The sequence below is a fragment of the Ahaetulla prasina genome, chromosome 9 (genome assembly GCF_028640845.1).
Source record: "Ahaetulla prasina isolate Xishuangbanna chromosome 9, ASM2864084v1, whole genome shotgun sequence".
NCBI classification, from domain to species: domain Eukaryota; kingdom Metazoa; phylum Chordata; class Lepidosauria; order Squamata; family Colubridae; genus Ahaetulla; species Ahaetulla prasina.
The window spans coordinates 970,013-1,088,229 of record NC_080547.1 but is presented as its reverse complement, the minus strand read 5'-3'; the positions used below and the strand labels follow the sequence as shown (position 1 = coordinate 1,088,229).

The 118,217-nt window shown below is 49.0% G+C and overlaps 9 protein-coding genes across 18 annotated transcripts; 4 read left to right on the top strand and 5 right to left on the bottom strand.

Annotated features, from left to right (window-relative positions):
• Nucleotides 1-240: 240 nt before the first annotated feature.
• MRPS24 (mitochondrial ribosomal protein S24) lies at nucleotides 241-1,812 on the bottom strand. The gene is made up of 4 exons (XM_058194839.1): nucleotides 1,733-1,812; nucleotides 1,570-1,650; nucleotides 1,348-1,459; nucleotides 241-748 (listed from the first exon to the last, which is right to left on the bottom strand). The coding sequence occupies exons 1-4, from the start codon at nucleotides 1,766-1,768 to the stop codon at nucleotides 465-467; spliced, it is 513 nt and encodes a 170-aa protein (XP_058050822.1). The 5' UTR covers nucleotides 1,769-1,812; the 3' UTR covers nucleotides 241-464.
• Nucleotides 1,813-4,744: 2,932 nt separating this feature from the next.
• Nucleotides 4,745-22,789, bottom strand: NPC1L1 (NPC1 like intracellular cholesterol transporter 1). Its single transcript, XM_058194636.1, has 19 exons — nucleotides 22,730-22,789; nucleotides 19,902-21,436; nucleotides 18,997-19,097; nucleotides 16,690-16,862; nucleotides 15,951-16,079; nucleotides 15,072-15,254; nucleotides 14,707-14,821; nucleotides 14,110-14,237; nucleotides 13,866-14,006; nucleotides 13,486-13,575; nucleotides 12,503-12,693; nucleotides 11,972-12,099; nucleotides 11,708-11,837; nucleotides 11,566-11,621; nucleotides 11,259-11,409; nucleotides 10,538-10,769; nucleotides 9,126-9,239; nucleotides 8,473-8,635; nucleotides 4,745-6,740 (listed from the first exon to the last, which is right to left on the bottom strand). The coding sequence occupies exons 1-19, from the start codon at nucleotides 22,787-22,789 to the stop codon at nucleotides 6,592-6,594; spliced, it is 3,969 nt and encodes a 1,322-aa protein (XP_058050619.1). The 3' UTR covers nucleotides 4,745-6,591.
• A 1,961-nt stretch (nucleotides 22,790-24,750) lies between these two features.
• Nucleotides 24,751-32,826, bottom strand: DDX56 (DEAD-box helicase 56). The gene is made up of 14 exons (XM_058194820.1): nucleotides 32,749-32,826; nucleotides 32,488-32,649; nucleotides 32,212-32,372; nucleotides 30,503-30,673; nucleotides 29,517-29,607; nucleotides 29,064-29,308; nucleotides 28,502-28,624; nucleotides 28,234-28,347; nucleotides 27,412-27,506; nucleotides 27,148-27,224; nucleotides 26,653-26,742; nucleotides 26,406-26,511; nucleotides 26,041-26,120; nucleotides 24,751-25,889 (listed from the first exon to the last, which is right to left on the bottom strand). The coding sequence occupies exons 1-14, from the start codon at nucleotides 32,806-32,808 to the stop codon at nucleotides 25,809-25,811; spliced, it is 1,656 nt and encodes a 551-aa protein (XP_058050803.1). The 5' UTR covers nucleotides 32,809-32,826; the 3' UTR covers nucleotides 24,751-25,808.
• Nucleotides 32,827-35,319: 2,493 nt separating this feature from the next.
• On the bottom strand, nucleotides 35,320-38,452 carry TMED4 (transmembrane p24 trafficking protein 4). The gene is made up of 5 exons (XM_058194831.1): nucleotides 38,290-38,452; nucleotides 38,100-38,200; nucleotides 37,713-37,838; nucleotides 37,107-37,253; nucleotides 35,320-36,366 (listed from the first exon to the last, which is right to left on the bottom strand). Exons 1-5 carry the CDS (start codon nucleotides 38,426-38,428, stop codon nucleotides 36,217-36,219), a joined length of 663 nt encoding a protein of 220 aa, XP_058050814.1. The 5' UTR covers nucleotides 38,429-38,452; the 3' UTR covers nucleotides 35,320-36,216.
• Nucleotides 38,453-42,598: 4,146 nt separating this feature from the next.
• Nucleotides 42,599-47,824, top strand: LOC131204049 (interleukin-1 receptor antagonist protein-like). Of its 3 annotated transcripts, none has more exons than XM_058194860.1 (5): nucleotides 42,599-42,890; nucleotides 43,508-43,544; nucleotides 44,548-44,636; nucleotides 45,157-45,281; nucleotides 46,122-47,824. In XM_058194860.1, exons 1-5 carry the CDS (start codon nucleotides 42,830-42,832, stop codon nucleotides 46,332-46,334), a joined length of 525 nt encoding a protein of 174 aa, XP_058050843.1. In that variant the 5' UTR covers nucleotides 42,599-42,829; the 3' UTR covers nucleotides 46,335-47,824. The 3 variants fall into 3 exon arrangements, with proteins under 3 accessions (XP_058050843.1, XP_058050844.1, XP_058050842.1); XM_058194861.1 differs by having other exon boundaries at nucleotides 42,695-42,869; nucleotides 46,122-47,822; XM_058194859.1 differs by lacking the exon at nucleotides 42,599-42,890 and having other exon boundaries at nucleotides 43,314-43,544; nucleotides 46,122-47,821.
• A 2,392-nt stretch (nucleotides 47,825-50,216) lies between these two features.
• LOC131203633 (PH and SEC7 domain-containing protein 4-like) lies at nucleotides 50,217-71,432 on the top strand. 8 transcript variants are annotated; one of them, XM_058194049.1, is made up of 17 exons: nucleotides 50,217-51,231; nucleotides 56,105-56,156; nucleotides 56,855-57,940; nucleotides 59,049-59,106; nucleotides 59,267-59,702; nucleotides 59,963-60,160; nucleotides 60,711-60,791; nucleotides 61,618-61,730; nucleotides 62,899-62,957; nucleotides 63,180-63,269; nucleotides 63,930-63,973; nucleotides 64,923-65,083; nucleotides 65,926-65,996; nucleotides 66,916-67,061; nucleotides 69,655-69,799; nucleotides 70,166-70,309; nucleotides 70,910-71,432. In XM_058194049.1, exons 3-17 carry the CDS (start codon nucleotides 56,954-56,956, stop codon nucleotides 71,156-71,158), a joined length of 2,982 nt encoding a protein of 993 aa, XP_058050032.1. In that variant the 5' UTR covers nucleotides 50,217-51,231; nucleotides 56,105-56,156; nucleotides 56,855-56,953; the 3' UTR covers nucleotides 71,159-71,432. The 8 variants fall into 8 exon arrangements, with proteins under 8 accessions (XP_058050032.1, XP_058050027.1, XP_058050028.1 ...); XM_058194044.1 differs by having other exon boundaries at nucleotides 56,017-56,156; XM_058194045.1 differs by lacking the exon at nucleotides 50,217-51,231 and adding an exon at nucleotides 51,937-52,050 and having other exon boundaries at nucleotides 56,017-56,156.
• Nucleotides 71,433-72,486: 1,054 nt separating this feature from the next.
• VAMP8 (vesicle associated membrane protein 8) lies at nucleotides 72,487-87,998 on the bottom strand. Its single transcript, XM_058194053.1, has 3 exons — nucleotides 87,978-87,998; nucleotides 76,284-76,451; nucleotides 72,487-73,566 (listed from the first exon to the last, which is right to left on the bottom strand). The coding sequence occupies exons 1-3, from the start codon at nucleotides 87,981-87,983 to the stop codon at nucleotides 73,423-73,425; spliced, it is 318 nt and encodes a 105-aa protein (XP_058050036.1). The 5' UTR covers nucleotides 87,984-87,998; the 3' UTR covers nucleotides 72,487-73,422.
• Nucleotides 86,848-103,506, top strand: GGCX (gamma-glutamyl carboxylase). The gene is made up of 15 exons (XM_058194051.1): nucleotides 86,848-87,334; nucleotides 88,009-88,200; nucleotides 89,784-89,942; nucleotides 90,888-91,053; nucleotides 92,029-92,107; nucleotides 92,955-93,061; nucleotides 93,179-93,342; nucleotides 93,966-94,243; nucleotides 94,672-94,803; nucleotides 97,320-97,471; nucleotides 98,669-98,838; nucleotides 99,826-99,956; nucleotides 100,737-100,884; nucleotides 101,324-101,519; nucleotides 102,558-103,506. Exons 1-15 carry the CDS (start codon nucleotides 87,301-87,303, stop codon nucleotides 102,703-102,705), a joined length of 2,256 nt encoding a protein of 751 aa, XP_058050034.1. The 5' UTR covers nucleotides 86,848-87,300; the 3' UTR covers nucleotides 102,706-103,506.
• A 4,904-nt stretch (nucleotides 103,507-108,410) lies between these two features.
• DKK4 (dickkopf WNT signaling pathway inhibitor 4) lies at nucleotides 108,411-114,000 on the top strand. The gene is made up of 4 exons (XM_058194052.1): nucleotides 108,411-108,535; nucleotides 109,399-109,552; nucleotides 110,095-110,244; nucleotides 112,727-114,000. The coding sequence occupies exons 1-4, from the start codon at nucleotides 108,425-108,427 to the stop codon at nucleotides 112,978-112,980; spliced, it is 669 nt and encodes a 222-aa protein (XP_058050035.1). The 5' UTR covers nucleotides 108,411-108,424; the 3' UTR covers nucleotides 112,981-114,000.
• The last annotated feature ends 4,217 nt before the right edge of the window (nucleotides 114,001-118,217 follow it).

The following is a 118,217-nucleotide window of genomic DNA, read 5'->3' as shown; positions in this document are numbered from 1 at the left end:
GAAATGGAACAGCTGTAGTCCAGCTTTTTTTACCTTCTGTTCAGCAGGAACTCACCCACCCCCACTTGCCAAGGGGAGGCAACCTGCAGGCTCTCTAGCCTATAGGCAACCTCAGTCTGGAGCACCCCATTCAATGAAGCAAAGCGAAATGATTTTCAATTGCTACGGAGAGCAATGCAGGTCAAGATTCTACAGCTAAAGAGACAAAGGTCAGGGAAGAGTCATAAATAGGGACAAATATTCCTTGTTTGCATTTCAGCAATTCATTTTATAGTAATCGACAAGATTTCTCCTTATCTCTGGGCGCTTCCATCTATTTTTCAGTCTCTGGAGGAGACATCAATGGCTGGAAAACATCAGTCTGTCCAAGGGCAAAAGAAGCAAGGACCCTCACCGGGTCCAGTGTGGAGCATCGATACCAATCAGGAGTCAGGAACATCTTTCCACGAAAAGCTCAGCCAGGACTAGAGGTATTTGTACATGACCTTCTCGGAGATGGTCTGCAGCTCCATCTTAACGGGACACTTGTAGAAGAAGGAGAGCAGCATCTCTGTGTAGCCAACCAGGAAGTAAATCTTATGGGGAGGGAGGTTCTGTATTAGAAGGGCGCAGATGACCACCGTGTTGGCCCGGCGCTTCAGCACCACCTCCTCTGCCAAGGAGCCGTGAAAGGTGCCGAAGAGGAACTTGCGGATGAAGACGTCCTCCAGCGTGCGCTCGGCCGCATCCGTCTCCCCGTCCAGGTTACCTGCAGGAGCAAAGCCAGGAAGCCAGAGCCCGTTTTATGTATTTTCCCCGCCATGCCTTGCGGTTGAGCCGGATAGGGGTGCTCTGCCCCCACATCCTGCTGCTCCAGCCGCTCAGACCCCCCAAAATGACCCTTTTCCAGACATCTCTCTCTGCAAAGACTTCCTGCGGCTGCCGTTAAAATTAATGCTTTATTTTTTAGAAAAGCCATTTTGACCTCTAGGCCAGGGGTCTCCAACCTTGGTCCCTTTCAGACTTGTGGACTTCAACTCAGCAAAGCTGGCTGAGAAACTCTGGGAGTTGAAGTCCAGAAGTCTTAAAGGGACCAAGGTTGGAGACCCTTGCTCTAGGCTGCTGCTGTTGCCCCCCCCCCGCTTTTCCCAGCATCCCCCTCTTGGCCCCATAAATGGGGAGGGGGCATGAGGGTCGTTGCAGATTCCTCTCCTTTCCAGCCCCTCCCCCCCAAAAAAAAACTAGATAAAAGGCGAGATTGGGGGACTTGGGGAGAGAAAACCGGGGATTATTCTGTTAAGTGGAGGGAGGCAGCCTGGATGTGGGGCTCGACCACCCTCCCTCCCTCCCTTCCCGGGGGAGGCTCACCGGTGTGCAGGGAGAGCCAGCCCTTGCGGTGGGCGATGTAGTGGGGCGGGTGGGCCTCTTGGTAGGTCACCGGCTGCTTCCCCTTCCGAGGGCGGATGCGGGCCGCGTGGCACTGCAAGGGGAAGCGGGGCGCGCGTGGGCCAGGCGGCTCCAGTCCCAGCCCGAGCCGGCCTCCTCCGCCCCCGCAGGAGCCCCGGGGGAGCGGCGGGGGCCCCTCCTTACCTTCTCCGCGGCGGCGCTGCTCCGGAAGCCGCGTCCCGCGCCCAGCAGCCCCCAGGCGCCCCTCAGGGCCCGCGCGGAGGCCTGCGAAGGAAACGCGAGGTCAGCAATGAGCATGCGCAGGGAAACCCCCACCCCACCCCCACCGGCGGAGCCCCCGACTCGCCTCCGCGCCCCTCAGCCACGCCGCCGCCGCCGCCATGGGAGCCTGCAGGCCGGAGTTGTAACGGGTCCTCCTGGCCGGCAGGGGCCGCGCTTGGCCTCCGCCGGAAGTATCACACACCCCCTCCCTCGGCCTGGAGAACGCTCCCGCCCTTTCCGGCTGTGGGGCGGAGTCCGCCGCGCGCCTCCAGTTCAAATTTTCGAATTCAGGCTAGAGCGGGAAAGGACGTTGGAGGTCCTATAACCCAGGGGTCCCTAACCTTGGTCCCGTCTTTAAGAGTTGTGGACTTCAACTCCCAGAATTCCTCAGCCAGCTTTGCTTTGCTTTGCTTTTAACAAGTCTTAAAGTGGCCAAAGTTGGAGACCCCTGAGCTAGCCCAGATGGTCCACAGAGAAATCTTTGTGTTTTAGCATTTTTTTAAAATATTGCACTCATCCTCATGCTACGGCCCCTTGGCTGCGGAAATGACCGAGAGCAATTAATCCGTCCTGCTGGGGTGGGGAACCTAAGGCTGCACCGTCCACGTCACCCCAGCCCCCTCCCCACTCTTTAGGCCCAGCGCAAACTGGGCCTAAAGTAGAGGGGTGCAAGCCACAGGGGCTGGAACTGGAAGGAGCAAGGACTCGGCAAGCTCAGCCCAACGGCTGCCTGGATGCAGGGAGGCTCAGCCGCCTTTCGTGCCTGCCTCTCTCCTTGTGCCAGGCCTCCGGGTGGGAAGCCCGAGAGGAAGCGCCTGGTCCAGGCACACAGCCTGGAATCCTCCTTTGTGCTCCTTCTCTCCAGAAGCCTGGTCCATCTGAGGCGGAGGTCTTCAAACTTTCTGGGAGTTCAAGAACAGCCACGGCTCGGTGGCCCCTCACTTCTGCAGAGTTTTTTTTTTTATTTGAATTTATATCCCGCCCTTCTCCGAAGACTCAGGGCGGCTTACACTATGTCAAGCAATAGTCTTCATCCATTTGTATATTATATACAAAGTCAACTTTTATTGCCCCCAACAATCTGGGTCCTCATTTTACCTACCTTATAAAGGATGGAAGGCTGAGTCAACCTTGGGCCTGGTGGGACTTGAACTTGCAGTAATTGCAAGCAGCTGTGTTAATAACAGACAGACTTAGTCTGCTGAGCCACCAGAGGCCCAACCAGAGCTGTTTTCAAGGATGAGTCCAACAAACGCAAATTCATTTATACAAGAAACTCAGTCGCCAAAAGCAACATCGACCGTTAACAAACTTTGTTCACAGCCCGACCTGTCCCTGCTGCAACGTGCCCACTCCTGCTAACTCCACTCATGCAATGAAATTTCATTTTTAATGTATGCCAATTAGTGTACATTCAAAGTGACAATAAAGTTTATTCTATTCTATTCTATTCTCCAGGAAGCGAGTTGACCCACTGATTGTTTTCCCCGTCTCTCCTTATTACTACCAGGCTGAATTTCCCTCTGATGAGCTTCCAGGGCAGCGCAGGACTTAGAATCGGAATGCAGCAAAAGCTGCAGGCTGCTTCTGCCGACTCTGCCTGCTGCCAGAAGTTTGATCCGGCTCAAGGTTTATTTATTTTATTTATTTATTTATTTATTTTGTCAAACACAACAATATATATAAGCATGAAATATATTGTATATATTTTGTGTTTTTACTTTTGGCTGTAGTCCTTCGGGAGAAGGGCGGTATAAAAATTTAATAAATAATAATAATAAATAATAATAATAAATAACCACACAAAATGAATACAATTAAAGGGAACATTAGGACAGGAATTGTAGGCACACTGGTGCTCTTATGCACATCCGTTAGGTAGACTCAGCCTTCCGAGGTCGCTCAGAAGAGGACCCAGATTGTTGGCTGACTAAACCGCTTAGACATAGTATACAGGTAGTCCTCAAATTACAACAGTTCACTTAGTGACTGAAGTTACAACAGCACCAGAAAAAGTGACTTAGGGCCATTTTTCACACTTACAACCGTTGCAGCATCCCCAGGGTCACGTGATTTACATTCAGATGCTTAACAACTAACCTCATATTTATGACGGTTGCAGCGGCCCAGGGGTTGTGGGAATCTCCTTGTGACAAGCAAGGTCTATGGGGAAACCTGATTCACTTAACCACCTTCTTGCTAATTTAACAACTGCGGTGATTCACTTAACAAATGTGGCAAAAGAAAGTCGTAAAATGGGGCGAAACTCACTTAACAAATTTCTCACTCGGCAACATAAATTTGAGGCTCTATTGTGATCGTAAATTGAGCTGCAGTTCGGCAGTTCGATCCTGACCGGCTCAAAGTTGACTCAGCCTTCAGAGGTGGGTAAAATAAGGAGCCAGATTTTTGGGGGACTCTGTAAACTGCTTAGAGAGGGCTGTAAAGCTCTGTGAAGTGGTATAAAAGTTTAAGTGCTATTGCTTATTTTAACTGAGATGCCTTGGTGATGGTAACCCAAGCTTTGATAGCCACACTGTAGAACTACAGCAAAATGTTCAGTGGAGAGAACCTAGAAGTTCCAGTTAGTCCAGAACACAGCAACCAGGATGCTGATGGGACAACAATACCCATGATCCTAAGATCACTTGACTAAACTATCTGTTAACTTCCAAACTGAATTCAGCTTGCTGGATATTCCTTATAGCAGGGGTCTCCAACCTTGGCAACTTTAAGCCTGGAGGACATCAACTCCTAGCAAAGCTGGCTGGGGAATTCTAGGAGTTGATGTCCTCCAGGCTTAAAGTTGCCAAGGTTGGAGACCCCTGCCTTGTATAGCAGAGCCACAGACATCTGGACAGGCCTTGTGACAGTCTTCTGCTGAGACTTCCTGGAGGCAATAGGTCCCTTGGGTAGCCCCCACAAAAGTTCTTTCGAATGAATCTCTGACCCTGTTGAATGAGGTGTTCTGCATTTATTACATTCACATCGCTTGCATTATCCTTCTTTGGTTTCACAGTGCTCAGAACAAATAAAACTGGAGTGGTTAAATACAGCAAATAAACATCTTAAGGACAGCTCTATCAATTTTATTTTGTTGTTAGCCACCTTGTGCGTTATTTTGGTGAAAGACGAGGATAAAAAATAAGGAATAAATAATTCAAGTTAAAGCTATTGGTATTTCATCAGTGAATGATAGAAACAAAACACTTCAAAAATGTTTTTGAGGACTGTTCTTCCTGCCCCGCCTCCATCAATACAGAACAGGAATCAAAATATCAGATAATATTATAACTTCTTTCCTTTTTCTTCGAATGGCAGACATATTTAACATTACTGAGGAGAATCAGGTAATGCAAAAGAGGAAGTAGCTTCAGCAGCAGTGGTCAGGTTTTGACCTAGAAGTTCTTTTCTTCTGGTTTTATCAGTAAGGTCAAAAATTCCTCCCAAGAAACTATAGTTTAATTTATGGATTATTTATTCCATAGGCAGCCTGTGGGTTAAGAACATCTGCCTTATGGACTTATAAATGGCCTGCCAATTAGTACAAATGGCAGATAGCATTCTCTGTCTTCGAGTCAACACTGGAGCCAGGCAAGGTTTTCATGAAGCTATGCGTTTTTAATAGGCACCCTGTTTTCAGCAGTTTTCTACTCATAAGTTCCAACTTAATGTTGGAAAATTGATTTTAAGGCGCACTTGAGAACACACTTCATTTTTAACCTAAGAGTTGTTCTTACTGTTGTCTATGGAACCCAGGGTGACAATACAAAAGATAAGTCCAATGCTGAAGAGCTGAGCATTAACCAGGTGCCCCAAACTGTCTCCAGTAGAGACTTTGGAGGACAAAGAATTGTGAGGAGAAACCCAAGGTCCATCCAGCTGTAACTGAGTTCTGAGCTAAGGTTCAGAATTGTTTGCCTGATTTCTCTAGTTGATTAATGTTTCAGACAAAGTTCCTCCATTCTAGATGGAAACTAAATTCATACACTATCAAACAGATACAGATAGAAGAGTCTGAAGGATCTTAATTTTGGGTATCTGCTCTGTTAGATATGCACGTATCACTGTTTCTTTGGCAAGCCCTTCTGGGCTCAGATACATTAAGCAAAATGTGGCAGGAGAGCTAGTCTGGGTGTAGCGATCAACGCACCAGGAGTTCTAGTCCTGTTTTGTAGTGACCGGAGGAAAACTGCTCCCAAGGTAATGGTCAGCTAAGAGGAAGACCTGAGTTGGGGCAAGAATGAGAAAATATTTCAGGCAGATCTTTCCTTAATCCATATCCTCCCTCCCTCCCTTTAGGGAGGCATATTCAGTCTTGAAAGATTCTGCTACAAAAGGAAGATTCTGCTTTACAATAATAGTAGGACTGACTAACAGGCCCTGGTTTCCTAATCTGATCCCCCTCGAAGGTCTGGTATTTGGGCATGAAGCCAGCTGGATGGCTGCAGCAGGCTCTCTGTCTGAGTTCTAGGAAGAAGATGGGACAAACAACCTCCAAAGATTTTGCCAAGAAAGCTACAGGGCAGTCACCAGGAATCAAGGCTTCCTCGACAGTGGACGCATGCACACACAGAGATGTGGCTTGGCATGTCATGTGAACCCAACGAGTTGTAGCTTTATTAAGCAGTCTAAGGTTAAACCATGGCTTAGCACGATGTGTGTACTCACTGCCAGCTGCATCAGATCTCACTAACTTGCTTTAACCGGGTTTGTCGATGGAAGTCACACACAATTGGCTAGGATAACACAACATTCTAAACCACAAATAAGCTATCGAGTGGCTCAGCGTCATATGTGAAACCAGCTCTTCACGTGTTGCAATGGAAAGCAGGAAGACCCGTTGTCTCTCTTGACTGCCAATGTCCCATTCGGCTCAGGCTGGCTGCTAAGTGGACTGGCCTCTTGCCAAGGCTCCTGTCCTGGAGACAGCTGTGGAGACTTCTAGAGGCCAGTTTTGCAAGGGTTGGGGCTTGGGGCTGGATCCTGGCTGTGATAATTTGGAGAGGTCTGGTCAATGCTAGGAGCTTGTTTGCCTTCCAAAGGGATGGAGGGGTTCTCCATTCTTGGCGTTGCTTGACGGACAGAAGGCCCTGGGAGGAGAGGAGGAGAGTTAGGGTGGAGCACAGGAAGACCCACACGGGTGGGATGGCGCCTCATTTCTCTGTAGGGCTTGGAGCTCCTGTGCTTTATTAGCGCCCACAGTCAGGTTCAAGCTGCCCAGGTGAGATGAAGACCAGTTGAGCAGGAGCCTCCCACCCATCCTTTTTGGCAGCATCTCTCTTTGACGTACACCAGACAGACGCCATAGTTGTGAATACTAGAACTACTTTTATTGTATGGCTACAGGAACAGAATCTGAGTATGCCTTCCTCCTCCCTTCCCGGTTTAACTAAAGAGGAGGGTCAAAGGCAAGGTGTTTTCTCACACGTCCTCTTCCTCTCCTTCCTCAAGGTTATTTTGCATAGCCCATTATAATTTCCAACTCAAATAACTGAATAAAAAATGCCTTGTGTCTTTCTCCTCATTTGCTAGAGAGTCACAGGCACCAAGTAATGAAAGTGCTACAAGAAGGCGGAATACTGGGTATTGAGTTAGAAGAAGAACAAATAAAGGAACAATGATAGCATGGGCTATAAAATTTTGGATATTCAGTAGATTTAGAGAAATGGCAATAGTTATGGGAGAGGAATTATAAATTAACAATGTCCACTGCATATAAAGAAAATCAATACAAAATGTTTTATAGATGGCACATGCCTCCTGAGAAACTGGCAAAAATGTTTAAAGATAAATCAGCTAAACGCTGGAAATATCACCAGTTACCAGGATCTTATTATCACATGTTGTGGACATGCCCAGAAGCTAAAAATTATTGAAATAAAATAAAGACATGGTTAGAAGAAATGACCCAACAGCATATTGATTTAAAACCGGAGCTGTTCCTGTTGGGTATTCTCCCAGAGAAAATTAGTCAAGAAAATATTTCCTTGATTATACATGTAATAACAGCAGCAGGAATTGTTTTTGCACAAAACTGGAAAACAGAGAAAACACCCCTGGAAGGAGAAGTTACCCAAAAAAATTTAGATCGTGCAGAAATCAAGAGATGATGATGATCAAAGAAAGAGAGGATTCAGAATATTTTAAGATATGGGATCAATTTTACCATTGGTTAGAAAAAAGATGTAGATAAGTAAATTGATAAAGAAATCAATTTAAGAAATGGTATAATTAGAATAATGAATTAGTGGAAAAAACTGTAACAGATTAAATTGAAAAGCCAGGAAGAAAACACCAAGATGTCACACGGAAGAAATGACTGATGTACTAAATGTTTGTTTGTTTATAAATAAAAAACTTTATTCAAAAAAAATGAAGAAGGCAGAATACTGATGATTAAAAAAATAAATCCTAATCCTAGGAGCAGTTTGACAGAGGAAGCCCTTACTTGGCCGGATGGGTCATTTCCTTTCCAGGGTGAATAGGTTCAGGGCAGTCTTTTGGATTCTAGCCCTCCCTCTGCTACACCCTAGCAACCCACCCATTCCTCAGCACCTGCACGCAATCACACAACACACACACACACACAGCCATTGCCTAAGAGGGAGGCATTTCCATTCTTTACTGCAACGTGAAATGCAACCACACCTACAGCATCTTTCCTACTTCTGATTTTTGAGCCAGGAGGAAAGTTCCAAAGGGAAGACCAGGACAACAGAAAACACCTTCCCAGCGAGCCTGCAGATGCGACCCTTTGAGTGTGGAGAGGCCCCTTTGCTTCTGCAAGCCAAAGGAACCGGGTGACACAGAATGGAAACTTACCAAAGTAGCTGAGGATGACCGGCAGAAACACCAGGCCGTGCAGCATCCCTAAGAGCGTGATGATGAGGTTCAGGCGGAAGAAGAAGAGTTGGATGATTTGAGCCTTGGCAAATGCCAGGACCACAATACCTGGCAAGTTGGTCATTGCCACACCAGCAAACACCTGAACGAAGGGAAAAGGAAGAGAAGCATCATGCCTGAGCAGCCCTGGAGTGGTGGGGATCAGGGCTGCTCCTGGGAATTTCAAGGCAAGAAGCCCCTTGCCCTGGAATGGCAGAACAGAGACCACCTCACCAGCGTCGCAGGGAATGGGAGCAATGGCTGAGCCCAGGGTTGCAAACTAGAGAAGTAGAGTCCCATTGATCTCATGGCCAGGCACAGCTAGGTTCGCCTGGACAATTGGGAAGTAGCTACTCCTTTGGGAAAGCTGCACTTGGCACCTCCTGAAGCCTAAGCAACGTAGCCAGGGAACTGCAGGCAAGAGACCAATTGGCTCTTGGGCTGAGGAAAAGGGAGCCTTGGAGCCCCTGGAAATGCCAAGAAGCAACAGCCATCAGAGCTGCCATCTCCCAAGTCCAGTGCCCGCACTACGTGCCTTTTCTGGCACACATATCCCGCCACCCCAGCTTCCTTGGCCTCCTCCTCCTCCTTACCGCGCTTCCCATGTTGATTGTGGCTTCTCGGGAGCGTTCCAGTTTGGTAGATTTTTTGCTGATAGCAAAGGAGAGAGTGATGTGGGAGACAAATTCCACAGAGATGCCCACGGCCTGCAGGAGAGTGGAACAATTAGCAGTGAAAGAACAGCCGATGCACCTGCCGTTGTTGTTCATCCACGCAAGAGTATTGTCAATATTTTTTGTGGGAGGCTTTCAAGAAAAGATTGGACATTCATTTGCCCGGAACTGTATAGGTCAAGGGTTGGCAACCTTAAACACTCAAAGAGCCATATGGACCTGTTTCCCACAGAAAAGAAAACGCCGGGAGCCACAAAACCTTTCCCGTGCCTGACTATTTCCTGAGCGGCCACAAAACTAGCATAGGTAGTTGAATTAAACGTTCTGTTTTCTTCCAAAACTTTTCTTTCCTTGGATTTATTAATGATTGGCCTACCAGGGGTTGAAAAGCTCAATAAATCGATTGCCAGCGGGTGTCACACATTGGCGGTTATGATGCATATTTTGAGTGACAGGGAGCCGCAGCACAAAGGTTAAAGAGCCACACGCGGCTCCAGAGCCGCAGATTAGTGACCCCTGGTATAAGTATAGGATCTCCTGCCCAAACAGAGGTTGGACTAGAAGACCACCAAGGTTTCCTTCAATCCTGTTCCTCTTGTTGTATTTCTAACATTTTGGCAGCTAAGGCACACACAAAAGTCAAGGGGCAGGCAAAACATCACCCACTGTGCAGAGCAGAGAGGTGCCAAGACAAAAGAGGAGCCGCGGTAAGTTTAGCATAAAAGTAAAAAAATGAATGTGGAAGGAAAAGCAATTTATCACCCTCTGGGCGAAAGACAGGACTGAGGGAGCTAAACAGGGCCGGAATTGGCTTAGCAGGAGCTGCTCAGGACCTCCCAGAAGCTGCAAATAAGGGAAAATCGAGAAGGGCAGAGAAGTGGAATCTTTGCAGGCTGTAAGGAAAGTGAAGCTGTGCCTCCTTTGCAGCTCTGAGACAATAAAAAAGTCAAAAACCATCCATCGGTGTGAGTGCTGCCTTTCCTGCACCAGAAGGGATCCTCTCTGACACCCAAAAAGCTTCCACAGAATTCTGGTAAATAAAAAGAAGTTCCCAGAGTGAGCTTTTAAAAGGCCCCATTCTGCGGATTTTCTACCTACACTGATGCAGCTTTTACCCTCATCTCATTTTGCATCTAAATACCGACACCTCCAGAGAATCTCCATTGAGGACCCTGCAGGAGGATACTCCAGAAAAGCACTAAGCGCAAGGAGTGCAAAGCTAAGCACATCTGGCAGGGCCGCTGGGCATTTTGGCGCCCCTTCCGTCTCCTCGCCCGCCTCCCCTGCGCGCAGCCATGATGCTCATCCCCAGGAAAGACAGGTGGGCTTACTGTGACCAAGTTGATAAGGGAGACGGCATTGTAGGAGATTCCCCAAAGGTTCATGGCGCCCACAGTGTCCACAATAATCATGATGATGGTGAGCAGGTTGATGAAGGCTGAGCGCAGGTCCAGGCCCAGCAGGATGTAACAGACGGCAAAGGTGGGCACCAGGCACAGGGCCAGGTTGATGAGGCCAACGGTGGTGATAGTCAGGTACTGTTCATAAAACACATAGGTGATTCTGCGGAAAGAGAAGCGGTTCCAGGAAAGGAATGGGACAACTTGCCACGGCCAACATGCCATGGCCAACTCACCACAGGACCACTCGCTATGGCAGGGGTCTCCAACCTTGGTCCCTTTAAGACTTGTGGACTTTAACTCCCAGAGTCCCTCAGCCAGCTTTGCTGGCTGAGGAACTCTGGGAGTTGAAGTCCACAAGTCTTAAAGGGACCAAAGTTGGAGACCCCTGCACTATGGGACAATTTAACAATTCTATTTAATTATTTAAAATAAAAAAAATTAACTTTTGCCATTCACATTTCATTCTGTCCCTCCTTTTGCATCTTTTCTTTAATGATTCTATTCCACCATTTCTTTGGTATTAGTGTCCCTCTTGTCCTGTGGCAAAATAGCCGCGATGTTTGCGATGGGTGGGCACGGCAGCCCTTTCCTTCCTCAGCTGCCTCCCTCCCTCCCAGCTTCTGCCAGGTTTCTCCTCCCTGCAACGTACGTGTATGGGAAGACCTGGAAGTTGGGATCAGTGCCGGGGACTTCCCTCATAGTAGCCGTAATGTTAGCCGCCAGTTGCCGCATCGCCTTCAGTGCTGCTGTGTGTTCCTCAGAGTTCCTCAGTGGAGTGTGGTAGGCCATGAACCGTGAAGCTGTCGGAGGCAAGAGATGTGATGCACCGTCCCCAGCCCAGCCTTCTCCCAGAAATCACAATCCTGCCTCCGAAATTAGGCGGGATAACATAGAACTCGAGGCCATTTCCTGCTGTCCCGCATAGATGGCGCCTTCCTTCACTGGAGTCTACTCACCCAAGATCTGCCCATCGGACCCCCGATGTATCGATGTGTCATAAGCCCCGAGGCCCCTGTGGAAAGAGGAAAGGGGTCAACGCACCAGGAAGGCTGATGTCCCTCTGGACGGCGTGGGCAAACAGATGTTTGTGGCACTCACCCCTTGGGGCACTTGAGGTTGGGTGTGTCATGGAGGAACCAGGGCAGGAATTTGTTGAACTCTTCTACGTTTGGCCGGAGGGTGCCTTGGAAGCTGCCCATGCATTTGCTGAAAGTGCAGGCAAAGTCGTCTAATAAAAAGAGACAAACACTTGGACGCTGCCCAGGGCCCCACAGACATTTTGCCACCTGCCCTGAGGTGAGGTGAACTTTTAGTTTGCCCGATCCTGCCAGCTCCCACCCTCCCCCGTGTAGAGTTCCTTACCGATGGTTGAGGGACAGAACTTGCCCTTGTTAGGGCCATAACTGTAAATGCGGCAACATCTGGATATGGGATTCAACCAGTCGATGAAGTCATCGACCCAGGAAGAAGCAGGAATGGCCAGGAAGTACCTGAAAGCACAAAGAAAACACTCAGGTCAACCTTGGGGTTTTTTTCCTCCTAAGGAAAGGGAAGCCTTGATAGAAGCCTTCAGCCAAAGACGGTTTTAAAAATCTTTGGTAGAGATTTCTGAGGTGCTTTTGGTGCCTGATTGATGGCCCTCCAGTCTCCAGATTGAGTTTGGGACATGCCGGGCAACCATAAACGTGAGTGAGCAGCTTCTATAGCTCTGTATTCTTACAGGCATATGTTTAAAATCCATAAGACAACCATGCTACTACTAATGGCTTCAAACAGCATAAGCATCTTTCATGTAGAAAATTAAAATCAAAGAGTGCTTTTTTTAATAGCGGGAAGGAAAGTACAATGCAAAAAGTTTAATTCTGAGTTGAAAGCAGCTTCAAAGTGGCTTACTTCTCAGGGAACTTGGTGGCCATTTGGATCTTCTGCATCATGGAGTTATTATTACACCCAGAACTGGAACAGATACCGTTCATTCCAGGCACCGAGGAGTAATTGTAGCCACCAGTGGCAACGAAGAAGGTCGGGGCACCCACCATGAAATATTGGTTGAAAAATTGGAAGAACTTCACCATGTAGGAGTCCTGAAACAGCAAAGAAAAGCCGAGGGAAGTTTAGCCACCCTTTGACCACCTAATCTGCCTTTCTGAACGTGTTTCAGAAATGCAGGGCTGGTCGGAGAATGCCGTTCCGTGGAAGGGCTTCCTTTTTCTCCAGCAGTCAGGAGAGAATTTAGCTGACTGCCTGAACAAACAGCAGAAGGAAGCTTAATGTTTAAATGCACTAAAATTCTATGTTTAGCCAGTGATTTGGTTGGTTTGCTTAAAATAAAACAGAGGTGCCAAACTCAAGGCCCGGGGGCGAGATCCGGCTGCAGGGTACTTAGATCTAGCCTGTGGGGCTGCCCTGCAAAGAGAGAAGGACTGGCTTCTGCCAGTGAAAACAGGCTCCCGAGCTCCGTTTTCAGCTGCCACGCCCTCGGGAGTCTGTTTTCAGTGACAGAGGGTTGCAGGAGGCCTTGGCAGCTGAAAACGGAGCTTGGGAGCCTGTTTTCGCTGGCAGAGTGTTTGGGCCTCCACAGGCGCCCCCAACACGAGAGACGTCGAGCTGGCCATGCCCTCCCTGGGCCCCCAAAGTCAAACACAACCCTCATGCGGCCCTCAATGAAATCGAGTTTGACACCCGTGAAATAAGATGCACGGCTTCAGCCATTTCTAACTTAACTTCCTGTGTCAGCCATGAAACCCTCTTGAGGGTATGATTGCTTAAAGTGGTTCGGAAGGAAGGCCGATTTCCCCACGACCGGCTTCCGACAGGGGTAGGGATGAAATGAGGCTCCCCTGCTTCTGGATCGGCCACTATTGTCCTCTGCTCACCTGGGGTACCGCCAGTTCTTGCTCCAACCCCACATCGATGTGGAATGTCAGGTAGATGCTAGCACAGAAAAGCAGAGTGAAGAGCAGCACCTAGAGATGGGAGAAAGTGCCAGAAGGAAAGCTGGGAGGTGGCTCCCTCCCCCCAATTGTGCCCATACCCCCAGATCAGTGGTCGGTTGTCCCCGGTTCAGGCCGGTTCTATAAAACCAGTAGTAAAACTGGTGGGAGGCTCCACCCATTGACCCAAACATCATCAAAACTCTTCTACGCATGCGCAGAAGAGTGCGCGGGCACGATGCAAACCGGTAGTAAAGGTAAGTAGAACCCACCCCTGCCCCAGATCCCCTGTCCAAGCCACCCTGCCCAGGCAGGGCACTCACCACCAGAACTCGGACAACGCTGCTGCCAAGCAAGGCTGGCGTGTAGATCTTGCGCATGAATGTGCGGAGCAGCCCATCGTGGGGCTTCACGGGGTCGCATTCAGGCACACGGAGGCAGCAGCAGAGATCGACCCGAGAGGCCTGTGGACAGAAGGATGGAGAGCTCATGCCTGGCTCTGCCGGAGAGATGTCCGCCACCCCCCAAAAGCAGCTCAGCCCCCAGGTGCCCTGCAGCCGTCCTGACCTTCTGTCTGCGGATATCCAGGGACATCAACGCCACAAAGAGTGACATCTGGAGCAGGAAGGCGAACAAGACTGCCAAGGCTGCAGAGAGGGCGAAAGTCTGGACCGCCGGCATGGGTGTCAGGGCCCCTAGAAAGCCAAAGGAAGGGATCATCTTGGGGCTCAGGTCAGATAAGGAGGCCCAGCGTTAAGCTTGCTTTCGAATGAAGACATTTAATTTTACACATCGCTTTCTTCAACACAATGAGCATGAACTTGGACAAGCTCCAGGAGACAGGAGGCATGTCCATGGGGTTGCGAAGACTGACAGCAACAACAATAACTCAGCTTCAGTCTGGCTGGGTTTGCACAATTTGGCTAGTGAATTTTTTTCAGTGTCTAATTCTAACCTATTTCCTGGTTCACATAATAATGCTGAAATGCACCTTTTGAAGGGTTCACACCCTCTCCACTTTGCCTGCAGCGTCTCCACCCCAAAAGCTGGTCAAGGCCACCCGGAGGGGGGGGCATTAGCCATCGAGGGGAAATAGAATCTGTGGGTCAGGATGTGGGAAGAGCCGCCCGACCTACCCCCCGCCCCTCCTCCAGCTTCACTCACCCAGGAAGAAGCAGATGACTTCAGAGAGGCTGCACAGGAGCATGCTGGGGGCAACATTGCCCAAAGTGCGCCCAAGGTGCTGCTCTGGTGTTTCCCCAGCCACTGGCTGGGATTGCTGCAATGGCAGAGGGGTGGGTGGGTGAGACGGGGCTGGCCAGAGCAGAATGGCTGCCTGGGAGGGCCACTCCAGTCTCAGCTGGGCAACACACACACACACCCCACGCGATTTAGTCTGGTCTAACAAGAGTGGCCTTGCTCCTGGCTTTCCAGAACCCAGTTTCTTCTCCGCACCCCAATTCAGACCAGGAGCTTTGGCTTGTTCTGAGCCCACCCGTCTTGGGGGACAGGGAGTGAGATGTTCACACCTGGTGTTCCAACACAAAGATGAAGATGTTATCAGCACCGACCGCCAATACCAGGAAGGGCACCACTTCAATAATGATGAGGGACGAGGGCAGCCCTACGAAGCTGTAGAAGCCCAAAGACGACAGCACGGCCCCCAGGACCACCACTATGCCACCCAGAGCGAGAGACAGCTTGGCGTCCACCTGAAAAGGAGAAGGTGAAGGAAAGCCCCAGCCCTGGCAGGGATCCACACCCACCTTCTCCTCCCACCTGAATGGTGCATAAGTGGGTAATGAGGAGGGGTCCCCACAGGTTGGGGGAGCAACACACGGGCTGACCCTGCCTCCCCTTCCTGGGGTCAGGCAGAAGCACCTTTTCAGCCTGCCTGGATAAGTGAAGTCTACTTTAGCCTAAGGCTGCTCTAGCAGAATCTTGCTACCTCCACTTTTAACCCCATTAGGCAGGACCTTCCTAAGTTTCTTCCTCTGGCCGTTAAGCCACTGGGGGCTCCTCCGTCTCATCTGATTGATCCCTGGACAGCGTCTCTTTCCTTTCTCCTCCCCAAGGTCACCCACACATTCCATTACACTCCCTGCTCAAGAGAGGAGACAGGAAGGAATCCCATCACTTCTCACTGTTGGCTTTGAATCTGGCTACTTCTGCTCAGGATGGGCAGCCATGGACAACATTAGAAGTTTCCCCCTCTGCTCAGGCTCAGCCATCCACCCAACCATTTTGCCCTGATCTGGAGGACGTTCTGAGAGGCTGTAAGTCATTCTTGCTATTCCTGGAACAAACTGGGACCAGCCTTCCCTCCTGTCAGACCCACAAGGTGGATGGAAGACTAGAACTCGTAGCAGGATCTCGCATGCTGCCTGCCTGTCTGTCTTTCGTCCTACCAGGATGTTCCTGCAGCTGGAGTATTCTCCTAGGGCCACCGTGATGTATATGAAGATCACCAGGTAGCTGATAGCAAAGATGGGGAGGTCCTCCCAGGTGGTTCTGCTGACTTCATCCTCCAGGGAGCGCTGCAGTTGCGGGAAAAGGAGGAGAGTTGAATTGGCTCCAGCGGGAAAATCAGATCGCTAGACCAAGCCAGTTCAGCATTAGTAACTTTACACGTCCATTTTTGGCTTTTCTTATCATCCTTCGTTAGTTCTGAATAAATGAAAATCAACTGCACAATTATTAGGAAAGGTGTAGGCAGATGGGTTAACTGGAGGCTCTGCTCACATTTGTCCTGCCCCGCGTGCAACAGACACGGGTTGTGTTAAAAGTTGGGTATGAGCAAGCAAAGCTGGAGTCTTCAGGACTTCCTAAAATGCAGCTGCTTATAAAGTTTATAAAGTTATTCCCTCAAGTATTGCTTTTAATGTGCGTAGTTTTAACTTTTTTATTATTATTTTTGATTGGGAACTGTCCAGTGTTGGCCATAAGGTGGGCAGCTACATAAATGGTTTAAACAAAAGCACAGATAACATACAAATGCCTTTCCCAAGGACTTCTACCGTATTCAGCACCTGGAATTTCTCCCTTCCGGGGTTCCCAGGGCTGAAAGCAGCCTTGATCTCATGAAGGCTGCCTGGTCCTACAGCTGGATTCGCTCTCCCAAGCAGGAGAGAGCCGTGGCACCCATACCTCTGCCATGTAGGCAATGGCGTATTTCTTGGAGTGATTTTTCTGAAATTCCTGTACCACCTCCAGGAAACGCTTCTCCCACAACAGCACAAAGTCAGAACGTGGGTCGCTGGAGAGAAAGTTGTTCAAGGAGAAGGTGAGGATGAGAGCTTCTGCTTCGGAGTACTCCAGCCCTGTCAAGCATAGAGAGAAGTCACCAAAATGCCGGAGAGGCAGGTGGACCTTCAGATGCTTCCAGCAGAGTCCCCAGGCCAGTGGGGACAGGGCCCAGCCGCCCCAGGAGGAAGCCCAACGAGGCCCAAATCGGGCGCTGGGTTCCAGCTGCTCCTGTGGGAAAATGGCTAGTGCGAAATACATGGATCAGATAATTGTGGACTTTCATTTCTCATCAGAATAAAGGTGCAAACTCTACCTTAGTTCTGATTCTAAAAAAGCTGCTTTGCAGCCTTTCAAGATTCTAATTAGAGAATGGTTCACACCTCATAGCCCCGTGATGGCAAACCTATGGCACGCATGCCAGAGATGGCACACAGAGCCCTCTCTGTGGGCACACGTGCTGTCGCCAGCTGCTCTTCTGGTTTTTGATGCGCCAGTTGGTCTTCACGGGAAAAACGGCCCAAAAACACCCTGAAAACAGTCCAAAAAAACCCTGAAAACGGCCCCAAAAACGACCAAAAAACAGGCATGCGTGTGCTGGCTAGCTGGTCTTTGAATTTCCGATGCTCCAGCGTGCACACATGCAGACACATGCATTGCATGCGCATTCTGGTTTGGGCACTTGGTGCCAAAAAAGTTCACCATCACTGCCGTAGCCCTTACTGGGTGAGCTCATCTTGACACAGAAAACTACAGTCGTTGTGTGATCCATGTGAAAACTTTAAAGCCACCGTCTCTATTTCTGCTTCTCCCCATTTTCCTCCCTGGCCAAATGCCACAAAATACACCAAAACAAGCATCCCTTCTTCTTCTGCTTGACCACTTGCTGCCTGGCCCTCTGTTTTCGCTTCCCATCCTGTCCAGTTTTTATATTTTTTGACAACTTTGCTTCGCTCTGAATCTTAAACCTTATGGTTTGTTCATGAACGGCAGATAAATCTTTTCTCCTGCTCTGCTGCTAATATATTCCAAGCTTGTGGCACTGAAATTCATTGCAACTTCATCCTGATAAAATTCTCCAGCTGAGCACGAATGCTCCTTTCTTGCTACACATATACTAAGTTTCAAGAGAGAAAACCATATTTTTAATCATTTCTTTCCTCCCGTTGCTGCGGTTTCACATTTCCATATGTGGGTGCCCAGTGGGTTCTTTCTCACAGCTGTGTTCAATGTGCGTTCTGAAAAAGAGATGAGTACCAATTGCACTGCCTTTGCATTTGAGCATCGCTGCCCCTTGGCAAAATGTTCCTCCAGTGCTGTCTGGGACCTACCATAGCAGTGGTGGGATTGGAGGACTTTGTCCCATCTCCCCCAGGTAAAACAGATAGGAAATGCGCCAGAGTTCACCAAATTCATGGAATGAATGAAATATGGGGAATTTTGACAGGGAAGAAAGGACACGAATGCAATAAATACAACAAAACGATGCTCAGGTAGAGATTTGTGCAGCAACTGAAGGTTCCTCATTTTTCAATCCTTTTCCACACTACATGGACCCAAAGGTCTCACCAAGAGTCCCTTGGCCAAAGTCCCAGGAAATTCTGGACAAGAAGATACTCCTAAATCTCCTTCTGCCTCACCTTATGGTTTCTCTCTCTCTCTTTTAAAGCAAAGACATTATTTTAACTTATGTGCAAAGATTTTGAGGATCATCCTGAACTGAGAGATGTCAAAGCACACCTTTGTATGTATTTCAGCAGTTATGGATATCTGAATTCCAATCTAAAGAAGGCACAGCTGAGATCTCAAGAAACAGAAAAATAGCCAGAAAAGCATTGCCAGCTCTACTGCCACAGCCCCACGACGGCATGGACCTTTCTACCACAGCTGGAATACCAGCATTATCAAGGCTTGCCGTTCTACATTACAGCTGACCTCACTCTCTTCTTCCCCCAATTAAACAGGGTCGGTCCCATTGGGAATGACATGAAAGAGACGGCCACTGCTATCTGGACTTAGCACCTGGGAGTGAGTAGGCCTTTTGCAGTATCCTTCCCCCAGGAGTGGGGTGGGAATGGAGATTTCACAGTATCCTTCCCCTGCCACGCCCACCAAGCCACACCTACCAAGCCATGCCATGCCCACCAAGCCACGCCCACAGAACTGGTAGTAAAAAAATTTGAAACCCACCACTGGAGTAGGCTCTCCTACCTGAGTAACCGCCTACAGCCAGGAAGGGGAACACGGGGGCTCCGTATTCGGCCATACAGCTCAGCTTGAGCTCCGTAATATCTTGGAAAGAGGCTGGAGAGCTATGGCAAGAGCAAGGAAGAGAAGAACACACATTGTAATATGGGGGGCACGGGGGTGGGTGGGAGTGGGTGGGGGAAAGGAGAACTTTCCCTTGCAGATGTGGGAGAAAGAACAGCCCTGATTCCCCAAGGCAAGAGGCTGCCCTTAACTGAGAAAACAACTTGCCTTACCTGTAACACCGGCAATGGCTTTCTGCAGGCTTCTAGCAAGGAAGTGGAGAGGAGGTAGAAGAGGCAGAGCCAGCCAGTGTTTGTGCTTATTGGCCAGGCTCCCCATATTGTCACTTGAAGAGTCCCCCCAAAAAGGTGGGCAACAGCCTGCCACCTTCCGTCCTGCTACACAATCCCCAGGACCCAACTCACGGTGGGCCACTCATCTCCCTTCACTTCAAATTAGGCTAAGGTTGGGAGGTGCCCACAGGAGGTGGGCGGAGGGGCAGCCAGCCAGCTTTAAAAAGTCCAGCCCATCTCTACCCTGGTGCCATCCCTGGATTGACATAGGCCCAAGGAAGCAGTTGCCTTCAGCATGCAAGGGGCACAGTGGCCCAGAGCAAACAAAGCCAACTGTTGGGGCACAAGAGGCAGCACTGAAGGTGGCAACTTTAAACTGACCTACGTGTGCCAGTTCAGAGACGGGTGGGAAAGATAAAACGAATGGATGGCAATGGAAAGGAAACGATCGTGTCACCCAAATGTGGCACCAGCGTTTCCTTCCACATGCTGCCCCATCTTAGCAAGGGTGAGTAGATGAAACGAGTCCACCCCCCTCACACATAGAAGGAGGCTTCCCAAGCGCACACTCACTGGATGCAGTAAAGGAAGTGGTCTCTCCAGTCGACTGTGCCATTCTTCTTCCCAAACGTCTGGTTGGCTTTCAAATCCAGGAGGGTCCGATTGTTCTGGAAGAACTGCAAAAGGCTGTTGACACAACAGTCCGAGAGACTGGCGTTCTGGGGATTCAGAGGCGCATAGCAAATGTCCGGCAAGGTGATGTTCTTATGATGCTCTTCAGACCAGATCTTCAGGTCCTGCAGCTTGATCTGCAAGTCCAGCAGGTCCAGGAGCACCTCTTTAGAGAGGACCCCGCTGAAGTTCTTCTTGCCCCAAAGAAGAGAATCGTAAATGTGGCCTGAGGGGTTCTTGGCTGTCAGGATGATTTGGTTGGTCCGGAAGAAGGGCCCGAAGTGCTTCTCGTAGAGCGCTTTCTCCTGCCGGGCCTGGCTGTCTGGAGAGGCCCAGAGCTCCAGAGGGTCCGTGGTGAGTTCCATCCAGATCATTCCACTGGAAAGTCCTGCCACAAGGGCTAGAGAAACAATCATGACTTTGATGGGATTAGAGGCCACCAACGTGCCCCACCTGCTGAAGGCCTTAACTAAGAACTCGTACATGACCTGACTTGCCTTCTCGGAGGCGGTCAACTTAGTCACGGTATCTTCTCTGCTGTGACCCTTTTGCTTCCCAGATGAGGAGCGTCTTTGCCACAGCTGCAAGGACATAAACGACAGTGCAACAACACTAAAGAGAAGGATGGAGACAAACAGGATCCCGTCCATGCTCCCCACTTTGAAGGGCTGGTATTTGGAAGGAGGAAGCTGGATGGCCGGACACGACTGTTCACAGTCCGAACAGGAGCACGTCGTGCTGTTATTTACAGCCTCACTGCATTTCCAGACTGAGTCATTGAGTGGCAGAATGCTTCCCTCCTCGGCTGCCCAGTCCATTGGTGTCAGTTGATAGGAGATGGCTAAGGGGGCCAACCCATTGCTTGTGTCGCCTTGGAAATCGAGCCATCGCTGAGTGTTGCACGCAGCCGCCCCGTACTTGCCGCACATGGCGCTTACGACATAGTCTCCGGTGGCTGGCATCCTGACTCCCTGGCACGACTGAAAAACTTTCTCGGCAAACTGCTGGTTGTAGTAACATTGAAACTCCAGCAATCCCTTGACTGGAACGTTCAGGATGGTGTGATTGAAGTAGCGGGTGACGTTGGTGAACAAGCTCTGGTTTGGGCTGCAGATGTTCTGGCAGTGGATGCTGGAAAAGTTCTCCGTGCAGGCTGGGCAGCGAGACAAGACAGCCTTGGTCAGTGATAAGCTGTTCTCCATATCCCTTAACTGCTCCAGTGAGCAGCAGGCGTAGGTGCTGCCCTCTCCCTTGAACAGCATTGGGCAGATCTTCTTCAAGAGGTTGAGGTGGGAGCCCTTGACTGGCCGGGCCGGGGTGTTGGAGATACAGGGCACTTTGTGCGGGATGAGTCCAGATCCAATTTCAGGGTTCAAACCACAGTTGCCATAGAAGGCACAGTATCCTGCCTGATGGATTTCGGTCAAAGCGGCACCCTAGAAAGCAGAGACCCCAGAGAGGCCGGGAAAGCTTATTAGTCCCCATGGCTGTTGAGGTGCGAGGGGCTGGGGAAGAGGCCAAGAAGACGCCTCCCTCTGCCCCAAATGGGTTAGGAACTGAAGAGAGGACTACAGGTATGACTGGACTAGGATCAAAGCAAGAACTTTTTCCCCTCAGCAAATGTGGCTTCTTCCTCTTCAGAAGTTCAAAAGTTTAAAAAAATGGAGCACACTGAGTGTCAGTCAGGGATGTTTTGATAAGTAATTTCATTTCCCCCTGCCCAGACCTTCCAAGTCATATGTCACCTTCTCCTGCTGACAACTAAGGAAGAATCAGAAAATGGAGCCCCTTTTCCACGCTGTGTTAGCCTCTAAGGGAGGGAGGGAGGGCAACCCGCAGCCCAGAGTTGGAGGCCAAATCCTCATTTTGTTGTCCTTGGAACCATCTCTCAATATCATGACTGAAAACCGATTCCTTGGCATTTTGAGGTGCAAATGTTTATTTAATTTATACACGTCTCATCTCATGGGATTAGCCTTAAATAGAAAGGTGACACTTGGAAAAACAAATTTCCTCAGATTTGCCACCAAATCAGCCCTACCCATATGCATTATATATCCCCCCCCCATATTAACCTCTGGCAGAGGGGTTTGTCCTCTCCTGAGTGGCCACCTATCCAGTTAAGAGAAACTCCGTCGTAGAATCAGGTCATGCCCTCTTCCCACCCAGAGTGCCAACCAGCTATGCCCTTTTGCAGAAGACGTCACTCATCTTCTGTGGCAGGAGCAAAGCTGAAAACGTTCCTTGTTTCTCTGGTCTTTGCATTCCCAGAAATGGGAAGAAGCACCCCACAACCTTCCTTTCTTCATTCCAGGTCTCCAATAGGGCTCTTGCTTACAAAGACTTTTAGCCTGCCATCTTCTGGAGAGTGACCGTAAAAGGTTAATCTCATAACTTGAGCCGCTTGCCTAGGGCTGGACAATCTGGGGACAATCTCCTTTGGAATGAATTTAAAAGGATATTATCTTAAACTTTTCTATTTGTGTACACATCTCCCGTTGCCCCAAACTACTGATATATCTGTTTAGGGAAGCCTTAAAGGAGGTGGTGGTACTTTGCAGATCAATTGACCCCAATTGACGTGTCCCTCTCTTCAAAGGGATGAGAAGGAGTTCAGGAGAAGACGAGGGCCTTATAGTTGGGGACACCAGGTCCCTCAAAAGCACACCTTGCTACTAAACCCCTCCAACCCACAGCCTCCACTGCTGCCATCATCACCGCTCACCAACCTCGGTCCTCAGGTCCAGACTGGCGCTGAGCACCACTACGGCCAACAGGGCCACCCGCATCCTGGCAAGTCTGGGCCACCGGCAGGGCTCCTCGGAGAAAAGGGAGTGCCGGGTCGCTCTTGCTCGCTCTTCATCCGCTTTTCAGATACCACACACCAATCAGGCTGCACCAGCGCCATATCCTGGTTTATCATTTACCCGGAGATAGCATTGGGGCTCTTGCCATGCTAGGTTAGTCCCCACATACCTGTTTCCCCCCCCCATCCCCGGCTTATTTGGAATCTTGGCTTCGACCCAGCTGGGAAACTGAGGCACGCCTTAGCAGCATTACTCCAACTGAGAGACGGGATGGATAGAGGCGGTTGCCTTGACCCTACTGGCCAGATACCTGAGGTTTATCATCTTATACCAGGTCTTCCTTCCTATATATATAATTCCTTATATCTATATCTATATCTATATATCTATATATCTATAATGGCATTAAGAAGGGCCGAGGCTGCCTCATTATTAATCTTTCCACTGGGCCTTTTTTGGCCTGACGAATACAATTGAAACAAGGACACTGAAATTCACTCTGTGTTGGAAAGGAACACAAAAGATTTTTCGTAACTCCCGGACAGTTCCTGCAACAATAGGCCTCGGTGGCGGTTTTTAAAAAGAAATTGCTCATCTATATATCTGCCACCTTACACATTCCTAACAGTCGTTGTGGCCTCCATTATGACCAGAGCACTTGGTGGAAAGTTCCTTTAAAATAAAATAAAAAGTAGCCAATGCAAAAATGAACTTGATGGTTCAAGGCGTCTCGATGGATTAGAGGTAAAACTCGAGCCAGCACTGTGATCCACCAACCAAAAATCCAAAAAGCGCTCAACTTAATATATACGGCAAGCAGGACCACCTGCAACAAACTGGGCTGCCAGCAGAGCTCCTCAGAGAAAAAGGGGTCTTTTGATTTGGCTTCTACGGCCTTGGTGCACAAGCTTTGGAAGGGAGAGCAATCCACCAAGTCAAGCAGCCCCAACAGCCAAAGGAAGATGGGTGTGTGTGTGTGTGAGGGGACAGCCTCAGCCAGGCAGGTATCCTGTTAAGGCAGAGCGGGAGGGAGGGAGGGAGGGAGGGTTGGGGCAGCGAAGGGCAATGGAGCAACGGTCATGGCCAAAGACACAACACAAAGAGAACAGTGAGATAAGGAGAGGGAGGCAGGTGCAAGGCCGTGAGCTTGAAAACAAAGAATCCCAGCTCGGTCTGACCTTGTGAGACAAACTCTCCTCCTATCGAGAATGATGGGCGAAAAGCCGGTTATCTCGAAAAAGCCACATCACTCTATTGCCAAAGAAAGTGGGATAGCTTTGAATTATCATCAGCAAAACAACTGAAATAAGAACTGGCTCAAGGGATTCAAAATAGAGAAACCGAAGGACGGTTGTTATTTGCTGGAACTTCAGGCCAAGGAGATAAAGTCTGTGTGGGTTTTTTTAACCACTGGACAGGCAAGCAGGTTAAGAAAGCTCCCAAAATGAACCCAATTCCGTTATCGCAGACAGAAAAGAAGCAGACTGGCTGCAACTGGCAGGGCTCACTTCCGCAGAATCGGTTTTCACAGGCAATTTTCGACAGGAAGCGTAGGTGCTACAGCCACATATTTAAACAGGGCACAGAAAACGGCTTCCACCTGTCACTTTTCAGCAGAGGAGAAAGTTTTGACACCCCTTGGATATTGGATCTTTTTCAAAGGGAGGCCCAAGAGCCGCTTGTCCAGGATGCTATTTTAATTGGCCTTCTCGGGCTGAGCGAGGACCGGACTCAGGGCTCCTCAATGGCCCTTTTCCCTTCCATCCAAGGACACCAAGCCTTCCTGTTTCACCTTAGTTATTTTTATTACTTTCTCAAAATATAAAACACAAAGGAAAATAAAAATGAATGGGGAACTAGGGGAAAGAAAAAGGGAAGAGAAAATGTGAGGTAAAAGTGTTGATTTCTGACTCTTTTTAGCACAGTAGAAATAACATTACAGCCACAATTTATGATATTTACACATTAGTACATATTAGACATTTCTATAACAAATTTATCTAGTCAGCAAAACCAAAGAATTTCATATTTTTTTTTCATCACAAGCACAAAATCCAGAAGTGATCTTCCCGTGAAGGTGGCCCTTTCCCCTTCCATCCAAGGACGCCAAGCCCCACCGAAGGGCCTGGCTGCCTGCCTTCCTGAGAGCCTCTGCCAAAAGCTTTTCCCTGCCTCCTCTCTTGAAACATCGCACCAAAATAGCTTTAACGGCCCTTTAATAGAATGGCCAAATCCCCCCCCTTCCTTGCTAAGTGAAATTTGGGGGCTGTACGAAAGATGGAGCACAGCAAGACACTCCGGGGGTGGGGGGGGCATTTCTGGGGCCCTGCTTGCCCTCCTGATCCTTGCTGTGCAACGTCAGATCAGGCCAGGCCACGCAAGGCGACACCCTGAGCTTCTTATCCTGCCACTTCAAGGTTTACAATCGTGTCCTGGCCTTGGCGCCTGATAAAAGCCACCAGCCCGGGCAAGAGTCCACCAGCTGCCATCCCAGCCCACTGCTTGGCAAGGTGCCCTGTGGTCGGCCGCTTCAGCCTGCTGGCAAGAACGGGACTTTTTCTGGCAACAGGCCGACCAACAGTTTCACACCGTCATACACGCAATCCCACGCATGTAGATTTTATTTATATGAAGACAGTGCACGCCTTTGCTCCATGACCTGTCCCGGTTCCCCGCGTGCTTCCCTGAGCAATTCCAGGCGCTGCTTATCACGAGGCTGAGTTGTTTGCGGGATGCCCTTCCCCACTCGCCTCCCCTCCGCACAAGAGAGCATTTGACGCAGCAGAAGCCAGAGATTAGCAGGAGCCATCTTGTGAAATGGGGTTCTGTCTTGGCCACTGCGATTTATTTAGCAAGGGGCAGAGAGGAGCCAAGCGACTCTTTAAAAAACTGAAAACGGGAGAGAGCAGCTTTATGGCGCTTCTGCCATCCGGGAAATGGAAACCAGTCTCTGTCACTTTCATTCATTCTGCGGCTGGTAGGAACCAAGGCCTCCGGTGACTTATTTGGGCTTTGCCAAGGTCCGAAATTTCTTCTTGGTGTTCTTGGTGTTCTTGAAGCTGTGCAAGGGGTTCCGCTGGCTCTGCGAAGAAGGTCGTGGCATCAGCCCCCTCAGGGTGACCTGAGGCACACCGCTCAGAGAGCTCCAGCCCAGGCACTCAGCTGCCAGGCTCAGCCCCTTGAGTGGCTCTCCTGGGAATGGGGGGGGGGAGGAGAAGAGGAGACCCACCAACCTTGCTAGTGGAGGCCGGGCATTTCCACCGCTTGCGTTTCCCAGCGAGGGCTGGAACTGCTGGCCGGAGACCCTGAGGGACTGCAAGAGGAAGAGCCCGTCAGCTTCCAGGAAGGCAGCCCTTCCCACCCCCTTCTCTCCTGGCCCTGTGCATCACCCCCATGTGCTTCCGTTTCCTTGGGAAACCCAGTGAATACTTCTACCAGAAGGTCAAAAAAAAAAAAGCCCATTTAGAAAGAGAAACTCCCACGTATACTAGAAAGAGGGGAAGCGTCACACGTCCGTCCTAAATGAGGGCGGTCTCCTTTTTCAAGCAGCCCCTCCCCTCCCCATAGTGGAGACGCTCCTCCAAAACGCGACTCCTACCCAAGTATTCTGGGATGTTGCGCAGGTGAGGCTTAACAATGGCCGGATGAAGGGGCTTGTCATGGCGCAGCAAATTCAGATCCCGGGGATTGTCTTCGAAGTACGTCTGAGAGAGAGAAAGGCCCAACGGGCTCATCAGCCTCCGTCAAATGCAGAACTGGACGGGTGCTGCTACTGGGAAGGAGAAGGGAGCGAGGGGGAGGGGGAGGGAGGATTGGGGCCAGCTTCTCTGCCCCACACAGGATACCTTGAGTTTCTCTGAGTTGAGCAATTCTTCTTTGATTTCACGGAGCCGAGCTTCTTTGATGGCCTGCTTGGTGATTGACCGCATGGCATCCTGGGGGCAAAGGGGAAGAGAGAAAGTGCCCTAGAAGCTTAAGGATGCTTAATGCCCTAAACCAGCTACTGCAGAAGGGAGGGAGGGAGGGAGGGGAGGCAGCAAGAGGTGTCAGAAGAAGACACAGGCTGCTGCATTAAGGCCTCCAGGGTGTTCTAGCACCTCTCTCTCTATTCTCCTATGTTTGGCCTGGATTCCCTCTAATGCTTGACCACTTGCTACAGAAAATAACTTGCTTTTCAGCAAGGGCCCCAGCTTCCATTTTTTTCCCCAGGAGACAGCAGTGGCAACGTGGCTCTCACTTGCAATGGTGCGGGTGAGAAAAAGCAGCTGCTCTTCAGAAGCTCAGCCATCTCTTTCCCCAAGGACCCCATCATGGTCTCCTCCGTGCAAAGCTGCTCTTACCTGGCAGCGGTAGCGGAGTCCCTCGATCTCCCCCATCCGGAACTGGTAGGGCGTCAAGGTGTACTTGCTTGCGCTCTCTAAGGGGCCAACCAAAGCAATGAGTTTGGGGGAAAGGCATGCATCCCTCACAACGCACAGTGGTCCCGAAGCTGGCCAGGGAGGGAGATACCAAGACACCCGGCCCTCTGTGCTCTGGCTGACTTCTCCAGAGCCTTAGGGGCACCCACCCTCTTCCCTGGAGCCCTGAACTCTCCCGTCACCCACCGGCTGTAAGCACCTCTTCTATCTTGGCAAGCAGAAGCCTCTCAGAGGGCAAGACAAAGGTCAGGACTGTGCCTGGGTTGTGAACACGGGCCGTCCTGCAAAAGAGACACGCCAACATCTCAAAACCCCAAAGGCAAAGGAGGGCTTCAAGGCTCAGCAAGAGGAACCCCTTATGCCTCAGAGAATGACGGGGGAGTGGCAGAGGGAGGCTAAGGTGGCAGCTGCTGACAGTCAAAAAAAAGAGTGTGAGAGAAGCTGAACCTCCTTGAAAGAACCTGGCCTGGCTGTGGAACTTCAAGCCCTTTGTCCCCAAGTAGATCTGTGGGAATTTCCCATGATTTTATCTTGCGATTTGCAATTGTCCTCTTTAAAGACAATTAAGGTCTGGGTGCCTCCTCCTCCCTCTCTGAGGCCCAAATGAAGACTCAGGAGAATTGGAAAAGCTGCATCCCACCCACATTTTAGTCCTAGCTGCTAACACAAATGATGTTGAGCTGCCCACACCTATCCGGCCCCATGAGATCAAACACAACCCTGATGCAGCCCTCAAGGAAATCAACTCTGACATCCCTGTTCTAAGGAACCATAGAGTTGTGGACCATAGAAGCATCCTCCGTTCCGTATTTAAAAAAAACCTCAACAGGTTCCAAAAGCAATAGAATTTGCCTTTTCAAAGGGACCCAGAAGCGAAATCACGTGCCAGATTCATTACCAAAACTGCCCCCCCAATCAGGCTATGGCCTTGAGTGGAGCTGGGCATTCCCGCACTGCCACATTTCTGCGAAAGAGACCCTCCTGGGTTTGGCCACAGCCGCCACTCACCTGCCTGCTCGGTGGATGTAGGATTCGAAGGAGGGGGGGAAATCAAAGTTGAAGACCGCGGACACGTTGTGGAAGTCGATGCCTCGGGAGACCCCATATTCCTGATCTTTGCCCCTGGAAGCCAAAGCAGAAGCACAGATGGAGGGTGGCGAAGTCCAAGGAGGCCACTACTGTCCGGCTATCAAGCCAAAGAAGACCAGACCTCTTTAATCCACACACACACATGATCAGTATGAAGAATTGGGGGGGACGGGACACAATGACTCACTTTTCTCCTCTGGTGCCCTTTTTCCTTTTCCTGCCAGCCTCCTCTGGTTCTGCCAGGTCCTGTTCATCTGTGGCAATGATGTAATTGTAGACGCCCCGATTGAATTGGCTGATGATGTGGCATCTGGAAGAGTATCAGACCAGCCTTTGAGGGTTATTTCCAAACCCTTGAGATCATCAAGCCTCCCCCACATCCTTCCCAGCAGCTGAAAGCATGCTTTGTTCCGTTTATTCGTGCCAGAAGCATCGCAATTACAATAAGGCATGCTGTACGATACAAAATGTAAAATACAAGATTAAAAGATGTACAAGTGAAACAGGTGTTGGCCGGAAACGAGCAACGTTAATGGCGTTCTGTCGTCATGAAGTCCTCGAAGAATGTGTGTCATTAATACTTTCCAGCATCCCCGGGGGAAACTTACTCCTTGGGTAAACCTTTCAACCCAGAAGCATCCAAAGCATAGTGAGGAAGCATGGCATTTCCTGGGAATAGAACTGCTCCCTGTCCAGGAAATATCGGGCCTTCTTCACCCAACCCCAGGCTCCTGTTTGTTGACGCTCACCGGGACTGAGCAGGCAGCTCTGAGTTGAGGACACAGGCAGCGATTCCAAACTGCTCCAGGAAGAGTTTGAGGCGGTAGCAGCGGTCGGTTCTGTTGACAAAGAGGAGAACTTTTCCCCGCACCAGGGAAAGCTTCAAGAGGGCGTAGAGGAGCAAGAATTTATCCTCTTCAGTCTCACACTGGATCTGGAACTGACTTAGCTGGGAGCTATCTGGCAACGGTGCTTCTTGCAGCCTGAGGGTCACCTGCGCAAGAGGAGCATGAAATCCTGCCTATCACACCACCAAAAGAATGCAGGAGGTGGCTTCTCCCAGGCTCTAGGCCACCACACCTGGGCTGAAGCCAAACCAAACTCAGGGTTGGCAATCTGCAGGACAAAACCTGTAAACCAGGCAGGTACCAAACCACCTGTTTGCCCCACCCCACCCCACCATCCAATCCGCCATTCTTTACTGGGTTGTGTAGCACCAGCTCCTTCAGTGCCTGCACATCCTCGTTGAAGGTAGCTGACATGATGAAGGTCTGGTAGATCTTGGGCAAATGGCTGCAGGGAAACAAGATTGCATCAGTCCTATGAATGGGATGGCACATCAACCCCAAAGCCCGCCCTGCCCCACCAGCAGAAGAGAACAATGGACGCAGAACACTTTAGTCTAACTTACTCTTGCGTAAAATAACAAATCACACAATAGATTTAATGTTATCACAGAATAAATGGAACTATTTCTTTAAAAGCATTTCTAAAATCAAAGCATTCTAACACATCTTTTTTTTTAAACTTCTTCTTAAAATACATAAAGTTCACTTTCAGATCAGTAAAATTCCAGCCAACTGCAATTAACTCATTAAATTTAAATCACTTCCTCCAAGTTACCCTCACAGAATAATTTTTCACTTAGCAACAGAAATTTTGGGCTCAGTTGTGGCCATAAGCTGAGGACTATCTTAATCTTTTTTTATTGTTGTTGTTGTTATTATTGTTATTATTATTATTCTTTATTAAGCTAAACGAGGCTCTCTTTAGCTATAGTCTGTTATTCCTTTTTTGAAGATCTGTACCATTTGGGAATTTCTTCTTGTTAAACAACAAAGATGCAAGCTGATAAGGCAAGCTAAAATAAGGAATCTTTAAAAAAAATGGGTGGAGGGCAGACTGTTCTGGAGGGGGAAGGCAACCGCAGGGAAGTCTTTTGTCCTGGACCTCACCAGTTGGAGTGCATTAATTGACAGGGTCAATTACCTGACCAGGTGGGATGGGCCAATGTAATGGGATGAAAACCCTTCTATTTTCTTTCTCTTCCTTTATTTTCTCTTATATTTTTAATTATTTTTTTCTTATTCTCTTTCTGTTTGTACCTTAATTTTTACCATTGTAATTAGATTTCTGAATAGAAATTATACGAACCATAGAATCACAGCATTTCAGAGGCAGAACTCACCAGAGGAGATTCTTCAAGTCTTCCTCAAAGCCAAATGAAAAAAGCAAGTCAGCTTCATCTATCACCAAAATTTCTAATGAATTCTGCAGTCTCAAGTTTTGCATTTGTACATGTGCCAAAACCCGTGACGGTGTTCCTATCACCACATCTGGTTTCTCCATCAAGAGGGGTCTGCAAGGCAAAAAACTGGAGGCGTCAAGGCCAAGCGTTGGAGGAATCCCAGGTACCTCTCTTTGAAAGGATGTTGGGGACAATCAAAGTCAGATAAGCTGAGGGCAACTCAGTGGCGTTATCCAGAGGGGAAATCTTTCATTTTTTTATATATATTTTTCATTAAGAATTGTGATTATATTAAAATACAAACTAAACAATTTATTTATTTAGCACATGATGAGAACAATAGAAGTAAACGGGTGTTTACTATATATAGACCTATACTATATATAGGTCTTTGGCTATACTATATGTAGGTCTTAACCAAAGACCTACATACAAACACCCGTGAAAACCTCAGAAAACAAATATATATATGTGTGTGTGTGTAGGTAGGTCTTTGGTTATTCGGGTTTTCTCCCATGTAAAATTGGAAGTGTCTTGGCGACGTTTCGACGAAGTCTCATTCGTCATCTTCAGGCTGGTGTTATCAGCTTCGTGCTTCTAGGAGCAATTGCCAATAAGAACAAAGCCAAAGCCTGAAGATGATGAGTGAGATCTGTTCGAAACATTGCCTAAATACTTCCAATCTTACACGGAAAAAGACCTGAACATACCAAAACCTGCATATATATACCCGTGAAAACCTACAAATACACACACACACACACACAGACAGACAGACAGTCCAAGTAATTATAAATAAAAACTAAACTCAAAGAAAAAAAATGCAAAAAGTAAAAAATACAGAGAAAAGTAAAGTATTTCTGTTAAATAGATTTCAAACAAAGCAATCCTTTCTGTTAAAATTTCTTTTAACGCATTCTAAAAACCAAAAAAAGGAGGGGAGGGAAGCATCTGTTGAATGAAGTCTTCTATTATGACCACAAAAAAGAAAATCCAGAGTTTGAAACCCAGAACCACCCAGGGCCCTGGATGTCCAGGAGTGGCAGAGAGAAAGGCCATTGCCCTGCAATCCTTTGCCCTTTCAGAGCTGCTGAGGGACAGATGACCGGGGTCTTGTCTCTCTCTGCAGCCGGCTGTGCTTCTCAGGAAGCTGGGCTGAGAAAGGGCAGCTGGATCATGGCTCCATTCTCTCTTTAGAGAACATGACATGCACCAACTAGTCAGTGGGCTAAACTTGCTGATGTGGGGCTGGCCATGCCTCAAATGAAAGACAGGTTTTGGTCCATTTCAGCTGGAGGCAGTTGGGACTGCTTTCTGCCTTGGTTAAGGTTTGTTTTTTCTCTCCATTTCTCCTCTGGGGGAATATAATATTCTGCCTCTTTTAATATTCCCCCCAATATTTCATTTTCTGGAGAGGATGGGGGTCCTTCCTTACACAGAGAAGGCGGGGGGGGGGGCCTGAAGCGACACCTACCAAGGGGCTTCCAGCCTCAGCTCAGTGGTTAAGACGCTAAGCCTGTCAATCAGAAAGGTTGGCGGTTCGAATCCCTAGTCTAGGGTATCCTGCTTGAGCAGGGGGTTGGACTAGATGACCTCCAGGGTCCCTTTCCAACTCTGTTACTGTTAAAACCAATGCGGGCTCTGCTCACCTTTGGGCGGACAGGTCCTCCGGGCCGGCCAAGTCGACAACGCGCACGTCCCGAGCGCAGTAAGCGGCCAGCCGCCGAAGCATCTGCAGCGCCTGCCGGGCCAGCTCCTTGGTGGGCACCAGCACCAGGCCCCGCACCGCCTGCTCCGCCACCAGCGCCGCCTGCGAGGGGGGAGGGGGAGGGGGAGGGGGGAGGGGCGTCAGGCGAGGCGGACAGAGGAGACCCCCCCCGGACTCCGCCCACCCCCAGGGAGGCCCCAAGGCCCCGCCCACTCACCGCCTTGGCGTCCAGCAGGCGCTGCAGCAGCGGCAGGGCGTAGGCGCCCGTCTTCCCGGAGCCCGTCCGGGCCCTGGCCAGCAGGTCCTTCCCCTCCAGCGCCAGCGGCACCGCCTTCTCCTGGATCGGGGTCGGCGCGGCCCAGCCCAGCTCCGCCACCGCCTGGCGGGAACACAGCACGCCCGTTCAGCGCCACCCGCGGCGCCGGGGACCCCGCCCCGCCCCACAGCCCCACAGCCCGCCCGGCCAGCCGGCCTCTACCTGCAGGAGCCGCGCGTCCAGGCCCATCTGGCCGAAGCTCCCCTCCGCCGCCGCCGCCATGCTTTCGCTGCTGCCCCCCCACACCACACGCGCCGGAAGCGGCAGCTGGGGTCGTAGGGCGCGGTCATAGACCAGCCCGAGCGGAGCGTCCCAGCACCGACACAGCACCCTCTGATGGCTGGCAGGCGAACGACACGACAGGCTGCCCTCGGTCCCCGCTGCGAAGTAGCTTTCTCTCCCCTGGTTTGGGGGAGCGCGATCCTTACGCTGATGCTGCGAGTGGCTGACTTTGCCCCCTATTTCCCAGGGGCCGGCGGCCTTTTCTTTGACCTTAGCTGCCCAGATGTTACCTTGCAACCCCCGGAGCCCCTTGCAGGCGGTGCCCACCTCGTGGTGGGTGAGGCTGCAAGAGGAGCCCTTCATCGCCCTGGGCTCCCCGGGGGATCAGAAGGTTGCAGGTGCTCCTGGAAACCGCCCGGGGTTATTTCCTTGGACCAAGTAGGGCTTTCAAAGCCTTTGGCCGACACCAACACAGGTGGATGGTTTATTTATTTATTTATTATATTTGTATACCGCCCATCTCCCGAAAGACTCAGGGCGGTTCACAGCCAAAAAACAACAGAAAACATATAATACATATAAACAGCTAAAAGAATAGACAGTTAAATTCAATTGATGCCCTAAAACTTTTAAATACAAATTTAAAACTCAATTAAACCCCTTTTTTAAAAATCCCAATTTAAAAACTACGTTCAAGCTAGTCCTGCTCTTCGAAACAGCAGCGTCTTCAGCTCGCGGCGGAAGGACCTGAGATCGGGGAGTTGACGAAGCCCCAGAGGGAGCTCGTTCCAGAGGGTAGGGGCCCCCACAGAGAAGGCCCTCCCCCTAGAGGTCGCCAGCCGACATTGTTTAGCTGACGGTATCCGGAGGAGGCCCTCTCTGTGAGAGCGCACTGGTCGGTGAGAGGTTAATGGTGGCAGTAGGCGGTCCCGTAAATATCCTGGCCCTAGGCCATGGAGCGCTTTAAAGGTGATAACAAGTACCTTGAAGTGAACCCGGAAGACCACCGGGAGCCAGTGCAGACTACGCAGGAGGGGTGTTACATGGGAGCCACAAGGTGCTCCCTCTATCACCCGCGCAGCCGCATTCTGGACCAGTTGGAGTCTCCGGGTACCCTTCAAGGGGAGCCCCATGTAGAGAGCATTGCAGTAGTCCAGGCGGGATGTAACAAGGGCATGAGCGACCGTGCATAAGGAAGCCCGATCCAGAAAGGGGTGTAACTGGCGTATCAGGCGAACCTGATGAAAAGCTCCCCTGGTGACAGCTATCATATGATCTTCTAAAGACAGCCGTGCATCCAGGAGGACGCCCAGATTACGAGCCCTTTCCGTGGGAACCAATAATTCGCCCCCAATGGTCAGTGATGGAATTAGCTGACTGTACTGGGCCGCCGGCATCCACAGCCACTCGGTCTTGGTGGGATTGAGTCTGAGTCTGTTCCTCCCCATCCAAACCCGTACGGACCCCAGGCACTGGGACATCACTTCAACAGCCTCGTTGGGGTGGTTAGGGGTGGAAATATAGAGCTGGGTATCATCAGCGTATAGATGACAACTCACCCCAAAACCACGGATGATCTCACCCAGCGGCTTCATATAGATGTTGAACAGAAGAGGCGAGAGAACCGACCCTTGCGGCACCCCACATAAGAGGCGCCTTGGGGTCGATCTCTGTCCCCCCGTCAACACCGTTTTCTTGTGATTGCTTGTGATGTACTTCAGAGGCCAAGCTTGTTTTCTTGCCACGTTTTATTAGGTATCATAAGGTCAAGCTCAGAGAGCACCAACGTATGAGGACCCAAATTGTTGGGGGCCAGACAGAGGCTGACCCTGTAAAACACCTGGAGAGGGGTGTGAAGCAGTATGTGAGCCCAGGGCTATTGCCAAGTGCTTATTTCAGAGCACACCACAATTCCAATGATCTGCCTATACCAGGATTACAACAAACACGGCTCCCTTTACCTGTGATGGGAGGAGGGGGCTATGGTTTTTTTACACACAGTCAATTGCCAAAATGTGTTGCTAAAGAAGACAGCTGTTAAGTGAGTTTTGCCACTTTTTAGGACTTCTTGCCAGTTGTTTAGTGAATCACTGGAGTCGAGTAACATAGTTGCTAAGTGAATCTTGCTTCCCGTTGATTGTGCATGTCAGGTTGCAACAGGGGATCACATGACCCTGGGAAACTGCAACCATCCCAAATAAGAGTCAGTTGCCAAGCACCCCAATTCTGATCATGTGACCATGGGGGAGGGGATGCTGCAATACTCCTCTGAAAAAGGCTAGGTCACTTTTTTCAGTGCTGGTGCAATTTTGGCCACTAAATGAATGGCTGTAAGTCAAGGACTACCTGTAGACTGATAAACATTGGAATATATCCTAAAATTTCTTGTGGAAGTGATTAAATGGATTTTTGGGCCTCTTTGCGGTTAAGAATTTGGGGACTTTTACAGTTCAGCAGGCTTTCACACTTGCTTTTAACCTACTTTTCCCACCAACATATAAAGAAAGCCTCTTCAAAAAAAACTTTATTTCAATCCAAATGTGTAACAAACAGATCTCATGACAAACTTGCCCAGGCAAGCAGTGAAGGAAAAAAATGCCTATTTTCAGTCCCACTACTTTAGAGGTCCAATTCTGCTACCAAACTGCAGCACTGGGTTGTTCAGTAGCTGGATTATTTACAGATTCTATTTCCAAATTACAGAAAGAAGAGATAACACCACTATGCTCTTCAAGGAATATCTCCATCTGAGAGTAGCTCTAAGTCACACTATTTACAAATTTAAGGGGCTTCTTTATTCGACCTTTACAACAAACTTGGAGGAAACTTCTACTGCTCCCTCGTTTCCATTGACTCTCCAGCCAAGACCAATCCTGTGCTTAGAGAACCGAGAACTACAAAAAAGGAGAAAATGCTGCAAGAAATCCTTCAATCCCTTGGCCGCTTGATCACCACTGAAATGCTAAACAATATTTAGATCAATGATATTTGAACAAGGCAGGAGTGCTACACAGTTCTGATGTCAATCTGTTTTTCCCTCCAATTGTATTCTGTCAAATAGTTTTAGAGTTACAGGGGACTTTAGAAGACAATCTTTTAGGCAAACTGCAGCTATTACAAAAGTAACGGAGGGAACCCTCTCTCAGTCTTTTATAAAGCAGCTTCTTAGAACGTTCCAGGAAAGCTTGATAACCGAGGCAAGCTATCCTTACCGGTAGTTTCACATGCTTCAAAGCACAAAAATATGGTAAGGTTTGAGATGTTTTCGTAGATGTATTTAATTGGGGCAGGGACATTGTCTGCTGTGCTTCTTTCTCAGTTTAGTACTTTAAAAAAAAATCAAGATTTACTCAGTGGAAAGCAACAATGGAGCATTGGTGAATGATGACCTAGGTGAGGCTGAAGACATTAAACCAGTTTTTTGGCTTCAAAGAAACTCTTGAGGTGCCTCATTTGCCAAATGCCTGTAAGGAGGAGGATGACCGTCTGCGCGATGGACCACCACAGCACCCGCTGGTTGGTGCTCTCACTGGTCATGCGGAACCTCTCCTCTCGGAACTGCAGAGGGAACAAAGCAGTCAGCATCAAGAACACGCCTGGCCCAACTCTTCCTACCATGGTTCATTCAACTGTTGCCCTCCACCTGACCGAGGTCCAGTTGAGATGCAGGACCTTTTCAGTTTCGCATTCCAAGCATCTTCCACCACTCTGCCAATCTCATCCCACACAGAGAGAAAGGCAGCAAATACCGTGGGCCTTTTCATGCACCTCTATTTCTAATACCTTAAAATGCTACACAGCAACCTTGTCCTTCTGGCTCAAGACCAACACAACTTGTAAGGGCCTTGGGATAATCATGTTGTGGCCTCTTTCTTGTGTGCAGAAGTGACCCAAGCTCAGCTTCCTTAGCCTTTCCGGTGTCAAAACATTTGTTTTTCCAATGCCATCCACAGGATGTCTAATGTCAGACCACTCTTTGCCTTGGAGGGGCTGCAGTGACTGGCAAGAAACACACTTGTCCATGGATTGTTGGTCTGAGCTCCAAGCTTGGCCATTTGTTGGCAAAAGTTTTGTCACCATTCGGACACCGTTTCCAACCAAACAGCCAAGCTCGGAGGTCAGACCAACAGCCCAATGACCAACCCCAGCTACTTATATTCAAATGCATTTCAAACACTTGTCCATTTCCTGCAAGCACCTTGGCAGCAGGAAAGCCCACCTCCCCCCACCCCCGTCGGCTCCCTCCCTGGTAGGGAGCCAGCATAAAAGAGTGTCCCGGGGGTCCCTGGCAGTCTCACCCTTTGGTAGTTCTGCTCCTTCTGGATCTGCTCCACCTGATCCAGCAGCTGCCTGGCTCGCAGCTGCAGCTCTGTCAGCTTGTCCTTGGCGGCGATCTCCGGGTAGTTATTGGCGTGCTCCCCTACCTGGATGTCCAGGTGCACCCGCTGGACCAAAGACACAGCACAATTGGGAGGGGGGACAGACCCTCGAGGGCGGGTGCTCTCCCTCTCTGCCTTTCTCCCCTCCCTCCCTCTGCCCCCCCCAACCAAAGACAGCCCCCCCAGACCTCTCCCCCTGCCTCCCATCCTCTCCCCACTCCCTCTGCCCCCCCTTCCCCCTTTGGACCCAAAGACCAAGCTTGTTTGGGAGGAGGGGCAGACCCTAGGGGGGATGCTCTCCACCACCACCCCGGCCTTTCTCCCCTCCCTCCCTCTGCCCCCCTTCCCCACTGGACTAAAGACAGCAGGTTTGGGAGGCAGGGGCGGGATAGATCCCCGAGGGGGCGTCTTCCCCTCCCTCCCTGCCTCTGCAGCCCCTCCCCCTTTGGACCAAAGTTTGTTTGGGAGGGGCGGGGGGGCAGACCCTCGAGGGGGGCCTCTCCCCCTGCCCCCCCCCTTGCTTACCAGCTTTCCCCCCGCGAAGAGCGCCAGGCGGGTGGAGTTGGAGTGCAGGCAGATCTGGTGCTCCCCGGGCGTGTGCGAGGTGAAGGTGAAGCGGCCCTCCGAGCCGTATTGCCGCGAGAGGATGACCTGCGGGGGGGGGGCGGGGAGGTCAGCTCCGTGGGGGCAGCCCCCCCTCCTTCCCCCTCCCAGCCGGGCCCGCCTCACCTTGGCGTCCGGGGCCCGGACCTCCACGAACATGCCCAGCCCCGGCGGGGAGGGCAGGAAGGCCTCCGCCTGCTTGGGCCACAGCTGCGTCCGGTAGTTGCCTAGGAGACGAGGGGGGGGAAGGCCGGTCAGCCGGAGGGGCGCGACCCTCCTCCCCTCCCCGCCCAGCCGGGCCCGCCTCACCTTGGCGTCCGGGTCCCGGACCTCCACGAACATGCCCAGCCCCGGCGTGGAGGGCAGGAAGGCCTCGGCCTGCTTGTCCCACAGCTGCGTCCGGTAGTTGCCTAGGAGACGAGGGGGGGGAAGGCCGGTCAGCCGGAGGGGGGGCGCGACCCCTCCCTGCCCCCGCCCGCCCCTCCCCCGCCCCCCTCACCGATGACCATCGTCTCGTCCGGGATCTCCTCGATGAAGCAGCGCTTCTCCGTCTCCCCGATGTGGAAGTAGAGGCCCCGCGCGCAACGGCCGCCCAGCAGCAGCGCCCACAGCAGCGCCACGAACCGCCCGGCAGCCATGGCCCCCGCCGCCCCCCGGGCGCGCATGCGCGGCGCCGTCACGTGACCCCCGCCGCCCGCCGCCCCAGCCTGGCGCCCGCGGGCCCCTCGAGGGTCCCCCTCAGCCGCCGGGAGAAGGGCCGCTGTTGTGGGGGGGGAGGAGGAGGTGGCCCTCCCTTGGCTTCTCCGGTGGGGGAGGTCGAGAGGGGCCGAGGCACCCGGTTGCTGTGGGGTTGAAGAAGTAGACCGGGCTGCCAGCTGTCAGAACTGGCGTAGTAGGGGTCTAGATGACCTCCAAGGTCCCTTCCAACTCTGCTCATCTGACTTTAACCAGTCAGGAGACAGCAGAAATATAGGGTTGGAAGGGACCTTGGAGGTTTTCCAGTCCAGCCCCCTGTTCAAGCAGGAGACCCTGTAGCATTCCAGACAAGAGGCTGTCCGGTCTCTTCTTAAAAGCCTCCAGTGATGGAGCAGCCACAACTTCTGGTGGCAGGCCGTTCTCACTGCCAGGAAATGTCTCCTTAGGTTCTACGGTGGAGCTTTGTTTAATAATATTCCATGCGTTACTTCTTCTCCTGCCCTCAGGTGCTTTACAGCAGGGGTCTCCAACCTTGGTCCCTTTAAGACTTGTGGACTTCAACTCCCAGAGTTCCTCAGCCAGCTTGCTGGCTGAGGGACTCTGGGAGTTGAAGTCCACAAGTCTTAAAGGGATCAAGGTTGGAGACCCCTGCTTTAGAGAATAGGTTGACACCACCACCAGCTTCTTCTCTGTGGCAGCCCCTCAAATATTGGAAAACTTCCGTCATGTCACTCCTAGTCCTTCAGTTCTTGCAACCATTCTTCATACGTTGTAACCTCCAGTCCCATAGCCAGATTTGTGCTCTTCTCTGCACTCTTTCTAGAGACTCAATATCTTTTTTGTATTACAGTGACTAAAACTGGACATGATATTCCAAGCGTGGTCTTACCAGTGCAGAATAAGATACAGTCATGCCGGCCACATGACCATGGAGATGTCTTCAGACAGCACTGGCTCTTTGGCTTTGAAACGGAGATGAGCACCGCCCCCTAGAGTCGGGAACGACTAACACATATGTGCCAGGGGAACCTTTTACTTTTTAATACTTCATATGATCTGTTGATACAACCTAGGACCGCATTGGCTTTTTGGGCAGCTGCAGCACAATGCTGGTTTTATACTTAAGTGGGGGTTCATCAGGACCCCTAGATCCCTCTCACAGTTCCTGCTGTTGAGCCTATTCTATTCTATACTTGTGCATTTGGTTTTTCTTGCCTTACTTCGATGGATCACCCATTATGAAGCAACCCCTTCCAAAGAAGAAATAAAAATTTGGAAGAATGTACGTGCCACGCAACATGTCACAGATGAAGGAAATGTAACAACGCATATACTCAGATAGGAAGTTACAAGATTGACAACAAGAAAATAAGCAGCAGAAACCACAAGTAAGAAAAAAAGGAGACGTAGAGCTTAACCAAGGCATAACTCTATAGGGTCAAAATGACACATAGCCTCAAACAAGGCGCAACTCCACAGACAAGCAGACACAAAAGACTAAAAGTAAAGTAGAACTCCAAAAAAGGTAATAGCTTTGTGAAATGTTACTTCCCTATTTCTGGAAATCAACTGTATAAAAGATTGTGCTATGCTGTTGTTCAGAGTCTCAGCCCCCAATTGGACAACTTTTCTCACCATTGAATTTCATTTTGTTGGATGAGATTGAGTGTTCAAGTCTGTTGAGATCCTTCTGGCTCTTGAGCCCATCTTTTAAAGAGCTGGCTAATCCCCACTTTGTGGTGTCTTCGGCAAATCTGATGAGTTCCCTTCTATTCCCTCATCTAAATCGTTTATGAAGATGTTGAAGGCTACTGGCTTAAGACAGAACCTTGGGGTATCTCTCTGCATGCTTCCCCCCATATAGATGTAGTTCTTAAGAAGTAGACTGTGGTCTACTTTTCCAAACGCCTTACTGAAATCTAAATATACTATGTCCACAGCATTTCACTGGTCTACTAATTCAATTACTTTGTCGAAGAATGCAATAGAATAGAATAGGATTTTTTATTGTCCAAGTGTGATTGGACACACAAGGAATTTGTCTTTGGTGCATATGCTGTCAGTGTACATAAAAGAAAAGGTTTCTCTGACATGATCTGATTTGAACAAACCCATGTTGGCTTCTAAAATTAGCTTTGCTTATTGCTGGATCTTCATAGGTCCATCACTTGATTATTTTTTCCAGGATCTTTCCAGGTATTGATGTCAGGTGGATTATCTCTAGTTTCCTGAGTCTGTTCCCCCCCCCCTTTTTTTTTTGAAATTGGAAACAACATCAGCTTATTTTCCAGTCCTCTGGTGGTTCCTTGGTGCTACATGATCTTTCAACAGTGACTCACATCCTCCTGATCTTGCGGTCAGATTACTGAAATGTATTTCACATCCTTTTTTGTACTGTTCATGGGGTCCAGATCCTGAAGAGAAAACTCAAATACTTTGGCCACCTAATGAGAAGGAAGGACTCGCTGGAGAAGAGCCGAATGCTGGGAAAGATTGAGGGCAAAAGAAAAGGGGACGACAGAGAACGAGGTGGCTGGATGGAGTCACTGAAGGAGTCGGTGTGAGCTTAAATGGACTCCAGAGGATGGTAGAGGATAGGAAGGCCTGGAGGAATGTTGTCCATGGTGTCGCGATGGGTCGGACACGACTTTGCAACTAACAACAACAAATTTCACATCCAGCTATTCTTGAAAATAACTTGGAAGCTGCAATTGATTCCATAGTCAAAGAAGTAGACTCCGCTGTGTCCCTTCTGCCATGCACTAGCTACGCAGAGGCTCCTAGACTGAACTGGAGGTGCTTGGCACCGCACCTTTGCAGGATGCACTCTTCTGACCAGAATTTGTCCCCCTGGGAGTTTCTCAAGATGAATTGCTCAAGTTGCATAAGCTTTGTGGAGCAAGAACTGGAGAACATCCGCCATTTTTTTGATAGAAGCTGCCTTTTTGCCAGCTTTCTGCAAAGCACTGAAAGCTGTTCATTGTAGATAGTAGACATGAGTCACACTGGTTATTTTTACGCTGTTTATAATTGTGTGTATCTCTCCTTGAGCTATGAGAAGTGGGGTGGTCTAGAAATGTTCTAAAAAGTAATGAACAAATAAGCCTCTGGCACCGAAATGGATGGTTTTAAAAAGAGGGAAATAGTGGTAGCCTTGGGGAAGTCTCTGGTTGCATGCAAAACTAAGCAGGAAAGCTATGGAAACCTCATCCATCTGTCTGGCAATCGGTTGGTCTGAGGTAAGATTTGTAGGAAGCCCACGGGGCAGAATAAAATATTCTTTTCCTTAATATTAAAAAGAGGCAGAATAGAATATTTCCCCTGAAGGAGAAGAGGAGAGGCATCTTCTTAAAAGCAGAAAGCATCCCCAGTCTTCTGCTAGAGGAAAACAGCCTCAAGCACAAACCTGAAGAGGCTGGTCTTTAGGAATGGGTATTTTGCATCCATTCAGAAAGCTGGGCCACTCTATTCATAAAAGCAAATAGCAGCCAGAAACTCTTAATAAGCAACACAACAGCTGACAAGTTTAGCTCAGACAAAACACAAAAAGGATTTGCATTTCCCCTTTTGCCTGTAGAGCCATCCATGACCCCTATATGACCCCGTAGGAATCAGGCAACATCCATTAAAATATTAAAGGACACATTCTTGCGCAGGAACAGGCGTTTCAATCACAAAGCCCCACAGGATGTGTAAAAGCCCACCTACTCTCAACCCCATCAAGTCAGCCATCCCAGAAACATGCTGCTGTCACTGTAGTTTCTGGCTACCAGAAGTTTCTGGAGACCTCCTTTCCTGCAGCCAGCCTCCATTTTATTCAGCCTCTTTCTCCCAGCTTGGACCCTGATTTTTCTTCCAAAAGATTCAGGCTTAAGGTCAGAAAGGCTGATCTCAAACAGGAAAGTTAATCTGCCTGCCTTATAAGAATATTCTCAGGCTTGGCTACACTTTAAAAATAATAATAATTTAATTTTAATAGATACTTAATAAAAACAACCATGAAGAACAAACGAAAAAAGAACTAGAAAGAAAGATTTACCATTTATATCCTGTGAAAGTTAACAAGAATTTTCAAAACAATATTAAATTACTACATATAAAGTAATCTTCTTACTGGAAATGAATCAATGGCTGATGTTCAACAAAAGTAGCCAATGGAATAAGAGTAATCTATTATAATCAAGTATTTAAAATTTGTACCAAATTTAAGAGAGCCATCCTTATCAGTCAAGATCTACATTGCAGATTTGGTCACGCCTTTTCAAATACTTCCGGCTGTTCCATAGCTTGGTGGGTGAAGCCTTCAGAGGTCCCAGCTGAAGCTGAAAGAAGGGGAAGAAGCGATGGGCAACTCCCAGGGAGAGGAGCAGCTGGCTCAGTCAGGTATGGTGCAGCCATTGGAAGGTAATAATTCAGCCATCGGTATGTTTTGCTTGTAAAGGCCACGCAGGTCAGACCAGAAAGCGTGTTTTAGGCTTTCTGTATCCTGATATGCTTATTTGTTCTTTTGGAAATGGAACATCTTTGGAATAACAGGATGCAAAGGAAAGTTAATGACACTATTTAATTGAGAACTCTCTATTATTTGGTAATAAGAGTTCCTGGCTGCACCTCCCATCTTCATTTATTTTGAATACAGGTTTTTAAATAGCTGCATTGTTTGTTATGAGTACAACTTCAGGTTGAATGTTTGCTTTCATTTATGTGCTGTGGTTTCATTTCCCCTTTGCCATATAGCAAAAGGAACCCATTCTATTAATTTGGGGAAGTTTAGTTTCTGCACCCAGAGTTGCAACATGAATTGCAACACGCACGAAAGTTGTTGGAAATTTAGCGGGTTATGTCACAGAAGTGTCACGTCTGGAAATAACGTACATTCCAATTGTGTGGTTGCCATGGACTTTATAAAGCCGCCAGCTGGGCTGATTCAGCAGAGATGATAAATGTGTTGCACACAATGGAGTCCAGCAGGTACTCAACAAATAAAATGACCCTTTTCCTGCTTTCTGTTCTTTGTGCAGCTGGAAACGAGGCCCAAGGAACCGTCTTCAAGTCGCGGTAAGTGTCCTGGGTGAGCCGTTTGGGCAGCTCGGCCAAGGGTCAAAGAGGGAGGCCCCGGGGAGCCTGCCACATCTTGGAGCTCACCAACCTCACAGAGGCCTCTCCCCATTCTCCCTCCTCCAGGGAGGGACCTGAAGCCCCAAAGAAAAGGGGGCAGGGTCCCACCGGGCACCTGTTTGCTCTTTTCACTGAAAACTGGATGCCTCTTGAGACAAAGGGAGACTCTGATCTCTAGAAATGAATCTCTGACTGGGTGGAAGCAACTTTCTTCTGGCCAAAAATCTGGCTTCTTTTGGAGGTCATCTCTTGGAAGGAGAGATGCACCGATGTTCCTCCTCTGCTCTCTCATGGCATTAGCAGAATGTTCTGCCCCACAATTTTGAGATTGTTTATGAGACTCGGGTTGTAGGTACCACAGTTCTCACATTTATTGTAGCATCAGTTGGTAGCACCGTTTTCTCCGTGGCCAGGTCTGTGTTATAAAAGCATTTGCCACTGGAATGAAAGCTTCAGAGAAGGGACAGCTGGACTAGTGTTTTTATGGTGTTTATTTAATGCTTTAGAATTGCATCGATTTTAAGTTTCGTAAGATACCCAAAACCGCAAACGGCAGGAGTGGCATATAAAGGTAGAGTTCATTATGGCTCTTTTCCCATTATGAATATGAGGACTTTGCTTGGGTTTTCCTGCCCAAAAGAGATTTGAGCGAATAGGAGGCAAAGGCAGGAGTCGAGAGTGGATGAACAGCAGCTCATACTATAAATAGCAAGGCAGCTCTTAAATCAACAAGAAGCCTTTAAATGGGCCTATCTATCAAATAAAGGATATAATGTTACTTATTTTTATTCCACCTTTGTCATTTTTATAAATAACTCAAGGTAGAAAATATGCCTAATACATCTTCCTATTTTCCCCACAACAATGGCCCATGTAGAAGTTAATGGCTGAAGAGAGAAAAAAGTAGAAATTTTCTTTTAAAACACGAATCTTGGCATTTCAGACTCTGGGATGTAAACCAGAAATCCCTCTACCTTCAGAACAATGAACTAATAGCCGGATACTTGCAAGCCCCCAACTCTGCACTGGAAGGTGAGTCTTTGCTAATTTATCGTGAGATGCTAGAGTTTTTTCAAAGAGAATGTAAAATAAAATCAAGAGAAGACCTGGTGGCAGAGGGTTATAATGTTCAACGGTTGAGAGGCTAGTTTTCTGCAGCCTGGCTTCCTTGCTACCCCAACTGACATGGAGGAGGGGAGGACTTCCATGTTCATTTGGGCTTCTGCACGGCCTCGTTTCTTTTCCAACCCCAGCATACAATGCTGCTCTCACCCCATTTCCCCAACTTTGCTGTGGCTGGGCCCCTAATGTGAATTCTTTATTCCAGATCTTATTTAAAGGGAAGCTCTTCCAGGTTTCCTCCCCATTTGTGGAAAAAAATGTTGGTTTGACTGAGAGAAGGGGAAGGAGAATGCCATCCACTGTAGAAAAAAAGTACTTGACTCTTGGAAAAATAGAAAGTCTGAGAAAGAAAGAACTCTACCTTGATTTAGTTAGGTACGAATTGAACTACAGTTCAGTGTCTCTCCCTCCTTCTTCTTCCCCTTTCCAGAAAAGATTTTCTGGGTCCGCAACTGGGCCTTTGGCCAAGAGAACTTCCCCATCATCCTGAGCATTCGGGGTGGGAAAAGCTGCCTGGCCTGCTCTCCTGGGTCCCCGCCTGAGCTCCAGTTGGAGGTGAGAAGCAACCGGTCTGATGACGCCCCAGGTCGCTTTTATCTGTGCTGCTATTTGGTACTTCCTAGACAGAGTAATTGGACAGCAAAGCTCTCCACACAGAGAGACTGGACAGCAGAGTGCTCTCTGTGTGTGCACACAGGAGAGGAGGGGGTTACATAGTTTAGAGGGGGATGCCTTGTGTGGGAGAAGCCTCTCCTAGTAAACCCAGGTAACCAAGTTGTACAGCACAGCATTACATGACCCATGATATGCGTAAGAGAGCGGAGGAGGCCAGATCGTACCCTCAACCCATCAGTGGTGGGTTTCAATTTTTTTTACTACTGGTTCTGTGGACGTGGCATGGCTTGGTGGGCATGGCAGGGGAAGGATACTGTAAAATCTCCATTCCCACCCCACTCCAGGGGAAGGTTATTGCAAAATCCCCATTTCCTCCTGATCAGCTGGGACTCGGGCCAGTCAGAATTGCTCCTGCAACCCTCTGCCAGTGAAAACGGAGCTCAGGAGGGGCACGCACGGCAGGAGGCCGTCCCAGCCAGAAACGGAGCTCGGGAACCCATTTTTGCTGGCAGAGCACTCAGGCCACCACAGGCGCCACCAACAGGAATGACATCAAGCTGGCCATGCTACACCCCTCCTCCCAGGTCAACCGTGATGCAGCCCTCAATGAAATCAAGTTTGACCCCCCCCCCGGCTTAGGGTTTCTTCACCATCAATAGTTTCCCTTGATTTTGCTATTCGAAGCCCCATTTGTGGTAACTTTTCAGGCCTGAAGCAGGCTGCAAGAGGAGTGCTTCTCGAGGTGGTTCCCTTCCCTGAAAACCTCTTTCTCCTCCTCAGAGTGTCAACATCTCCGATCTGTGCAAAGATAAAGAGGGCTCCACCCGCTTCACCTTCTTCATGTCTAACAAAGATGGAATACGGCGTTTTGAGTCAGCCGCCCACCCGGGCTGGTTCCTCTGCACTTCTTCCAAAGCCAACGAACCCATTGGGCTGATAAATAACCCAGGACCTTCTCATCTGGTGGACTTCTATTTTCAGCCTGAATCTTAGCCAGCCTCTCCACCTCCCTTTAAAGGACAAAGCCCACTCCTGAAGGGCAGGCTCTCCCAGCTACTCCCTTCTCTTGAAGTCTAAGCATTTCTGCAGTGGGCACTTTTCAGGAGAACAAAGCAGCAGGAAAAAGACGCCACATTTCTAGAGTTAGCGGATATTCACAACTCACTTTCTGGATTCAGAAACCGCAGGTTTTGCAGCTAGCAGCCACTAAATTATCTCCAGACCTCTAAAGCTACGAGTGCAATATATGCCGGCCAATTTATGAGCACTGGTTTCCCAGAAAGGAATTAAATACATTTAAAGTCGTTGTATTGACTGCATTTCTTTCTAATGATTTCAAAATATGCATTAAATTAAAAAAAAACCTCATTTTGTCCTAGCGCCCGATAGTCTTGGAGTGTGAATCCCCAGCTTGTCTGCTGCAGCCTGTGACACATTCTCATCCTATCAAATTGGGCGGGGAGGAGGAGAAAGGGAGGGTCAAGGCTGTGACAGCAGAGGGGGGGCAGCAAAGGAAGCTTTTTCTAACGCCTCACCTTGTCTTAAGAGCCAGGTGAGAAGAGCCAGGTGTACCTCCATCTCTGCCGATACTCTTAAAATGCCAGCTCTGTCATAAACCATGATTGGAACTGGGATGAGAGACCTGGCATGCATCACCAAAACCTGGGCAGGTGAGCAGTGATGAGTGAGCAACTTGCATCTGTGCTTCAGATGCGGCACCAGCACAGACCGAAGGTAGAGATGGAGGCTGCAGGTGACCAAGAGAACCGTACTATTTGTGAGGGTGTGTTTAGCAGACCCTGCAACTGCTGCACACCTTCACTCCTATCTGACCTGCTCAACCTGAAGTCTTTGATTGTGGTGGGCTTCAGCTTCTGTTTTCTGAGGAGGGAAGAGACAGGATTACTCCCGAGTGGCCTCTCTAGTCAGCAATTTCCTGGAATTCCTTGGCTTATTGATCATGCTACCCCAGAAAGTAGCGGCCCAGACTGATTTATTAACTGATTTCAAGTTATAGTTTTCTAACAATACTGTAGTTTTCACTAGCAGAAGGTTGCAGGAGGCCGTGGCAGCTGAAGAGAGAGCTCAGGAGCCCATTTTTGTTGGCAGAGCACTCGGGCCTCCACAGGCACCCGATATGAGTGACGTCGAGCTGGCCATGCCCACCCCAGCCATACCCACCCCCCGACATCAAAAACAACGCTGATGTGGCCCTCAATGAAATCGAGTGACATCCCTAATGTAGATGGGTAAAACGGGGGGAGTGAAAGGATTGGAGGTGTTCATAGTGGCACCCAATCCTAATTAAGCCATTGCACCTCTCTCACACTTTCCCTCCCGTCTTCCAGTCTCTTGACAGTCGCTAAGAAGATTCAGAAAATGGCGATTTTCTAGGTAAACCCACAGCTGTGTGCCAGTGGCACATAGGTGTAAACTAGAGCAGCGGTCTTCAACCTTAGGCCCTTTAAGACTTGTGGACTTCAACTCCCAGAGTCCCTCAGCCAGCAAAGCAAAGCTGGCTGAGGGACTCTGGGACTTGAAGTCCACAAGTCTTAAAGGGACCAAGGTTGGAGACCCCTGAACTGGAGAGCAAAAGATTGAGCCAGCTGGATTGCCCAAATGCATTGGTATTTCCATTGCTGTACATAATTCCAGCTGTGGGATTATTTTTGGCATCTGATCAGGTGCTTCCAAAGGCGGCTTGTGGTTTTTCCATGCAGCCCTCCTTCCTCATTTGTGCAGTTTTTCAGAAGGTCCAACCAGCGTATCCCCCTTTCTGTTTTCTCCATAAAAAAACGGAGGACTGCAGCATGACGCAGCTGGACAATCGCATCTGCTCCGCTTTCTTGACCTCTTGATACTTGGGATGTTCTCTAACACGTCAAGGGGGCATTTTCAGCACCGCCTAGCATCTTCCTTGTGTTTTGAGTATTTGCAAGAATGCTTGTACCAAGAAAATAAATATATTTACAATAAGCCTGTACATCCTGTTTTTTTTCTAATCTGTTTCCCAAATCATACAGGTATCTTTTTCTTTCTAACTAGCTCCACACTAACGTTCTGGTATTTTTGACTGCATTCTTTCAGAGGTAGGTGACAAAATTATGTCCTCAAACGCCCCTTTTGAGATCTAAAAACATCGATTCCAAATGCTGTTCCTTCAAAAGGAGAAACACTAATATGTAGAGTCCTTCAGTTGCCTATATGCATTATTTGTTACTGTTTTTATGGTTTTATGGTTTTCAGTGTTGCGATATTGTTCGTTGCCCAGAGTCAATAGGATGGCTATATAGAAATCGAGTAAGTAAATAAATAAATAAGCCACCTTTTCTACATCGCTCAAAAAAAGGAGACTAGATGAAAATTATCCAAACTACTGAGGCCAGCAATGATTTCTTCTTGCACACCACCTCCTTCCACCACTTCAGGAAGAGCCGGGTTTTTAGGGGGTAGCAGGAGGATTAGAGCCCTCCAAACTTCAGTAGAATTATCTTCCATAGGGGAGGCACCTGCAGCAGAAGGCACAGTCCCTCGTTCCCAGTAGGTGGCACTGTTTCATGGAAGGAAGTTGAAGCCTGCCCATTTTGCTGGATGCAAGAGGCCGAGCAGAGACAATGGTAGACAGAGGTCTCCAGGAAGGGCTAAGTAGGTCAGTGGTCCCCCAACCTTTAAGGCTTGGTAGCCCGGAGAACCGGGCTGTGCGAGAGGCAGGCCAGCGTGTAAGCATGTATGTAGGCGGGCATCTCAACTTGTGCGAGTGGCGGCCTGGTTTTGAATAAGCCACGGCCTGGTAGTGGGCCGCGGTCTGTGGGTTGGGAGCCCTTGATATAGATGATAATACACCTCGAATTATACTTTGAATTTTATAGGAAGCTAGTGCAGAGATGTTACAGCATCCATAATGCCTTGCACTGCTGGAGAGGAGGAGAAGGGAAGGGAAGGAGAGGGGAGGGGAGGGGAGGAGAAGAGAGGCAAATAAGTTCTTACTAACAGAAGAAATGATAGAGGGGTTTGAAGTTAGAGAAACGTTAGGGGATGTTGACCATGTCCTATTGGAATTGGAACTCAATATATTGTAGACACAAACAACAGAAATCAAACCAGTGTCAACTTTAAAAGAATTGATTTCAACAAACTCAGAGAGAGCTTGGGAAACATTCCATGGATGAAAATCTTAAAAGGAGAAAACAACTCAAGAAGCTTGGGAAACTCTAAAAACAATGATCCTAAAAGCCCAGTCCAACAAAACACCAATGAAAAAGAAAAACAAGAAATCCAAGAAGAAACTAGCATGGTTGCACAAATAGCTTTCTGATAAACTGAAAGACAAAAGATAAGAGAACCTCTGTCCACTTTAAACGAGTTCAAATCACCAGAATCAAATGGATTACAACCCCAGATTTGAAGGACCTGGCGGATGTGATCTCAGAACCATTGAACCGTATCTTTCAAAGAACCTGGAACACCGGGAAAAGCGAAAAGCGCTGATGTGGTTCCCTACTAAAAAAAAAAAAAGCCGGAGTTGGGGGGAACCAGATCCAGGAAACTACAGACTGATCAGCCTGACCTTAATACCTGGGAAGTTCCTGGAAAATATAATAAGCAACAGATCTGAGAACTAGAAGGTAGCAAAATTATAACCATAAGCCAGCATGGGCTTGTCAAAAACAGATCATGCCAAACGAATCTTATTTCATTCTTTGACAAAGTAATTAGTGGACATAGTATACTATACTTGGACTTCAGTAAGGTATTTGACAATATGATACCTACTTGTTGGTAAGCTAGAAAAATGTGGGATAGACAGCATCACCGCCAAATGGATTCATAACTGGCTGACCAACCGCACTCAATGTGTAGTCTTTAATGGAACTACATCTACATGGAGGGAAGTATGCAGTGGGGTACCCCAAGGTTCTGTTTTAAGCCTAGTACTCTTCAATACCTTCATAAACAATTTAGATGAGGGAATAGAAGGGGAACTCATCAAATTTGCAGATGATACCAAGCTGGAATAGCTTGCCTTCAGAAGTTGGAGGCCTTTAAAAGACTGGGAAGCCATTTGTCCGAAACAATATAGTCTCTTGCTTGAGCAAGGTTTGGACAAGAAAACCTCCGAGGTCCCTTCCAGCTCTTTTGTTCTGTTCTGTTCATGCCAATTTTTGCTGAATTGTTTTAGATTTTGTTCAGTGCTCACTCAATAAAACTTTGGAAAAGATTTGGAAGTGATTCTTTGAAACACGCAGCAGTGAGTGCAGCAGCTCACTTAGAAATTGCTTTACTTTTAGCTTCACACTTTAAGGAGGCGCTATGATGTATTCAGTGTATTTTGAAGCAGCTCTTTCAAATAATTTTCAAAGCAAGGACTGGCCTAGTTTTTCTTGTATTAGTGGAAGGAAATTGCTGTACATGAGGGGGACCCAATCTTCATCCTACTTCCCTCGCCTTGCTGTCCGAGCCTAGTTCTGCCTGGGCTTCCTGCTTCTTTCGTGGCCTTCGTTTAAGAGTAGCTGGGGGAGGCAGTAGCCACCGTGGCCTGTGCGGTTTGTGCTGCTCTCCCAGGAGCCGCAAGTTCCGGTTCAGACAGCAGCACTGCAGCTTGTGCAGGAGGCAAACGAGCACTTCTTCATTTGCACAGTATTTTGCAAGACAGGAGCCTCCTCTACCCCTTTTGCTTTTGTTCCAATGCTCAGGCTTTTCGAAGGGAGGTCGGCGTCATCACAGAGTTAGCGGCCTTGAGTCAGGTTGTCTTGCAAAATCATGTAAAAAAACAAAACAAAACCAAAAAACAGCAAAGGATCAAGCGGGATCTGTCCCCATTCCCACCAGGGGCTCTTGGGAATCCTTGCTCAGGCCTGGCCAAGAGGAGGACAAAAGGTCTGGATGGGAGGTAAGTACAATAAGGAGGCGGCCAGAAAGGGGGCTCCGGAAGAGTCGGGGCTCTGGAAACCCAGCCAGATGCCCCCACAGGCCTTCCTTTGCGGAGGACTTAACCTCTGGAGCTTCAGAGATCTGCGACCATGAAACCAGAGCCTGCAAGAGATGGGAGGGATGGATGGCCTGGCCAGCCCAGCGCTGCAACCAAGTTGGCCCCCCAAATCTACCTGGGCAGACCTTCCAACCTGCGGGGGGGGGGGCAACCTGGGCAGCTCCCTCCCAGGGCAAACAAGCATGCATGCAAGCCGGGGAGCCCCCCTTCCCCCCCTTCCCCAGCCCTCCTCCTTGGGGGCCCCTCCGATGGACCCCACTTAGCAGCCCACCTGCCCAATGCCTTTCCCACGCTCCCCCTCCAACTCCGGCCCCACTTCTGGGTTTGCAACCCCCTTTGCTTCCCCTGGGGCTGTGGGGGGAGCCCTGACTCTGGGAGGGGGTCTGGTCAGTGCCCCCCCCCCAATTCTGCGCCTGGTCCAAGGCAGAGGGAGCCCCGGGAGGGGAAAGGCCGCTCCGTCCCCGGCCCAGCAGGGCTCGGTGGGGCTGCCCGGCTTCCCTCGGCCTCTGCAGGGACCCTCGGGAGTCGCCCCCGGGAGGGACCCCTTCGCAGCCCCAGGGCCGGGCAGGGAGCCGGGTCTGCGGGGCGGGGGTGGCGGGGCCCGGGGAGTCTCGGGGCCGCGGAGCCGCCTTCCCGGGCGAGGCGGGCCTTGTGCTCGGGAGGCGCGGAGGCCGGAAATGCTGCCGGCCGGCCGGTGGCGGCGAAGCGGGGCCCGCGGAGGTAAGTGGGCGCCGGGCCCGCCGGGTGGGCTTTGCCCGGGAAAGCGGAGCGCCTCTGCCCGCCCTCCCTCCCTCCCTCCCTCCGGAGACCCTCCGGGCAGAAGAGCCGCGCCTCCGCCTGGCCGGCCTCGTGGAAGCGGCTGCCCGGAAGGCCGGAGGGGCCCGGGGTGGCGCTGCCATCCTCGCTCCGGCCTCGGGCGCCCCCAACGCGACGGCCGCGGGCGGGGAGGCTCCGGGCCCCCGCCTTGCTCGGTCCGGGGTGGTAGCCGGAGAGGGGCGCCTTTTCTTGGGGGAGAAGCAGCCGAGGAGGAGCCTGGACGCGGCTCCTAAGGAGGAAAAGAGGAAAGAAAGAAAGAAAAGAAGGAAAGAAGGAGGGAGGGAGGAAGAGTGGGGTGGGAGGAAGGGAGAGAAAGAAGGAAGGAAGGAAGGAAGGAAGGAAAGAAAGAAAGAAGTGAGTGGGAGGGAGAGAAGGAGAAAGAGAGAGGAAGAAAGAAAGAAAGAGAAAGAAGAAAGAAAAGGAAGGAAGGAAGGAAGAAGCTTCGCAGCCTCTGAATCCAAAGCGGGTCTCCTAAAAGACCCTCCGATCCCCGCTTGCTCCCGTGGAGGCGGGCGGTGGAAGCCCCACGGCCGGAGTTTCGGGAAGCCGAACCGCCTTCCCGAGTCCAAGGCTGGCCCGTCTTCGGCTGCCCCCCCCCGCCCCGCCTTCCCTCCCCGGGGCTGCGGCGCTCCGGACGCTCCCCGGCTGCCCTCCTTCCCGGGGACGCTCCAGGCAGGACTTGAACCCGGCTCTCCACCGGACGGGACTTTTCAAGGCAGCCCGGCGATCAGAGGGGCCAGGCTGGCGGCCCCAAAGGGCCCCGGCTTCCCTCGGCCTCTGCAGGGACCCTGGGGAGTCGCCCCCGGGAGGGACCCCTTCGCAGCCCCAGGGCGGGGGTGGCGGGGCCCGGGGAGTCTCGGGGAGCCGCCTTCCCGGGCGAGGCGGGCCTTGTGCTCGGGAGGCGCGGAGGCCGGAAATGCTGCCGGCCGGCCGGTGGCGCCGAAGCGGGGCCCGCGGAGGTAAGTGGGCGCCGGGCCCGCCGGGTGGGCTTTGCCCGGGAAAGCGGAGCGCCTCTGCCCGCCCTCCCTCCGGAGACCCTCCGGGCAGAAGAGCCGCGCCTCCGCCTGGCCGGCCTCGTGGAAGCGGCTGCCCGGAAGGCCGGAGGGGCCCGGGGTGGCGCTGCCATCCTCGCTCCGGCCTCGGGCGCCCCCAACGCGACGGCCGCGGGCGGGGAGGCTCCGGGCCCCCGCCGTGCTCGGTCCGGGGTGGTAGCCGGAGAGGGGCGCCTTTTCTTGGGGCAGAAGCAGCCGAGGAGGAGCCTGGACGCGGCTCCTAAGGAGGAAAAGAGGAAAGAAAGAAAGAAAAGAAGGAAAGAAGGAGGGAGGGAGGAAGAGTGGGGTGGGAGGAAGGGAGAGAAAAAAGGAAGGAAGGAAGGAAGAAAGAAAGAAAGAAAGAAAGAAAGAAAGAAAGAAGTGAGTGGGAGGGAGGGAGGGAGGGAGAGAAGGAAAAAGAGAGAGGAAGAAAGAAAGAAAGAGAAAGAAGAAAGAAAAGGAAGGAAGGAAGAAAGAAGCTTCGCAGCCTCTGAATCCAAAGCGGGTCTCCTAAAAGACCCTCCGATCCCCGCTTTCTCCCGTGGAGGCGGGCGGTGGAAGCCCCACGGCCGGAGTTTCGGGAAGCCGAACCGCCTTCCCGAGTCCAAGGCTGGCCCGTCTTCGGCTGCTCCCCCGCCGCCCCGCCTTCCCTCCCCGGGGCTGCGGCGCTCCGGACGCTCCCCGGCTGCCCTCCTTCCCGGGGACGCTCCAGGCAGGACTTGAACCCGGCTCTCCACCGGACGGGACTTTTCAAGGCAACCCGGCGATCAGAGGGGCCAGGCTGGCGGCCCCCAAAGGGCCCCGGCTTCCTGGAGCCATAATTGGGGTTTGGGGGGGAAGCGGTGTCTCCCCTTTGGGGATTCCTTCCCTGCAGCTCCCGGGGAAGCTGGACTGGAGGAGGAGGCTTCATCCTTGGGCTGTTCCAAGGGAAGGATTAGAAGCATCGGGGAGATTTGCTGGAAGGCCAAAATAAATGGAGCTATTTTGCCTTCCCGTTTAGAAAGGTGCAGAATGCAAAGCTCAGGACAGAAGGAACAATTTCCTATCATTCCTCCCTCTTCTTTTAATTTACTTCTTTCTGCCCCAAGTGGCTCCAAACCGGCTGGCTTTCTTTTGAACCTCTTTTACCCTATAATAATAATAATAATAATTTCATCCACTGAAGAAGAAGCACTGAATTACAAATCAATCTTTCTTACAATTTATAATTACCCTCAGCATCCGCTCCTTTGCAAAGCAAGAATAGCCTCAATTGAGGGTTGGGGTAGCGGAGACACTTGGCCAGAAGATTTTTGCATAGATTTTGGACCCTCCTCTATTACACTACAAGAACAGCCTGAAGTTGGCTCTGAGGCAGCCTTCATTTCTCTTGGTCAGAGGGAATCAGGATGGCAGCTCCTGCCCAGAGGCCAAATCGAGCCTCTTCCCGATGTTGCAGGGTTGGATGACCTCAAGGGATTCCACCACAGGGAAGGTGCCTGGATGCCACATTGGCAATGGCTGGGGAGTTCCTGTGTACCATCCTTACTGACCGGGAGAAGGAGAGGCCTGCTGGCAGAACTGCCAAGGGGGCAGTTTAATAGTGATAATGAAAGGCTTTCTCCTTAGCCCCACAGGCCTGGTGGGTCGCACGGATGAGCTAAAGGCTGGCGATCTAAGCATTGCGTGGTGAGGAATTACCAGCTCCTATGGATTCCAACCAAACCAGGGTTTGTGTCTTTCCGTTTGCAGTGACATTGTCGTCTAGAGCCAGGGGTCTCCAACCTTGGCAACTTTTAAGACTTGTGGACTTCGACTTCCAGGATTCCTCAGCCAGCTTTGCAAATGGATGGCTGAGGAATTCTGGAAGTTGGAAGTCCACAAGTCTTAAAAGTTGCCAAGGTTGGAGACCCCGGCTCTAGAACACGGGGCAGCCTTTCTTGGTGCCTTTTCCACTGCTGGGCAGAGTCTCTGCCTGAGAACAGAGGAAAAGCCCCCTCCCTGCTTCTCTCAGGAGACCCCAGCCAAAGCTTAGGTGGGTTGCACTCTTCGGTAGCTGAAGTTGGCCTGTGAGTTGGGGGGGGTATCCCCTCTTTGTCTTTCAGCAGTTGAGAGAACTAAAGGAGGAACCTGCTGCTGGAGACAGATGTCCACTATTTCCCCCGTTTTTGTTGTTGTTAGTTGCGAAGTCGTGTCCGACGCATTGCGAGCCCATGGACAACATTCCTCCAGGCCTTCCTGTCCTCTACCATCCTCTGGAGTCCATTTAAACTCATGCCTACTGCTTCAGTGACTCCATCCAGCCACCTCGTTCTCTGCCGTCCCCTTCTCCTTTTGCCCTCCATAGTTCCCAGCATTCGGCTCTTCTCCAGGGAGTCCTTCTTTCTCATTAGGTGGCCAAAGTATTTCAGTTTCATCTTCAGGATCTGACCTTCTAAAGAATAAATATATATATATATAATATATATATAAATAAATAAATATAAATATATATAATATATATTATATATATAATATAATAATATATATAATAAATAAATAAAAATAGCCCCCTGTTCTATTTATTAAAAATTGCCCTACAATTAGGGAAAATCTCACAGGCTTCTTTGCCAAAACCACTCTATTCTGAGAGTCTGTGTGGAGCCAGCGATACGCAGATGTCGTAAGCAAATAAATAAAATAAATACATTATAAATAAACAATGTGGCTGACTACATTTTAAGACATGTTCTGTTATTTTTAGAGATCTCCGTTGATTTGCCTGTTGTGGTGCAAGCACACTTTTTATGAGACGGGTAGTTATATAAATTTGATCAATAAATGTGCATAACAATTTTGCTTTTCTACTGTTGCTTTGCAGTAGCTGCAAAAGACAGCAGCCGAATTTGAATGTACAGAAGATTTGTTTCGAGTCAACAATCTGTTTTTTCTTGTTTGGCTTCCCCTAGTTCAGCTCTTGGATTTCAACAATATGGATGTCCCATATTGTATCTGTTGGTGGTAAGTAGTGGAAATAACCATCCAGCCTAATCCAGTTCTCCACCCCCATCACTTAAAGAAGATTAAAGCCTTCACTGCTGAAAGATTGTTTGATAAGGGATGGGTGGGGATTGGGGTGGGGGTGGGACTAAGACCAGAGTGCTGCGAAAGATAACAGTTGAACGAATATGATTCATGGCTCTTTAATAGCCACTTGGTTTCCCTTCTCTTTCCCTTTAACAGTAACAGTAACAGAGTTGGAAGGGACCTTGGAGGTCATCTAGTCGAACCCCCTCCTCACACACGAGACCTGTACTAGGGATTCAAACCAATGAACTGCCGACCTTTCTAACCAACAAGCTCAGTGTCTTAGCCACTGAGCCACCTAGTCAGGCACTTTCCTAGTTCATAGATTCATCTCTATCAATCTGTATTGTATTTGTTGTGATAATATCCTAAATTTGATGTGCAAAATGCAGATGGACTAGCAACTCCTTTGATGGCATCTGCAGGATTTTATACTGGCACGAGGGGCTGTTTTTCCAGCAACTTATATTTGGCAACGTTTGGCTCTTTTTCAAATGGATCTGTTTAATTATTTATATATTTGAAATATTTTGATATTGCTTCTCATTATAGAAAGTCAGAAACCGACCGTGAAACTATTCCTTTGGAGCAAGTGTTAACCAGAATATGTATTTCTATTTTCTCTTTTGCAGGCCAGACAAGAGAACCATGGAGATTGCTTTTAAGAGATCCATCTTTCTCGGCCTATTGAAATTCAGACTGGAACCCTAGATGCCTGTGGGAAAGTTTTCATGGTCAATGCTAGAATGGAGTATCCCGAACGCTCCAGTACCTCAGACTTGATGGATAGGTCAACTGATGACAGAACAAAGGAAGTGAGCTCTGACTGTGGAGAGGGCTTGAAACAGACTTGGGATCTGCTTGCATTTTCTAGAACTTGCCAGGCTGAAAATACTGTTACCTCTCCTTCTTTGGGCCTTGTACAGGACAGGTTGGAGGGTCTTCACTGCAGAACTGAAACACCCTCTGAAAAATCCATTCCAGTGTTAATGCAGAATAATTTTGAAGTATTGCACCCTGAACTGGGCCACCTTGTTTCAGATAGCTTGGACTTCTCTGAGAGATTTGTACAGCCTCTCGAGCCGATGAAAAACTTGAAAACTCAGGATAAGCACAATAATGATGCTACCCAGTCTGTTTTTTGGGCTGGTATTCTACAAGCTCAGATGTGTGTCTTCGATCTCCAGGAGGAGTTGGATAAGCAGAAAGAACCTCGGCAGACTCACGGTGTGAATTCTGAATTCCTGGACACAGCTACCATCAACGAACCTTTGCTCCTGGAAAGTGACAGTGAGGAGGAGCCAGAAGAGAATTTAGAGAAACAGGAGGAAGAAGGAAGTGTGGAGGAGGAGGAAGAGGAGGAGGAGTTCGAATACTTATTTTTCAATAACCCACTCTTTCAGGAAAGTCCTCGCTTAACCAGAACTTTTGAAGGACAAGTCCCATGGTCACAATCAGAAAGAGAAATTTCCACTGAGGATTACAAGAAAAATGTAAAAAGTGAAGTGGACTCTGGAAACCATAACGGTGACTTGTTTTCCCAGGCCAATGTGGCAATAAGCCCTGCGGCCAGGAGTTATTTTTCCTTCTGTGATGCTAATGTGGACACATCCACCTCTTCTTTTCCAAGTTATGTGCCCCATTATCGTTCCTTGTCTCCATTGTTGATTACAGAAAAAGATCTTGAAATCACCTGCTCTTTGGCAGAGGATTCAGAGGTAAGAGTGGTGTCCTATTTCTGCTTGAACTGAATTCAACTGAATTTTTTTGGCCAAGTGTAATTCAACACACAAGGAATTTGTCTCTGATGCAGAAGCTCTTAGTGTTTCTATGGTAATAGACCCATGAGTATTCGTCTCCTATCATGTTTTCTGTGGCTTTACATGAACTTAGTTGGAGCTTTAATTCCTATTTAGGTCCAGTCTTCTCCAGCAAAATAATGCATTCCACCAGCTGCCCAGCCTCTCTTTCAGGGCCAGGATAACAGCACTGATGTCAGGGTTCCAAGTGATATGCTCATAGCAAACAGAACTCCAAGGAAAGCAGGTTCCTCAAAGAACAAGTTTATTGGATATCTCATATTGGCACAAGCTGGTGAAAACCGACTCCCGCTGTTTTCACCTGATTAAAAGTAAAATTTTTCCCCCTTTCCCAAACAATCAGTCACATGGACCAATCAAGGTGCTGCCCAGTTGCTTGGAAACTTCTCTCCTCCTCTCTTCCACCACCTGTGGGAATGACCTTGGTTCTCAGGGGAAACTATTTTGTTTTGCCCAGCTATCTCTGTTCCCTCCTCCCTATCCCTCAGCACCTTTGTGGCAACACTGATGTTGCAAGAGAGCTTCTTGTCCACCTTCTCTTGTTTCAGGTCACTATTAACGCTGCATGTAGATGTAGGCCCCTGTTAGGGCTACTCCTGTATCAACCACCAGATATTTGATCTCTTGCCTTGGAAATCCTTGAGACCCAGAGGCAGCAGAAGGAGAGTTTCCAAACTAGAAGCAACTGTGTGAATATACCCTTTACCTGGCAAATGGCATAGATAAGCTCTTCCATAAAAACCAGGTCCTTAACCTTCAACAAAACATTTTCAGAACCATCTGCGTTTGCACCAGGCTGGACTGATTTGATTTCTGTCCCTTATTGCTGATGTGCAGCCATTGTTCTTTCCACAGTTCTTGGGAAATGCTTGAAAATCCATTCCTGATGGAAATGTACAGGAAGGCAGGGCACCGGTGTGTGTGTGTTTGTGTGTGTGTGTATCAGCAGCTGTTCATGTTGTCAGCTGCCTCAGCCTTTTGTGACTACCAAAATTTTACCTTCCAGGCTGAGGGCTGTTTCCCGGATCCCCTGCAAGGAGATGTTCTGGAAAGCATTACTCCAGGTAAGTCTGCCACCGCTTTTTCTAAGAGCATCAGGCAGCTCCCTGCCCCCACCACAGAGCTGTCTAGGGTGCAGAGCACAGCACAGCAGAGGCTGCGGTCTTGCAAGGTGTGGAAAGGAAACTGCCTTCTGACTGACTTGGCCCTCTGGTCCACCTACAGACCCGTCTGCGTATTTGCCGGCAGAAGGCCTGCTGTTTTCTGCCTCCAGTACTTCTCTGATGTCCGCTTTGCTGCAAGAGTCCATCGAGAGCCGCCTCCCTCCCAGGCCGCCAAGCTCTCCAGAGGAGAGTTGCTGCGTCCCCTCCAGCTTCCGGGTCCTCTCGGTTCCTGCTGCAGAAGAGAATCTGCAGCAAGAGAGGTTTGAGCCACAAGTATCACCCCATGGCCTCCCTTCATCTTCCTGCACGTGGTTAGAGGAGCCTGAAAGAACTTCCTCTCTGCAGAAGGACGTCAGCGGAGCAGATGTGAGCTCCATCCCACTTTGTGGTGTAGAGAGGAAGCGGGCGAGCTCAGTAGAGAGACTCAAGATGGTGGAGCTGCCAGCGATGCAAAGCGATGGGAGGCGGAAAGGCAGAGAGGAAGAGCTGACGTTCTAGTAAGGATGCTTTGTTTTATGTCTCTTGGGACCGTTGGCCTCTCTGGTCTGCCCACCACACGCAACACCCTCCTGCTGAGGTGGGAAGGTGGGCTTGGGCCGGTATCTGGAGGCCACTTTGAAGGGATTGTGGCTTTTGTCCTGCACTCACCAGAGAGTTTGCTTGCCTTCTTGCCTCCTGGTGACGTCGTTCACATGTCAGGATTTATTCTCTTGGGCTCTGACAAGGGTCCCTGTCTCTCTCTCTGCACCCCCTGCAGCTGCCGTGAAGAGCCTGGAGGGGAGTTTGGCAGAACGGGGGACAGTCTGCCTGCCAAGGCCATGGCAGAACCAAATGGCACCCTGCCCCTGGCCAACGGCACCTCTGGAGATCTGGCCGCAGCGCACAGGCTGGCCGCTCGCCTCTACCATCTGGATGGGTTCAAGAAATCTCAGGTGGCTGCCTTCCTCCAGAAGAAGTAAGATGACCTTGAAAGTCTTCGGTTACACGCCTCCTTCCGTTTGGGGATTTGAGTGTTTGTCACTTTTATTACTTGCACAATATGGATACACACACACACACACACACACATCACGCTGAATTTTAAGTTGTTCCTTCATCACCCGAAGAAGAAGCTAATGCATTTCCAGACCAGTGGCCCTCTGCTGACTGAAAGCTAAGAATGGAGGATGTTTTGGGCAGGTGGCAGAGTAAAAACTGCCATCCTCAGAGGCAGCCCCAGCAGCAGAATCTGGCAGTCCTGAAGCAAATACTGAGGACAGGCAGAAGGAGTCCAGCTGAGGGAAATATTAGGAGGAAACCGTAAAAGCAAGGCCCAAAGGGGCTGAACGGATATGGCAGCAGCATTTGTGAATAGTCCTTGATGGGTCTTCCAGGGTCATGGGGCATGGAGTGGCGAAGGGGGGCTTTGGGAGCCAGGCAGGGGAGAGGAGCCCCTAGGAGGAGAATGAGAGGTTCTTGTGGTGTGTTTGGGGTTTTTTGACCTCTTCCTCTTCGTTTGTCCACAGCAATACCTTCAGCCAGATGGTCGCTGAGGCTTACCTCTCGTTCTTCCACTTCTCTGAGCAAACTCTGGATCAGGCCCTGAGGTAACACACTCCTTGCCTCGGGCTGCCTTCCCATTTTCAGGAAGGGAAGTGAAACTTCAGAGTCCACCATGGCCAAATGCGTATTTCCTGCCCTCCCTGATGAGGAGGCAGGAGGGAACTCTTCTTTCTCCCAAGTCCAGGAGCCCAAGAGCTACCTTGGGAAAGGGCTGGGCCAGGTGGGGAGTCACGGAAGGAAGGCTGGGCAGAGGCAAATGAAATGATATGGGAAGAAAAGATCAAGGGGCCTCTTCCTGCAGCTCTGCTCCTAGTCAAGGCCTGCTTGGTTGGGAGACCTTCCTGGAGCTGTGGGGAAGGAAGAAAAATCCTTGGAGCCGTTGAGCAGAGGCGGCTGTGCCTAAAGTCTCCTTGGCAGATTATAAGGAAGCTCCGTGGTGAAGATAGAAGCGCCTCCCAGCCTCAGGGTTTCAGCTGCCTCAGCCTCCTTGGATTGTCCCCAGGCCAAATGGAAGCCCTGAGGGGCTGGGGGGAGCGGGGGGGGGGTCTATGACAGTTTTCCACAGCCAACTCACCAGAGCCAACTTGCCGTGGGACAAAAGTTACACTAATATCATAGAAATGGTGGAATAGAACCATTAAAGAAAGGATGCAAAAGGAGGGACAGAATGAAATGTGAATGACAAAAATTAATATTTATTTTTATTTCGTTTAAATAATTAAATAGAATTGTCAAATTGTCCTGCAGCGAGTTTGAGGATGGCTCTTCGCCAGGTCTGCTGCTGCTGCTGCTGCTGCTGCTGCTGTTTACCAGTCCTGGGGAAAATCGGGGTCCCAGGCCCCCCTTCTGACCTTCCCCTCCTCTTGGCAGGTCCTTCCTGAAGTCCTTTGTGCTCACCGGGGAGACTCAGGAGCGGGAGCGGATCCTGATGCATTTCTCTCAGCGCTTCCACTGCTGCAATCCTGAGGCTTCTCTTAGTCCAGGTGAGACTCTCAGCCCACCCATTGCAGGGCCTAAGGTTTGGTTTGGTTTGGGCGGCAAGAGCTCTTGTACGTTATCTTGCTTTTATTCTGGCCCCGAAAGCGGGATGGAGGTGGGATCATTACTTTTCCAACTGAATCAGGCTCAAAACCGGCATTGAAGAACTTCCCTGTTAGTCTCTTATTGTCATTTCCCTTTGGTAGCCAGCGGGCCAATTCTCTTTATTTCCCTTCAAGCATAGCATGTATACAGAGGTAGGTTTTCTCGGCCTCTTTCACCATCTGTAATTGTGTGGTTTCAGGCAACCGTCAAATATTCCTTTTCGGCAACTGATTTCCATCTCCTGGAATTTGCGGTAGCCAAATTAATATCTTCTCTTGGGGCTTGTTCACTGTTGTGCTTACAATCAATCAATCAATCAATCAATCAATCAGAATAGAGCTGGAAGGGACCTTGGAGGTCCAACCCTATACAATTTCAGACAAGTGACTGTCTAGACTCTTCTTAAAAAATCCCCATTGATGGAGCACCCACAACTTTTGGAGGCAACTTCTGTTCCACTGGTTAATTGTCCTCACTGTTAGGAAGTTTCTCCGTAATTCCAGGTTGCTTCTCTCCTTGATTAGTTTCCATCCATTGTTTCTTGTCCTGCCTTTGGGGGCTTTGGAGAATAGGTTAACCCCCCTCTTCTTTGTAGAACAAACAGGAGGAAACAAAAATTGCTGAAAAGAAATTGGGTACACGTTTATGTCTATGTATATATGTAAAAAAAAATTAATATTAGAAATATACGTATAAAAGATACATTAGGATAAGGGAGAAAAATGTATAAGTATTGGTTACCGACGCGAAACCGTTGAAAAGAAAAAAGTGTCAAAATTTCTTTTTGTTTTTAAAAATGTTTAATAAAAATATTTTTTTAAAAAAAAGAATACCACAAAATGTCTGTCTGAGGGAAGAAGGAAGCCAGCACTTCCGGTTCATCTAGTAGAGAACAGAACAGCTGAACACTGATGGCAGCAAGTCTTAAGATTTTTCAGTTCATTCATTTTCTCTGGCCTTTTGTTTTAATGGAGAGCCAAATTCCCTAGGAGGATATTTTGCTGACATTTCCAATTAGTTGTGGGAGAAGCCTATGGAATCTCTCTTGAACACCCGTTTCTTCTGCAGATGCCGTACATACGCTCACCTGTGCCATGATGCTCCTCAATACCGATTTGCATGGGCAGGTAAGGAGACTCTCTGAGAGGAGAGAGGGAAGGCTCACCTTCCCTCACTTGGCCCTTTTACAGTATCCAAACAGAGAAAAATTATTCGGATGGCCATATTTGTGGGAGGGGGTCTAGGGTACCCACAGACCCGGGTTGACGTGATAGTTTTTGTTTAGATGTACAATATGGACAGTGCTTCAGCTCTCTTTGTCTCTCTCACCTACATCCTCCTGGAATCAGAACATTGGCCGAAGCATGAGCTGTCAGGACTTCGTTGTGAACCTCACAGGCCTCAATGAGGGCAAGGACTTCCCCAAAGAGCTGCTAAAGGTAAGTGTGGCTTCCTTCTATGCAGGCGATGGAAGGGCTGCCTGTGGCCCAGCAGATGTGGAACCTCACTTCTAGCCAGCATGGGAGAGAAAGCCTTAGAGCTCTAATTCAGCAAGGTTCTCTCTCATTTCCCCTCCCTCCTAAAAAAATTGGGTGCTCAATGTCAATGTTGGAATGTCTATATCCAGTGGTGGGATTCAGCCAGTTCGCACCACTTCGGAGAGAACCGGTTGTTAACTTTCTGAGCAGTTTGGTGAACTGGTTGTGGGAAGAAATCCAACTGTGGTTTGTGCACAGCCGCACTTTCCCTCTGCAACTGCCCAACACAGGACAAAAGGGGCACGTGAAGGACCCCCAACTAGTCCTCCATGAAGAACTAGTGAGATCAAGAGCCTGGCCTTAGGGAGGGGAGGAGACTCCCCCTAAATTCAGCCCCCTGGCAACATCAGTTGGAGGGCTGGGTCCGGCCACAGACCAGATGCGGCTCCCAGCTTTTCTTCACAGCTGATAATAGCGGAGGAAGGATTGGTGGTATTTTGGAGAACAGAACCCCCAAAGTGGCAGTTCTTGGGGGGGGGAGCTTTTCTTGAAGGACCCCCCCCCCCCGTCCTTAGAGGCAGGGAAGAAACCTTACAGCTCAGCCTTTTTCTATCTGTCCAGGGATTGTACAACTCCATCCGTCAGGAGAAACTGGAATGGGCTACGTAAGTAAAAGCAAGATATGGGGTGTGGGGGGAGCTTTGAGGAAGCAGAAGGGAGGGCTGAGGTCAAAGAGGGAAGGCATGGAAGCCCTTGGGCCCCTCCCTTCTCCCTTATAAAGGAGATGGTGGGGGGGTTGCCCTCTATAAGCTGTGTGGGTGGACGACTGTGACTCGGTCTGTAGTTCAGGAGTTTTAAGTATTCAGCTTGGAGGGATAGTTGTCAGGAAGGACAAGGAGAAGGGAATGGAGGAGACCTTGGTGGAGCAGAGCTTGTTTGCCCCCACAGGAAGCTTAAATCGTGCCTCAAAGGGACATCAGGGTTGGGCTTCGCTGCCACAGGAAAGGAGGAGGCCCAAATAATATTTCCCAAGTCCAAATCTGCTTGGGGAAGAAGGTGCTTAAGATTTCAGGATTCCCCAGGATGTTTAACGCTGCCAGAGGAATTCCCAAGTGGCATGACAGGAAAACACGGATTTTTTTTTTTCAAATTGTGAACGGTGCCCTTCATACTTTCGTCAGTTTACTTTGATTATTTATTTAATTTTTATCCCACCTTCGTTCTTTTTTACAAATCACTCAAGGTGGTGAAGATATTCCGTGCTGCTGCTTCCTCCTCCTCCTCCTATTTTCCCCACAACAACCAACTTGTGGGAGGGACTGGCCCAAAGACACCCAACTGGCTTTCATGTCTAAGGCTGGACTTGAACTCGCAGTCACCTGCTTGGTACCTTAACTACCAGACCAAACGGGCTTTAAATTTGAAAGGCATTTGCAGGTTAAGATTCAGTAGCATTTTCTTCCATTCCCTCGTAAAGACAGATTTTTCCCCCCCAACCTCTTCTGTTGACCCTTAGTGTAATTAAATCACCCAAAATGAGTCTTTTTTTTCCTTCTCTTTTACATGTTTTTTTCTATACGCAGCCTGTGCCAAATTTCTGTGTCTTCCCTACAGGGATGAGGAAGAGACAATTGATGCCAAGATACTCCTGAGTCCCACAAACAGCCAGAGGAAAACCAACCCTTTCCTGACCGTGTGGCAGGACCCGGGGGCAAAAGTCTACCAGCAGGGTCTCCTCGCCCGTAAGGTGCACGCAGAGGCCGATGGCAAGAAAAGTGAGTGCTGAGTTGTGGCCCTGGACGAGCGGGTCTCAGTTCCCTGAGAGCGGCCAGAGAGGGGCCGGCAGAGTCCCTCACGGGAGCCAGCTGGGGGCTTTGGGCCCAGGCGGTCACCAGTCAGCTACTTGGTGCCAGGTGCTCTAAGGTCACGATCCAAATAGCCAAGCCCTCTGGACTGCAACCTGGAGGAAAGTGTTGTGACCAAGACCCAAGTAGTGATTACTAAACACAATTCAGTCCTCAACAAACTTACCTTATTAAAACAGCTGAGAATTAATTCATTCTCAGCTTCGTCCAAAACAAAATTCTTAACAACCAGTCCCTCGGCCTTATCACCAACCTTTGATGTCTTTGGCAACCTGCCAAAGGCTTTTCTTGGCAAAAACCCCACAAAGTTCAAGAGACACTGACAAGAAGCACTGGAATCAACGTTGTTTTTCCACAAATGGCTCATTGCTGCTCTTTTCAGCCTTCTGGGAGGGGCCAATCATCTCCTGGCCTTACTCCTGAGTCGTCCTTTTTGCTTCAGCTGCTCTTCCCTTCTGGCAGCTCTTCGCATGCGTGCACAGGCTCCTCCTGTTCCTCTGCCTCTCTGCTGTCTGCCTCTGGAGGCTCTGGAGTCCGCACATCGCTCCCAGATGGCCCTGGCCCCATCTCTGCCTCTGACGCAGAGCCCTCGTTTGGGCCTTCCCCTGACTCCAGGACTGGGCCTTGGTCCTCCCCAGCCTCCCCACTGTCCGACTCTGCTGCCAGGTCCGCAGGCTGCTGGCGGACCACAACAGAAAGGGGGAGGGCAAACCAGCCAGAGAAAAGCAACTGACCATCCTCTCTCCCTGCAGCTCCCTGGGGCAAGCGAGGCTGGAAGACCTTCCATGCTGTGCTGAAGGGGACAGTGCTGTACTTCCTCAAGGTAAGAGGGACCAGGCAGGCAGGGGAAGTGCCTTCTGCTCAAGGACTGTCCCACATCAGGCCACAAATGTAAGTGCTGGGAGTGGTTGACAAAGTACCCTGTGGGGGGAAATCCCCTTAAGGTGTGGCTGCTAAAAGCCGTCTCAGAACATTGGCGGAGGCTTCCAATGCCCGTGCTCTCTGCCAATGGGCTCTTTAACCACCGACCAGTGCAGGGGTCTCCAACCGTGGCAACTTTAAGACTTGTGGACTTCAACTCCCAGAATTCCTCAGCCAGCTTTGCAGGGATTCTGGGAGTTGAAGTCCACAAGTCTTAAAGTTGCCACGGTTGGAGACCCTGGACCAGTGGATGTTGAAAAAGAGCAGTAAACAGATTGCAGAAGGCTTTCTCTGGCATGCAAGGAAAGAAAGCCTCAGAAAGGCTTAAAAAACCCCTGGGGTTGTCGAAGAGTAAACGAGGGGAACTGGAGGGGGACAAGAGGAGTAGCTCCATTGCTTAGAGACAAGGTGAAATGCTGGGTAAAATCAAAGGGACGGGAAGATTGTCACCTCCAAGAGAACAAAGGAGAAAAAGAGGGACGGAGCTCAAAGTAGTTAAAGGTACATAAATGGGGATGGATAGTAGATATTACTTAAAGCGTCTGTATACAGTAGTCCCCCACTTACAACAGTTCGTTTAGTGACTGTCCAAAGTTACAACAGCACTGAAAAACGTGACTTACGACCACTTTTCCCGTGTGGCATCCCCATGGTCATGTGATCAAAATTCAGAGGAACTCCTGGGAAATTAATTCCAGACATTCTCACCCCCCCCAAACATCTCCTCTTGCAGCATGAACATATCTGTCCCCCCCCCAGGACTGACTGACTGGATGGATGGGTGGGTGCTGAGTTTGCTTTTGTTTTTGGCTGTCATGCAGGATGAGCAGCACTGGGAGGTGTCAGGCACAGAGGAACTGATTGGATTGCCTCATGCCCTGGCCGAGAAAGCCAGCAAATACACCAAACGGCCGCATGTCTTCCGGCTCCAGACTTCGGATTGGCACATCTTCCTTTTCCAAGCCCCGTGAGTTCCCACGAGCCTCGAGGAAGCTCTCCCTTGCCAGCCTTCCCAATGCCTACTGCGGAAGAGTAGTGGAGATTTATTTATAAATAAGAAGTGGGAGCTTCTTGTTTATAGATTTCTTGTCTTCTTATGGGACTCCTTAGTATGGCCCTGGGCATGTCTCTTCCACCACCACGTTCTCCACCACCACGTTTTAAAGTATTATTTATTGAGTTGTTATGAGCTGTGGTGGCGCAGTGGTCAGAATGCAGTATTGCAGGCTTACTGTGCTCGCTGCCAGTTCGATCCTGACCGGCTCAAGGTTGACTCAGCCTTCTTCCTTCTGAGGTTGGTAAAATGAGGAGCCGGATTGTTGGGGGCCAGAGGCTGACTCTGTAAACTGCACCAGGAAGCGGTATATAGGTCTAAGTGCTGTTGCTATTGCTGTTTATACAGTTTATCGGCTGCCCATCTTAACCTATAGCAGTCTTTCTCCAAGAGGAGCCTTTAGCATTATCTATCTATCTATCTATCTATCTATCTATCTATCTATCTATCTATCTATCTATCTATCTATCTATCCATTCACACACAGACACACACACTATGTAGAGGGAGGGAGGGAAAAATTTAAAGCTACTAGTCAGTCCGTGTCCAATTGGGTCAAGGCTGACCAGTGCAGCGTGAGAGCAAAGGGAGCAATGTGGAGAATGAACAGGTTCGGGAGACTTACCTGAGTAACTCGTGACCTTCCCCACAAGGTTCTCCATTGACTTCCACCCTGCAAGCTTCCCAGGATTCCCCACTGACTGGTGGGAAGAGGTCAGGGACATTGGGAATCAGAAACCTAAATCACCTTTTCAGAGGGATTTCCTAACCTAAACCGAGAAACTGAACGATCACAGGTGGACAAAAAAAATCAGGATTGGGAGCAACTTCTGACTTCCTGTCAGCTTTTCCACTAAATTTCCTTATTGGAAGCTATCAGTAAACATTGAAACCCTTCCTTCCTTCCTTCCTTCCTTCCTTCCTTCCTTCCTTCCTTCCTTCCTTCCTTCCTTCCTTCCTTCCTTCCTTCCTTCCTTCCTTCCTTTCCTCCCTCCCTTTCCTTCCTTCCTTCCTTCCTTCCTTCCTTCCTTCCTTCCTTCCTTCCTTCCTTCCTTCCTTCCCTTCCTTCCTTTCCTCCCTCCCTTTCCTTCCTTCCTTCCTTCCCTTCCTCCCTCCCTCCCTCTCTAAATCACCTTTTCAGAGGGATTTCCTAACCTAAACCGAGAAACTGAACAATCACAGGTGGACAAAAAAAAATCAGGATTGGGAGCAACTTCTGACTTCCTGTCAGCTTTTCCACTAAATTTCCTCATTGGAAGCTATCAGTGAACATTGAAACCCTTCCTTCCTTCTTTCTTTCCTTCCCTCCCTCCCTCCCTCCCTCTCCTTCCTTCCTTCCTTCCTTGCAACACACACATTTTTACATGCACACATACTGCTTTTGGTGTGCGATTTGTTGCTATTCAATGCAATAGGGATTTTTGTTTCCATTTTGTGGGTGGAAACAGATTTAGTCCAGAGGAATATTGATTTTAACACTTGATGTTAAGAGCTATATAGTTGACCTTGAAGGACTTAACAGAATTGGACCTGATGAGTATTTGGGGGTGGGGGAGACCTCCAAAGGATAATATGGAACTATAAGCTAGAATGGGATGTTGAAAAGAATCATTTAGAAGAAGGAGATGACAAATTACTTCAAACCTGTTGCCAAGGAAATTGCACCACAAAGCTTACCTTGAAGGAAAAAGATGGTTCTTCCAAATTGAAATTCAGCTGTGCTCACCAAATGGGAGAAGCAGGAGGCTCCCATATAAAAGATCTGATAATCCACTAAATAATTAATCCTCAATTCAGAAGGTTTGGGGTGTCTGACCATAAAGATGACCATAAAGAGTATCATTGTACTTTCCCCAACCGAAGCAAAGGGTTGAGACCCTTCATGTTCTTGACAGCTGTCACAGATTGACTGAGTGGACCTCCTAAGAAAGAATGCCACCTTTTAGTTTAGTTTACCTGGGGTGTCCCAATCTAGTTGTAGATACTTGGATTATACCCTAAAAATTCCCTAGAAAAAATCCATTAAATTTTATTCAGACCAAGCATTTCTAGTCTTACAGGACATTGGCCACTCCAATGCTAGAATCCTAGCAATCTAGTGGTTAAAGGGTCATGAATTATCTGCACAATTTGGCATTTGTTTTGTATTTATACCCATTGTTTATTAAAAACTGCTTTGGCAACATACGGTAGAAATCTGACGGCCTGTTACTGATGATTTTTCTTGACAAATACGACTCTTGGGAAATACAAATGGGATTCTCTGGAACAGGAGAGGTGCCAGGGTGCAGCCTGGCCAAAGTGATCAGGAGTGCGCATTGATCCTGATTCCCGAGCTGTGATCACATGGCACATTTAACTAGAATGGGTAAAGATCCAGCAGATGCATCCATACCCAATATTGATTTGGGCTGCTTTTAAACATTGGAGAGATGGTTTGCCAGGGTTTATTATAAGTTAATCCCCAAACTGGGGCTGATTCAAATATTCAATTCTACTTTTCTAGAACTTCTGAAGAAATGACTTCATGGATTTCTCGCATCAACCTTGTGGCAGCCATGTTCTCTGCTCCACCTTTCCCTGCAGCAGTGGGCTCCCAAAAGAAATTTATAAGACCCATTTTGCCAACTACTCCCTGCAAGAATTCCATAGTAAGTCGAGCGCCTGGGGGACGGAAGGGTCAAATCCCGGGTCCTTCTGCAGAGTGGTTGAGGTCAGGGGTCTCCAACCTTGGCAACTTTAAGACTTGTGGACTTCAACTCCCAGAGTTCCTCAGCCAGCAAAGCTCTGGGAGTTGAAGTCCACATGTCTTAAAGTTGCCAAGTTGGAGATCCCTGGTTTAGATGAAGTCTCTAAGAAATGCCAGGGCCGAAGGCAGGTCCTTGGGGAAGTGCAGCTCTGCCTTTGGGGGTTCCAGTTGCACAGCTCAGCACAGCCAATGATCTAGGTTGGGGGGGGGAGAGAGAACTGGGGCACCTGGCTTGTGGCAAGGCTGCAACCTTTTTCTGTCCCCACAGGAAGACCAGCACCTGGCCCACGAAACCTGCATGGACAGGATGTCCCACGAACTGCAGGAGCTCCAGCGGAATCTGCCGGAGAAGCGTGGGCGTGGGAGGGATCTGGAGGAGTACCAGCTCAGAAAGGAGTACTTGCTTTATGAGGTGAGCAAAGCTGGCTCTTCTGGGGGAGGTGGAGGGTGTGGGGGGGTGAGTGTGCTGCCGTTGTTCTGTTGGGGAGGGTCATCCTCCAGTGACACCTTTCCTACAGGGGGAGGTGAAGATTCATTGAGTTTGAACGGCACACATACACACACCTGTTGAGAATTGACTGCGTCATTTTTCTGGGGAAGGACTTCGCAGATCCATCTCTCTGCAGGACTACAGCACTGGCCATTTTTCTGTTCACGTGGCTGTTATCTTTCAGAACATCATTCTTCCTCTGTATACGACCTACCTTGTTATCTGTTCAAGTCAGGGGATACACACATATATGGCAACCATGAATACAGAATTTTAGATATCGAATTGTAAAAGAGACAGATGTTTGCTGTGTGTGGCCCTCCCTATTTGTGGGATATGAAAGAGGAAGGGGGAAGATATTATCCAAAATAGTATCCCAGAAGAGGTTCAAGCCGAGGGGAGCTTTGTCTGAAGTGCTCTAGTTCAGCATTCCTTGCAAAGGGTCGCCCGCGGCTTCTCTCTCCCCCCATCATGGAACCAGATTCTGCTGCTTGACTCTCGCCCGCTCTTGCCCCCCTGCAGAAACGCCGCTACGAGACGTACGTCAAGCTCCTGGAGGTGAAACTTGGCTGCAGCACAGAGGATCTGGACCAGTGGGAAGCCCGGGTGGCAGCCGTGGTTGAGAACTGCCCCAGTTTGCAGAAGTCCCACTCCAGCCCTTCCCTGAACGTGGATGGGCCTCCTGCTGGAGGGGCCAAAGTGAAGCGGAACATCTCTGAGCGCAGGACCGTTCGCAGAATCATTCCGAAGCGCAACAGACACTTGTTATGACCCTTGGATGCAGGAGGAGAATTGGCAGAGAGCGGTTGGCTCAAGCCAGGGCGGTCAGCAGTTGCCTTGGCTGGACGCTAGGTGAGGTCTCAGCGCCAAGATTCTGGCCTGGAGCCCCTTCTGGCCTTCTCCAGATTGTAGCTCCGGATTTGCTTTTGGGAAATGCTATTCAGCTCTGCTCTGGACTCACCTTCCCTTCAAAATCCTCTCTGGCTACTCAGGGCAAATGGGAGGTCTGTGTGCAATAAAAGGAACAGAATGGTGAGGACCCGGGGCTCTTTTCTGGATGTGTTTTGAATCCCTCCCTCCGTGAGAGGGGGGACTGTGCGGTTGGGAGGCATGGCATCTGGGCCCTTCCTTGCCTTCTGCACCCACATCTCAGCATCAGAGCCTTTGGGAACCCCGAGACATGACAGGTCTGGGCCTTTCTATCTTTTTAAGATCCTTGAAATGGCATCTCTCATCTTGCCGTGGTCTGTGTCACCTCTTCCCCTTCCCCCCCGCCCCCGCCCACAAAAAAACCCCATTTACTCACAAACCCAGTGTAGCACAGACACTTGTCTGTGTTGTCATGCGAGAGATCTGGTTGTCCCAATGGGCCACCGTTTATGAGCCAGCAAATGTGCTGCAGCTGCAAAAAAAAAGCCAGCCCAATCCTGGGCCATATCAACAGAGGGATAGAATCAAGATTTATACCACATTGGTCGGACCGTACTGGGAGTACCGCATCCAGTTCTGGTCACCACAACATAAAAATGATGTCGAGACCCTTGAAAGCGTGCAAAGAAGAGCAACAACAATAATAAAGGTAAAATTGTATGATGAGCGATTGAGGGAGCTGGCATGCTTAGCCAGCTGAAGGGAAGGATTAGGGAGACATAACTGTCTTCCGGTACTTTGAGGGGCTGTCACAAATAAGAGGGGATCGACTTACTCTCTAATCCATTTCCCCTGTTTGGTTGCAGGAGTGGGGGGGCGTCTGTGGGATACCCCTGTATAGCAATGTCATAATTCTTGGATAAGGGTTAAGCATTTCTTCCCAGCCTTCTCAGGAATCTGTCTATGATACACCTATCATTGCTGGAGGTGTCTATAATTATACGGTGTTTATCATCGCTATTACCATCAGACAATTGCAAACCTACTTTGCAAGGGGATTACTAAGGTGGGAAATTCCCAGGCACCCACTAGAGGTACTAAGTATTCTTAGATACTTCCAGTAATAGGTACTTTCAGTTTACAACGTGTGTATGTGTGTGTGAAATGCAGGGGAACCCAGATGCCTTGAAATGAGTCACCAAGGCAGCTTCTTTCCAAACAGATCCGTGTTTGTAGCCAGTGATTTATAAATACTTTTATTACAGTTAGTAAATCAAATGCAAAAGTGAATAAACATTTCTTAGAAATTTCTCAAAGATCAGAGGCACTAGATCAGAAAAGGCCGTAGCTGAAAGAAGACGACGTGCCAATCAAAGGGAGTCGAGCCGATCAGAGGGGCCACCTCTCTCTGTGCCACTCAGGGGTCCCGATTGGAGGAGTCGGGGCCTCAGTCTGTCAGGACCTTAGGAACCGACATCTCAAGGAGCTAACATCCCCCAAGAGACAGAAATAAAAATTTAGAGAACCTGAACGGGCTGCTCGCCTTCATTCTTCTTTTAAAACAGTGGTTCAAAAACATCTTTATATTGCCAGGTGAGTTTCAGTCATTCAACTTCTCCATCCGGGATGATGAAAGGCACACAAAATGAGGAGATCTGAGGATGAAGCTTCCTGGAAGGGAAGAAATGCCCAGAGTGGCCGCATAAAGTTGGGTTCCTCCCACGGCAGTTTTCTGCCCGTTCCAGAAACTTGGCCAAATTTGTTTAGAACAGAGAAGGCTGGTGAGCTCCGTTCCAAGCACCAGCTGAGGCACTTACAGACTCAGAATTTTAGCATGTTCTGTGGTTGGGGATCATCTAAGCAGAAACCGTTTCTGTTTCCTCTTGCTACCTTCATGCATACAGTTGAGGGACCCTTGGGTGGAGCCGAGAGGAAGGGCGGCTCCTGGAGTCTTTTGGTCCTGGCATGGGAGGGAGGTTATGGGCACTGGCAGATGTTGCAGGGGGGCAACCTGGACCTCTTGATCAGGACCCCTGGCAAAGGGCCTTGTGATTCAGTTACAAATTTCAGCTATTAAGGGAAGGGATGATGGGGGCAAAATAAAATAAAAAAAGACAACCACGTGGGAATGATGAGTGGGAAAAGTCCGGTGGTGGGAAAGAAACTTAAGACGGAATGACGCCGGTGGCAAGCAGGATGATGAGAATAAGGATGATGATGGCGATGACGCAGATGATAGCAATCATCTTGATATTCTTCCACCAGTACTTCCGGGCCACTTTTTGTGAGGTTGTCTTGAAGTGTTCGGACTGTGTAGAAAAAGATGCACATCATCACTTACAAAGAGTGAAGGGAAGCTGCCCTCCATGAACCTGGGGAGACGGGGGTGGGGTGGGAGGCTCCAGTTGCAAATATATTGCCAGGTGGCTACTCTGACTGACCAAAACTTTTTTTTTAATAGCAATTTTATAAAAAAATTATAACTCACAGTAAAAAAGTACAAAAAATATAAAACTAGAAAGTGCAGAGAAAAAAAGGAAAAAAAAGAACACCAATTCTTACCCAAGCAAAGCAAGGGATCCTTTACACACCTTGGTGAGCACGCAGGTGACTTCTGCATGACCACCAGGCCACTGTAAGAAGCGGTTACCATCTTTTAAAAGAACATTTTATTAGCAAACAGGAGCAAAACAGGGTCTGCAACACAATCAACCATGTCCATTAAACTGCCTGTATTTATGCAAGATGCTAATCTTGCATTACGTCTGCCTTAGTACATTGTGCAGATAAGGCCTTTTCAATGTAATATGTGAACCCACAAAGTGGATTGTTTCAGTAATGAAGCTTAAATATAGTGTTCAAACATAGATAGTTTGTTCAAAGAGAAATTCCATCCAGCTTTAGCCTAACAAACAGAAGGCTGGCCTTAGGAGTGATATGATAGTTGTCTTCCGGTATTTGAGGGGCAGTCAGAAAGATGAGGGGGGGGTATCAGCCTATTTTCCAAAGCACCTGGAGGCAGGACAAGAAGCATGGATGAAAGTTCATGACAGAGAGATCCAACCTGAACTAAGGAGAAATTTCCTGACAGTGAGAACAATGAACCAGTGGAAGCCTCCCGAAGTTGTGGGTGCCCCATCACAGGAGGTTTTCAAGAAGAGTTTGGACAGCCATTTGTCTGAGATAGAATTAGGACACCTGTCTTGGGCAGAGGGTTGGACTAGAAGACCTCCAAGACCCCCTTCCAGCCCCAGGACTCTACGAAAAGTCATGGATAAATATTGGAGCACATACTTAGAATCGTGTGGTTGAAAAGATCTCCTCCAATCCATTGTGCAGTGCAGCATCCCAATTAAAGCACCACAATTTCAATGAAACAAAACCCACCATCTCTCTAGACCCACTGCCAAATATCCACTGTGAGGATATTCTTTTGGACAAATTTATTGGCACTTGCTTCCATTTTTATATCTTGAACTCTGGAAGGAGAAAGAACTGGTCTGGACCTTCTTCTGCCTGACAGTATTTGACAAGAAGCTGCCTCAACTTTAGTCATTTTTTTCCCCAGACTTCAACATTCTCAATGGTTGAGGATCTCCTCCAATATCTTTGTTCTCCTCTCTGAACTTTATATAAACTTTACACGCGTTCAGGCCTTCATTTCCATTAGCTTTTAGCAGGGATCCCTATTCCTGTTCCAGTACAGCTCCCCTCTCTCACGGATGCTTTGGTGGGGCTGTGTGTTCAATATCCCTTCCAGGAATGTTCCGGCACAAAATGAACCCATAACTAGCCATCTTTTTCCTGCTCTGGCTCAGTCACACCCAGAAGTTCCACGTGAGACAATCTGCTTCATAGACAGCAGAGAACCTGCACATTGAACAAAGGTATTTGGTTTCTCTTCAGCTCATTAACTAATTCTCATTTCTCCATAGAGGTAATCTGAGCTGCAGGGGGAACCCACCCTTCTCTCTATAGGTTATTTCGTCTTACGTTGCTGATTTTTAATCACAAAGCCCATATGGCTTATGCCAAAGGCACTTTAGACCAGGGGTCTCCAACCAGGGGTGAAATGCTCCCGGTTCGGACCAGATCAGCCAATCTGGTAGCGATGGCTCAGCTGTGATCGACCAAATAGGTTGTAAGAAAATGCTTTTAAAAGGTAAAAAAAAAAAGGCTCTGACGATCGTGTGGCTCAGCTGTGATCATCAGAGCCTTTTTTTTGCCTCCTTTTGACGTGCACTGCACACGCAACTCGCATTTGGCGCGTGGGGCGCACTGTGCAGGCGCAGCGTGCATACGTAGCCAGCAAACCGGTAGTAAACCGGTTCAGATTTCACCACTGTCTCCATCCTTTGCAACTTTAAGCCTGGAGGACTTCAACTCCCAGAATTCCCCAGCCAGCTGGGAGTTTATTTATTTATTTATTTGATTTTTATACCGCCCTTCTCCCGAAGGACTCAGGGAGTTGAAGTTCTCCAGGCTTAAAGTTGCAAAGGTTGAAGACCCCTGCTTTAGACCTCATCTACTCATTTCAGAGAATCCTAAATAGCCCAAAAGAAGACAAAGGGGTCTTCCAGACCCTCAGGAAGGGCTTTACCAGTTCCAGTCTGACCACAGACACCTTGGTCCTATCAGCATGGCTTCTCCTGGACCGCTTTCCTCCCCTGAAGCAAGATGAGCCAGTACAGTCCAAACAGCACAGAAAAACTTAGAAATGCCTGCTTGCCTTTAACTCCATTTGAGCAACTCCCTCCCTCCCTCCCTCCCTCCTTTGCCTTCCTCATTGATACAGGATACTTGGTGAGTCAACAACAGTTGTGCAAGAAGCAGAATAGACAAGGTTATATAATCAACATTTTGCTCTTTATGGAAATGGGCCTAGTCCTTCTCTCAACCCTGGCAGTTGGACCTGTACTTGGGAAGAAGCTTAGGGATTCCCTCTCACTCTTGTCCTGGACCTCGAAGTGAAACTTGGGTGCATGATGTTTAGTCCTATCCCACAAGACAGAGAATGAAAGCCTACCGTTGCTTCCAGGTCTTCCGTCTTGTTGCGCAGGTGGTCCAGATTCTCACCCCTGGCTAGAATCCGCTCCACATTCTGGCTCATGATATTCTTGACACCTTCAACTTCATTCTGGAGGTTCTTCACCCGCTCATTGCCCATCCCTGGGCCACTTCCAGTGCCTCCCTCCTGGAGAGAGAAAAAGAGCTAGGTTTTGGCAGGCGGCAGGAAGAGAAAGATGTTACTCACTCCGTTCCTTTCTCCTTCCCATAGTGGAGATATTATATTCCTCTATAGTAGAATGCCATCGCCAAGAGTTTCGGGCAAAGTAGAAATGTGCCATTGTCCAACCACAACAACAGATCTTCCCAATGACTAACTAGGTGCCGTTTCCAAAGACTTCTAAAAATCACCGATACACAAAATGGTCAAGAATTCAGGAACTCAAACCTTGACTTTCCTTGCACAGTATAGGATGAGCATTTTTGAAGAAGCAGCCAACAGTGATAAGGTCAGTGCCTACACTAGATCCCATACCGTATACCTTTGCCTGCTTTAAACACTGATCAGAAAGTATTTGTAAAACACCATTTTGACGACAAAAAGAATGACAAAATGGTGTACAATTTGAGCCTCTTGGTCTTCGTGGCTTGCTTACTGCCTCTTTGACATAATGCCCGAATTGCCCCTTTTATTTGGTGTAATAAGCCAGAAGGCTACAAGTGGAAGGGTCACAGGACTAAACTCCTTGGCTACATCCTCAGGCCTCCATAACTGAAACTCAGCCAGCACCGCTGGACCAAAGAACCATAAAATGTAAGGATTGCAAGAGGGCTGGAAAGCATCCCTGACATTTGAACACCTCCAGCAAAGGAGAGTCCATCCCATTGCAAGGCAAATTATTCTATTTGAACGGTCTCATCATTAGGAATTTCTCCTGACGCCGAACAACATTTGCTTTATAAATTAAAGTCATTGTTTCTCATCAAGAACTACCGTCTACAGCAGGGGTCTCCAACCTTGGCAACTAGAAGCCTGGAGGACTTCAACTCCCAGCTTTGCTGGCTGGGGAATTCTGGGAGTTGAAGTCCTCCAGGCTTCAAGTTGCCAAGGTTGGAGATCCCTGGTCTACAGGATGCCTCTTTAGATATCTGAGACCCTGATCATTTTGTTTGCCTTTCTCTCCTTAGCTCTTTTTCCAAAGGTGGCATTGCAACCTTGGCACGCTTGTTTTCATTTCCATTCCAGGTCCTCATCCCTAGCGTGGAATCTGCCTTTCTCAGAGCCATGGAGTTATTTTATTCCAATATGCACCACTTTATTTTAACTTAAATAGCATCTGCCACTTGGCTGGCCATTCACCAGTTTAATGAAGCCCCGCTGGTGCTCCACCTGATCGCTTCTGCTTCTCATTCACCAGCCTGAATTATTTTTTAACAAAAATCCATTATTTAATAACCCACATTATTTTACGTATATTTCAATTTTCATTACACATTTCATAGTAAAACGTATGAAAACACAAAGATTCATACAAGTTGCAAACTAAATTTTGGGCTAGCAGAGAACAAAAGACATTTAATCACAAAGTCATTCAATGCTACAGTAATATTCACTGTCCACATTGTACCAAGTATAAGAGATATTTAATAAAGCACAACAGTACGGTGATTTGTATTATCAGACATCATTCCACTGAGAATTACGGGCATCGTCAAAGAGGCAGAAAAATATCCAGTGGAAGAGCTGAATAAATATTACAATTCTTAAACATATTGCAATGATACGGCTTCTGAAACTGCCCAAAATTTCCACACAGTTGTTTTCACAGTAATTCTCATATTTTTTCATATATTTCATATTCTCTTATTTCCTGTGTTACAACTGGAGGCAGTTCTTATTTTATCACCACAAACGGCTTTCTTTATGCAACAATTCTCATCTTTTTTCATAAAAACTTCAGTCTCTTGTCCAGAAAGAGACCAGAGCAAAGTTTCCTAAAAGCAAGTAGGCAGAGAAGGAGGTGGGGGGAACCCCTGCTTTAACAGGCTCCATCACAGTTGAAAGCAAGATGACTGATCCTATCCATTCCTGGTACTCAAATCCATGGAAAACCACTGTCCTGCAGACCCCCTGGGAGGAGCAGCCATCTGGAGCACATATGGTTGATCTCTCTCCTTCCCTTATCCAGAGAGGTGCCAAGGAAGCAATCTACTCACTGGTTTCTTGGTCTTTGCTGCAGACTTCAGCTTTGATTTGCACTTGTGCAATCGCTATATCTCCCCTCAAAGTCCTATAAACCAAGGGTCTCCAACCTTGGTCCCTTTAAGACTTGTGGACTTCAATTTCAAGAGTCCCTCAGCCAGTTGAAGTCCACAAGTCTTAAAGGGACCAAGGTTGGAGACCCCTGCCATAAACCATCCTCATTTTGCTGGCAGAGCTCCCTCCCATCACACATCAAAAATGAATATAGGAAACATTCAAGTTTCTATCAAGTTTTAGCAAAACAAAACAAGAAAAAAAATACAAAACTGATCCATAATATTTTGGATTGGTTTTACATACCAAGAAAACAGAAAAACAAATGGGCTAAAAATTTTGCTCACAAATTAGAAATAAATTGATGGATTTGGGGTTCCATAATTTGGGGTTCCATAGAGATACCTGAGCTTTTAAAATTGTACTGTAACTCTTGACGGTCATCAAGTTTTTATGGGGTTGAATAGCATATTCCGGAACTCTATTGGAAATATCAAGATCTACTTAGGGCAGTGAGAGCTGCTTCCGTGTTTCCTTAACCAGATCATGCAAGATAATCAATAAATTCTGCATCCGGACTTCTAACCTACAGAGTTAATTTCAAACTCCTGTTTTGAACGCACCGCAGAATTGGTGAGGGCAGAGAGGTTTTGAAGCCCATCTTGAAACTCAAGTTGCTATGATATACGGTCTCTCTGGTAGCTGTTCAGAACCAGTCATGCTATGTCTGAGATCAGAACATGGAAGACAAATTGGTCTTCTCCAGGTTGCAGCTGCAATGACACCAGCCTTCCGGTATGAAAAGTATGCCAGGCATCTCCCAGGACCAGAAGAAGAAGTCCCTGCAGCCACCAGCAGGACAAGCAATACAGGCAGAACCAGAACAAGGTGCCCTCATCATCACAATGGGGCTGCAAGGAAGCCCTCACTGAGTGGAACGGACATCAGCTAAGCTGGCGAGGAGAGCAAAATCCTCTGAAAGATAAAGCAGTTTTGCATTTCTCCCAAATTTAATGAACTGACCGCTTCTATATGAAACGGATCCTGGGATCCATTCCACTACAAAAACCAGACCAAGAGGTCAATTCATACAGTCGTAGGATCACAGGGCTGCAAGGGACATTGGAGGTCTTCCAGTCCAACCCCCTGCTGAAGGCAGAAGACCTTAGACCACCCCAAATGGCTTTTTTGGAAACCTCCAGCGATGGAGCGCCCACAAACCTAGGTGGCAAGCTCTCCCATCGATTAATTGCTCTTACATTCAGAAAATGTTTCCTTACTTCTAGGTTGAATCTCTCTTTGACAAACTTCCACCTTCCTTGCTTGGCGCTCCGGTGCCCTACAGAATACGTCAACCCATTCTTCTCTGTGTCAACAACCCCTCACCTATTGGAAGGCTGCTATCATGTCACCCCTGAACCTTCCCTTTGACAGAGGATCTTGATAGTTGACCCTTGGGCCCCATCCAATAAAATTCAGGTCAGTGGTGAGAAAAGTAAGAGCTGACACTTAGGCAAGAAAAGCCAGGAGGTAGCTGGCTCAACAGCAGGAACTGTGTGAGAGATTTGGAAGTTCTAGTGTACAACCACTGAAATATGAGCCACAAATGTGTTGCAGCTGCCAAAAAAGCCAACGCAGTCCTAGGCTGCACCAATAGAGGGATAGAGTCAAGATCACACGAAGTGTTAATACTGCTTTACAAGGCCTTGGTGAGGCCACACTTGAAGTCCTGCATCCAGTTCTGGTCACACAATACAAAAAAAGATGTTGAGCCTCTAGAAAGAATGCAGAGAAGCTTCTTGGATGAGAAGCGAAATGTCTTCAAAGAAAAAACAGAAAGTCTAGTTGCCTCTTGTAAAAGCACCTTTGGGACTTCCAACTTCTACGATTTTAAAATCCTCTGATCAACCTCATTTTATTCCAGCACTTGGGGAAGGTTGATCCCTGGTCTAGAAGGACCTCCAAATGGCGCACCAACTCAGTCCAGGAGAATGCCATTCCACCCAAAGATGAAGCCTCACCTGAGCCCCAGGGGGAGGGAGGGCGCTAAAAACCAGAGCCATTCTGGGTTTGCCAGGGTTGAATCAAAGCCAGCTCCTCCCCATTCAGACCCTCCTCCAGCCTAGCATTGCTACACCTGTGGGACTGAAACACTGATGACAGCAGTGAGATGGCTCTGGGGAACCATCCGTTCTTGCTCTTCTTAAATTGCTCAGTAACCCTCAATGCCGTTGATTTTTGTATCCTTCTGGACTGACTCCAGGGACCAGGAGATAAAAGGTTTGCATTTGTTCTCCTCTTTTTGTCAAGGATGCTTTCGATGAGTGAGAGAGGTGAGAGAGATGTCTAAGGAGATTCTCAGTCATCCAGGTCATGGTTGTCCCAAAGGTGCTTTTTCCAAGAAGCAACAAAACGCCTTCCAAGAAAAACAAGAAAGTCCAGTTGCCTCTTGGAAAAAGAGGCTTTTGGGACAAGGAGAGAGAGATTTAGGCCTCTGTGGCCAGGATCCTCTCCCCACTCCTAATTAGTATTTGCATGAAGGAGCAGCTGAGGTCATCGGATGAGACAAGGCGAGGAATCATCAGTACAGAGAATCTTAAGGCTTACAACCACAGTTTGGACTGGAATTTCGGTCACTGGGATCATAAGTCAAGGCACCAAGTGACTGGCCCAATTTTGGCAGTCATTAAGCGAATCACGAGGTCATAAACCTGAATCCATTCTCCTGGATGGGCAATATTTTTTTTTAAACTGGCAATATATATATATATATGCCAAAATGGGCAAAAATTTTTTTGCACATCATTGTCAAGTGACTGCAGGATGCTACAACCAGTCATACATGTATGTTACAATGGCCAGAAGTGCCTTATAGGCCATAAATCCCTTTTTCTCAGGCAATTGTACGTTGAGGACTAAAGGAAAAGTTTCCCCTGTCCAATCGTTCCTGCTCACCTCCGTTTCTTAGCTGAAGGAGCCAGAGCTGTCCGAAGACATTTCTGTGGCCATGCGGCCAGCATGACTCTATTCCAAGGAGATGGAACCTTCCCACCAAAGTGGTCTCTATATATCTATTTGCATTTGCCATGCTTTCGGACTGCCAGGTGCTCTGCTCTGATTTTAATCATAAAAAACAGATGGAATCTGTTGGAAATCTAGTTGGAAATCCTGAAAACAATTTTGTTCCCCAGGGGTGGAATAGGGACCTTCTGGTCCTGCCTTGGAGGCATCTTTTCTCGCATCAGCTCTGCTCTGCTGCCTCGGCTTGTTCCCACTCAGAAAAGCCCAGAATTTCAGCCTTAGTAAGGTCACACGTAGAGTACTGCATCCAGTTTTGGTCACCACACTATAAAAAAAGATGTTGAGATTCTAGAAAGAGTGCAGAGGACAGCAACCAGGATGATTAGGTGACTGGAAGATGAAATATTACGATGAGCGGTTGCAGGAACTGGGCATGGCTGCTCCAGTGAAGAGAAGGACCAGGGGAGACATGATAGCAGTCTTCCGATATTTGAGGGGCTGTCAGTGAGAAGAGGGGGGTCAAGCTATTTTCCAAAGCGCCTGAAGGCCAGACAAGGAATAATGGATGGAAACTAATCGGGGAGAGATTCAACCTGGAAATAAGGAGACATTTTCTGACAGTGAGAACAACCAACTGATGGAACAGAAGTTGCCTTCAGAAGTTGTGCGAGCTTCATCATTGGAGCCTTTCAAGAAGAGACTGGACTGCCATCTGTCAGAAATGGTGTAGAGTCTCCTGCTTGGGCAGGGGGGTTGACTAGATGACCTACAAGGTCCCTTCCACCTCTGTTAATCTGAGGAGCCTATGGTTCACCTGTCTCCTGCTGGCTTTGGGTCCAAACAGAAACCTTTGCTCCCTACAGAAACTCCTCCTTTGGGACAAGAAGGGAGCGGCTGGTCTCACCTGAGCCAGGCTTTGGCTGAACATGGGGCGGGGGAGGAGTAGAAGGGGGCTGGGGGGGGACCCCAGTCGGAAGAAGCTTAACCGAGGGGTTTAACTGGGGCTGCAGGATATGCTAAGCCACAATGAAAGCGGTGTAAACCCATCTTGCCTAGGTGACAGAAAACCTGTGTATGGTGCCATCTGAATTCCAGCTGATTTAGTCAACAGGGGTCTCTAACTTTGGCAACTTTAAGACTCGGGGACTTCAACTCCCAGAATTCCTCAGCCAGCGAAACTCCTGGGAGTTGAAGTCCACAAGTCTTGCCAAGGTTGGAGTCCGGTGCTCTGGGAGAAATGGGGAAGCCCAGCAGAAGCGGCCGAAGCCTCAGGAAGGAAGGAAGGGAGGCAACTGCTTGAAAAGAGCGGCGAGGGGGGGGGATGTGAGGGAGCCCCGGGCAAAGTCCCCCCCTGCAGCCGCCTTCGCAGCGACGGTCGGAGGCCAAGGGGGGCGGGTGAGATGGCGGTGGGGGCTGTTCCTGCATTATTGCCCTACCCAAGAGAGCCGAGACGGAGCTTCTCCCCGGAAGCCGCCCCGAGACGAGGCGCTCAGCCCTCCGATCCCTCCCCGCTCGGCCTCCCCCGGGGCCTGCTTCACCTGGGCCTTCTCTACCTGGCCGACCCGCCCTTCTCGTCCCTGCCCCTGGCCGGCTGGAGGCGGCCTTCCGGGCGCCCCGCTGACCTCGCCTCTCCCCCCGCCGCCCGCCGCAGCGCCTTCCGAAGGCGGCCGGAGCGCCAGGCTGGCAAGGCGGCCCCGTTGGAGGGGGGCCCCGAAGCCGAGCCCGCTCGGGTGGCGTCGGGCGAAATGGCGGCGCGGTGAGGCAGGTGGGGCCGGCGGCGGTCTCTGGCCGGCCGGCGCCCCTTCCTTCCAGCCCCTCCGAGAGCGGCTTACCATTGTGGTGCGTGAGCCCCGGCCTCTTCCCGATCCTTGGCGCTCCCCCCTCCCCGCGCGTCCTACTTCCTCCTCCGCCGCGCCGCCACCTCCTCGCAGGTAGCCCTGGGCGGATCCAGCCGCCGGCCCGCCCTCTCCGGCCGACAGAGGCTCGCCTGCCCGGGGCCCGAGGCCAGTCCTGGCGGCAAACGCCTCCCCCGGCGCTTCTCCAGCCCCGGAAAGCTCCGGCGGAATCCGAGCCGCCTCGAGAGCCAGGAGGGTCGCCGGTTCCAGGCCTCCCGGGGAAGGGGGAAAGGGGGCGCGGGCGAAGCCTCGGTGCAGGGATTTGGACGCTGAAGCTCAGCCTAGTCTCTGCCTTGGGCTGGAGGGCGACCTGGGTGTGGCTGCCACAGGGATGAAGTCTGGAGCCTGAAGTGGACCTCCGTCTCCAGGCAGGGGAGGCTGCAGGAGGGGGGGGTGTCTCTAGCTTGGGTCTTAGGCTGGCAAAAAGGACTGGAAAAAGGAGCTTGCCTGGTTTAAGTAGGGCTATCACACCGGCCTTCCTCCATACTTTTTAAGCATCTGTTATAGAGCAGGGGTCTCTAACCTTGGTCCCTTTAAGACTTGTGGACTTCAACTCCCAGCTTTGCTGGCTGAGGGACTCCGGGAGTTGAAGTCCACAAGTCTTAAAAGGACCAAGGTTGGAGACCCCTGTTATAGAGGCTGAGCAGCCATTCTCTTGTTTTAGGCCCAAAATGGTTAGTCTGCCTGAGCCGAACCTTTGTCTGTGCCAGCTGCTTTGCCCTTCTTTCACCTGCCTTTTGGCTATAATAAAGGGACAGGTCAAATGGCTCTTCTTCTGTTTCTTGTTCCTGGCTATCCTCCGTTTATGTTTTTGTAGGTTGGAAGAGTAGCCGGTGGGCAAATTTGGCTAGCTGAGATTTTGGCATATATCATTTGGTTGTAGCATTGTTGAGACAGTGAAGTAAACTCCATGCTTTTTGCCTGCTACGGCTCACATCTGCCTCCTCCATGATCTTAGTCCACCTTTCCCTTTTGTGCCCTGAAACAGGTTGGCACCACCTGTTGTCCAAGTCTAATAGTATCTTCGCTGAATGGGTCCCCTTTGATATGGGTAACACGTTGGTTCAATAGATCAGTAGCTTTGTGTGTTAGACCTTGGACATGGGAGCTCCTGCAACATTGAGGAATAAATTTCCTGGAGCATTTCTGAATGGCATCTATACAGCTGTAGTAAATGCAGGTGTCTGGGTCAATATGTAGCACACTTTCATCCAAGACCACAGAAAATCTGGGTCAATTAGTCCTTTTCAAGTTGTACCTTCTTTGGAATTTCACAACTTGTGGCAGGATAGCTGCTGTAATTGCACACAGAATAGGTTGACGCTTGGGGCCTTGGTATTGGCATCCCTACCGACTTTAAGCATTGGTGCGTTACATTCTCACTTACGAAAATAAGGTCTGGGTTGTAGTTTCTCTTCCATCTGCCACAAAGGGACACAACTGAAACAACTGATTGTTTGCAATAGTTGAGTATGCAGCTCTACTATTATACTTCAGCAATTTGGTTTCAGGCTTAGCAAAAACTGTGCAGCCCAAATTCTCAACCTAACACAATATATAAAGGATGGCTTCAAACTGGAAAAAAAAAGAATCACAGGAGTGCCATTCATAAATCTCATCATGGCTTACAATACAGACAACCATTCAGGTCTGTTGAAGAAAGTCCTTCATCTTACAAAGGATTTTAAATTCACAAACATAGGATGCCTACTACAAAATCATAGATTTAATGTCAACTTTCACTGACAACATACTCAATGGAGAATCCAAAGAAATGGACTTCCAGAGGGCAGCACGCTACCTCCTGTGCTATTTAACATAGACAGCAATGGCCAACCACGTTAATCATCATTAATGTGAGCTGGTTGCCAAGTGCCTGGATTGTGATCCCAGCAGGTACTGCAAGTTGGACCAGTCAGAAGTCTCCCTCGGTCACAGCTATTGTAATTTTGAACAATTGCTGAATGTGCAGCCCATTAAACAAAGTTTTCGGACATAAGCTTCCAGTAGTAATAATTGCACAAGACTTTTTCCCACCTTAAAAGAATAGAATAGAATAGAATAGAATAGAATAGAATAGAATAGAATAGAATAGAATAAAATAGAATTTTTTTATTGGCCAAGTGTGATTGGACACACAAAGAATTTGTCTTGGTGCATACGCTCTCAGTGTACATAAAAGAAAAGATACCTTCATCAAGAATCATAAGGTACAACACTTAATGATAGTCATGGGGAACAAATAAGCAATCAAATCATATTAGGAAACAATCAATAAATCGTAAAGATACCAGCAACAAGGTTACAGTCATACAGTCATAAGTGGAAGGAGATGGGTGATGGGAACGATGAGAAGATTAATGAGAAGATGGGAATGATGAGCAGACTTAGTAAATGGTTTGACAGTGTTGAGGGAATTATTTGTTTAGCAAAGTGATGGCGTTCGGGAAGAAACTGTTCTTGTGTCTAGTTGTTCTAAAAAGTGCAAAGAAGAGCAGCTAAGATAATTAAAGGCCTGGAGACAAAAGAACAGTCGCAGGAATTGGGTTTGGCTAGTTTTGAGAATAGGAGCAGGGGTGACATGATAGCAGTATTCCAGTATTTGAGGGGCTGCCATAAAGAAGAGGGAGTCAAGCTATTTTCCAAAACACCTGAGGGCAGGACAAGAAACAATGAATGGAAACTAATCAAGGAGAGAAGCAACCTGGAATTAAGGAGAAACTTCCTAACAGCGAGAACAATTAATCAGTGGAACAGCTTGCCACCAGAAGTTGTAGGTGCTCCATCACTGGAGGGTTTAAAGAAGACTGGACACCAGTGGTGGGTTTCAATTTTTTTTACTACCGGTTCTGTGGGTGTGGCTTGGTGGGCGTGGCAGGGGAAGGATACTGTAAAATCTCCATTCCCACCGCACTCCAGGGGAAGGTTACTACAAAAATCCCCATTTCCTCCTGATCAGCTGGGAATTGGGAGGCAGAGAATAGATGGGGGCGGGGCCAGTCAGAAATTTTACTACCGGTTCTCCGAATTACTCAAAATTTCCGCTACCGGTTCTCCAGAACTGGTCAGAACCTGCTGAAACCCACCTCTGCTGGACAGCCACTTGTCTGAAATGGTTGAGCAGGGGGTTGAACTAGAAAACCTCCAAGGTCCCTTCCAGATCTATTCTGATTGACTGATCCTGCCCAATTGCATGAGAGATTTGGACAGTTAACCTCCCATAATATTAAATGTGAGCATTGAACTGAGCATCGTATTAAAGTGGAAAAGGGACAGTCACCGGAAGTCCTTTAAGAAAAGATACAGTTGCAACCAACCAGGAAAAAAGTAGAATAATCCTTCGTTATTCATCCCGAGAAAGTCCTTTATTTTGTAGTTATAAAATGACAGAGATCTGGTTGCTGGGACAAAACGCTTCTGCTCTCTATTCCTCTTCATAAAGTTAGGAAAATGTTTTATATATATATATATATAAATATAAAACCTAAAAGAAAGCCCAAGCGGGCGAGTCCGGCTCTTCCCCTTCAGCTTCTCCACCGGCCTCCAGAGGCTTTGGCACCAGGGCTGGCGCAGAGGGATCGGGGAAGAGGAGGGGACGGGCAGGGAACCGGCGCAAAAGGAGAATCCTTTCTCCGGCCCGGCCCTGCGCTGCTTTCAGGTGCGCAGCCCGCACTTTCGCAGCTCAGGGCCCGCCGCGCCTTTCCCGAGCGGAGCCTGCAGGGCGCGCCAGGGCCCTTCCCTCGGACGACGGCCACGGGCCTCGGGCTGCGCGTCCGGCCGGAAGTGCGGGCTGCGCGGGGCTCACCGCCGCTGGGAAGCCAGGACCAGGCGCCACCGCCGCCGCCGCCGCCGCCGCCGCCGGGATGAAGCCGGGCCGCGCCGCCGCGCTCGCCGCAGGTGGAGGAGGGGAGGAGGGGGCTTTGGGGCCGCCTGGGGGGGCGGGGGGCTGGGCAGGGTCTCCCGGGGGCTGCTCCCGGCGCCCTCCGCGGATGAAGTCGGCTTTGGGTGCCGCGTCATCCTTTCCAGGCTGCGCAAGTTCCCAAATTCTGGGGCTGGCAGGCGACGCTGGTCGCGCCTTGCTGGAGCGGGAACCCCGCGCGGACCAGGCGAGCCTGGCTTCCAGCACCTCGCCTGCATTCCTCCGCCTCGGCTTCCTTTGGCTCCCGGAGAAGCTGCCTCGTGGGGGTCTTGCGTGCCTTGCAATGCGGTGCCCCGTAGAGCAGGGGGTCCCCAACCCCCGGCCCACCACCCGTTGGGAACCGGCCTCGCACGGCCCCATTGCTTCTCTCCCCCCCTTCCGCCCGCCGGTCCCCGAAGCCGGAAAAGTCGGGGTCCCCTGGTTTAGAGCAGGGGTCTCCAACCTTGGCCACTTTAAACCTGGCGGACTTCAACTCCCAGAATTCCCCAGCCTGCTTTGCTTTGCTTTGCTGGCTGGGGAATTCTGGGAGTTGAAGTCCGCCAGGCTTAAAGCGGCCAAGGTTGGAGACCCCTGGTTTAGAGTACTGGGCCCCGGGGTGTCTCTTCCCCAAGGCCCCCTGACCTTCATTCCTCTTCTTCTCTTGGTGCCACAGAAGCCGAGAGGCCGGCGACTCCTGCCCTGCAGCAGATGCCCAGGAAGGAGAAGGGGGCCCAGGCTCCCCCCAGCTGGGCCGGGCGCCTCCTGGGCTTTGAATGGGGGGACCTGGCCGGCTGGCACCGCATTGTCTGCTTGCTGAACAGGCCGGCTGATCCGGCGTCCCTCGGGCTCTTCCGCTTCCTCTTTGGTGAGTTTGGCTCTGTCCAGAACCGGGCCTGGCACAGAGAATCCAGTGGGGGAATTTACACACAAAATCTGTACTTGATTTGGGGAAAACCGCCCACAATTTTCCTTCCCAAAAAGTCATGTCAGAAATCAGAGGAAACATGATTTGGATCTAAACAGTTGAATTTCTAAGTGACAAAGAAAAAAGGCTTGTGCTATTTTCTATGGAATGGAGGGAGGGTTAACATAATGTTTGCTCAACATACCAAGTGTTTGGTTTGGATTGCACAATGTTGTGGGGACCCGGCCATTTTGGAAAGGGTGCCTCCCCCGTCTGCCAGATCCTTGGAATAGCTGATGTGGCTGGATTTGGGAGGTGGTTAATGCCAGGGGAGGGGGGGTGGGGGGTGGGGGAGAGTGCGACTATCTGGCTTGAAGGAGGCAAGAAGACCTGCAGAAGAGATCATCTCCATCCTGGATGGATAACTTCCTTACACCCTCCCTTTCTGAGGAAATTTCTGGAGAGATGGTGGGGCTTCAGCTCTGCAGGGAATGGATCTTCTGGATCCTTTCCAATAGATTTCTGTCCCGGGCCCAGCACAGAAGCAGCATTGCCCATTCTTGGTGCATGATCACCATCAGGACTTAGAGTGTACCCTTCCCAGTCCAAATATACCTCTTACCAGCATCCAGTGTCCTCCATCGTGCTATCCTTTTGACCTGCTTGTGAAGGTTGGAGATGTTCTGTGTTGCCTCTGCTCCTTTCTGAGCAGGTGGCTTCAGACAAGTCCTGGCTGTGGTTGATCCAATGTGGAGGACCCAGAAGTTTTAAGTCCTGTGCTGTTTAATGTCCATGTGAAACTGCTTTGGGATGGTTTTCAGTTACACATCTGAGGTCCTACCCAACGGTTTGGAAGCCGAAAGCTGAGATTGAAACTCAGCCTGGCTGCCTGCAACTGATCAAGTTAGCTTGATACTGGACTCTAGATTAGCATTCTAGATTAGCACTCTAGCTTAGCACTGACTAGTAGGGTCATGGCTGTCCTATTGAAGCAGTTGTGTGACATGGGGATCACAGCTCCTACTCAACCATAAGGTGCCTGGTCACTTTGAATAAGAAAATAAGACAAGCCAGATGGGTGGGGCTATTTGACTCGGAATAAGAAAAAAACAGACTTGGGTGGGGTTATTTGGCTTCTGGGAACTAAACAAAATGAGAGCCGGGAGTAAATTGGTTGCCGGATGACCTTAGGAAAAATTGACATATTTACCTATAAATCCTTCAGCATTGGTGAAAATCATGGACAGTATGTGTGTGCAGTCCACCTCAAGCCTCCGTGTATGGCTGGACTGGGCTAGGGTTGGGCTAGAGAATTTCTATGGTCACTTCCATTTCTTCTATTACATGATTCCAGTCAGTTGACAGTGGATGTGCAGAACCACGGAGTGGCTCTTCTCCAGAACTTTTCCAGCTGCTCAAGGATGACAGCTTGGGCCAGTATCATTCCAGTTCCTGTTCAGTGAATTCCTGGCTCAGTCCCGAAGAGGCAGAGAGGCTGGACTGCTACTGTTGCTGACTGCCCCTTTTCCTGCTCCTTTTGTCAGGTCTGCTGATGGCCTTGGACATTCCCCAAGAGCGAGGTTTGAACAATCTAGATCACAAATACCTGGACGGGCTGCAAGTTTGTCGCTTCCCCCTCTTCAACTTCCTGGAGCCACTTCCCCTGGACTGGATGTACCTGGTCTACACAATAATGCTGTTGGGTGAGGACCCTTAGCCCACTGGGGGTTGTGCACGGGGATTGGGGGTAATGTGGGTGTGCTGGCTGAGCCCCTTTCCTCTGGCTTCCTGCCTTTCGTGTTGTTTTCCCTGTCGGGTCTCGTTGCAATATGTGTTGCTGCCATCAGCCATCCCACGGTGTGATTCCCCCCAGAGTTGGAAGTGAAAAGCCAGGCCGGAGAAAATGGCAGGCAGTGCAACAAACAGGAAACGTTGTAAACCCCCCCCACCCCGAGTTTGTCCCACAGTGGGGCTGGGGAAGAGGGGGAACAGGCGGGTAGCTCGGCATGAAGGGAGCTGCAGTTTATAAGGGGAAAAGAAAGCAGTTAGAGAACCCTAGAAAATGTGGACAGCTCTGGCTGTTGAACGTTTACTGGTTCCAGTGTAGTCTGAAGTCCACCAGCAATCGAGTGGCCCCATAGAAAGGCAGTGGCTTTTCCGGAGCGGCCCCATGGAAAGACAGCTGAGGCCAGAAGAGCAGCAGACATTCCAGCTTGCCAGAGAGGGAAGACGATTGCAGTAAATAAAACCTACCCGCTGCCAGCCATAAGAGAGCAGCAGCCAAGTGTAAATATATCCCTTGATTAACTCCAGGAGTGGTTTGTGGAGAGGGCTTACAAGTGTAGCTACAGGCTGGATTAGATGTTCGTGGCAGTAAATTAACGGATTGTTCTTTCGTTGCATCCCAGACTCTTGTCCAAAAGCTATAAAGAGGCGAGGAGATGAAGTGTGTGGTTTTCTCTTATTAGTTGAATGTGGCATAAATAATCTTGCCGTACTGAAAACGAAGCCAAGGTCTTCCAATTTTAAATGTTAAAAATAAAGCAGAAAAAAGTATCAACAAGGAAGTGCTGGAGTTTGTCTGGTTGATCCTGAGCCCCCGAAGGCCTCAGGAGCGCCACTCTTGCCCCCCTCGCTTCTTCCCATAGGCGCTGTGGGCATCATGCTGGGCTGCTTTTACCGACTGAGTTGCCTCCTCTTCCTGCTGCCCTACTGGTATATCTTCTTCCTGGACAAAACCACTTGGAACAACCACTCCTACCTCTACGGCCTCCTGGGATTCCAGCTGCTGTTCATGAACGCGAATCGCTACTGGTAAGGAAGGCTTCCTCGCTCTTGTGCAAGGCTCTGGCAAGGCACCCGGCGTTTTTCCCCCCTTCAGATCAAGGCTATGCCAAGTAAACATGTTTCCTGTCATTCCGGTTGCATAATTTAAATTTGACATTTGCCCCAGCTTGGAGCCGGCCAGAGTCGCAGGCAGCAGAAGAAAGCCTGCCTGCCAACTGCAGAAGCTGTCACAATAGTGAAGAGACGACTGCTACAAAACAGCACTTTAAGCAAACCACGTATGTGCTGTGCTGGGCCTCTACCTGATCACTACCTCTTTTAAATACAGTGAAGGTTTCTACAGCATGTGATCACATTGTCCTTTCACAATTTTCTGTGTTTTCATGAGCTGGAAATGAAGCTCAAGCAAACCAAGGGCAATGTGCATGAAATCCTAATATTCTGTAGATGGCCATCTTCAAACCATAGAGAAAGCTGGTTTCTTATCTTTTCTGGATGACCGAGGGAATTAATGCCATTGTCTTCTAATTTTGACCTAAAACCCAATATTTACTTTCAATAAAACAAAACTGTTAGTAAGCTTTGTGCTTCAGTGAGATGAATGTAGAAGAGCAGGCAGAGCTGGGGGCAGAGTTAAGCATGTCATTAGCTTAGTGCTTTTGTGTCCCCAGAAGTGCTCCAAGGCCAATCCTTCCTGAATTTCGTTGACCCTTATCTGGCGCCAATTTAGTTCTGAACTTTAGTTGACTGGGCATATAATATATGTATATAGGCATGTATTATTCAGATCTTCTATTCTTCAACCTTATGAATGGTCCTGATTCTTTGTGCCTGATGGTTATTCTGGGCTGTTTAGAATCCGTGTTATCCAGGAAATGTTCAAGAGCCGAGATGTTCTTGAGGTAATTCACCCAAAGGTTTTTCCAGAGATTACTTAAGTGTTGATTGCTTTTCAAGACTGCCTCCAGTTCCTGTTTTTGCTAATGAACTTCCTTTCCTCAGGTCCATTGATGGTCTCTGGCATCCACGGAAGAGAAATGCTCATGTCCCTTTGTGGAATTACACCGTTCTTCGTATGCAGGTATTCTCCAGAGCTGTGCCATCTTTGATCTTGAGCAAACAGGGCCAATGAATAGCTACCAGCTAGTGTTGCTTGGTCTGCATTGCATGCTGGCACCAGAGTCTTAGGAGGCCCTATGGAAATGGGGAAGCCACCAACTCAAATGTATTGTGGATGCCACTAGGCCCAGAGGAAGCCTGGAGGATGGTAAGGAGCCACACCTACCTTCCCGCGATTCTGGGTTCTTAGGCTTGTGAGAGGCCCTGTCAGAGTTGCCATCCAGTTGTAATATTGAAGATGACAGAATTGGTAAATTATTACAGATATTGGGAGCTACTGTTTCATTTTAGGTTAAGCGTGGATGTGAACAGCATGAAATGAAATTTACCATTTGTCTCATCTTTGCCCCATTTGTGTTGTTTCTCTGTGTCATATAATATATGTGGGTATATGCATAACTTGTATTTATTTATTTTGTCATGTTTATGTAGTGTATATTGGAGGAGGTGACCCTTTGAGAGAGCTCTGTGCAACGAAATTTCATTTGAATGTATGCCAATCAATGTACATTCAATAAAGTTATTCTAAGTTCGAGTTCTAAGTTCTGGTTCCCATGACTTTCAATGTGACATTCCAAACTCCTTTGGGGTTGTGTCTCCCCACCTCCCCGTCATTTGTGGCTGAAGATGTTTGAGTGGTGAAATTGACCATGGAAATTTTGGCAGGAAGTTGTAGCTTGGAAGCTGGTTTGGAAATGGCAGCCTGGCTGCTGGTTCCTGTGGCTGGTGAGTCGCCAGCTGCTGCTTTGTGAGTTTTGCCGACTAGTTTGCCATGGAGTCCCATGTTTGTTGCCTTTGTTTCTGAACAGATCTTCATTGTCTATTTCATCGCGGGCATCAAGAAGCTGGATGCTGACTGGGTGGAGGGCTACTCCATGGGCTCCCTTGGGAGGCATTGGCTCTTCAGCCCTTTCAGGTGAGTGATGGAAATCGGGCAGGGAAGGCAGCAGGCGGGTGGGAGAATTTGGCTCCCTCCTCTTCCTCCATCCTGGACATTGCAACTTTGGATGAAGCCATCTCTCTGGCCCCTCAGGTTGTTCATGTCAGAGGAACTGACCAGTTTATTGGTGGTGCATGGTGGAGGGCTTATGCTGGACCTTACGGCTGGCTTCCTGCTGTTCCTGGATGCTACCCGTCCCTTTGCCCTTTTCTTTGTCTCCTACTTCCATTGCATGAATTCCCAACTTTTCAACATTGGTAAGTTCTGCAGGATCCACATGAGAACTTATAAAAGTAGGGTGCTGAGTAATAAGGGTTATGTTAAAAAGGGTTAAGACTATTTTTATGAGAGTGGTTAACCCCAAGCCTGCAAAAACTACTCATGAAAAACTGGAATGAATGATGATGCCTCTGCAAGATTAGGCAAAGAAGCTTTTGTTAAAGGCGGATTATCTTATATAGTATTGTTTGCTGGTACAGATTTAGTGTATGTTTGGAGGAAAGCCAATACCAGTTTTTGTAGCGATAACACCTTGGGTTAAAACTCAGAAGACTCGGGTTCAGTTCAGCCTACAGTTGTGGTTGTCTTTGAGGCCATCAGTCTCAACCCAGTCTGCCTCCCAGATAAAGGGTAGGGAGATGCCCACCCGAGATGCCTTAAGCTCTTGGAGGAAAGGAGGGCAATGAATTTGACAAAGTTTTAAATAAACCTTGGTCCGGGTTGCCCACATGACCAGAAACAATTTTAACAGGAGTCTCTCCTGAGCAGACCTGAGTATGCTAGGTGTCCAGATATTTATATCTGCAAAGCAGATGATCTGATTTTTGAGTGACCAGCCTACATCTGTCCTTCCATCGTACTCCAACTTTTCATCCCAAAGGCATGTTTTCTTACACCATGCTGGCCACCAGCCCGCTCTTCTGCTATCCGGACTGGCCACGTCGACTGATTGCCAGGTTCCCTGCCTGCTTCCAAAGGGTCCTGCCACTTACCAAGCCTCCGCAGCGGAGTCTGGAGTGTGTTTATCTGGAAACGGAGCAACAAAGGCCAAGGGGAGCAGCTAGGAAATTGGGGCTGCGGCAGAAACTGGGCGCCATTTTTACCATTCTGTATATCTTGGAGCAGTTCTTCCTCCCTTACTCACACTTTATTACCAAGGTGAGAAAGAACCTGAGTATTTTGTAAAGTATGTGATTTTTGAGCCAGAAGGTTTAGAATGGGTAGCATTTGATGGATAACATTTTCCATAGTTCTGGCCCTGACAAACTGGAGCTGATCAATGGACAGTAAGGATGGAGCCCCTCAGAGAAGCACCTTCTCTGTGTCCTCCTTATAGTAGCATTCCAGTCATGGAAGAGAAAGGGCGTGTTCTGAACTTGAAAATTTGTGGGAGACCACTAATTAAACTTGAATCAAGGCTGCCTGGCTGAGTTCCAGTTCCATATAGTTTTAGTACCCCAAATAGCCCCAGGGAGTCTAAGGGGAGATAAAGGAACTTGGGGATTCTCCAAGGCATGAGAAGAATCGAAGAAGGTGCTTCTTATTCTGGGAATAGTCAACTCTCCCCTTAACAATTCTCCCTGCAGGGCTACAACAACTGGACAAATGGGCTGTACGGCTACTCGTGGGATATGATGGTCCATTCACGCTCCCACCAACACGTGAAGATTACTTACCGTGACGGTCTCACTGGGGAGATTGGCTACTTGAACCCCGGGGTCAGTCTCTCTCTCTTTTCAGTGTGCGCTGAAATGATACAATCTGGAGTAACAATGGCTTCTTCACACAACACTTCTTTTGTGCTGTGCAGGTGTCACGTGTCATGTTGCCTGCTGCACATGTGTTTGTAAAACAGCCATGTGTTACGAGTGTGATGGGGTCTATATAACTTTCTATGCAGAAGCAATAAATGGGCAAGATTGTGTTTGGGGAGGCAACGTCTTTAGTGGTCTAGAGGAAAACCTTCCCATTGGTGCCTGCAGAGGTTATGACTTTTTGGTACAATTTTATGTACGTTCTTGGATCCAAAGGCTGTCCGACCTTCTCAAAAAACGTATATTATGGATCCAAGAAATTGAACACCTTTGTTAAGATTTTCCTTCCTTTGTTTCCATTCCTGCTAATCCTTCTTTGTTCCCCTTATTTATTTAATGGGCTCCTAACTAGTATTTTCCAGATTATTTAGCTCCTTCGCATAATAATATAATCCAATGAATTTTGTTCTGCTAAAGGATGGATTGTAGGAGCGAGCACTGAAAATTAGCCCAGTGAAGACCCTTGTGGCTGTTGCCAGAGGGTAGTTTTTACCGTATTTCCAATTTGCTCTCTGGCCTGCTGATGCTGGGGGATAAGTCTGAAATAAAACCTGTTGCGGAGAACATCTCCTATTTGAATCTCTGGAACTGGACATTTTCTCTGCAAGTTTTGTGTCTGAGCTCCTGAATACTCAAGCGCACGCACGTGAAGCTCCAACTTCACCAGATTTGTTGGCAGCCCCTGATCTTCTGGAGCTCTCACAGTTCGACACAACTCAGTTGAAGGCTTTTTTATAGTCAGTAAAGCAGATGTTCTTTTGATAGTCTTGAGATTTTTCCATGGTCCTGCATTGACTGCAATATGGTCCCTCGTGCCACAACCGTTTCTGAAGGCCAGCTTGAATTTCTGGCAATTTCTTTTCAAGGGTCAGTGCCAGATGTTGTAGGATCTTAGGGATGGGTTCTACTTAACCTTTACTACCGGTTCGCAACAGGACCGCATGTGCAGAAACTTCCTAATGACATTTGGGTCAGTGGGCAGAGCCTCCCACTGGTTTTACTACCAGTTCTTGCAAACCGGTCCGAACTGGGGGCAGCCCACCACTTATCTTAAGGAGAACCAGCATAAGGATTGAGGGGAAGGGTGAAATGCTCCCGGTTCGGACCGGATCGCCTGATCTGGTAGCGATGGTGGCAGGTGGTTCGGAAAACCGGTAGCAAAAATCCCTGCCCCCTCCCTCGCATGCCCAGCTGAGCAGCGCAATCATCAGAGGTTTGTTTTTTTTAAAAAAACTTTTAAAAGCATTTTTTCTTCGGCCGAAAAAATGCTTTTAAAAGTAAAAAGAAAGCCTCTGATGATCGCGCGGCTCAGCTGGGATCATCAGAACCCTTTAAAAGCTTTTAAAAGGCTCCTCTGGCAATCCCAGCTGAGTTGCCTGATCGCCAGAACCTTTTAAAAGCATTTTTTAACAACCTCTTCAGCCGAAGAGGTGGTAGAAAAAATGCTTTTAAAAGTAAAAAAAAAGCCTCTGATGATCGCGCGGCTCAGCTGGGATCATCAGAACCCTTTAAAAGCTTTTAAAAGGCTCCTCTGGCAATCCCAGCTGAGTTGCCTGATCGCCAGAACCTTTTAAAAGCATTTTTTAACAACCTCTTCAGCCGAAGAGGTGGTAGAAAAAATGCTTTTAAAAGTAAAAAAAAAGCCTCTGATGATCGCGCGGCTCAGCTGGGATCATCAGAACCCTTTAAAAGCTTTTAAAAGGCTCCTCTGGCAATCCCAGCTGAGTTGCCTGATCGCCAGAACCTTTTAAAAGCATTTTTTAACAACCTCTTCAGCCGAAGAGGTGGTAGAAAAAATGCTTTTAAAAGTAAAAAAAAAAGTTGGCCACGCCCACCCAGTCACATTACCCACCACCACCACCAAGCCACGCCCACAGAACCGGTAGTAACAAATTTTACATTTCACCCCCGGTTGACGGCAACAGTGGGTTAATTGGAGCTCTTCTTGGAGTTTCCATCCAGTGGAATGGAACGGCCATGGAATGAACATGTTCGTATTGAAGGAAGTGGAGGAGGATTTGGAGATCCCAGAGGACAAAGTCGCTAGTTAATCTGTACATACTTATATCTAAATATAGACTTGAGTAAATAGACATTGTCCTATTACTCTCTCCACAATGTTCTAGTGGCAACCCATAATTGAGACTCTTTCCTATGGAACAAAGCTCCATATCCTACAAAAATGCCATGCCTATTTAGCAGTCGAGACAAAATGTCCCAGTGAAGTATGTTTATTGCCTTTGATATCAGCCTTGGGAGTTATCCTTCTGATTTGGACTTAGAGGTCTGAACCCCCCCAGCCTCTGCTGCAATGACCCATCCAATGCTGCGCATCCTTCTTTCTTTCCCCTCCTCTCTTGCCCTTCCTTCTGCCACCTGCGCACCTGTTTTCCAGCTGAGATCTGTATATATTGGAGCAGGTCTTCACACAGAGCCGGCGCTGGAAGGACCACGCAGACATGTTGAAGCAATATGCCACTTGCCTCAGTCATTTGTTGCGTAATTACAATGTCTCCGAACCAGAGATCTACTTCGACGTTTGGGTTTCCATCAACGATCGTTTCCAGCAGAGGTTAGTGAGACAGCCGACAGTCATAGGTATCTGCAAACTGGCCCAATGATTACATTGACCTGTTAAGAAAACCATGTGATTTAGTTACGGAATCTTCAATAAGTGTTGTTTCCAAGCAAATTGGGGTGGTTGTTTTTTTTGGAATTTGTCATGTGGAAAAGTAAAAGTTGCAAAATTGGGATTACTGAAAATTTGGGCAGGTTATGGGAAGAGATTGGAGCTGGCTAGAGATGGGGTTGTTGCTTCGCACTCAGTTCTAAAAAGGAACAGAGATCAAATCTTGGATAATGTTTAAAACATGAAGTTAGGCCAATTGGCACAATAGTATATATTACAATATATATATATAGGTCTTTGGTTGTTCGGGTTTTCTCCCGTGTAAAATTGGAAGTGTCTTGGCGACGTTTCGACGAAGTCTCATTCGTCATCTTCAGGCTTCAGCTTCGTGCTTCTGGGAGCAATGTGTGATCGCAGCTGTTTCTTCCTTTTAACTGCTAGTGGGGGTTTGAACTGATCAGTTCAAACCCCCACTAGCAGTTAAAAGGAAGAAACAGCTGCGATCACACATTGCTCCCAGAAGCACGAAGCTGAAGCCTGAAGATGACGAATGAGACTTCGTCGAAACGTCGCCAAGACAGTTCCAATTTTACACGGGAGAAAACCCGAACAACCAAAGACCTATATACAAACACCCGTGAAAACCTCAGAAAACAATATATATATATATATACTCTAAAATATATAAACTATAAACCTTAGCTTTTGCATTTATCTGTTTTTCCCCTCCCCATAGATTTTTAAAATATATTTATATATATATATAAAATTTTAATTATTTTAGTTCCAGAGTTCGCAGAATCTATGTTTCTTTCTTTACAAGTATACCTGGAGCTCGTATATATTAAAAATGTATTACTGTTTTTAAATTTAAATTTTTGTTTTAATATTTTTTGCTTTTTAACAATTACCAGTTGTTTGTATCCCGCCCTCTTTCTGGTGGCCTATGACCATATTAAAGTTTTGTTCAATATATTGGCATAATCCCTGGCTTCTAATCTGTTCAGGAGAATGATAGCTGGAAATACGGTAGCTTCATGGGCTCAGACAGGCAAAGAGGCAGATGGACTGGTTCTTTCCACTGATCCATGGGCCAGTTTCCCCTGGATTTAATATTTCTCTCACTCATCTTTTCCCCAGGCTCTTCGATCCAAACACTGATATTGTCCAAGCCCACTGGTCTCCTTTCCAAAAGACCACGTGGTTGAAGCCTCTTCTGATTGATTTGTCACCCTGGAGGACCAAACTGATGGAGATTGAAAAGTCGCTGGACAACCAGACCGAGGTTGTCTTCATTGCAGATTTTCCAGGTACCGAGTTGCTCTTCTGTTCTCTTAAGAACTGGATTTTCCTTTTAAGCCAAGTCCATGGGGTGGGCATGGCTTCACTACGAAGGCTTTCAGCTGAATCCTTGGGATGGAAACGGAACTCAGAACCGCAGAGAAAGGCTTGTGCCCTGTAGAAACTGTGGCTGCTGCTTAAAGGCGGGAAACATCTTCAAAGAAAATCCAGAAAATCCAGTTGCCTCTTGAAAAAGCACCTTTGGGTTTTACTTAAGTATTTTTCAAACACCTCTGTCAATGCAGTCCAATCCCTGTTTCTTCACCTTCATAACTCCCTCTTGTGGTCAAAGAGTAGATTTTTCAATAAATCTTTCCTGGCCAATCAGAATTTATAAAAAACCAGAAAATTTCAGCCACCTACAACAAAACAGTCCAAAGCTACAGCTTACTTAAAAATACTGTCTTTCCCCGAAAATAAGACCCTGTCTTATATTTTTTGAACCCCGAAATAAGCGCTTGGCCTTATTTTTGGGGTGCTCTTTTTATTTTGGGGTGTGTGGAGCAAGACAGGGCTCCTCTTGCCGTCTTACCTGATTTCCAGCTGTGCGTTTAAATATTTTCAGGGAGGGCTTATTTTCGGGGGAGTCTTATTTGAGCGCATGCGCTCAAAAGCCCAATTGGGCTTATTATCAAGGGGTATCTTATTTTTGGGGAAACAGGGTAGCAAAATAAAGCCACCATTTTCTATCTTATGTTTCTTCAGCAAAGTTTTAAAAAGGGGGACTTTAGCTTGGCGCCAGCAACCCTCTTCCTTGCCATTTAACAATAAAGGAGTCTCAAACATGGTGTAGCAGACCTTCAAAAAGAAGTAACAGGCTGGGCTAAGCAGAGCAAACTGTTGTTTGCTGGGGGAGCTGCTGAGATGGAGGAAGAACTGAGGAGGCGGGTGCTTCCGTGGTCTTTGCTGTTGACTTTTTGGTTGTCCCTCCCATCCCATCCCATCCCATCCCAAAGGGCTGCACCTGGAGAACTTTGTGAGCGAGGACCTTGGCAACACCAGTCTCCATCTGCTGAAAGGGGGAGTCACTGTGGAGGTTCTCAGTTTGCAGAAGAATTATTCACTGCAGGAGGGAGACAAGATCCAGGTGAGGGCCAGGCTAAACGTCATGTGGGGAGAACATTTTCCTGTGCAGTTTATGCACTGATTACCCCGCACCCCTCTGAAAAAGAAGAGGGGAAATAGGGAACACCACCTCCCCCACTTCTACGGGACAGGAACTCATATAACACCATGAGAAATCAGGAGAGGGCAGCCCTATAGGCTGGGTGTGACCTTCAGGTCTGGCCTTTGCCACATCTTGGATGATACCTTCCAGGTCTGAGAGGGAAGATTGGGGTAACCTTTGCCGAACCAAAGAACCAGTTGAAGGTTCCTCTTGCGTCTTAAAAGAAACATCCCAACAGTGCTGGGTTTCACCATTCACAATGACAATGCAGCGAGATTCAAGAGTTTCGCCAGAAGAGAAGGGAAGGTGGGGGAGGGGCTTCCCTGTCCAGTGAAGGAGTCTGCCAAGGGTTGGAAGGAGCACGGCACCATAAGTCCATGTGTGTGCACGCGTGTGTGTGTATGGAATCTACTGTTTGCAGATACACACACATCTGTATAGACATGTCTGCACAGCTAGCTGTAGCCCCATATGCAGTCCACCTGTTGCCAGTTGGAGTCGGATTGCCCTTTGCGTCTTCAGGTGCCAATTTCTCTCGCAAGCCGGGCTGTTTGGGAAGGCACATGACTCACCAACTGGAGAACTGCTCTAGATACTGGTGCTCCCCTGGCCCTTAGGAAGGGAGCCCCCCCACTTTGGGACTGTTCCCAGCTGCCTTTGGCTGCCCAGAGCCTTTCTGCCATTTTCTCTTGATCACAGCTGCCAGCTGGGGAGTACCATAAAGTCTTCACAGTCTCTCAGGAGCCCTCCTGCTACATGTATATCTACGTCAACACCACTGAGGTGGCACTGGAGCGGAATTTCACTCAACTTCAGGAGTTGCGGGAGAAAGTTCAGAACGGGACAGGTGAGCCTGCAAACTGGCTGGGTGTCTTTACAGACCCTCACTGTATCGGCCCAGCACTGTGGTTTTATCCTCATGAATATTACTTCATGATAGTAGGGTTCCAGTAGGGGTTGCCACAAAGAAGGGGGGGGGTCAACCTATTCTCCAAAGGACCTGAGGGCAGGACAAGAAGCAATGTGTGGAAACTAACCAAGTAGAGAAGCAACTTATAACTAAGGAGGAATTTCCTGACAGTGAGAACAATTAACCAGTAGAACTACTTGCCTCCAGAGGTTGTGAATGCTCCAACACTGGAAGTTTTTAAGAAGATGTTGGATACCCATTTGTCTGAAGTGGTGTAGGGTTTCCTGCCTAAGCAGGGGGTTGGGCTAGAAGACTTCTAAGGTCCCTTCCAACTCTTTTGTTCTATGTTCTGTTTTTGTCGCTTCTCTCTTCGCAGAAACGGAACCTCTCCCACCAGAGTTGCAGCCTATCTTAGAAGACTCTCTGGAAAACTTGACGCAGGCAGACCCGGTCATTGAGGCTTTCCTCCATCGCCAGCGACGCATAGAAGAGCGGCAAAGGAGGCGCAACGCCAGCCTGGCTGAGCGACTGCAGCGTTTTGTGAGCAAGAAGTACTTCGTTTTCCGCAGGAGGTGAGAGAGGCGGGGGGGTTGTGAAATCCTACTGGGTACTTCCCGCATTCTCTCTGTATCAAATAATGTTATTACAAGTTTTTATTAAAATAGTCAAAGATCATGCAAACTTTAAAAGCAAAATATGAAGCAAGAATAAAAGCTGCAAGAAAACAGAAAATTAGAGGAAAATAGAAAGAAAAAACCTTAAGAAAGTGACTTCCCACCCTCATCATGCCAGTATAAACAATTTCACAATCTCTTCCTTTCCTCTAAATTAAGAGAAGAAAATCTCCCATAACTACTAACTTTGGGCAAATCTTGCAAGTTTTATCTTCTCCAGCCTAGGTATTGGCAGTTGTAACCCAGGGCCAAGTAGGTAGTAGGAAACTCAGTCAGTGTAAAAACAAACTTTATTTGAACAGATGAGAATTACTTCATTCCCAGCGTCGTTCAACTAAATTAAAGCAAATTCCTCCTAACACAAATTCCTCAGTCCTATCACCAACCTTGGTCCAATTAGGCAAACTGCCAAAGGCCTTTCTTGGCAAACGTTCAGAGGACACTGATACAAAATAAATGCAAGAAGACAAAGCTATCAACGCCGTTGCTGGTCTTTTATGCCTTATGGGAGGGGCCAATCATCTCTTGGCCCTACTCCCGAGTCATCCTCTTTGCTTGAGCTGCTCTTGCCTTCTGGCAGCTCTTCTCATGCGTGCATTAGGAACAGGCACCTCCTGTTCCTCTGCCTCACTACTGTCAGTCTCTGGAGGATCTGGAGTCCGCACCTCACTCCTTGATGGCCCTGGCCCCACCTCAGCCTCTGACGCAGAGCCCTCATCTGGGCCTTCCCCAGCCTCCAGGACTGGCCCACGCTCCGACTCCGTTGCCAGCTCCGCAACATTGACCACAACATTGGCAAAAAAAACCCAAAGCAGACTATTGTGTGGGGCTGTGCTGTTTTACCACTCTTGTGCTCTTCACCCACACGGAAAAAAGCTCAGCTTGGATTGTGTTGTGTGCCTCCTCCTAATAGTCTCTCCCTGGTTTTGCCCACAGCCTTCTGATGACCTGCATCTCCCTACGGAACCTGCTGCTGGGCCGCCCCTCCCTGTCTCAGCTGGCCCAGGAGGTGGCCTATGCCAACATGAAAGAGGCTGCCCAAGAGGAGACGGCACCCCAGGGGCCTGAGCGCTCGGACCTCTGAAACTCCTCACTGACCTCAAGCGCCACCACTAGCAGGAAGGCCTTATTGTGGGCCAAGCCTAGAGGGATGTAGCCAGGCCTAAGGAGTCGCCCTGCGTTGCCTAGCTGGAGCCCCTTCCTCTCTTCCTGAGATTGGGGGCCAGCGTGATCCTCTCCTGCCCTAGAGGGGCCGATTGGAGCTTAAAACCCTTGCAGGAAGGATTCCGGTGGCTCACCTGGCCAGCAGAGATATAATCCCTATCCTATCTGATGGAAGGAGATCAGAGATCTCACTCTGAAAACAGTTGTCTTCTCTTTGGTGGGTCTCCTGATCCCACCGCACAGCTGGGAGAAAGGATTTGGGCAGAGGGGCTGCTTTTAGAATACCGTGGCGGTTCCTTTATTAGGGCGGATTGAATAAGTCGGGGGGGGGGGTTTCAGTTCTTTGCTGTGGGCTGGCCAGCCAAGCAGCTTGTGGGTGGGAGGGAAAGGAATGTGCGAATCCAGCCAGGGACAAAAAAAGGCAGGCCCGGCTGGCTGTTTGCGAATGGCTGCCTCGCTCCTCTGGATTTCAGAATTTCCCCTCTCGGCTCTCTGTTGGCTACAGACTCTGAGCTTCTCCTCTAAGGCCGTGAGACATTTCTCTCGCTCTCAGTCCCTATCCCATAATACCCCATACTTGAGGTCAGGCCTAGCAACACAAAGCCGTAGGTATTCATTCCCAGCTTCTTGGGAGTTTTATAAGAGAAAGGGCTGGCTACATCTCATGGGATTAAGACAAGAGGAGCCTCATTTTTCTAATTAAAAACCTTATTGTGCAAAGGTCTCTGTGTTTGTTTGTTTACACCCCACCTTTATTACTTTTTTTCAAACAACTCAAGGTGGGAAATGTATCCAATAGGCCAGCAGTTCCCAGCCCCCAGGTCATGGCCCATTCGGAATTTGGCTGTGCAAGTGGCAGCCATGGGGTTTAGTTGCAGATTGTCCCCATGCCTCAATCTCCTCTTGGTTGCTCTGAGCCTAATATTAGACCTGGCCCAGCTAGGTCCCTAGGAAAGAGAGACCCTCAACTCCATTTGTTTGAAGCGATAGGTTCTTTTACTAAGGATTAGTGGGTTGCAGCAAAAGCGAGGCTAGATCCTAGTATTCCCATGCAAAAGTTACATGTTTTCCCCTTTCTGTGGCCCTCCCTCCTTGTCCAGATTTTCAGTGGCCAATAGCATCCTGGTTTGATTTTTGGGAACCGCTTTGATGTTAGGCACACCTTGAAGAGGTTTCACATACTTTCCCAGGCCAGGTACCCTTGGAGAGGCTGGATTAGTCTGATTTGACACATCTGGTTCCTGTCTTTCCCTCCCCACTTGCATCCTCCTCCTTTTCTCCTGTACAACGTCCCCAAATTCCTTTGCTCCCCTCCCTCCATTTATGGCCGGATGCCAGCTGTGAAGATGGCAGAGCTGACGAGTTAAAACATTACATGTGATGTAATGCTAGAGAGGGAAAATTGGTATAATAGTTTTGGGGGAAAATTTTCTTAGCATATGTTTGTTTTATTTTTAACTATACCTTGTGCTTCATCCGGGAAGTCAGGGGGGAGGGATTAGTGAAGGGAGGAAAGGGGGGGGGAATTTTTTTTTTGTAAAACGTTTTGAATAAAAATAAAAAAACAAAAACAAACATTACATGTAACAACACATATGTCCATTTAAATGAGACCTAACAAAAGCAGGGGTGTTATATTTAAAATGTTAATGAGGAAAAGAAGTCATGGAAGGTGGTTTGGGGTTCATCAGATACCAATTAGCAAGACAAACTCCAGACATCCCATCCTATCTTGACCTGGGGAACAAAGAGAACTTTAGGGCTGTTAGAACTTATCAATCAAACCATTATTATTTAAAAAAAGAGAAAAAATTAATTAAAGTACAGAATAACTATGTTAGCAAGTACAATAATACTACAAAGTCCATGTTGTTGATACTACAAATCCAAGTTGTGTGGCCCTCAGGTAGGATCTTTTACTCTACCAACCACCTCCAAGCCCCAGGCCAATTGTCAGAGCCAGGTTTTAAGGCTTAAGGGAAGGCCAAGGGAGTTGGGGGTGGATTTCACCTGAGGCGGGCAGGGGCCACGGCAGAGAAGGCTCTTCGGGAATTCCTCAGTCAATGGGTCAGTAGCAGGCGCCTTCTGCCAGCGGAATGGGACTTTTCGCCGCGAACTCTTGGCGCCGCCTGTTTCTCCACCATGGTTTTGCCTCTATATTATTATGCCTCAGCACTTTGGGCCACGGCCCCTCCGTCCCAGTCCCTTCGTCACAGTCCCTTCGCCGCAGCCCATTCGTCGCAGTACAGTGGGTGCAGGGAGGCATTTCTTTTTTTTTCTTTCTCTCTCCCCCCCCCCTTCTCTTCCCATTCGGTGTCAGGGAGGCAGGATCAGGTAGAGGTGCTGGAAGTGAATTCAGCCAACAAGCATGGATCGATGAAAACAGATTTTATTAAAAGAAAAAAAGAAATTTTTTTTTGCAAAATAGAGTGGTATCCCAGCAGATCTCAACAAGGAGTTTGAGCCAGGAAGCCACACCTAAAGTTTCAAAAGCATCACATTTTATAGTTCCTTATCCCGACGCCCCCCCCCCCCCCATGCCACACTTTCTTTGGATTTATTGGACAGGCCCTCTGGGGTTTCAGCTAATCCAAGATGCCTCAAAGGAATACATTATTTCTCTTTTTGTTCTCTCAGATTACTTTCTCTTCAGCACCTCCCATACCTCTCCGTACCTGTCCGTTACACATCTCCATAGCACCTCTCAGTTTTAAGGAGTGTCTCTGCGCGCCCTCAGAAGACCCTTCTCCTATGCCAAAAAAACAAGATAATGCCCACCTGTCCTTCTCCAAGCACATGCATGGAAAGAAATTTCCACAAAGCATATAATCTAACTACATTGTAAAACTCAGTTATATACCCTAATCTATAATAATAATAATAATAACAGAGTTGGAAGGGACCTTGGAGGCCTTCTAGTCCAACCCCCTGCCCAGGCAGGAAACCCTACACCATTTCAGACAGATGGTTATCCAACATTTTCTTAAAAATTTCCAGTGTTGGCGCATTCACAACTTCTGCAGGCAAGTTGTTCCACTGATTAATTGTCCTAACTGTCAGGAAATTTCTCCTTAGTTCCGAGTTGCTTCTCTCCTTGATTAGTTTCCACCCATTGCTTCTTGTTCTACCCTCAGGTGCTTTGGAGAACAGCCCGACTCCCTCTTCTTTGTGGCAACCCCTGAGATATTGGAAGACTGCTTTCATGTCTCCCCTAGTCCTTCTTTTCATTAAACTAGGCATACCGAATTCCTGCAACCGTTCTTCATATGTTTTAGCCTCCAGTCCCCTAATCATCTTTGTTGCTCTTCTCTGCACTCTTTCTAGGGTCTCAACATCTTTTTTACATCACGGCGACCAAAACTGAATGCAGTATTCCAAGTGTGGCCTTACCAAGGCATTATAAAGTGGTACTAACACTTCATGTGTTCTTGATTCTATCCCTGTTTATGCAGCCCAGAACTGTGTTGGCTTTTTTGGCAGCTGCTGCACACGGCTGGCTCATATATAAATGGTTGTCCACTAGGACTCCAAGATCCCTCTCACAGTTACTACTATTGAGCAAGGTACCACATATCTGGTACCTGTGCATTTTGTTTTGGCCTAAATGTAGAACCTGACTTTTTTCTAGATCTACATCCCCCTACCTCTGCCAGCACAAGTGGGGCAGGCTAGTCCCACTGGGGTGAGACAGTTCCTCCAGTAGCCTGGACCCCTGTCAGAAAGGGTTTTATAGGTAATCACCAACCAAATGTAAATATTTAGAATATTGTTTTTAACAGGAAAATGTCAACATAAACACATACTCCCCAAATTAAATGTGTAAATATCATACACCGGTTGGAGTACAATGGGAGATTTCAATATGATCTTTTACTTGGTTAGTCACTCTTTTTCCCCTCGTTTTTAAAAAACAATTCAGTGAACAATTTTTAGAAAATTAATTATCTAAGGAATTAATTCTTTCATTTTTGAGGCTGTGATAGAGTAACCAAGCAAAGAGGGATGAACGAAAGCATAAGTGGGAGAAAGAAATATTGCTCTGAGAGGCCCCCAAACCAAGAAGACATTGCCAATGTCCAATTGGCCACGAAGCCTCCCTCCTTTCCCTGCCTTGGCATTGCAGGCTAAAAACAGCTTGTGATGTGGACAGCTCCTGATCTCCCTAACTTTGGAGAAGGAACTCAGAACGTCTGGTCTCTTTCAATCCATAGGATTTGAACCAGGGGTGAAATGTAAGATTTGTTACTACTAGTTCTGTGGGCGGAGCTTGGTGGTGGTGGGTAATGTGACTGGGTGGGCGTGGCCAACTTTTTTTTTTTTTTTTACCTTTAAAAGCATTTTTTCTACAACCTCTTTGGTCAACTCTGATGAATGCGCAGCTCAGCTGGGCATGGGGGAGGGGGCAGAGATTTTTGGTACCAGTTCTCTGAACCACGTCTGTCCTCGCTACCGGGTCCAACCTGGAGCATTTCATCCCTGATTTGAATTTAGCTAAGCACCGGGGTGTGTGTTTGGATTTTAAGATTTAAGAAGCAGTGATGTCGATTTAGTCATAGGGTTAATACACATGGAGTTAGCTTAAGAGGGCCTGGAGTGGCACTGAGGTCAAGTGGGCAGAACATCAACCAAATAAAGATGGGGGAAAAAAGTTTCCTTGAAAACAATGAGAAACAGATCGATTGATCTGCAGACCCATCAGGGAAATGAACTTCTAGAAGGAGCTGCCTTGGCTGAATGGAGATCTAACTGCGATGGGAGGGGAGGGGATAGGATAGTTCTTCCCCACTGACTTACTTTGAACGTTGAGGGCACAGAGGGCGGCCACTTGTGGCCCAGTCCGGCTGAGCTTAGAGCAGGAGACAGTTGACCATTTGGCAGGTCAGACGGTTTCGTTTCAGTTTGCGATATGCAGTCTTTTCCATGTCACCTCGGATTTGGCTGGTATTAAGCCCTGAAAGATCCAGGAAGCGTCTTCTTAATTCTTGAAAACAATAGCAGCATTAGTGGCCAGGGGAAGGAGCGCTTCCTTCAAAGTGGGACCCGGGTGGCTGCAGCAGGTGTTTCTGGGCAGCTGCCGAAAGCTGAAAATGCTCCCTGTTGCCCGCTTGCCTCTTCCTTCCCACCCCGGTGTGGTCAAGAAGTGAATCATCCGTCAGCTGTGAAAGCAGATCCCAGAACAAAACCACTTTTGCAAGGGATTACAAAGACCAGGAAATACAGGTGATTACCAACAGGTGCCTTTGATACCTACATCCGCCTCTCTTTCTGGCCCTTTGAACTGACTTTGATATGCTGTAATTAGGGATTGTTGGCAGAGGAGGAGGAGCTGGCCTCTGCTGGCCTGCTTCCCTCCAGATCCCTTTGAATGTTTGGTTTTGAAGTAGCGATCAAAGGGATTTTCGGAGACTGGGGGGTCCAAAGAGGAAGAAAAAGGGAAGCAGGTCACTATAAATAAGGTGGTGGAATGGCCCCAGAGGCAGGTTAACTCCTTCAGCTCTTAGAAGCGGAGCATCCTTCTGACAGCAACGTGGCCCAAAGGCTTCACTGAAGGTACCACGGACGGAGGGATGTTTTAGCCCTGGGAACGGAGGGCTTCAAAGGAGCTCCAGGGGCATCTCCAGGGACCTGCAGGGCAGAAGATGGAGGCCGCCTTCCTTCTGGGGCTCACTTGCCTTTGCTCTCCTTTGACTGCTCTGGTTCTTGACTTCAATACCATCAGGGGCTCGGCTGAAGTGTCCGGTTCCAAGAAGGTGAGAGGTTTTGCGGGAGTGAGTTGCAAAGAACGCTTCAGACGAGAGGAGGCTGCGCTGAGCGGGAGTCTAATTTTGGATAGATTCTGGTATCACCAAGGGTCTCTCGCTGAGGAGTCTGAAATGCATGGAACACGTTGGATGTTGTTGTGAATTGGCCCTGGGGATCTGGCTTTCAGGCCAGGGGTTTGCTGACATCCAGGTCCCTTCATTTCTCTCCCCCTCTTTCTGTCCGGGGAGGGGAGAGGGGACGGGGTCTGCTTAGGGAGCCATTCGGCTGTTCTCCAGGAGCTAAAATATGAGTCCCCAAAGGAAACGCTGGGAGTGAGGAGGAGTTTAGCCTGGGGACCAACCACTCTCCTGGATAGGGTATCTTGCTGAATATGGCAGAATTCCCTCTCTTACTTAAGTAGTCCTGGGGGGGGGGGGGCGAGAACGAAAACATGGTGGGGGCAAGTCTATTTGAGCTAAGCTGGACCACACCGTTTAACTTAAAAAAGGGGGGTGGATTTAAGAGGCTGCCCCCCAGCCCAGCCCTTCCTGCTCTGGACCTCTGCAGAGGGTTCTTACTAGGCTAAAAAGCCCCTCCCCGAGGCAGAAAAGGTCAGCATTGCTTGTGGGGGGGGGATCCCAAGGCCCTGTCATTTCCTCCAATGAACCTCCTTCGGATAGCTACCAGTTGGGTTCCCTGGCCTGTTCCCCAATTTAGATCAGCACCCCACTCCCCCTTTTCCTGGCAAGCTCTGGGGCTGAGACTTTTGGCACCTCCGAATCTTGCTGGTTCTCTCTCTCTCTCTTTCAACCCCTGACCCCCACCCCAGTCCCAGGGGTCTTCTAACAATCCACCTCCCTCCTTTCTCTAGAGCCCGCAGTGCTTGACAGACAAAGATTGCCGGGTGGGGAAATATTGTTACAAGCCCCAAGAGGAACAGCTGCCATTCTGTGCTCCCTGCCAGGGCTTACGAAGAAGATGCCAGGGGAATGGGATGTGTTGCCCGGGTATGATCTGTATCAATGGTAAGTTTTAGCCACCGCAGCCCTTCCAGGAGCCTCCCTCCAGGCTTGAGAGGGGTGGGGGGGAGATGAGGCTGGGCTGGGGTGGGGAGGGGGCGGGCAGTATCCACTTGCTCCCTATCTGGGCAGAGTCTGATCTCTTGCAGAGGGTCGCCCTGGGATCCACCTTATGGGTGGAGGGGGTTTCTGTGATCCCAACCCACCTGGGCATCACCAGCCTACAGTCGGATGGAGCCACCGGGAATCAGCTGCAGGCCTTGATCCTGCCCGCCTGTGGTCCAGCTAGTCTTGGGTGTGATGGGAGGAAAGAGGGGAAAGAGAGCTGGCAGAGGGGATATTTCTAACCGTTTAAGGATGGTGGTCAGGGGTATCAGCTATCAGCTCATAGACTCCGAAGCTCTTCCCAAACAGGCTGTGAGCAATGCTGGGGGGGGGGCAGGTGTGGGCAAAGGAAGCTGCCCTCCCTCACCTCTCCTGGGTTCAGTGCCCAACTGCCCAGGTTGCCGGGGACCCTTTTAACCGGAGGCTCCTCTTTTTGATGCCAGAGGTGTGTGCGCAGGTGGAAAGGATGCCCCTGGCTGAGGAGCAGAGAGACGGGAGACAGGCTGACTTGGGGGCCAAGGAACGACGGCCACGTCCGGCTCAAGCCGGGCATGTCCGGAAGGAGGGAGCTCGGCCGAGGCCACGTAGCCCAGGTAAGAGAGGGAGCCTGAGGAGGAGGGAGAAAGAAGGCGGAAAAAGAGGAGAGTCTTTCAAGATCAACCGTTTATGGAGAGAATTCTGGAATTTCTCAATCTAAAAACGATCTTGTTCCAGTAACACACCAAGCCATGATTGCTGAATTATAGGACAGAATGTCCACAAAGCTACAAACCAGCAATGTGGCTTATTGATTAAGATGCAGGATCCGATGGAGAGAGGCCAGTTCCAAGATTCCCTTTAAGTAGGGAAGCCCACCGGGAAAGCTGTGGGCCAGCCGCTTTCACCCAAACTACCTCACCGGTGGTTGCGATGATGAAAGTTGGGCTGCCCCAGGGGAAAAGTGTGCAACGCCCCAAAGCAGGGGTGAAATGCTCCCGGTTCGGACCGGATCACCTGATCTGGTAGCAATGGTGACAGGTGGTTTGGAGAACCAGTAGCAAAAATCCCTGCCTTCCCCACATGCCGAGATGAGCTGCACAATCATCAGGTTTTTTGGGTTTTTTTACTTTTAAAAACATTTTTTCTTTGGCCGAAAAAATACTTTTAAAAGTAAAAAAAAAAAGCCTCTGATGATCGTGCAGCTCAGCTGGGATCATCTGAGGCTTTTAAAAGCATTTTTAACAACCTCTTCAGCCGAGCAGGTGGCTGCTGTGGGGCAGAAAACCATCCTGCCAACTGGGATGCCTGGAGTTTGGGAACCCAGATCTGGTAGACCCTGAACAGGCACAAGCTGCTGGCCAGCGGCACCCCAAAGGATCCCCCTGGCTGCACCCCCACACCTCTTCCTCCCCTTGTGGCTTATGTAGCCCAGCCATCTGTCCCTCAAACAGGCTCCAGGCCAGAGGTGGGTTTCAGCAGGTTCTGACCAGTTCTGGAGAACCAGTGGTGGAAATTTTGAGTAGTTCGGAGAACCGGTAGTAAAAATTCTGGCTGGCCCCGCCCCCATCTATCCTCTGCCTCCCCAGTCCCAGCGGATCAGGAGGAAATGGAGATTTTGCAGTATCCTTCCTTTGCCATGCCCACCAAGCCACACCTACAGAGCCAGTAGTAAAAATTTTTGAAACCCACCACTGCTCCTGGCCTTCAAGGGATGCCTCAGATTGGGATGGTGCCCCTGTCTGAGCAGTCTGTCTGCGCCCCAGAAAATGGGCTGAGAGAGAGCCGGAGAGAAGACAAGCAGGGTGCCTGTCGCGGCTCCTGCCAGGGATTGGACCGCCAGCAGTCGCAGGGCTGCTCCCTTTTGGGCCACGGCCAGAGCCGCCGTCCCTCAGGCTGTGGAGGAAGCCAGGATGTGGTTTGAGATGGGAAAGAAGCCAAACTTCCTCGTTTGGGAAAAGCCGTCCCAGGCAATGATCCCAACTGTTTTGTGTCTCAGGGAAACTTCAGAAGTAGACAAAAAGTGGGTTTACTCCATTCCTTCAAGCAACGTCTTCACCTTCGGCCCTCTGAGAGGGGTGCAGAGCCAGAGCCTCCCAAATATGGCTCACCCTGTTCTAGGAGAAAAAAGCAAGGACGCCTTTCCTGCAGGGGGCAGAGAGCAGCAATCCCGGGTGGGCCAATGGCCCTTTTTCTCTGCAAGGCAGAACTACCCTTTGCCCCGTGGAGAACTAGCAGGGAACACTGGCAGTCCCCCCCCCCCCGAGGCCTATGTCCAAAGGGAGGTTCAGTAGGGGCGACCCCAGGAGTGAAAGGTAAAATTTGTTACTACCAGTTCTGTGGACGTGGCTTGGTGTGTGTGTGGGGGGTAATCTGACTGGGTGGCTGTGGCCAACTTTTTTTTAAAAAAACTTTTAAAAGTATTTTTCTACAACCTCTTTGGCCGAAGAAGTTGTAAAAAAGTGCTTTTAAAAGCCTCTGACGATCCCAACTGAGCTGTGCGATCATCAGAGGCTTTTTTTTTTACTTTTAAAAGCATTTTTTCAGCTGAAGAAAAAATGATTTTAAAAGCAAAAAAAAACCAAAACCCTCCGACGATTGCACGGCTCAACTGGGCATGGGTTGGGGCAGGGATTTTTGCTACTGGTTCTCCGACCCACCCACCGCCATGGCTACCGGATCGGGTGATCTGGTCCGAACCGGGAGCATTTCACCCCTGGGTGACCCTTGCCACCTCCATGAAGAGGGCCAGGCCAGGCCAGATGGCGAGAGGGTGAATACCACCAGCGTGGTGGTGGAGGTCTTCCAGGAGCTGCGATGGGAAAACTCAGCTTTCCTTCCTCAACCGCTGCCCTGTGAGGTGGACTAGTCCGTATCACGTGGGAACCACTTGGTCTGAGTTCAGCTCATCACTGCTCTAAAAAACAGGGAGTGGGAGGGGGGGCGCTGTTTCCTTGCCACCTGCAAGGAGGGATTGGCTGCATGCCAGCTGTACCCGCCTCTGGTACCCTTCAACCTCACTGTCACCCAGCACTGCAGCCTCCAGAATGGGGGTTTGCTTCTAGGAGACCCCTGACCCCTCTTTGCCTCTTCTCACAGCTGGCACGGGGGAGCGCTGCCTCCGGACCTCCGAATGTGCCCAAGGGCACTGCTGCGCCCGCCACTTCTGGGCCAAGATCTGCAAACCTGTTCTCCTCGAAGGGGCCGTGTGTTCTGGGCGAGGGCAGAAGGATGGCGGGGCGCCGGGCCCCGAAATCTTCCAGCGTTGCGGTTGCGCACCCGGCCTGGTTTGTCAACGGCCCCTCCGGGGCGCCCCACAGAGAGCTCGCCTGCGTGTGTGCCGCAGCAACTAAGGAGGTTCTGAGCCTGGACGAGGGCAGAAACCGAGGGAGCCTGAAGCAAAGCAAAGCAAAGCAAGGCGCGTGGATCAGTCCACCAGGGGCTGGCTGGCTGGGCACCCGGCTTCACGGACATTGCACCCCTTAGGACCTTACTCGTCACTGAGTTACAGCCCTACTTGAGCTGGCTGAAAATTAACTAGCATGAACTTTGCTGCCCCCATTTCTGTTCCTGTCTCTGACCCGGCTTATCCCTGCGGTGGGAGGGGTGTCCTGAGTACGTGTGTTCAAGGCACTCTCAGTAAAGCAATCAACAGATTCCTCTTGTTTCCCCCCCTTTGAGTATCCGCAGCTGGTGGGGGGCGGAAATGCATTAATTTTGGTAGAGTTGTGATGGGAGGGGGAGGGGCTGGAGGCAGGAAGCCAGTCAACGTTTGACTTTTGCAGCCTGTCATGACAGGAAAGGACAAAAGACAACGGAAGGAGAACAGCAGTCCCTTCCGAAATGCCCATCTGATGCCAGACCTGCTGATAAACAGGCTAGATCCGAGCAGGAGTCTCTCTCCCCGATTCTCTTTTGGGTCCAGACATAAACAGAAACGCTTCCCTGGTTCTTTTAACCCCGATGGGGCCTAATGAAGGGGTCCCCAACCATTCTGGCTTTGCAGACTGGGATGGGCGGGGAAAGGAAGAGGAAATGGTTCCATGTGAGCGGCATTTGTGCAAGCAGTGGGCACTGGTTCCCGTGCCTGAAGCTCCATTTGCATAAGCAGCAGATGCACCCACCACTCGCACAATTGGAGCTTCCCTTGGCGAGAGGGCCTGCCACTTACACAAACAGAGTTGTGTGTGCATGCTCGCCTGCTGCTTGCGTGGCCCTGTTCTGAACAGTACCGGGCTGGGGTCCCCCTGGCCTGATGCAATGGAAGAAACCGCTCCTCCCACTCAGTCACTTGAGAGCTCCAGGGAAGGCGGCTGGTGGGAGCTCCTTGCAGGGGGAGGATCTGGTGAGCCAAATGAGGCCGTTATTCTCTGCTGTCCATTGCACTAGCCGAGGGCCACCCCTCCCCCCCTCTCTCCAGCTTGTCCTTTTGGGCCTGGGTGGGAGATGGCGCTTCCTCCATCCCCCCTTTCCCCCCCCCTTTCTGCCAGTGACTTTTGGAATCAGTGAGAAAAGGAACTGAAAAGGCACAAAATGGGCAAGGTTGTTTTTTGAAAAGAAGCAATTCTTCTGACCAAACCCTTTTGCTTAATGTCTAAACCAGCCACAATCAATGCCGGGCTTTGTGAAGGCTGGGATCAGACTTTCTCCTTGAAATACGACCCCTCCGATGCTGACAGGAGAGGAGAGGAAAGGAAGGCCACCTGCTCTCATTCTTGGCAACAAGCCAATGTTTTACAAGCAGTCCTTGACTTACGTCCAGTGAAAGTTACGACGGATTTCTCAACGGTTGCCTGCAACCCATCCTTAATATTACGACTGCTGCCCTGTCACGTGACTGCATTTTGGGCGCAGCAACTAAGGAGGTTCTGAGCCTGGACGAGGGCAGAAACCGAGGGAGCCTGAAGCAAAGCAAAGCAAAGCAAGGCGCGTGGATCAGTCCACCAGGGGCTGGCTGGCTGGGCACCCGGCTTCACGGACATTGCACCCCTTAGGACCTTACTCGTCACTGAGTTACAGCCCTACTTGAGCTGGCTGAAAATTAACTAGCATGAACTTTGCTGCCCCCATTTCTGTTCCTGTCTCTGACCCGGCTTATCCCTGCGGTGGGAGGGTGTCCTGAGTACGTGTGTTCAAGGCACTCTCAGTAAAGCAATCAACAGATTCCTCTTGTTTCCCCCCCTTTGAGTATCCGCAGCTGGTGGGGGGCGGAAATGCATTAATTTTGGTAGAGTTGTGATGGGAGGGGGAGGGGCTGGAGGCAGGAAGCCAGTCAACGTTTGACTTTTGCAGCCTGTCATGACAGGAAAGGACAAAAGACAACGGAAGGAGAACAGCAGTCCCTTCCGAAATGCCCATCTGATGCCAGACCTGCTGATAAACAGGCTAGATCCGAGCAGGAGTCTCTCTCCCCGATTCTCTTTTGGGTCCAGACATAAACAGAAACGCTTCCCTGGTTCTTTTAACCCCGATGGGGCCTAATGAAGGGGTCCCCAACCTTTCTGGCTTTGCAGACTGGGATGGGCGGGGAAAGGAAGAGGAAATGGTTCCATGTGAGCGGCATTTGTGCAAGCAGTGGGCACTGGTTCCCGTGCCTGAAGCTCCATTTGCATAAGCAGCAGATGCACCCACCACTGCACAATTGGAGCTTCCCTTGGCGAGAGGGCCTGCCACTTACACAAGCAGAGTTGTGTGTGCATGCTCGCCTGCTGCTTGCGTGGCCCTGTTCTGAACAGTACCGGGCTGGGGTCCCCCTGGCCTGATGCAATGGAAGAAACCGCTCCTCCCACTCAGTCACTTGAGAGCTCCAGGGAAGGCGGCTGGTGGGAGCTCCTTGCAGGGGGAGGATCTGGTGAGCCAAATGAGGCCGTTATTCTCTGCTGTCCATTGCACTAGCCGAGGGCCACCCCTCCCCCCCTCTCTCCAGCTTGTCCTTTTGGGCCTGGGTGGGAGATGGCGCTTCCTCCATCCCCCCTTTCCCCCCCCCTTTCTGCCAGTGACTTTTGGAATCAGTGAGAAAAGGAACTGAAAAGGCACAAAATGGGCAAGGTTGTTTTTTGAAAAGAAGCAGTTCTTCTGACCAAACCCTTTTGCTTAATGTCTAAACCAGCCACAATCAATGCCGGGCTTTGTGAAGGCTGGGATCAGACTTTCTCCTTGAAATACGACCCCCTCCGATGCTGACAGGGAGAGGAGAGGAAAGGAAGGGGCCACCTGCTCTCATTCTTGGCAACAAGCCAATGTTTTTACAAGCAGTCCTTGACTTACGTCCAGTGAAAGTTACGACGGATTTCTCAACGGTTGCCTGCAACCCATCCTTAATGTTACGACTGCTGCCCTGTCACGTGACTGCATTTTGGGCGCTTGGCAACTGGCTCACAGTTGTGATGGGTTGCCATATCCTACAGTCCAAAACCATGATTGATTACCTTTTTGCCAAAAAAAAAAAAAAAAAAAAAAAAGGCCATTTGGAAGAATGGATTTGCTTAGCAACCATGTGATTCAATTTACGACATTGAATTTAAAAAGAATGTACTTGCCCATTCAGCACCGATTGGGTGCTGAAATGCCTAGCCCATGGGGGAATACGCAAGGATACCCTTTCCCCCAAGGGTGAAATGCTCCTGGTTTGGACCGGATCGGCTGATCCGGAAGCGCTGGTGGCAGAGTGGGTTGGAGAACTGGTAGCAAAAATCCCTGCCCACCCCTACCCCCCATGCCCATCCAATCGCCCACTTGCCACTTCTTTTAAAAATGCTTTTAAAAAGTAAAAAAAGGCTCTGACAATCACAGCTGAGCAGCGCAATGATTGTGTGCCACAGCCGATCACACCCCCCCCCGCACGCTGTTCTACTTACCCCATGCCTCCTTTTGGCGTGCGCTGTGCGTGCGCGCACATCTCGCATTTGGTGCATGCTGTGCACTGCGCATGCACAGCCAGCGAACCTGTAGTAAGCTGGTTCAGATGTCACCACTGCTTTCACCCCTCTCTTCTTCCCCCATGAGAAGTGGGGGTGCAGCAGCAGGAGCTCATAAGCATCCCTCCCCATAATGCACAGGGAAATTGGACCTCTTGGGTACCAGCTCTCTGATCTGAGAAAGGCCTTTCCTGGGATCAGAAATGGCAGGAGACCCGTTGCTCCTTCCTTAAGCCCTCCTTTTACCAAGGAAGGGGGCCTTCTCCTCCACCCATACTTTCCCAGCCTACTTGTTTTGGGGCCAGATTCCTGAGTCCCACCCACCCACCCCCGGCTGCTAAGGCAGACATGGGAATGAAGGGGGAGGGGGGCTGAGGAATCCTGAACACTGGAGCCTAGATTTGCTCAGAAAGCAAAACAGTCAATTCGAGGGTACTTGTGAAATAATGTCCAGTTGAAATATCTGCTGCGTGTGTCTAAACAAACCTCCGAAATAGCATTGGAGCATTTTTAACATGGTGGCTTCTAAGAGAATTTGCTTCTCAGTTATTTGAACCGCCACCTGTTCCCTCGCAACTTGACTGGACTAAGCCCCTCAGCTGATTCAGTTCTACGGCTGAATGCTGCTGCTGCTGCGGCAGCCATGCGTAACGTGAGATCTTTCACTTGAGTTCAGACACATCCCAAATGCAACTTCAAAGATCTACTGAGCTCTGCATTCTCTTGTTGCCTCAGAGTGGCATGAAGTGCACATGCCTGAGGCGAGAATGCTTGGCCCGGAGCCCCTGCGGGCACCCGGCCTGGTATCTTTCAATCAAAGTGGAAACTACAAGCTTTGATAGAATTTGTGATGCTTTCTAGCAAAGTCTTCTGCAAAATATTGAAAACACCATTTTCTTGAAACAACAGCTCTTCTGAGAGAAGAAAGTAAACAAATTAAATCTGCATTTTTCAATGATTATTCCTTGGCTTAAACCATTTTTGACCTGCTGTAATTGGAACGCAGGTATAAGCAGTAGAAATACCTGCTTAAAATAAAACCAAAAGGTGAAGGAAATCACATTCTTCTCCAGGAGGTTTCTTGTGGGCAGAATCGCCCCAACTCCTTGATACGAGGACAACTTCCCCGATAAGGAAGCAGCCAAGCTGAAGGTTTTACGTCCTTATTTGCTACTAATTATTTCAGGAAATTAGAAACTTCATAACTTAAAAGAAAGATAAGGAGCATATAAAGAGATTGTATAATGTGTTGCTTGAAATAGATTCGGAAAAGGATTTGGTAAAGGACTGTATGATAAAATGGGCACAGAATATTCAGGAACCAATAATGTTGGAAACATGGGAGAAAATCTGGGTTAAAAATGTTAAGTTTACACAAGCACAGAATTTAAGGGAAAATTTTTATAAGATGTTTTATAGATGGCACTTAGATCCCAAAAAATTATCATGTATGTATCCTAATATCCAAGCGAAATGTTGGAGGTGTGATTGTGATGACGCTACATATTTTCATATTTGGTGGACTTGCAAGAAAATTAAGGTCTTTTGGATAAGAATTTGGTGGATTATTCAAAATGTACTGAAGAAGAAGATAAAGTTCCTGCCACAATTTTTCCTTTTGGGAATTATAACGGATTGTACAGGGATTGAGACTAAATTGATTCTGAATTTAA

Bases quoted from the DNA above. Each gene is read 5' to 3' on its own strand.
- MRPS24 (XM_058194839.1), bottom strand. From the start codon at position 1,768: ATGGCGGCGGCGGCGGCGTGGCTGAGGGGCGCGGAG. The intron at 1,651-1,732 runs GCGAGTCGGGGG...TTTCCTTCGCAG, and splicing joins CGTGGCTGAGGGGCGCGGAG to GCCTCCGCGCGGGCCCTGAG. The intron at 1,460-1,569 runs GTAAGGAGGGGC...TTCCCCTTGCAG, and splicing joins GCAGCGCCGCCGCGGAGAAG to TGCCACGCGGCCCGCATCCG.
- NPC1L1 (XM_058194636.1), bottom strand. From the start codon at position 22,789: ATGCGGGTGGCCCTGTTGGCCGTAGTGGTGCTCAGCGCCAGTCTGGAC. The intron at 16,080-16,689 runs GTATGGGTGCCA...CCGCAACTGCAG, and splicing joins CCATTGCCTACATGGCAGAG to CGCTCCCTGGAGGATGAAGT. The intron at 9,240-10,537 runs GTAAGCCCACCT...ACTCTCCTGCAG, and splicing joins CCCTTATCAACTTGGTCACA to GCCGTGGGCATCTCTGTGGA.
- DDX56 (XM_058194820.1), bottom strand. From the start codon at position 32,808: ATGGCGGCGGCGGCGGAGGGGAGCTTCGGCCAGATGGGCCTGGACGCG. The intron at 30,674-32,211 runs GTGAGCAGAGCC...TTTGCCTTGCAG, and splicing joins GAGGACCTGTCCGCCCAAAG to ACCCCTCTTGATGGAGAAAC. The intron at 28,348-28,501 runs GTGAGTCATTGT...TTTGGCTTCCAG, and splicing joins AAGGGCACCAGAGGAGAAAA to GGGCAAAGATCAGGAATATG.
- TMED4 (XM_058194831.1), bottom strand. From the start codon at position 38,428: ATGGCTGCCGGGCGGTTCGTGGCGCTGCTGTGGGCGCTGCTGCTGGGC. The intron at 37,839-38,099 runs GTGAGGCGGGCC...CCCCCCCCGCAG, and splicing joins TCCGGGACCCGGACGCCAAG to GTCATCCTCTCGCGGCAATA. The intron at 37,254-37,712 runs GTAAGCAAGGGG...TCTTTGGTCCAG, and splicing joins TCTTCGCGGGGGGAAAGCTG to CGGGTGCACCTGGACATCCA.
- LOC131204049 (XM_058194859.1), top strand. From the start codon at position 43,423: ATGATAAATGTGTTGCACACAATGGAGTCCAGCAGGTACTCAACAAAT. The intron at 44,637-45,156 runs GTGAGTCTTTGC...TCCCCTTTCCAG, and splicing joins CCCCAACTCTGCACTGGAAG to AAAAGATTTTCTGGGTCCGC. The intron at 45,282-46,121 runs GTGAGAAGCAAC...TCTCCTCCTCAG, and splicing joins CGCCTGAGCTCCAGTTGGAG to AGTGTCAACATCTCCGATCT.
- LOC131203633 (XM_058194049.1), top strand. From the start codon at position 56,954: ATGGTCAATGCTAGAATGGAGTATCCCGAACGCTCCAGTACCTCAGAC. The intron at 60,792-61,617 runs GTAACACACTCC...TCCTCTTGGCAG, and splicing joins ACTCTGGATCAGGCCCTGAG to GTCCTTCCTGAAGTCCTTTG. The intron at 65,084-65,925 runs GTGAGTGCTGAG...CTCTCCCTGCAG, and splicing joins AGAGGCCGATGGCAAGAAAA to CTCCCTGGGGCAAGCGAGGC.
- GGCX (XM_058194051.1), top strand. From the start codon at position 87,301: ATGAAGCCGGGCCGCGCCGCCGCGCTCGCCGCAG. The intron at 87,335-88,008 runs GTGGAGGAGGGG...TTGGTGCCACAG, and splicing joins CGCCGCCGCGCTCGCCGCAG to AAGCCGAGAGGCCGGCGACT. The intron at 88,201-89,783 runs GTGAGTTTGGCT...TCCTTTTGTCAG, and splicing joins GCTCTTCCGCTTCCTCTTTG to GTCTGCTGATGGCCTTGGAC.
- VAMP8 (XM_058194053.1), bottom strand. The intron at 73,567-76,283 runs GTAGGCTTTCAT...TTTTCTACACAG, and splicing joins CGGAAGACCTGGAAGCAACG to TCCGAACACTTCAAGACAAC.
- DKK4 (XM_058194052.1), top strand. From the start codon at position 108,425: ATGGAGGCCGCCTTCCTTCTGGGGCTCACTTGCCTTTGCTCTCCTTTG. The intron at 109,553-110,094 runs GTAAGTTTTAGC...TTTTGATGCCAG, and splicing joins GGGTATGATCTGTATCAATG to AGGTGTGTGCGCAGGTGGAA. The intron at 110,245-112,726 runs GTAAGAGAGGGA...CTCTTCTCACAG, and splicing joins GCCGAGGCCACGTAGCCCAG to CTGGCACGGGGGAGCGCTGC.